Here is a 141,919-nt window from a genome sequence, read left to right as displayed (position 1 = left end):
CACAATAATCCATAAGAAATCCACATGACTCCAGTCCATCTTCTGAGGGTGCAAAAAAATCAGAATGTTGAGAAAATCGCCTTTAAAGTTGTTCAAATGAAGTTCTTAGCAATGCGTATTACTAATCAAAAATTAAGTTTTGATATATTTACAGTAGGAAATTTACAAAATATCTTCATTGAACATGAGCGTTACTTAATATCCTAATGATTTTTGGCATAAAAGAAAAATGTTGACCCATACAGTCTATTTTTGGCAATTGCTACAAATATACCCGTGCTACTTAAGACTGGTTTTGTGGTTCAGGGTCACATTTTAACTTTAAACTGGAATAATGTGGATTACTTATGGATTATAGTGATGGTTTTATCAGCTGTTTATACATTCATTCTGACGGCACCCATTAACTGCTTGCAGAAGATCCATTGGTAAGCAAGTGATGCAATGCTAAATTTCTCCATATCTGTGCTGAAGAATAAACAAACTCATCTACATCTTGAATGGCCTGAGGATGAGGATTTTTGGGTGAACTATTCCTTTAAGCTCAAAGCTGTCATTACGATACTGAGCATGCAGCGTCTTGTTTTCTTTTGTCTATGTATGAGAATCAGTATGTGATACAAACATTATTCGATTTTTTTACCCTTATTTCTGTGTGAAATGGCTATAGATGGTAGCCAAAAGAAAAATGAAACCATCACAATTCACAAATTTCAATACAGTTCTATGCCCCTGTTTGCAAGTGCATAATGTGGAATTTAAAATTGCAATTTAAATCACAGATTACTCCAGAGGATTGACACTAATGTGTCTTTTGTGTCTTTTTTAGATTGGAAGTGTCTGTGTGGACAACTGTCTGAAGTTTAAAGGCATTGATGTCACGTATCAATTAGAGATTGCAGACAGGAACATCTCTGCCGATGTTCAGTCATGTTATAGGGCAGTTGGCCTTGCACAGAACCCGAATGAGAAGACCGGTGTGCTCTATGTGAACGACACTGAGGTGTTACGCAGACCGCAGTGCCAAGAGCTGCAGTATGTAGTTATTGCCGAGGAGCAGCAGAGCAAGTTTCAGGCCAAGACACAGCTTGTCGTTATTTTTGAGGGTGAAGGTAAGGTCAATAGGCCACAGGACTTTATCCAGATCCTGTTGATTCAGGTTTTTCCTAACTGATTGTGCCATGTAGGAGATCCCACGAAGCTGGGTGAGCAGCGGGTTTTGGCTTGTGCAGAAAAGAGACAGCGAGGGGAGTGTGAGGCGTCTCGAGGCCTGGGAGCCCCAACAGGCAGATGCCAGTGGAGACAAAGCAGAGATAAAGGTTACCCACAATTCCCTTGAATCCAATACACTGCACTTACCATATTACTGCAGAGCTATTTCTGTCATTCGAAAGGACAAACTGTGTCATTGTATTACCTTTGCAGGAATATCTCCAAATTACTCCACCTGTTCCCCTGACCTCCGCACGTGTCCAGATGGTTTCTGTGATGCCATTGAGAGCAAAAACATATCCATATGTCCTCAGGATTGCTCCAGTGAGAGTCATTTTTAGTATTTTTTAGTTAGACCAGCATAATTCTGCAATTGTGCTTTTTGAAAGTGCAATAACTATAACCATGTGTCTTTTTGTCAGGTCAGCCCATAATCGGGGGTTACGAGAGGGACCTTTATGGAATCAAAGCTGGACACGGGACCTGCTACTGTTTTCCAGAAAAGTGCTTCTGTGAAAAGGATGAATTAGAAGGTGAGGCTGAACGATTTTTTTTTTCCCTTCAGAAGCTACATGGTATACTTACATGGTTCCCAGAACAGAAAATGAGTGCAATTTACCCCAACCATTCAATTCAAAAATGTTACACCCAGCAGCTCTTAAAGGATTAGTTTATTAATAATTTACTCACCCCTATGTCAAGCAAGATGTTCATGTCTTTCCTTCTTCAGTCGAAAAGAAATAAAGGCTATTGAGAATAACATTCCAGGATTTTAGTGGACTTCAGTGGGGGCCGACAGGTTTAAGGCCTAAATTGCAGTATCAGTGCAGCTTTAAAGGGCTCTGCACGATCCCAGCCAAGGAATAAGGGTCTTGTCTAGCGAAACGATCAGTCATTTTCCAAAACAAAATTTAAAATTTATATACTCTTTAACCACAAATGCTCGTCTTGCACTGGCTGTGCATCCACGACTTCACGCATTACGTAGTCAGGTTGGAAAGGTCATATGTGACGTAGGTGGAAGCACCAGCCCAGTGTTTATAAAGCAAACGTACAAAGAAACGCCCTTTACAAAAAAGTCCTAACAGCGATGTCGGGTGGAAATTGAAGTTGGAGGAGAAAATGAGGAGTTTTAATTTTCTGAACTGGAGTACTAACCACGTGACCTTTCCAACGTGAGTACGTAATGCGTGCATAGACATGCATTGCAGAGCTAGTGCAAGACAAGCATTTGTCGGTAAAAGTATATACATTTTTAATTTTTTAGAAAATGACTGATCGTTTCACTAGATACGACCATTATTCCTCAGCTGGGATTGTGTAGAGCCCTTTGAAGCTGCAGTGAAACATCAGTTTGGACCTTTATCCCACTAGAGAAATGAAGAAAAACACTGGAACGTTTTCATCAAAAACCTTAATTTATTTTCGACTGAAGAAAGAAAGACATGAACATTTTGGATGACACGGCGGTGAGTAAATTATCAGGAAGTTTTAATTTTGGAAGTGAACTAATCCTTTAATGGATTGTGTTTCCTTCTTGAGCATCAGTGAATATTTTTACCTTTTGTAATTGTTGTGTTTGAGTCCTTCAGTTGTTCTCAGTTTGAAAAGATGTACAAGTCATAGTCACTGTTGGAAAGGTTTGGGAAAATCAAATTTGCAGAAAATGCTAGAAAAACAAAGTGTGCTGAATATTGAGGATTTTTCTGTAGAACTGTGGGCAGTTTTAACTGCTCAGAACAAACAAGGGACTCATGAACAACTATCACAAAACATAAAAACAGTCAATAGAGTATTAAGAATCAAGGGTATGTACATTTCTGAACTGTTCATTTATGTCAATTTGGTATTTTTTTCTTGAGGACAATAAACATCTGTAGAATATAGTTAAAATGTAAACAAATTGCCAAAACATTTTTTAAATCCATTGCTTTGTTTGTGATTGTTTTTCAGAGGCTATTTGTGATGACATGTGCAAGACCGTCATTGCAACTGGTGTCCTCCTCTCCTTCATTGTCTCCATTGTCCTGTCCTCGTACTTTATCCACCGTTATCACAAGAGCACACCTAAGCCTCCCATTGCCTCAGCTGAAATGACTTTCCGCCGACCAGCCCAATCCTACCCAATCAGTTACTCAGCCAACAACGTTCGTCGAGCTTCTCTAGATTCCATGGAGAATCAGGTGGCCATCGAAACCTTCAAAATACCCGTAAGTCTTGCTCAGTGTCTTTACTTACTTTGTTCATTCATGCATGTTGACGCTTTTGGAATAAATTGGAACTGATTAATGACATTTTTATTAAAGGATTAGTTAACTCTTGAATTAAAATTTCAAAATTTTCCAAGATCATTCTTCAGTCGAAAAGAAATTAAGGCTTTTGAGGAAAAAATTCCAGAATTTTTCTCGGTATATTGGACTTTAGTGGAAACCAACGGGTTGAAGGTCCAAATTACAGTTTCAGTACAGCTTCAAAGGGCTCTACACGATCCCGGCCAATAAGGGTCTTATCTAGCGAAACGATTGGTCATTTCCTAAAACAAATACACATTTGTATACTTTTTAACCACAAATGCTTGTCTTGCACTAGCTGTGCATCCACGACTACGCATTACTGTGTACTTCAGTTCAAATGGTTATGGTAAGGTAAAAAACTCCATCTCATTTTCTCCTCAAAGTTCAAAATCATTTGACATTGTTTCATTTGAGATTTGTTTTGTTTTTTCTAAAGGCCATTTGACTTTCTTTGCATGTTCGCTTTGTTAACACTGAAGTCGAGCTAGTGCAAGACGAGCGTTGGTGGTTAAAAAGTATATAAATTTTTACTTTTTTTAGAAAATGAACGATCATTTCACTAGATAAGACCCTTATTCCTTGTCTGGGATCATGTAGAGTCATTTGAAGCTGCATTGAAACTGCAATTTGGACCTTTAACTCAATGATCCCCATTGAAGTCCACTATATGGGTAAAAAATCCTTGAATGGTTTCCTCAAAAGCCTTAATTTCTTATAGGGTTGAGTAAATTATCAGGAAATTTAAATTCTGGAGTGAACTAATCCTTTAATGATATTGCTTGATGTGTAAAGACTTTTATCATTTCTGTTAACAGGAAGATCCAAAGTGGGAGTTCCCACGAAAGAACCTAGTGCTGGGTAAGACTCTCGGAGAGGGAGAGTTTGGGAAGGTTGTGAAGGCCACAGCTTTCCGGCTTAAAGGAAAAGCTGGATACACTACAGTTGCTGTAAAGATGTTGAAAGGTATGCAACTCAAAATTTGGAGGCAATGACTTTTTAATAGCTGGATTAGTTTTAAAAATGGTTTAATGCATCCATTTTTCTACCACAGAAAATGCATCTCACAGTGAGCTTCGAGACCTCCTGTCAGAGTTCACATTGCTCAAGCAGGTTAATCACCCTCATGTCATAAAAATGTATGGAGCTTGCAGCCAGGATGGTAAGACATTTTAGTACAAAAAAAACTATATTTAATTTGCCATGCATTTGTGTTTGCCCTGTTTGCTTATACAAGCTCATCTGCTCAGGTCCATTATACTTAATCGTTGAATACGCCAAGTACGGCTCACTGCGGAACTTCCTGAGGGAGAGCCGGAAAGTTGGACCCAGCTACATGGGCAATGATGCCAACCGCAACTCCAGCTACTTGGAAAACCCAGATGAGAGAGCTTTGACCATGGGCGACCTCATCTCCTTCGCATGGCAGATCTCCAGAGGAATGCAATACCTGGCTGAAATGAAGGTGTGTCAGCAGTCTTGAGAATATCCATCACATTTGTTTTAAAGAATGATGTTATAATGAGAGAAAATGTGTTTAGCTTGTTCACAGAGACCTGGCTGCTAGAAATGTGTTGGTGGCAGAAGGAAGGAAGATGAAAATATCCGACTTTGGTTTATCTCGAGATGTTTATGAGGAAGATTCATATGTGAAGAGAAGCAAGGTGATATATTTTGTTTAATATGTTTAATTTTAACTGCAGCAAACTAGATACATCCTATGTTTTAGAGATGCAGTTTTACATTACTATATGTCATATCGTGTGATCTCAATTTCTAGGGTCGTATTCCTGTTAAATGGATGGCTATAGAGTCTTTGTTCGATCACATCTACACCACACAAAGTGATGTGTAAGTTACGCAAAACATGCTTCTATACAAACAACCACCAATTTATATTTAGCATGTCTGAATACACTGAAATTGGGTGCATGATTTACTCAGAGATGCAAAAGTGAAAGTTATTACAAAGGAATGTTAAGTAACAAATTGAGTTAAACATTAAGTTATGACTTATGAAAAATAATACTTATTCCATTACAATTTACACAGTACAACGTCTCTCTGTTTTCTTGCATTAGCTGGTCTTTTGGTGTCCTCTTATGGGAGATTGTAACTCTGGGTGGAAACCCCTACCCAGGCATTGCTCCAGAAAGGCTTTTCAACCTTCTGAAGACGGGCTACAGGATGGAGAAACCAGAGAACTGCACGGATGAAATGTGTGTTTAACACTTCACAACATCAGTTGAATCTATTATAGATTTAAGAGCCGAATGAACAAATTATTTTCCAAAACCACCATGACATCATAGGATTTTAACATTTAAGTTAGCATATTTTGCATTATTTGACTTTATCATGTCTCATACAACATTATGGACACAACATGTACTTAATTTAACTTAAAGGTATTGGTTATTAATGCTCTGTATCTGGTGATGCATGCTCTGTTGTGTAATGTAGGTACAATCTGATGCTTCGTTGTTGGAAACAAGAGCCAGATAAGCGTCCCACTTTCTCAGACATCAGCAAAGAACTTGAGAAGATGATGGTGAAAAGTCGAGTAAGAACACAACAGATAATCTCTCTCACAAACAATCACACACAGACAAATTCACATAGCATATAAAATCAATATCAATTTGTGAAAGTTCATGTAACAGTGAAGACTAAAGTAATGGCTGCTGAAATTCAACTTTTCCATCACAGGCATAAATCATCCTTTAATATACATTAAAAAAATAATAATAATAAAAAAAACATTTTTTTAATTCTAATATTATTTAATAACTGTATTTTTAATCAAATAAATGTAGCCTGGTTGAGCACAAGAGTTTGTTTTTCTTTTTTCAAAATTATTAAAAAATCTTACCGCCCCCGAAGTTTAAATGGTAGTCTGTACTCATACATTTATGTTGTCATGTTTTCCAAGGTAAGTGACAATGTGAAATTAAAACAATAGATGAACACAGATGAACTGTCGGCAACTTGACTCCAAAATAACATTATACAGTAGTGGCCAAAATTATTAGAACACTAGTATTTTCACCAGCTAAAAAATGGTTTTAAGTCAGTTGTTTCTATCTTTTGCTGTAGTGTGTCAGTAGAAAATATCAGTAGGAAATAGTTCACATTCCCAAACATTCATTTTGCCGTTAATTGTAATAATCCAGTGAGACTTTTGTTTGCACAAGGAGTCTGACAACAGCCAGTGCTTCAAACAGAGATCTGATCTCATCATCATCCAGTTGCTGGAATGACATAAAGAAACTGAACAAATTGAGACAGACTAAATCCACACAAAGTACAGCTGAGGTCAGAATTTGCATCCCCCTTTCAGAATCTGCAAAATAGTAATTATTTTACCAAAATAAGAGGGATCATACAAAATGCATGTTATGGTTTATTTAGTACTGACCTGAATAAGATATTTCACATAAAATACGTTTACATATAGTCCACAAGAGAAAGTAATAGTGAATTTATAAAGATGACCCCATTCAAAATTTACACTTAATACTGTGTTGTTACCTGAATGATCCACAGCTGTGTTTTTTTGTTTAGTGATATTTGTTCATGAGTCTCTTGTTTGTCCTGAACAGTTAAACTGCCCGCTAATTTTCACAAAAATCCTTCAGGTCCCACAGATTCTTTGCTTTTCCGTCATTTTTGTATTTAAACCCTTTCCATCAATGACTGTATGATTTTGAGGTCCATCTTTTCACACTAAGGACAACTGAGGGACTCAGTAACTATTACAGAAGGTTCAAAAAGAAGGAAACACAATGCATTAAGAGCCGAGGGGTGAAAACTTTTAAACAGAATGAAGATGAACATTTTTCTTATTTTGCCTAAGTATCATATTTTTTCATTTAGTACTGCCCTTCAGAGGCTACAGAAGATACTTACATGTTTCCCAGAAGACAAAATAAGTTACATTTACCCTGATCTCACTACTGCATGGCTTTTCCTTCTAGGGCATCAGTGAGTGTTTAAACCTTCTGTAATAGTTGCATATGAGTCCCTCAGTTGTCCTCAGTGTGAAAACAGATCTCAAAATCATACAGTCATTGCTGAAAAGCATTCAAATGCACGAAAAAGTTGGAAAACCAAAGAATTTGTGGGAGATTTTTCTGAAGCACAGCAGGCAGTTCAGGACAAACAAGGGACTCGTGAACAACTATCACTAAACAAAAAAACACAGCTGTGGATCATTCAGGTAAGAAAAAAAAAACTTTTTTTTTTTTAATTCAACTATTATTTTCTCTTGTGGACTATATGTAAACATGTCCAGGTCAGTACTAAATAAACAATACCATGCATTTTCTATGATCCCACTTATTTTGGTAAAATAAACAACATTTAGCAGATTCTGAAAGGGGGGGTGTAAACTTTTGACCTCAACTGTATGTGATGTTGGACTAAAGAGTTACAGTACCCCTAGTCTCATTTTCATAACTGTGTGTTTCCCTTCATCAGGACTATCTGGATCTCGCAGCCTCTACGCCGGCAGACGCCCTGCTGTATGACGACTCCCTCTCTGAAGAGGACACACCCTTAGTGGACTGTAGTAACGCCCCTCTCCCTCGAACCCTCCCCTCCACTTGGATTGAAAACAAGCTCTATGGTAGAATTTCCCATGCATTTACTCGATTCTAATACAGGGAACACAATCAGTTTATGTTTTTGCCTTCCATAGGAAGTGCTGTGATTGTGCTAACGGCATGGTTGCCGCTGACTTACGAATACTGCTCGTGTTTTATAGATTCAGTTAGTGCTGTAGTGTCTGGATCTAGGGATCAGATGTTTCATTTGGACCTGCTTCCGATGTACTCTACTATTTGAAATACTCATTTTAAAAAGCTTTATTGTATTATTACTACTGATAGAATACAAATAAATCATTTTTATACACAGTATATACACACAGCTTAACATGTATTATGTTCAGTTAGGAAAATATATTAAGATGTGTTTCGTCATATGTGAACTTTCTATTGGTTTGCAGCACTTTAAGTTAAAGTTTTACATTTGAAACAGGTCCCGTGTGCTCTGGATGTGCTCTCTCTGTAATATTCTGATCATATTACAGAAAATGAGTGTTTGTAGTAGATGGAGTCAGTTCTGAAGCAGTAAGGCTTTTGAATTAAACTCTTCTTTTAGATCACATATGCAAGACTCTGTTAGCTCTCCCCAAAACGATGGCATTAACAGTAAGCAATAAAAACGGCCAGCAGTAAGGCAGATTCTATGCATAGACTCCTTGATGTCAGTTATTTCAGGGAGTACACACAAAAAAACCTTTTAGTAGAGCATTGATTATTTATTTCATTTAAAAGCTTGTACATAAAATGGCAAAGACAACGCAGTCACAATACTGATGTCACAGAATAGACGATATCACCAAACTGACATGAATGACCAAAAAGCACTCAAAGGACCAAAGAGTCATTCATGCTATTTTATGCTGTTTAATGCTCAAAAGCTGAGCTGAGTTTCGTTTGAGAGCCTTACTGTCTGGACTTAATGCTTCCTCAGTGCAGAAAAAATGATATGTTCTCGTTTTTAGGCATGTCATACCCGAACTGGCCAGAGAAGAGCCCGGTACCGCTCAACAGACTCGATGCCACTAACCCTGTCTTTACAAGATATGCCAATGATAGTGTTTATGCAAACTGGATGGCTTTGCATTCTCCCGCAAAAATTGTGGACACGCTCGATAGTTAAAAACGCAAACCAAAATCAGTGGTTGGAAAAGACGTGGGGGGTGGGGAGATGTGTATATTTATATGATACTGTATATATGTTGTTTGATGATAAAGTCGGTTCCCTTTTATTTCTGCTGTTGTGTAGAAGATGGGAGGATGGAAACTGATTTGAAATTGGCTGGAATCGCATAAAACATGCTTCAAGCAGCTCATAGGTGATTGTTACCACAAGGGCCCCGTTGGCCGCGTTGTATCGCTGCATGACTCTGTACAGTTTAATGTCCATGTTTAAGTGCCTGTGCCGCTTCTGTTAGAAAACACCAGTTATAAATGCATGACCGAGACAATCTTGGTCCCACTCCAGGAATTAAAGGGAGCTTCTTTACCATCACCTACTGCAGATGTTCGCCGCAAAGATTGGACATGTTTATTTGAAAGTTTGTTTCTTCTTGATCATGTGTCATGATATGACCGAATCAATTACTTCATGTTTTTTTAAATATTGATATTTTGCTCTATGGTAAACTACGAGTTATGAATATTGCCATAACAGAGAAATGTTTAATTTAAAGTCACATGGTGATTTAATTTTCATTCCTTGTAAAGACATTATTTGTGCAACAATAACTACAGTACATAAAGCTGAGTGTGATTCCTCGTTATGTTGTCAAAACATTACATTTCAATCAATAAAACTGTTAGAAGATCTCAATGTTTCATTTCTATGTGTTTTATGCCATTTCATTCTCAGAATGAAAGAATGGGGTTTTTTTCATCCTGAGGTCTGAGGCATGGAAATCATGACACATTCTCATGCTGTGGCCACAAAAATGAATGAGTGATCTGAAAAGCAAGTCTAAAGTACCCTGTGTAAACATGTAAATGTCCATGAGATCAGTTACTCCTTAATTAAATTAATTTTTTTTAAATCAGACACATTAAAAGTTTTTCCTGGCGTAGAAACAGTATAGCAGCCCTGGTGAAAAAACCAGCATATGCTGGTTAGGTAGGTTTTGATGCTGGTCTTTCACCAGCAACATAACCAGCAAAGGACCATCTTAAACCAGCTAAGGACCAGCATAAACCAGCAAAGGACCAGCATAAACCAGCATCAAAACATACCTACCAGCATATGCTGGTTTTTTCACCAGGGAGCAGCACGAATACAAAAAACGGCAACCTTTAAACACATGACGTACTATTTTAAAGAAAGGAAGTGGGGTGATCTTCAAAGCAGGTTTTTAAAAAGGCCATAATTATAGTGAATTTTGTTAACCATAGGTTTTAACCATTTGTAAAACATGTAGACGGCAGACGGGCTTTTATTTTGAAATCTTGCGGCTTATGGCGGAAGTAACGTGCGTTTTTATTGTGCTTCCTTTTTTTTCATTGCCCCGTGGCGTTCTCTTCCCACATTTATTATGCTCGGTATTCTATTGAACAGCTGCATAAAGAAGCGATTACCGAAAGCCTCATACAGTCACAACTACCGAGGTAAGTGTCGCATATTTTCGTGTTTATTTTTTTTTACAACAACTTTAATTCTCGACGTTTTCTGCCACTACCGTTAGTTGTATTGGTAACGTTAGATTTTCCTTGTGCGAACAGCAACATTTTTCCATTATGTCTTTTCATCAGGCTTATGAATCAGTCAGACAGATGTTTTTCATCTGAGCATAGAACTGTATTTCTTTGCTTTAATTTGAACTTAATTAGTATAATTCAGAGGTTTAGGTGCTAGTTTATAATAAGGAGCGAATATGTATATAGCATCAGGAAGAATTGCGTTAACTTACACATGTACATATGTTTTCGATGAAAATGAAAAATTGCATACAGCGTATGGGGTAATGTAGAGTCAGTCGCAAAATAAACACCAACGGGTGATGTGACCAGGAGTCCGACCCGCTTATTACACAGCAACTTACTAATTTAATAAATACATGTATGTGAATTATCATTAACTTATTGTTAAAACAATATTTAATAAGGTATCATTCATGTCTTATTTTAAGATTATTTTAAAGTTTCTATCTGAAGAGTTGTAGTCTTTTATAACGTAGACAACAATCTGTGAACTGCGTAGCAACATTCTTACAATATTAATTATTTATATGTATATAATGCCAAAAGTTTACATACACCTTGCAGAATCTGCAAAATGTTAATTATTTTACCAAAATAAGAGGGATCATACAAAATGCATGTTATTTTTCATTTACTACTGACTTGAATAAGATATTTCACATAAAAGATGTTTACATATGGTTCACAAGAAAAAATAATAGTTGGAATTTATAAAAATGATCCCATTCAAAAGTTTGCATACACTTGATTTTTAATGCTGTGTTGTCACCTGAATGATCCACAGCTGTTTGGTTTTGTTTAGTGATAGTTATTCATGAGTCCCTTGTTTGTTCTAAACAGTTAAACTGCCCGCTGTTCTTCTAAAAAATCCTTCAGGTCCCACAAATTCTTTTCCAAAGAAAACCAAAGAATTGTCCTCAGTGTGAAAAGATAGATCTTATAATCATACAGTCATTGTTGGAAAGGGATCAAATACACAAAAATGCTAAAAAACCAAAGAATTTGTGGCACCTGAAGGATTTTTGTGAAGAACAGCAGGCAGTTTAACTGTTCAGAACAAAACAAGGCACTCGTGAACAACTGTAACTAAAAAAAAAATTCAGGTAATAACACAATATTAAGAGTATACTTTTGAACGTGGTTATTAAATTCAACTATTATTTTCTCTTGTGGACTATATGTACATGTCTTCTATGTTAAATATCTTATTCATGTCAGTACTAAATAAAAAATAACATGCATTTTGTATGATTCCTCTTAAATTGGAGAGTCTGCAAGGTGTATGCAACCTTTTGAACTCAACTGTTTATTCTGATTGTGCTGGTGAGAAAATATATTATTATTTTGATCTCTTTTTAGATGAGTTATTTCTTTCAAAAGAGGAATATTGTGCAAGCAGGATGAAGGTATATTCACACATCTCTGAGGAATCTGAGCCTATTCAGTGTGCTGTGGTGTGAGAGGAGCATGATTACAAGAGAAATGTGACACTACCGCATTCCCTCCGCTTCACTTGGGAATGGATTAGTGTAAAAGACTTCATCCTTCCTAAAGGTTACATCTTGTCAGGGTGGGAATGCAAAACGGTGGCTGGTGAAGAGCACCCTGCCTCTCAGAAATGCCCAGACGGGGGCTTCCTCTGCAGGGGCGGGCGCGCTGGCTTCTCCTAGGGATATTTTTGCTCTTGGTACTGCTGCTGTTTGCTTACTTGCTGGAGTGCACGCCGCCTGCGGATGTAAGCCAGGTGCTGCCTGGCCTGGGAGGTGATCCGTATGGAAAGGAGTATTACCAGGCCCTCCTGCAAGAGCAGGAAGAGCGGCATCTCAGCCGAGCAGCCAGCCTCAAAAGGCAGATCGCACAGCTCAAACAAGAACTCCAAGAGATGAGTGAAAAACTGAGGGTACTTCAGGAAAAAAAGGAGGGTCCTGGGCCGCAAAGCCTGATCGATGGCAGAGATCAAGAGCCTGGTGACCTCTTAGAGTACTTGCACTCACAAATCGACAAAGCGGAGGTGAATACAGGAGCGAGGCTGCCGAGTGAATATGCGCTGGTGCCCTTTGAGAGCTTCACCACCACAAAAGTGTACCAGCTGGAGATGGGCCTGACGCGCCATCCTGAGGAGAAGCCTGTGCGGAAGGACCGGAGAGATGAGCTGGTGGAGGTGATAGAAGCAGGTTTGGACATTATTAATAACCCAGAGGAAGATGACGGACAGGAAGACAACATGCCCATGCAGAGGCAGATGTTCACCGAAAGCCACTTTTTTTGAAGGTAAAAGCTGTGCAGAACAAGTATACACTACTTTATGTACTTAATGCACCACAGGGATTTGTGTGTACTTAACAGCGCCTCTTGTTTGAGAATAATAAAGGTGGCGTGAACTTTGCACAGCACCAAATGTTCAGTAACTCAAGCTGCTCTTGTGTACTTGCTATTCTTGGCAGGACTCTACAGGACCGAGAGGGACAAAGGCACACTGTATGAGCTCTACTTCGCTAAGGAGAATTCCCACGAGTACCGTCACGTCACCCTCTTTCGTCCGTTCGGGCCCCTCATGAAAGTGAGGAGCACGTCTGTAGACACCGCCAGCACCGTCATTAATATCATAGTGCCGCTGTCAGGCCGCACCGAAGCCTTTGTTCAGTTCTTGCACAACTTCAGGTGAGGAGGTCACTGTAGAATTTATGGTCATTTTTTTTTTTTGTTTTCGTGTCATCAACAAAAAAAAACAAATGTGTTTTTTCATTAGCTTTTGCATTATTGTTGAAAACATGCTATATTACAGGCAGACGATTATGATTCTTACACATTATTTTCATCATAGTAGTCCACAGCTTTATGAATTTTGAAGCTTAAAGGGATAGTTCACCCAATTACTCAATTACTCATCCTCAAGCCGACCTAGGTGTATATGACGAATACAATCAGAGTTATATTAAAGTTTTGGCTCTTTCGAGCTTTATAATGTCAGTGAATGGGTGTTGAAATTTTGAAGCAAAATAAAGTGCATCCGTCCATCATAAAAAGTGCTCCACATAGCTCCGGGTGGTTATTAAAGGGCTTCTGAAGCAAATCGATGTGTTTGTGTAAGAAAAAATCCACATTTAAAAGTTTATAAACCGTAATCTCTGGCGTCCGCTAACTGTTGAATCCGTGTTCACAAGAGAGAGCAAAACAAAACACCGGTCACGAATTACAAGTACAAAATGAGGATTTGTAAAGAAAAATGTTGGATTTTGGTATAAGCCCAGGGGAGACTGGTTGTCCTTTGCTGTAAACAAAGACTAGCAGAGCTTACACTATGCCTACATCTTCATACATCTCTCTCATGAACATGAGTACAATAGTAAGCGAAAGCTGGAGATTACAGTTTATAAAGTTGTAAATATGAATATTTTTCTTACAAAAAGCACTGATTCACTTCCCATTCACTGCTATTATAAAGCTTGCAAGAGTCAGGACATTTCTTATATAATATAATATAAGCCTGATTGTGTTCATCTGAAAGAAGAAAGTTATTTTCACCTACACTGTAAAAAACAATTTGTTGAGTCAACTTAAAATAATTTGTAACCTGGCTGCCTTAAAATTTTAAGTTCAGTAAACTCGGTTTGTTCAACTTGAAATGTTAAATTATACTAAGTGACAACTTAGATATTTGAGTTGAATCAACTTAAAATTTTAAGGCAGCTGGGTTACTTACCCATCTGTTAAGTTTAGCAAATACAAATATCTAAGTTGTTACTTAGTACAACTTAACATTTCAAGTTAGTTGACTGAACTTAAAATTTTAAGGCAGCAGGGTAACATTATTTTAAGCGGACTTAACAAATTGTGTTTTTTATTTTTTACAGTGTAGGATGGCTTGAGGGTGAGTAAGTCATGGGGTAATTTTTATTTTTGGGTGAACGATCCCATTAAATACAATCACCAGAAGTAGAAAGCTAAATGTAGGCTATAAACAAACTACACCACAGTCACATGACTGTGGCCTCTCCATCATTAAGATTCTGACAACTCTTTTAGTCTTTATTTAAAGAACATTTTCCCTGAAAGTCTAAGTTAGAATAGTTTGAAAGAATGTGATAATGAGGCTGTAAAAGCAACTAGTGAGTATACGAGTTTACCTGTTGAGCGTGGCAACATTTGCTGTCCCCAACAACCACCGTAGTCACATTTAGCCATTTGTTAGCAACCGCCTTTTTAAAGACAATTAAAAGCTTTTAAAAATCACAAGGGAGTCGTACTGACTGATGTATTTTTTGTCATAGACTAAAATGTAAAGATATGTTAAGCTTGTGTTAACCACAGAAAATATTTGAGGCGTTTAACCAAAAACCATTTCAGAAAAACCCACTGGCTTCAGGAAACTGTAACTAGATGTTCTAAACTTGTTTCTTTGTTTTGCCTAAAAAAATGTCTCTGCACCACTCTGTTAATGAAATTTGGATGAAGTTTCACAGCGAAAAGATCCATTGTCAAAAGTGATGTATGAAGCACAGATTACACAGAATTTCAATCCAAGAAGTGGCAAATTGCAACTTGAACCCGAAGCAAAATCTGTGTGGGGAATTTCTTACACATGCATAACTTGCATACATACAGATTCCTATTGACATTTCAAACAAAAAAAACTTTACAGAGTATGTGATCTGGGATAATATCTGGGAATGTGTGTCAGTGTGTTTTTGTCTTCTCCAAATAATATGGTTGAACTTCTAAAGATGTGTGGGTAGTGGCAACGCGAAGCCAGATGTTATACAGTTTTACAAGGGAATGTTTCCCAGTGTGGTTTTCCCTTTGGAAGTTTTGGAAATATTGTGGTCAGACAGTGTTTTCTGTGTGCAGGGAGGTTTGTATACAGCAGGACAAGCGGGTGCATCTCACGGTGGTGTATTTTGGACAGGCGGGCTTGCAGGAGGTGAAGGCGTCTCTGAGGAAAATGTCCAGGTTTGAGCTCTGCAAATACTCTGTGTATAGTGAAACATTCTGTGTTTGATAACATTCTGAATGGAGAACTCATCTTAGTGGGGCAGATTAAATGTTCTTTATTAAAATGTTAATTTTCTTGACTAGCAGGAAATATGCTTGCCTTTTTAAAGTTGAATAATCTGTTTAGGTACACTACCATTCAAAAGTTTGAACTGTAAGCCTCTAAGCTTTTGAATGGTATAGTGTATTATGTTACAAAAGCTTTTTATTTCAGATAAATGCTGATCTTTGGATCTTTCTAATCCTGAAAAAAAAATCTTTGTGACTGGTAGTGTAATTCAAATAAATGCTGTTCTTTTGAACTTTACAGTACATCTAAAATCCCAAATCAAGTATCAGGGTTTCCACCAAAAATATTAAGCAACACAACCATTTTTCCACATTGATGTTTCTTTTCTTGAAGAGCAAATCAGCATATTGAAGTTATTTCTGAAGAATATTGTGACACTGAAGGTCGGAGTAATTTATGTTTACCACACTGGAATAACTTGCATTTTAAAATCAGTTACTTTAAATTGTGACAGTATTTCACAATATTACTGTTGTGTTTTATCTTAAATCAAATAAATGCAGTCTTGTTGAGCATGAGAGACCTTTTCAAGTAATTAAAAGAAATATTACCAGCAATGTTAGTGTCGGTTGGTAAACATTATAAACACTATATTAACCACTTTGGTTGGCATAAATCTTCTAAAGCTCATTGTTTTCTACACTGTTTTTATTCATGATCTCCAGTGAGGAAAACTTCAGTAACTACACTTTGATTCCTGTGGATGAGGAGTTTTCACGTGGCCGTGGTCTGGACATTGGAGCTCACGCGTGGGAGAAAGGGGGTGATGTGTTGATGTTCTTCTGTGATGTTGATATCTACTTCACACTGGAATTTCTTAGCACCTGTCGTCTCAATACAGCTCCAGGTAAGTCATCTCAACAAATATTTTTATATCTGAAAATTCATGAACCAAATTACTACATAAAACATCCATATTTCTTTCATTTTGCATGGTTGTTGATTTGCATTATAGGGTGTAGTTTGTGTGTCTTTGTTTTCCATCTAAGCAGACTGCACTAATAATATTTGATAGGATATGATAATAATAGTATAATCAAAGCTTTGCTTTTTAATCCTAGAATGTTTATACTAAAACTATATTTTTCCATGAAATTTTATAATAAAAGTTACTGCTTTTCCTCCCTTGAAGGAAAACGAGTTTTCTATCCGGTGGTTTTCAGCTTGTACAATCCAGCTATAGTGTATGGAAATCTTGACTTTCCGCCCCCCATTGAGAATCAGCTGGTATGTGCATCAAGATTTTTCTATGAACCTACATAATTGTAGCATTTATGGCTTTCTAGTGATGCATAATTCTAGTGACGAATAATTCAATTTATGCTGTTTACAGATTCATAAAAAAGATGCCGGATTCTGGAGGGATTTTGGATTTGGCATGACTTGTCAGTATCGCTCTGACTTTCTCAGCATTGGTAAGAAGTAGTGTGTATTTTAATGTGGAAAAAGTTTTACATTTATGACAAAATAAATTGAGCAAAATTAGACAAAAGGGCTTTTTTAAATAGGTCATTAATATTTATTGTATGTTATTGTAGTTGTAAAGTAAAACAAATGCATTTATTTCTGTGTAATTTTAAGGGATAGTTTACCCAGAAATTAACATTTTGTCATTGATTTCTTACCCTCATGTCGTTCCAAACTCGTAAGACCTTCATTCATCTTCAGGGCACAAATTAAGACATTTTTTAAGAAACCCAAATAGGGATTTAACGATTACCGGTTTGACGATAAATCATAATAAAATTACGCATGTTTCATATTTTAATTATCATTATAACCGTATTTGATTACCGCGATTTGAACAACTGATGATAGATAAATAAATACTGTACAGCATAAAGTTTTAAGTAACAGCCTCATTTGCACACAGCACGCAAAGTAGTTTCGTTTTGTGTGAAAGACGGCGGAAAAGCTGGGATGTTTTGAAAGGGTGCTAATGGCATAGGCGCCGATCCCTACGGAAATGATCGAGCGCCCACAGAAAAACACGAGATAGTCTCCGTTCATTTTAACCAATAAGAAATGTATTGCAGCTTTTACAACTTAATTCTCATTTTCATCATTCATTTGAAGCAGTTTTACCGTTATTTTAGTAGCAAATGCAAAGAGTGCATTATTGTAATACAAGAGGGTGCCAAGCACGAATCCCTCGGCTTGCAGCGGGCTTGCTCTCCCATATAGTGATCATGGCTCTGCGCTCCCTCAGATATTATGTATGCACCCTCAAACTTTGTCCTGTGTACGTGCGAATAAGTGCTTATTGTAAACAGGTATTTATTAAATCATTCTATATAGTGAATCGCAACACTCATAGAAAGAATGCTTGTATTTGGCCACTAAATTGTATAATTCACTTCGGGAATTCTACAAATGAAATTAATATGTGAATTAATTAATTATATGAATGTACCTCTGAAGGCTCTGACTGTCTTCAGAAAAGATTCGATGGCATTTTGTTTTCATCTTCACTCCATGTAATATCTAAAGTAGTGTTCTTAATCGCAATGCTGCTTTATCCACGAAGTTCACGGAAACAGCTTTAATTCAGCTTTTCCATAAGCGCCATCTAGTGTCATACAGTGGATTTACAGAGACTTACATTTATATTCAGCTTGTGTGCAGTTTTTGTCTGGGCAAAAAAACAGACCAAATGTACATGCCCTGCTGTAGTCTATATTCTACACATTGGATTCTACACATTTAAACAATTCAGATAAGTTCCATAAGATTTCTGGAACAGATAAGGTACATATAACCATTTATTTATGAGTTATCATTTTGACTTAACTCTTTTCTTTATTTAAAGGCTGAAATGTGAAGTTTACCTTTTATGAAACGTTCTCAAAGCTTTATTTGATCATTTACATTAGATATTTGAACATGCCATTAGTAAAACTGTTGTCAGTCACACTGTTATTTAAAATCCGGCCATCATTGGTACTGTTGTTGTTTCACTGATTAGGCAAAAAAAGTGTCATTTTATTTGTTGTTTGATGATTTTAAATGTAAAACTTGGTGAAGTGATTTATGTCAGTACATTTCCAGCACATTTTAACAATACCGTGATAATTTTGGTCACTATAATCGTGACAGGAAATTTTCATACCCTTACATCCCTAAACCTGAAAGCTTGCTGACCCTGCAAAGACAGCAATGTAACTTGAAATTGCTGTCTATGCAGGGTCAGAACGCTCTTGAATTTAATCAAAAACATCTTAATTTGTGTTCTGAAGCTGAATGATTGTCTTATGGGTTTGGAATGACATTTTTGGGTTAACTATCTCTTTACAATCTATGCATCAAATTACAATAATAGATCTTTTACTTGCTGTTTCATATAAATAAACTTCCTTTTTTCTAGGAGGATTTGATCTGGAAGTGAAAGGCTGGGGTGTAGAAGATGTGCACTTGTACAGGAAATATCTACGAAGTGATCAGATAGTGATCCGTACCCCTGTATCAGGCCTCTTCCACCTATGGCATGAGAAGTTATGTGCAGACGAACTGACACCAGAACAGTACCGCATGTGCATCCAGTCCAAGGCCATGAATGAAGCATCACACTCGCACCTGGGCATGCTGGTGTTCAGGGAGGAGATTGAGACTCACCTTCGAAAGCAGGCCTATAAAACCCAGAGCAGACCAGCAGAATGAACTACAGAATCAACAATGAAGAGCACAACTTTGTTGATAACAACAATGAAGAAATGGGTCAAACAGATATTTTTGGTATTATTTGAACTTAAGTGAACTCTAAATAATATTCACGGATTACTGAAGACCTCATGACAGCAAAAAAAGACCAAGTGGGGTGGGAGAACGGTACTGATAGGTACTACGTGAAATGTTTACATCAAGACTTTAATTTACATTTTGGAATAGTTTGCTTTAATGCCAATTGAAATTTTAGGTGCACTAGAATGACGTATTAACGACATGTGAATAACGTCCAGAAATGAGTTACTGAAGATTATCCTCATTCATGAAAAAGTTGCAAGCTATTCATAAATTTTAATGCAACATTGCATAAAAAATGACTTTTACAAATGATTTACACGGAAGTTATTAATGATGGCCATTAAGAAGATGTGCTATGCGTAAAGCATGTCTTTTCAATTGAAAGAGCCATATGTTACATTTTTATATTATTTCTATTGAAAGTGTTTGTGCTGTGACAAAAGGGAGGTCCGTTGCTAAAAGGGACAATCATCCACAGATGGCTGTGGTTAAACTTGCCATGCTGGATTTGTACTGTAGGCAATGTCTCTGTTGGCGCAGTATTCAGACTTTGGGAGAAGTCTTCCACACGTCTCCTGTTTGAGATCGCATGGACCCGATATGCATTTTAAAGCATGTGTCAAACTTTTACTTTGCACCTTGTGTGAGGACACTGGTCAGTGCCATAGTGCTAACAGTCAGGGGTTTATGTTATAGGTTCGGAAATTTCAAGACATTGGCTTCAGCAACCACTTTGAAATGAATCTGTGGTAATGAAATACTACAACAAAAAAGAACTGAACACCCCACTGAGACTGAACATACGACTTCCGATGAGGATGTTATGTATTAATTCAACTTTAAGCAGCAGGTAGATTAAAAAAAAATAACCATTGCTATCTGTTGTAGAGCCTTAAAATGGTCAGGATGTTGAGTTCCATTGCTTATTTTCTAAAATAAAAAGGAAAAAAAACTAACCGTTGTTAATGATTTTTGTCTGCCAAACTGCTATTTGATCCCCAAAATTGAGCTTATGTTTGGGAAGCAAAATCTATATAGTAAATATATATATTTTTAAATAGCCCAATATACACAAATAACTGTAACGATCTAACAAGCCAGAACAACACAATAGCTACTAATAGTTCAGTTTATTATGACTTCTTGGTTGTTGTTTTTACACAGCATAGTTATTTCTTCACTAACTTGAGATAAAGTTTCTGTTAATACCATTTTTCTTCATTTGCAATTGCACTCAAACATTCACAGCTCTATAATTTAAGCTATAAAAATGGCATTTTAAACTGTTGTGGTGGTATTGAAATCCACTATTTGACTTTAATTTCTTAATTTAAGACACATGGAATAATACAAGTGTATTCATTTTAATAGACTACAGAAATAGAAAATAAAATAAGGACAGTCCTGGTTGAAGAGTTGAAAACGGCTTAAAATATTCTTTTATCTTCAAAGTAATGTGATTTCTGATGACTGAAGAGTTTTAGTGAGCTATTGCATCATTAATGCACCGAGTGATCTGGGTGTATGTTCATGGTCTTGTAAATTTCCTTGAGGAGAAGCAGAGCTGTATCTTCAGATTCCCTAAGGAAAGAGACAGAGTACGTTTGTAAAACACAAAATGACAATACTGCAGTTATATAATGACAGGTGACCCTGGACCACAAAAGCAGTCATAAGGGTCAATTAAAAAGCTGAAAGCTGAATAAATAAGCTTTCCATTGATGTATCAAAAGTAAAATTTTGATATATTAATGATAGGAAATTTACAAAATATCTCCATGGAACATGATCTTTACATAATATCCAAATGATTTTTGGCATAAAAGAAAAATCGCTCATTTTAACCCATACAATGTATTTTTGGCTATTGCTACAAATATACCCATGCTACCTAAAACAGTTTTTGTGGTCAAGGGTCACGTATTGTTATGAAAGATCACGTACCAGTAACACAGATGACTTTGGAGTGCAAACAGGTATTCGTTGAAGCTCTCGATGGGTTTCTCTTGCAGGACGTAGTCAATGCGATTCCCTCCATTCAGCATACCCACTTTTACTTGTGTCTCTTCTTCCTTCTGAGGCTCAGGACTTTCAACCATCTTCTCCTCTGCAAACAAGCAATGAGATACATTTTGATTGAGTTTGAGCTGAAGTTTGCACAGTGAAATGAAATTAAAGAGGTTTTTCACTGTGGTTAGTTTACCTTCCCCTTGCTGCTTTTCCTCTTCTGCTTTGATCTGACTGGCGACCATGGCGAGCTGTTCATGCAGTTGAGCGGACGAGGTGTGAGCACGGGCAAACTCATTCAGAGTCTGCCAAGCAGTCTTCAGAGAGCTGATGAAGCCTTGCTTTAGGTCAGAGCCCATCCTGGATAAACTCTCTTTTAATTCTGGACAAAAGACATAGAAAAATATATGTATTTTGTTATAATTAAATTATTGCTTCATATCTATTTTTAAAATGATTGTTAACTGTTTTTGCTTTATCAACACCAGAAGCCTTTTTTCCCAGGCAATTTGTGCCTGGATAATTCATTATTTATTAACACAGTTATTTATTATTTATTTAATTAGTAAAAACATAATTACTTTATTTTTATAGAATATTTAAATTATTTTTATTTAAAATTAAATTAAATTCCTATTATTAATCATTAAAATTATTTATTAAAAAAAAAAAAAATGCACAGAAATTGTCTAATACATACCAAGATGAAGCCTCTTTCTCCCTTTATGATGAGGGATCAAAACTGGCTCCAGTTCAATGTCTGGTAAGATCATTGGTTCAATTCTGTATGCAACTGGATCCAGCTGAGTGCACAATAACATTATTGCATTAGCTATATGGCTAACAGTGAGAGAGTTAAAGGATTAGTTCACTTCCATAATAAAAATTCCTGATAATTTACTCACCCTCATGTCATCCAAGATGTTTGTATCTTTCTTTCTTCAGTTGAAAGGAAATGAATGTTTTTGAGAAAAACTCAACTTTTTTCTCCGAATAGTAGACTTCAATGGGGATCAACGGGTTGAAGGTCCAAATTGCAGTTTCAATGCAGCTTCAAAGGGCTCAACACGATCCCAGCCGAGGAATAAGAGTCTTATCTAGCAAAATAATAGTCATTTTCTAAAAAAAAATAAATAAATAAATAAAAATGTATATACGTTTTAACCACAAATGCTCATCTTGCACTAGTCTGATGCATTATGTAATTACATTGGGTAAGTCACGTGTGATTATCTCTTCATCTGTGTACTTCGGTTTAAAAAGGTAGGGTAGGGTGAAAAACTCCATCTCATTTCCATCTCAACTTCAAAATCATCCAATATCGTTGTTTTACCTTTTTTGTAAAGGGTATTTGACTTTCTTTGCATGTTCACTTTGTAAACACTGGGTTGGTACTAACACCTACGTCCCGCGTGAACTTTCCAACGTGATTACATTATGCGTGAGGTTGGGCTGGTGCAAGATGAGCATTTGTGGTGAGAAAGTATACAAATTTACATTTTTTTAGAAAATGACCTATCGTTTCGCTAGATAAGACCTTTATTTTTCAGATGGGATCGTGTAGACCCCTTTGAAGCTGCATTGAAATTGCAATTTGGACAACCCAGTTGATCCCCATTGAAGTCCACTATATGAAGAAAAATCCTGGAATGTTTTCCTCAAAAATCTTAATTTCTTTTCGACTGAAGAAAGAAAGACATGAACATCTTGGATGACATGGGGGTGAGTAAATTTTCAGGAAACTTTTTTTCTAAAAGTGAAAAATCCTTTAAAGTTCTGAATTGCGGTGTTCGGTATTCTTCATTTACACTGACAATTTAGTCCTAAACCATTTTGGCTTCCAAAAGATTAGATGCTCTTGAAGCAGTAGACGAGCTAAGACTTCACTCACTGGATGGTAGATATTGAAGAACCCTTTGCAGGTGGGAAGCTGATAAGACTCTTCAATTTTCTCCACTCCACGTACTGTCAGAAACATCCCGATGGGAGAGCCGAGAGCAAAGAAACTCACCGGTTCAAAGTCCAGAGCATGATATAGCACTGACACCTGGAGAAGAACATACAAGATTTGCAGAGCATATTCACACATGTGACCCTGGACCACAAAACCACTCATAAGTAACATAGATATATTTGTAGCAATAGCCAACAATACATCGAGTCAAAACGATAGATTTTTCATTTATGCCAAAAATCATTATGATATTAAATAAACATCATGTTCCATGAAGATATTTTGTATTTCCTACCATAAATATATCAAAACTTAGTTTTTGATTGGTAATATGCATTGCTAAGAACTTAATTCGGACAACTTTAAAGGTGATTTTCTCAATATTTTGATTTTTTATTTTTGATTGAGATTTTCAAATAGTTGTATCTCATCCAAATATTGTCCTATCCTAACAAACCATACGTCGATGGAAACCTTTTCAGATTGCAGATATATTTTTTTTTAAAAATTGAGCCTTATTACTGGTTTTGTGGTCCAGGGTCACATATCAGGCCCAGAAACACCTTCTAACAAAATACCTTCATTCAATCATCTTGAACCATAGACCAGATCGGGAAGTCTTACCTGTCCTGTGCCTATTTCAAAATAGTTATAATCCACATGGATTGACGACATGGTCCTTCCCACTGGCAGTTTGCTGACGACAGTATCTGGTTTGGGCTCTGTCTGAACAGGAGGTTGGGTCTCTTTCGGTTCCTCTTTTTCTACAGTCTTCTCTTTCACAGCCTTTCGGGCCGCCTGCCAAGAAATAAATGTGTTTCAAAGAGTCAAATGAAACTGGACAAACAAAAAGTGCAAACACTGCCAATTGAAATACAAGACAATTGAAAACGTGCCTGTTTTGCAGACTTCTCTTTGACGAAATTGGCGAGTTTTTTACGTGGCCCCAGAGGAATACCCATTTCCTTCAGATCATCCACTGTGCACATCAGCTGCAACAGAAATGGAGAAATAACAGTGATGACTTGCCAATTCTGTTTTTAATCAAACAAAATGTAAAAAATAAATGTAAAAAGCTCTTACTAAAGACTCAACATCAATCTTCTCTTGTTCAAAGGTGCTCAGATATTCAGACAACCCCAGCATCTCTAGAACTGATGACAGATTGCCAATCTCTTCTTCTTCCTCTTTAGACTCTTCCTCAGCAGCCGCTACAGTAGGCTCTTCGCTGGCCTGGATGACGGGACTTATCTACAGCAATTAAACAACACAAATGAGGTTTATAAGTCATCTTAAAACACTCACAGATAAGGGTTGTGTGTGCCAGTTATGCCATAAAACAGAACTTGTTTAATTAATGTGCAGCATTTTATGGTCACTTTCTATCATAATGTACTGATACCTGTTTCACATTAGGTGGAGTATTTCCATTGGCCACTGGACCTGATGAAGGTGAGCCAGTCTTCTGATTGGACAGCAGATCAAAAAGTATCAAAGAGCCTACAGATAAGGGCAAATAATGAATTAAAAGAAAACTTTAATAAGAAATATAAATTCTAGTTCAGTTCAGTGTGCTCTTATAGATGCCTGCATAGTTTAAGTTTTTTCATTTAAGACCATGAATTAGAATTAAAGCATGTAAAAGCAAAGGATTCTCACCCAAGCTGTGTCCAGCCACAGACACTTTGCCTTTGAAGTCTGGGTTTCTTTGCATGAATAGCACATGTAAGCGGTTGATCTCAAAAGCCACGGTGTCCATAATGGTCTGGCAGTATGTTGGGCTGTTGTAGAAGAGAACATCTAAGAGGGTTTCATTAGTGAAGTGACGCAAGCGACCTGTGCTGGGAAGAGTAATCTTCTTTATCCTCCTAGATGAAACACATAAAAACATAAAAGACGGAAATATTTTTTGTAAAAAATATAAAACAAGATGTTCATGATAAAACAGACAACATGAATTTAGGCAGAACAGTGTGGAGATTTCAAGTTCATAGCAGCACCAAGTGGAAAGGAAAACTTCCTGACAACACATTTTTTCAGTAATCTCAAGAATACAAGATCCTTAAAGGGATAGTTCACCCAAAATCACTCACCCTTATGTTGTTCTAAACCCATAAGACCATTATTCATCTTTGGAACATAAATTAAGATATTTTTGATGAAATCCAAGCAACATGACTACCATGTTCAACATCCAGAAAGGTAGTAAGTAATTACTTATTACAAAGTAATGTATTTTATAATTATACGTTAATTCAAAAGTTTGGGTTTCTTTCATGTTTTTTCCAGTATCTTAAGCTCACCAATGCATTTATTTGATCAAAAATAAAATATGTAAAACATAAAATACGTAAAATATTTTTTCCTTCAGCATGCTTTGAAATTTAATATATCATCACTACGGCAAAGCTGAATTTTCATTTTAGTCCATTTATTCCAGTCAGTGTCACATGATGCTTCAGAACTCATTCTAATATGCTGATTTGCTGCTCAAGAAACAACTCAATTTATTTGAAAAAAAAAAAAAAAAAAATCCTCCATAAAATTATAAATATCTTACTATCATTTTTGATCAATTTATCAAAAGATCTTTGCTGAATAAAAGTATTAACTTCTTTAAAAAATGATCACAAACTTTTGAATGATAATGTATACTTTGTATATAATTGAATATAAATTTATATTTCAATTACATATTGATGGCTGTAGGGTCAATACAAAGAATCAGTAAAAGCAAAAATGGAAACACTAGTTTTAGGCCTCAGATACAGCACTAAAGTAAAAGCTCTCTTGAATGTGGCTGAACGTTGTCTCTACCTGTCAACTCCTGTAGCATCACCGTGCAGAGCCGTGTGCCAGTGCACAGGCAGAAACTCCACACGACTGATCAAATGATCATCACGGGACTTCCTGAAATGACTCTGCAGCAACTTCAAGGACACACTCCGAAAATCATCCACTGTGAAAACAAACACAGTCTGACTGAAGCGCAATATATTTTGTAAGGATTCACATAGAAACAGTACAACTACTACAACAATTGGCCTAAATTATGACTTTATAACTGACTTTGAACTGAATTTTTTAAAGATTTTGAGTCCAAACTTGTGTAACATACCACACTCCACCATGCTCCTAAATCTCAGGTCACAGACGGGGCCTATGCCATGCACCATAAACACCAGATGATCCACCTGAGGCATCTCACCTAGACAAGAAAAACACAAGTTTTTCAATGATTCAGGCATGTAATCCATTCTCCTTTAAGCAATACCTAATAATTTTGAGGTTGAGGGCTGTTTGACAGTTTGTGTTTTGAAACATTTAGAAATCTGGGGGACTTCAAAGTGAGAAACAGCAGAGCAAACACTTCGTTTGGCAGGATGAAGTCAGAAAACAAGAACTTTAAAAGATGCATTTACCATCAGGAACTTCGTCCTGATCATCGTCCACACCCCTCTTGACAACCCGAGGTCGGGTCTGACCATCCTGAGTCGTGCCCCACTCATCAGGCATGGCAGATGGCTGAAACTGCACAATCACCTGAGGACAAACCAAGCAGAATTATAATACAAAAAACAGTTTACCATCTAGTCTTATCTTACTAAAAACATTTAATAATGTTACCTTTGGATTGTGCATTACGATGGTCTCACCAGAAGGGAATTCCAGTCGGCGGTGCCACTGATTAGTAGTAACAGCTTTCTTATATTCTGCCTGTTTAACATACATAACATTTAGCAGTTAAAATTGCATCCTGATTAGTTTTATAAATACTGATGAGAGACACAAACCTCCAGTTTCTCACTGAAGTCTTCTGAATAGGGGATGAAGCGACTATCTGCGTCTCCTTTGTAGAACCAGGTACAGCGGCGGACCTCAGTGGGCTCTTCCTCCCAGTACACGGCGGTCCGTGAGCGGTCATACAGCTGCACGTCATAGCGCCCTCCGTCCGTACACACGATCACATTCTCTGGATCTGGCTGAACTGAAGCAACAGATTTCAGTTGTGAAATAGACTAAGAGTGGCCACATGCTCTTGGCATACATAGAAAAAACACAATCCGGTCAATCTCAAACAAATTAAGTTACAGTGACAGAGGCAGTTCCATTTAGCCTAGAATTGCTCAACATCAGTTGCAGGTTTCATATGTCAAAAGCCAAAAAACTAATGTAAAAATACTGGCAGCGCCTTGTACAATTATTCTGCCAATGTAAGTGGGTTTGATAAAAGCAGGTCCTGTCTTACCAGAGTTGAATGTTTCTTCCAAGCGAACGGAATCCAGAATACTAAAGGGAAGCCAGACCATCTTTGACTCCACTTGTTTGCAGTAGAACCAGTGAGGTTGAACAGGTTCATAAACATTGTATGCATATGGCACCATTGTGTTGGCAGGGACTAATGGTCCAGTCATGTTGGCCGTTGTAGGGGGTGGTGGAATCTGTGTTGGGGGAGGCTGAAAAATAGCAAGACTTTATAAGGACAAAGTACAAAGTGCTTTTTAAAACGGCTACAAAATATGCCAGTATGCCACTTAAACTGGCATTTTTAATTATATATATTTATATAGGGTTGCACCAATATTACAGTTCTAGTTTATATATTTTATTAAATAAAAAAGAAAAAATATTCCAAATTAAAACTAGTAAATAAATAAATAAACAAATAATGCTAAATAATAACTAAACAAAATTTAGATTAATTAATTAATTAATTTAGTTAGTCATCACATTGTATCACTGTTGTTAACTAAAATAAAAAATGTTTTCGGAATTGAAATAAAGCTAAAATAAAAAATATATTTAAAAACGTACACTTTAAAAAGAATAAATGAAAATGTTTAAGTGAAATAAGCTGAAGTACTAAAATTACTAACTTTAAATTAATTAAAGCTATATATAATTATTAAAAGAAATTTAAAAAAAAGAATACAAAAATGATATAGAATGATAGATATTACAAATGACAGAACGAACAATAGAAAGAACGATAGAAAGATAGACACAGATAGATATAATGATGATAGATAGAAAGAACGACTGAATGACAGAACAAGACAGATAGAACGCTAGATAGAACAATAGACAGAATGATGGATAGATAGATGACAGAATGACAGACAGACAGATAGATAGATAGATAGATAGATAGATAAAACGATAGATAAAACAATAGATAAAACGCTAGGACGAATGATAGAATGAATGATAGGACGAACGATAGATAGAACGACAGATAAAAAGATAAATAAAACGATAGAACAATAGGTAGAATGTTAGAATGAACCATAGAACAATACAACGACAGATAAAACGATAGACAGAACAATAAGTAGAATGACAGAACGATCGATAGAACGATCTACCTGTATCTATCGTTCTTACTTGCAACTATAAATTTAAGTGCATAGTGATACAGATATGACATTACATGACCAACCTTGGTGAATGCTGTGGGTGGAGTCTGGAATGAGGGAGCAGGTGTGGCCTGAGAATAGGGGTTGAGATGCTGAGGTGTTTGGCTGGGGGGCTGCTGCTGTAATTCAGGAGCCATGAGGTACGGGTTAGCTTTGCTACTGGCAGCTGTGTGACGGTATGGATTATAGGACTGCTGGGAGCTCTGGGTAGGAGGAGGAGGAGTCGGTGCATTAGGTGGATGAGTATATGTACCCATAGGGGTTTGATTAGTAACACTGCCATACTGCTGAATGGGGTTCATGTGAGAGATTGGTGGGTTCAGAGGCAGGCTAGCTGCAATGGCTGCAGGTGACGGGCCTGTTGTTGATGGAATGACGGTGGCGGCTGGAGGCGGGCATGGCTGCTGCCCTATGGATGCAAACGGGTCGCTGGTGGTAGTGGTGTTGGAGAAATAATTGAACGTGGAGGCTTGAGGAGCTGCTGATGACGTCTGACCAAGAAAACTGTCTTCTTCTCCAACTTCACTGGCATCATCTTTACAGAGGATGACATGAAGAAAATTAGTTTAGATTAAATATCAGTGTTTCTTCAGAATATACTAAATCAAAAACACGGCATAAAGCAAAGAGTTTTAAAGATTTGATTTTCATTATAAAAATGCAGAAAATAAATAAATGAATAAGAGTGCACTCAGGCCGTAATACGGCCCTAGATTTATAAATTATCCTACAATAACAGAAACCCTCAAATTAAAAAATAAGTTAAAATACACTACCAGTTAAAAGTTTTTTGAACAGTAAGATTTTTAATGTTTTTTTAAAGAATTCTTTTCTGCTCACCAAGACTGCATATATTTGTACCAAAATACAGCAAAAGCAGTAATATTGTGAAATATATTTACTACTTAAACTAACTGCTTTTTACTTGACAATATTTTAAAAAGCAATTTATTACTGTGATCAGCATCATTAATCCAGTCTTCAGTGTCACATGATCCTTCAGAAATCATTATAATATGCTGATTTTCTGTTCAAGAAAACATTTATTATTATTATTATTATTATTATTATTATTGGGGTGGGGGGGGTTATAGAAATTAATACTTTTATTTAGCAAGGATGCTTTAATTTGATCAAAAATGACAATAAAGACATTTATACAAACAATTTCTATTTCAGAAAAATGCTGTTCTTCTGAACTTTCTATTCATCAAAGAAACCTGAAAAAAATTCTACTCAGCTGTTTTCAACTTAAAAATAATAGTAATAAATGTTTTTTAAACAGCAAATCAGAATAATAGAATGATTTCTGAAGGACCATGTGACTGGAGTAATGATGCTAAAATTCAGCTTTGAAATCTAAGGAATAAATTACATTTTAAAATATATTCAAATAGAAAACAGTTACTTTAAATAGTAAAAACATTTCAAAATTTTTCTGTTTTTGCTGTACGTTGGATCAAACAAATGCAGGCTTGGTGAGCAGAAGAGACTTATTTAAAAAAAACATTAAAAATCTTACTGTTCAAAAACCTTTGACTGGTAGTGTATGAGTTTCAAAATAAAGACTGGTTTTGATAATACCTGAATGTATGATTGTCTTCATAAATATCTGACAGTTTTAATAAAGAGGATGCTGTTTTGCTATGGCTTATGGCATTTTTTTTTTTTGTCAGGAAATAGAACTAATTGTTCTTTAAAGATACATATGATATTTCTGTGTTTCTACAGTATGTACTGTAAGTTAAATTAAATTACAGACTGATGACAGGTGGTGACAGGTAGGGTGAGTGATAATGTAATCTCATCATTTTGATAAAGAGAAATGGCACGTTTGAGTAGTGAGCTCTTATTATTTTCACACCCTAAATGCTACCTGAGGAAATATTTTGCCACGTATATAAATAAATATGCAACGTCAACAGTTCTTCTTTGCTAATTAAGCAATTTAAATCAATACAAAACTCACAAAATATTTGACAACACAAATAAATGCGCGTTTATGTTTACTGTATATCAGAGTAAAATCATCTTACAGAAAGCATGAATTAATCATCATAAAGAGCAAAGACCTTTGAGCTGAAAATAGAGGAAAGCTAACATCACTAGCCACTAAAGCAGCTCATTTGAAGATTTTATAAGCTCACCTCCGGATAAAACCGCCGGGCCGGTGGCCTGGCTGACAGGGATGAACGGTAGGCTAAAGTTAAACTCCGGAGCCGCTGAAAACAGCAGATTTGCGCTGCTGCTGGGGATGTTATTGGCTTTCCTATCAGCCATTTTCAATCAAATATTACACGTAGCTTGTCCTCCAGTCGGAAACAGGCAGAGCTTTTTTACAACACTTCCTGGTTCGTCACGGTAGAGCTAAAGGGGATCTCTGGATTTTCACAGATTTACACTTCATTGATAGTCTGAAAGGTTCAAACGGTTATCGGCGGTGACGCCTAGAATATGATATACAGATTTACGTCACGTTGACGTACAAAGGCAAAAGTAATCAATGACACACAACATCGATTCTTAATGTAATTTCTTTCGTTTTTCTTTTTAAAACATTTGTGATGCTAGAAAATAAAAACAATTACAAACAACAATTCCTTCACTTTCAAGCGAAGGTTAATTGAATTAATTTCAACGTATATGTACAAACATGTACTTCTTGAATAGTTCAGTAAATGTCAAACTTTAGCCATTTTATGGAAACTCTTGAAATCAATCATTTTGATACTTGAACACAACTTATTAATATATTATTAACATATTATAATTTCATTTAGCGCATATATATATACTATTAATAATAATAAATATATATATATATTTACATATAAATGTATATATGTTTTTTTCAACGAATCACTACATTGTTTGCTAGCGCCATTGTACATATCGGTGAACTACCGTCTAGTCTTCTCAGGGCAGAACGAACAGGCGCCCTGGTCACGTGGTAGTTTTAATGACGCAATTTTCCCGCCACGGTGTATTGTGTGCTGTTGAGCTCTGCAACGTGCTTGTTACAGTACATGTCAAAAGAGTATTAGTTTTAAATTTTGTGTCTTTCAGAATCCTGCAGCGATGCCTACGGTTCATGACTGGATCAATAACCCACTGGGTGTTGTTGACGGGCTGTTTGGTAAGACTCAGCAGTTAAAATATGTTTTTATACTAATGTATATAGTTCACAGAGGAGCATGTGATCGTCATGACTTGCTACGCTTTGTAAATCAGCATTAGACTGTGAATAACCATGTATAAACTACTATTCTAAAATGTAGCTGTGTTTTGTGTTTCTATAGCCCAAAGTAACTCCTCTCCGGACTGGGAGAAGAAAGTTGTGGAGTATTTCAAAGAGAAACTGAAACTAAACGACGCTCATACTTGGGTAGCTGTTAAAGTCTTATCTCATGACATTTTTAGTATTTTGACACATATGAATGGCTTTATCCGGTATTGTTGCAGAAATAAATGAAACTGTGTGCTTGTATTTAGAATACTGGCTAGTCCACTGTGTGCAGATACAAGGAGTGTTTTGTTTTGACAGATGACATCAATATCATGTAATGAAGGGGTTCTTTTGCCATGAAAACTGACGTGGGCGTTATCTAGCATGTATTTTTACAGCTGTGCATAGTTAAACATAGGGTTGTGATTATTGTCTTAATTATTAACCAGAAATCATTGGTTTTAATATGAGTCCTCAAGCTCACCTGTTTGCCTTCGGTGTCATTTTTTCTGGTTTCTTCAGGTTCCATCTCTGAACGATGTTCCCCTGCACTACCTGAAGCCTAATAGCCTTGTCAAATTTCGTTGTATGGTCCAGGATATGTTTGATCCAGAATTTTTCATGGGTGTTTATGAGACCAATGATCCCACATCTAACTCTAAGGTATGTGCTTTTAATCCTGTCTAATGGAAACACATTTGCCCAGCTGTTGTTGGTTGATTGATTGATTTCGTTCTCTTCTTTTTTCTTTTTTAACACAATGACATACATAACAAAAGCATTTGATTTTCCACCTTTGTGGTTTCTGAGATAAGTCTGTTTGAATAATTTCTAAACTTGTTCTTACAGCAGGTGAAATGTGGAAAATACAAAGATATCACAGAGGGTGGGGTGAGTAAATATTTGCCTTGTTAACATGCAAACATGCAGCATTGACCAGTGTATTTATAAACTAGGTCTGGAGAAAATGTATCATGTTGATTTCATTTAAAACTTATAGGGGTGTGTGTTATGGTCTAGGTCATATTGACCCTTATTTAATTAAAAAAATGAACTAAAAATCACAATATGAAAATCTAGCCAAAAGAAATGGGTAAAACAGCAAACATTTGTTCATAAACTGTGAATACTATGAACATTTATTGCTTTAAAAAAGGGTTCCTCAAATAAAAGTGTCTGCCAAAAATATATATATATATATATATATATATATAGCTATATATATATATATATGTGTGTATATATATATATATATATATATATATATATATATATATATATATCAGCTATATGTGTGTATATATATATATATATATATATATATAATATTTATATATATAACATACATACATACATACATACATACATACATATACACACACACATATATGCTGTATGTATAACTATATGTATGTATGTGTGTGTGTATATATATATATATACACATACATATATACATATACACATACACACACGTATACATATACACATACACACTCATATATGCTATATGTATAGCTATATATATATATGTATGTATATGACACATACATACATACATACATACATATACATACATATACATACATATACATACATATATATACATATAGCTGAGAAATCAGCGAAACAAAATGCATCAAAAAAAGTTTTTGTGTTGGTTTGTGTCTATCTGGGTCTGTCTTTAACATTGACCCACAAATATCATAATTGTAATTTGAGGTGGGTGATATGACACATCTTATATCACGGTATGAGTAATTTTATTTCATGGTAACAATATGTATCACAATATATATCACAATACTAAATCAAATTATTTTTGCTCTAATTAAGGTCTTTATGATATCAATTTTTGATGCTATAGAATTACATAATTCTTGTCACCAGTGTCAGTATCACAAAAAAACAAATACTAGCTTTGAAGACAAGTAAACAGCCAGCAATTAAATAAGAATTACTAATTAGAAGCAATAGGATAAATAAACTACAGTAGAGCAAGTAAATAAGAAAGGCTACATACACTGTATAAAAAAATGTATAAAAACACTGTGTAAATGAAATGTATATTTCTTCTTCCTCTCTTTTCTTATTAAAGTTACAAAAATTATTTATTCGAGAGCAGTGAGAAATTTTCTTTTTTGTTGTTGTTGTTGTTTGATTAACATGAATGACAGCAGGAATATTAGATTGCTGTCACTTTACGAGCTGCCCGGATCCAGTATACTTTTACACGTGTGTTTTTGTTTGTTTTGTTTTTGTTTGTTTTTTTCCACTTAAATACTTGCAAAGACGGGCAGTGTGTGTATTCAACCATTCAAGGCTTATAAAGCAGCAAAAATAACTCGGTTCAGTGCCTCTGCTCCCTATAAACACTGTCTTCATGTGCAGGGGCCTGTCCGAAACTCTTTCTCAGAGTGCTCAGAAACTCTCTCAGACAGCATGTACATAGAGCGAAATTATTTTTCACTGCTGATTTAAAATCACTTGTTTTTAAACTGCAATGCAAATGATACGTTATGATCACGTACCACAGCAACGTCATGTGAGCGTGTAACCGCGATAGAGACGATAGTCCAGAATCTCTACTGGTTGACACATTTCTACCGGCTGACAAATGTCTACCGGTTAATCGTGTCGCCGGCCCCTAATTGTTATAGAAATTTTGTACCAACATTTGCAGGCTTTTTCATGACTGTAAATGAGAAAATCTCAATTTCAAGTTTGTTGACCTGTATTAAAAAATTGAAAAGAGTCGGATTGACCTATAATGTAATATAAGGATTAAATAGACATAAGCAACTAGACTTTATATCAGCAGGTGGACTTCAACTCAAGAAACATGGTGACTTCAGAGAGACAGACCTTTTATTGTGTCCCCATCCCAGGAGAATCGCAATGGGTCAAGGAAATATCCTTTATAAGGAGTCAGAAACTTTCCTTGTTTTACGGAAATGTTCCTTGTTTTATTTGACCAGTATGAAAGTTAAGCTTTCTTTAACAGCTCAGAACAGCTACGCAGGTTCTAGTCAAGCACGAGTGGTGCCCTCCACTTCCTATGTCCCAAACAGACATAAGCGCAGCTATGAAGAAGACGATGAGATGGACACACAGCCCCAACAGATGAAAGATGTTAGTCAAGGTAAGAAGGAAAAATTAAGTTCATCAGTCTGAAGACTGATTCTTAGAATTGTTCTTTCATCTATCATATATATATAAGATTTAAAATTATTTACATTTGTCTCAAACAGGAGCTCAGAGCTCTGCAGAGTCTCATGGCAACACTGAGCCGAAGCGTCAGGAGACTGAAGCTCCCAACCACAACTCGTCTCCATCACACTGCACATCCAGTCTGGACCTCAACTTTCCTTTGCCTGGAGAAAAGGGCCCAGCCTGTCTTGTTAAGGTTTAACTGTTCCTTCATCTTAAGCCATCATCTTGACACGCTCTCAATTAAATAGTTTTTTTTCATAGATTGTCATTTTTAATGCATACTTTTTAGTCTAACACTGTAATCAAGTTGTCTTGAGCAGGCGCATGTTAACATTGTAATTTGCTTGCAATAATATGATGGTTCACTCCATTGAATTGTTCCCCACCTACACAGACAGCCATGTAACTCAGTCATCCTCTGTAATTGGCAGGTATATGAGGACTGGGACAGTTTCAAACTGAATGACATGTTGGAAGTATTTGGCATCCTCTCTGTGGACCCTGCCTTGAGTGTGATTGCAGATGAGAGGTAATCTGAGCGTCATTTTGGGATGGTTATAACTGCAATAAAAGGTTCTGTAAAGTTGAACTGTAATATAATGTTTGTTTCATGTCTTCAGAGAGGCGTCTTCACTGCTGGACCCCACAGAAGGCATGGAGACTGTGGAGGAGCAAAGAGTTCACAGCCCGCCAGCATCCCTCGTACCCCGACTGCATATGCTGTATGCCCAGCCTCTAGTGCACAACAATCCACTACTACCCTCTAGTGCATCGGAGAATAATGGCGACCGTAAGAAATCACTCCTCTGGATCTGACACTTAGGTCTTGCTGTGTAAAGCACTGTTATTTTTAGGGGTGCACCAAAATTTCAGCTGCCGAAAATGGCATTTTTGGTTTTTGGCTGAAAGTCAGTGTGCGGTACGACGCTCCGCTCAGTATTCTGCTCTATGACTATGCATTTTGTTGAGTTGTTCTCAGCCCATGTGAACGCTCCACTTGTGTACCGCTCATGCTCACTGGCAAAGCAAAGTCCGCTCAAATAACGCTCCGACAGAATATTTCTATGTAGTTTACTTGTTCCTGTTTTCAGTAGCGCTGCTGTGCTGTAACATGGTGTAACTGGGTAGTAATAGCTTTGTAGGACTCCACATTATTTGGATTATTAAACAAAAAAAAATCTGTTAAATCTGATTTATAAAATAAAAAATTATAAATTTGAATTTATAAAAATAAAAAAACTATAAAAAAAATATATTGATAATTAATATTAAAATATTTTAAAATATATATTTATATTTGTTTTACTTTCAATAAGTGTGTTTATTTTATTGACTTGTATTTTTTAAATTCAGTCTCATTAAAATGATTGGGGTAAATACAAATATATATTATTTAATAAAATAAAAAATAATTATTGCAGAGCATTTTTGATTTCGGTTTTCGCCAAAGTGCATCAAGAATTTTCTGTTTCCATTTCGGCCCAGAATTTTCATTTTGGTGCATCCCTATTTTTTATTAATATATATATATATATATATATATATTATTTTTTATTTCCATTTAGCTTTAGTTTGTACTTGGTTCAATTTTAGTAATTGTATTGTCTTTAGTCGCAGTTAGTTGCCAACATTTCAAATAAGTTTAAGTTTACATTTTTATTACTTTATTTTATTTACATTTTTTTTGTTTCAGCTTTGTTTCAGTAAATGTGACTTTTAATAGATTTAGTTTTTAACATTAACGTCACTGGTATAAATGCAGTTAAATGAAGCTGCCGCTGTTTGGCATTAATATTAAACAAAAATATTAAGAAGATTAAAATAATTAAATCAATGTTCTTAATTTTTGATTATTTACTTGAACAAATACCAAGTACTAATACATTTCTTGTTAAATATATTAAAAATAAATTAAGTAATTGCATTATTGTTATTTTTTAAATAAATAAAGGTATGTTCAGGTATGTTCAATTACTGTTTTTTTGTTTGTTTTTCCCTGTAGACAAGATTGGTATTTAAACCCTGTCAACCCTGCTGTTCAAACAGTTGTTAATGTTGTATGTCTGTGTATGCTGTCTTCAGATTTAAACAGTGCTCTTGGGGAACTGCCTTCAGTCCGAGCAGAGCTGCTCACTTACTTCACACATGTCCTGATGGGGGATTCACTCGCTGCAGAGTACCTCATTCTCCATCTCATCTCCAATGTGTACGTCTCTCATTTTCTCATTGAGCAGCTTTGTTGAATGAAAGCTGAACTCTAAGCATTAATATTGCTTTTGTAGCATTTTGTAGCAAAATTGTATGCCACCTATTTGCCACGGTTTCCATTTTAAAGAGAGTGACGCGTTTCATTCGCAAACATAATTGTCCATAGTCTTTAGGCTACACATCATAAAGTTTGCACTGTTTTTATTCCAGATACACCAGACGGGATGTTCTTCCTTTAGGCAAATTCACCTTGAATCTCAGTGGCTGTCCTCACAGCTCTCCATACACCGAGCATCTCTACAAAGTCATCCAACAGCTTGTGCCATCTGTAAGTCACCCAGATTTTGCTTTTCCTAAGTTATTTTACTTTAATAGTAGTAGCTGCCATTACTATTTCATTGAAACTTGATTCCCCTTTCTTGCTAGTCATACCGGCTATCCATGAGCCTGCATAACATGAACAACCAAAAGATGGTGCCCCGGAAAGATTACACAGCCAACCGCCTGGTGAGTGGGACGCTACAGCTGGCCAATAACACGTCGTTGTTTCTGGACGAGACACAGCTGGAGCAGGGCCAACTGGACGCCACAGGTGAGAGCACTGATTATAGCAGGGAAAAGTACTGTGCTGACTAGACTTACAGTAGGAGTCTGACACCACTTACATTTACATGCAACCTGATCATCATTTTTTTAAGCATAATCATGGCTCAGTCAGTCTGAAAAGAATTAAAGGGATAGTTCACCCAAAAATGAAAATTTTCATTACTCACCCTCATGTCGTATAAGACCTTTGTTCATCTTCAAAACACAAATTAAGGTATTTTTGATGAAATCCAAGCTTTCTGACCCTGCAGCCGAAACAGAAATGCAACCGACACATTCAAGGCCCAGAAACATAGTGAGGACTTTAATAAAATAGTCTGTGACATCAGTGGTTCAACCCTATTTTTATGAAGCTACAAGAATACTTTGCTGTGCAAAGAAAACAAAATTAATGACTTTATTTAACAATTTCTGCTCTTCTTTGGCAGTTTTTGACTCAAAGTTTGTTCACAGACTGTTTAATGCTGTTCAGAGGTGGCGTGAATGCATTTACAACTGTATATATTGATATTTTAATATTTTGATGTGGGTCAGAGCAGGTATAATTTATGCTTTTATGCAGCGTTGTGAATTTTGAGCAGGCATAGAGCGGTCCTATCTTGTCTCGCCTTCAGAATTGAGAGTCGGCCATAAATAACCTTGATATTCTGTGTTAATATCAGTACACTTATCTAATCTCTGGCAGAGACCGTTGTGTGCCGAAAGGAAGAGTAAACATCCTTTTCTGCAGCAGCAGGCATTTCCTTTCAGACTGTATTGCTCTGTTTATTTATCTTTCATATTGTTCATAGAGAGACAAAGCTTTGTGTACTGTCTGTTCTGGGTGTAGGTGTGCGAAACATCACCGCGCTGGGGAACCTGATCTCCTGGCAGAAGGTTGATTACGACTTCAACTACCACCAGATGGAATTCCCCTGCAATATTAACGTGCTTATCGCATCTGAGGGCCGATCGCTCCTCCCGGTAAGAACATCAGCCCTGAGACTCTTCAGTGTTATATTATTAAATATTACCCACATGTATTTGGTGGAATTAGGGAGACTGGCATCTTAATTTCCAACAGGTGAAAATGACTTGGGTTGAACGCCTCTCCCATGGGAGTTGTTTCCATCGGGCGGTTGTAAAGACGGCCTAATATTTCCATTACAGTCCACAGGGTTGTCGTCAGCTCCCCGGCTGGGCTCTAATCGTGGCTTTGCTGTGATGCTAACAGCCTGTGGAATGCGCTGTGCTATTCCTGTACGTCAGCTCTCTCTAGTTGCCATGGCGGCAACTCTACCACAAGGACATTAGAGGGAGAGGCCAGGACAGGCCACTTATTTAATGGCATGAGGCTCAGATAAACAGTTTTTTAGAAAGTTTTAAAAGGCACTAAACGTTTATTAGAAGTAGTTTTATGACTCCCTAATGGCTTCTGACATTTCTACAAATGAGAATGCGAAATACCAGAGCTCAGTCATTTTAAAAACACATTAGGCGCATTAGAAAATGCAGCTTTTAAATGACTCCTTACAGAGATTTTCTTCTTTGCTTTCTAGTCTGATTGTCAGGTTCACCTCCGGCCCACCCTGAACCCACCTAACCTGGAGGAGTACCTGAGCGCCGTGCAGGTGGCGCAGGTTCCATCTCAACTCAGCAAGTACCGTGTCTATCTGAGCGTGGCACGTGCTCTGAACTACACTATTTCGGATGAGATCACAAAGGTCAGGATTTTGTCAGATCACTTTTTTTTTAATCGTTTTTATCATTTCAAATCAGCTTTGCAGTAATAAGAAAATTTTTAATGTTGCAAAGTCCTTCAGCTGTGAAATACAGTTTCAGCTATAAAGCTGACGTCAGTTCAGTGTAGCGTTAATTTTGTTAAAAAATCGAACAAAAAATGTTTGTTCAAGTTTTTTTTTCCAGTGGCTCAAACGAGACAATGAGTAGACAATAATAAGGTCAATAGGTCAATGATAACTCTATATCAACATGCAATTATCGTTGATGAAAAAAGGCGAGACTAAAGTTAATTTAAAAAAAATAAAAACTATACTAAAATCTTTTTGTTTTCGTCAAAAAAAGGAGACAAAAATATTTTTGTTGACTGCTGTACACGCCTCTATCACGTGAGCTTTTATGTGTGCAGCTGCCAGATATCAAGAGTTATATAAATCCCTAAATCAGAGCGTCTCTGTTAAAATGATACATTTCATGCCTGGTGTTTTGCTTAATTTGTGCAATTTGGCAACCATGTTCAACCCTTCATTACAGAAGCGTCGTCGATGATCGAAAAACACTGATAAACAAGAAAGCTGAAGTTTAGCAATCTCCATTTGAGATGTTTGGCTTAAATTAAAGTGTCTTTCAGCCTCTCTGTGTTCAGTCATGAGATCTTAAATATATTGTTTGCGATTTGTGGTTGCTGAATAAATGCACTTCTATATAATAATCTATTTTGTTTTAGTTTTTACCAGTTTTTATAATGTAGACAGAGTGCGCATATCTAAGTATTTGATGTTAATTTGTATATTAAACAGCCTGTATTAAACCATTTAGTTGACTAAACCAAAACAGGAAAAGGTTAACTAAATATGACAGCTAAAAAGTATATTTGACACAGGACTAAGACTAAAAAAAAGTAAGACTAGATTAAAAAAAAAATAAAAACTATACTAAAATCTTTTTATTTTCGTCAAAAAAAGGAGACAACATTTTTTTTGTTGACTGCTGTACACGCCTCTACTACATGAGCTTTCATGTGTGCAGTTGCCAGTTTTAAGAGTGCAAAAGGATACATTTCCTTCTCAGTTTTTTGCTTAATTTTTTGCAATCTGGCAACCATGCACACAAGCTAATTTATATATTAAATAGACTATAATAAATAATCATTAAGGTGTATTCACACCTGTCTTGTTTGGTTAGATTGAATCGAACTCAAGTTCGCCCAACCCCCCCGGTGCGGATCTTTTGGGCAGGTGTGAATAGTGCGGACCAAGCAACCGTACCAAGACCCAGCTGAAGAGGTGGTCTCGGTCTGGTTCCAAGACTAAATTTAAAAAATGCTGACAAAATTAACACTAGTTCCAAAAAGTAAAAATTTGGATATGATTTTTCATGATGAAACGTCTTCCTCACGGTTGTTCTTGATCTGTAGGCAGTAGAAGAGGACTTTGTAGAGATGCGAAAAGATGACCCTCAGAGTATATCTGCCGAAGACCTCCATAGGCTGCTGGTTGTTGCGAGGTGAGTTTTGAATTGCACTTTCGCAACTAATCTAGTTATGTTAACCATAATAAGCTGATTAAATTCTAATTTGGATTCCATTTCAGGTTGCTCTCATTAAGTCATGGGCAGAACACACTCTCCAGAGATGGCTGGATGAAAGCCAAGCAGCTAGAGGCCTTGAGAATAAGTCGGACACAGCAGCAGAAATGTTTGAATGGAAACGAGCCTTAAAATAGATTACTATTAACATATACTTCAACAGTTACCATACTTGTTTATATTTTGGATTAAAATGTAATGTTTTCATATGGCATATGACTTGTTGTACAGTTCAGTTTTTTACTTCATTTTAAACATGGGAAACCTTTCAGACACTGGTGAAGAAGATTTTCAATGTTTGCATTGTTAAATTTGGTTTTTGATACTTGCATTGTGTATTACATTTATATACAGATGCAAACATGTGAGAAAGTATAAATACCTTACAGCAAATTCATACACTTATGGCACAAGGGTATTAGTAAAAATAAAGTTTTGAGAACTTTGTATGTATGTAGTCTTACTTAAAATGTTGGATAGCATTTCATTTAGGGCTCACAATTCCTCAATCAAATCGAGTAACTTACTCGACTTAAAATCGTCGACTGCAATTTGCCCACGTCCAATAACCATTTTTCAAGGCTGCGTGATATAATAAACCCATTAAAAAATCACAATAAATCATATGCTATTGTGAATTCACAAATGCTATGATTCAATTAAATAAATATACATATGAATATGCCAGAAGGTTATGTACTTGCGTCTCAATGCTGCTCCGTTCGCAGCTAAATGCTGTTCCACAGAAGCCCTTATCATTTTCATGTGTGGAGCATCTCAAAATATTGCTGTTAGTTTGGGTTTATTATAAAGTTCTTCTGGGAACGCAACGTGCTCCATTTAATCATATTTACAAGGTAAATCATTTATAAACCTATAAAAACAAGAATAGGTCAATATGCTATATACTAACTGTTCATCGGGATTTCAAAATAAAAAAGTTCAAATCCTCTAAGTTTATACGTTTTGTTGTCCACAGGACAAGTAGCTGTAGTTTTTCTATCATAAAGAAAAGGCCAAATATTAAAGATTAAGATGACATTTGCATCAAATGTTTATTCAATATTAAACAAGAATTAGATTTCACAATAAAATGTAAAAACAATCTTCAGGCTGTTGGAGCCCTGTGCAGTCATTTGTTACAATGCATAATGTACGCTAGTTCAGTTGCAGGGTTGCCAGGTTTTCACAACTACATCGCGTTTCGAGGGACGAGGGACCCCGTTAAAAATACACGTATTTTCGCGGGGTTCCCCTGGTAAAATCTGCATTCCAAGGAGATGAATATCCTCTTACTGGGATCTTAATATGTATTTTACGTAATACGTAAAATACGTAATACGTATTTTAAGTAATTTTAAAGCCTGTTCGCTTAGGCCTATTATTACCACAAAAAAAGCTGATTAATCGGCAGAATAATTGACTTGATTACCAAAATAATATTTAGTGACAGTCCTTTAAAGGGGGCCTATTATGCTCTTTTTCAAAATTTTGATTTTGTTTTGGGGGTGTACTAGAACATGCTCTCATATAGTGGTTCGATAAACACATTACCTTCCTCCCCAGCCTAGCACAAATAGCTCGATTAGTTCCGCGTTTAATGAAGGCCCGCAGTTAGCACAAGCTAGATTAATAGTGAATCCTACATTTTAAATATGGATATTTTTCTTACAAAAACGCATCGATTCGCTACATGAGACCCCAGGGAGCCATGTGAGGCACTTGTTATTATGGATGGATGCACTTTATTAGACTTTATTAGCCTCCGATTGAATTTGTCTGAAAGAGAGAGTCATATACAGTGTTGAGTCCTATCCTTTGCCTGCGAGATCGCAGATACATTATATTATCGTGCTAATTTATTTAATTATTTTACATACTTAGTTTCATTGCCCGAAACCAACTCCAGCATAAGGCTAAAAGCAGCCTAACATTATCAAAGAACGCCTTACTGCTCCGACGTGGCAATCGGAGTAGATCGCGGCTTCAGCATGTTTCGACCTCCGCACTGCACAGGTCTGCAGCGCGTTACTGCTCTGAAGCGGCCACTCTAGTCCATGCTTCTGTTTATACCCGCCACGTTGCGGCTCGTTGAAACGGCTCTCCATGCTGCATGGCTAAAGTTTGGATAATCCCCCACCCCGTCCCTACCCACCCCCCAACAATTCGAATTTTCGTAAGGCGTTTTTTTAATGATATTCTAATGGACCGCATTGTGACATGATTGCATGCGGAAAACAAAGGCTGTAGCCAAAGGACCGTTTTGATGTAGTTCTTGGAAAGATATTTTTTAAAAACGAAATATCTGAGTTATACTTTGTAGATCTTTTTATGCCCAAAGATACACACCACACACTGACTGAAGTTGCACCCCTTTATGGATCTAAGCTAACATGAACTAACAATACACTTGTGTTTTTATTAACCAACGTTTACAAACATTAATTAAAACTGTTAAAAGTCTTAATTTTAGTTTATTAATGGTACCTTGTTATGGGTAATAGCAAAAAAACACCTAGGGACCTTGTTATTTTGATGTATTACTATGAATTAAAATCATACAGTTAAAAACAGCTTTACAAGAAGGTTCGTCAGCATGTTTAGAGTTAAAAATAGCAAAGGCCTGAAAGTGCCAGTGCTGACATGTTCATGTTGAATGTCTCGGGCAATACAACACCAGACTATTCTACTGGGCTGTAACCTGACTGGAGGAGTCACAAACCTCTCAGACTGCATCTGAATGCAAAGAATGTAATACAGTGTAGCTCTGAGCAATTAGGAAGTCTTCACTGGGAGGAGCCACATACTGACACTGTAAGAAGAGGTTACAGCGAGATCTGTGAGTGGAGTGCTAGGAAAAAGTGATAGCTGCAGGGTTTGGTGAGAAAAGAGACTCCAACTGTTAAAAAATTAGCATATTCTAGTAAGCTGTAAATGAATCAAAATGACATTTTAGTTTTTAAATATTTACTTAAAAATCCTCCCAGGCACATCCCATAACATTTTAAAATACAGCAGTTTACATAATTATTATTAACATAGGAAAATACTGGGGAATAAGCTTGAGAACATGAATTTTGAATAAATACTCTGCAATAAAATGTTAGGTACAATGGATGAAAACAATTCACAAACATTGATGGACAACGTTCTCTCAAAGCGGAAGAAGCTGAACATGATTTGCAAACAAAAGACTGTTAGACAAAATGTAATACGATACATGTCAGTTCAATTACAAGCATTGAAAATAAAAAGTGGATTCAAAAGCACTTCGTGACAACATGGGGGAACAACCACAAGGACAGTGTAAGTCTTTATGCATAGAAAATTAAAAACTCATACATAACCAAAAACAGTCTACCCCACCTCCAAAACAAGAGGAATGTTTAAAGATCCTCAGCGTAAACCTCTGCCAAAGAAGAACATTTCCAGTTCAAAGCAAAGAACAGAGTGCAGTCCAGTGCATGCCATCTTAAATAGTTAAAAAAAAAAAAAAAAAAAAAAAGTAACAGAAGTCAGCTTACCACCAAAACTACTGCGCATGTATTTACCACTATTGCATAACAGACACTATATATTAAAGCTCAGACAGTTCCAATCTCAGAAGGTTATCAAAACCACGTACCAGCTCCAGGAATGTCTGAACGTGTGCACTGCAAGAACATTGTGTAACCCACTGCCTTGCACAGCACTCTATGCTACAGTACATGTGAGAGAAGGACGAGTAAGAAATGACGTGTGTGAGAAACAAAGCCTAAAGTGTGGCCTAAAGAGCTGATTAACTAGCTCTTAAAGTCAACATAACGTTCTTGTGAGATCACAGTGTCTTATTCAGACTTTTTGATATCTAGCCCATGAGATATTGAACTATTTTGAGTCTCTTGATACATAGATCAATCCCACAGGATCTGCACAACAGTAATTAATGCATAATTATACTAGGATCCACTGGATATCATCGACACCTAGTAAGGCTCGATATTGTTTTCCAAATCTAGAAAATATGGGGTAAGGCAACTTCAAAAGATGATCTAACCTCTTCTCAATTTTGAACCAAATGACCCTTAAGCCAAAGCGAAACTGAAGACGTGGCATAGATGCTACAGACAAAACATAAATGTAACCTGAATGACTTGAAGGATAAATTTAAAGGTAGATTTGTCAAAAACCTGCATTTAGCAACTTGGCAAGGCTTGCTCTTGCCATTTTAGAGTGCAAAAAGTTGTTTATCGTGGGTACCTTGCATCAGACCTGTGTCAAATACCAGTCAAAAGTCGTTATATATATGCATACGGAGGTCCAGCAACGGAAAATAATTAATTTTAGGTTTTACAGGTAGTTAAAACAAGTCATATCTGCGTATGAATGTATACAAGCAGAGCATTTTAAGATATCAGCAGACCACCATTACATTACCTCACTGAAAAATAAGACATAAATGTAAAATTGTAAGAAAGAAGCTTTTCTCAAAATAAACTTGAGACAATAAATAGTTTTATGCTATGAAACTAAGTGATTTAGTTGCATGATTGCATCAACAGAGCCCAAACGAACCAGAGGCGTCTTGTTTCCGTCAGCTATGATTATAAACTTAACAGCATGTAAATATAATTCTCTGTCTATAAACATCTTAATTAGAGAGTTCTAAAGGAAACTGCTACAGTACTTACATACAATACTTACAGTTGAATAATATTATTTGACCATAGATCCTACACAACTACTCTGGTGCTATTTTGGTATATTTTTATGACAAACACCACATCAAAATATCTATATAACTGTACGGTCTGGTTGTCTAAATATCGTGAAATATTAAGCGGCCACTGATACATATTCCAATTGGGAAAGGTTTTAGTTACAGCTACGACAGCCAGTGAAATTTACTGCACAAATGGGGTCACATGACATATCTAGGTCTTAGGTCTTGACATGCAATAAAACTTGCCTGTCCTAATCTACCTCAGAGTTACTTCTTAACATGCAAACCAGCAATATATAGATGTTTAGGATTCGACTCGGTTGGGTTAACTGTACTACGTGCTACTCAAAACTGGCTGTAAACTTTGGTTTGGTTAACTGGAGGAAAAATTAGGAGAGTGTGGTTTGACTTTTGTGAGCGTATGCTACCGTTACTGTATTGGAAGTCACAATATAAAGCTCAAAATACATCTAAGCATATTATATCTGAATGATCCTGGTCTGGCACTGTGTAAACATCGCTCGCAATTCATTCTCTTGGGTTTCGTTGACAGCGTCTGGTTCTGGGCTTTTCTGAACTTTTGCTACAGCAAAGTTAATGCCTTGAGTAAATCCGGCCTGGGTTAAACTAGCCACCTGCACCATTGAGCTCCTGATCTTCGCGAAGGGCGACACGACGCGGCTTCCGTTGCTGTCTCCAGATGAGAGCCCTGTGATGCCTTCCAGGCTCCTTTGTGACCCGCATGATGTGGCAGAGCCTGCAGGCTGAACAGTCAGAAGATTTGCCCCGTGGACGGAGGACTCTACCTCAAGCTGAGATGGGCGAGGAAGCTGCGGTTGGGAATTTGAAGACCGCAGTTTTGCATCTGGAGCTGAGGGGGCTTGAGGCGCTTGCGGTTTAGGTGCTGCAGGCACTTCCTCAAACACCTCTATTGGTTTGGTCTTGGCATCCTGGACGAATTGGTGGCAGTACGCGTCAATAGGTGTCCCGAAGTCAATCAAAATGGCTTCCTCAGCCACCGAGGCGGACCCTGGAGACTGGCCATCGGGGCCAACTGACAAGCTATCTCCTGTCTTGTCATCGCAGCCTGTGACTCGGATGACAGAGGGCACTGCAAGCTCGACACTGCCAATCGACTGCGAGCGACTGGCAAGTCGCGGCGCAGATGCTACAATCCCACAGCTAGGAAGCACGTAGTCTACGTTTTCCCGAGAGCCTGAGCAAGGCTGCTCGTCAGAGTTGTACGAATCAGAATCGGAAGAAATCTCCTCCGAATGTTCATCGTTAAGGTCTTTTAGGGCTGCCGAACCCGTATTGCCATCATGGGTCTCTAAACTGCTGTCTGATTTCCAGAGGTTCATATGCAAATTTGGCTTGAGGAAGTTTACTTTGACCTCAGGTTTTGAGAAGGTCCCTAGTTTCCCCAAGGGCTTGAAGTTTCCAATGTTGACGTTAGTTTTTGTCTGCTTCACTTTCTGGTTTAGTGTTGAGAACTTGTTCATAAGGAAACTTTTGCCTTGAGCCAAACCAGACCCAAGGACTTGGTCCACGGCTTTCCCTTGTATTCCCATTATATCCTCATGTGGTTTGCTGTGTCTCCTGAAACAAAGCAATTGAAGCAAGATTAGTTAACCAACAACCCAGCACAATTTGGCTTTGTTCAAAACTGCAGAAAAAACAGATTTGACTGAAATTGGTTTAGTTTTTGTAGTTGTACTATGAAAAAAACATTCAGTTAGATGCACAAACTCCAATGGGGATCAACAGGTTGAAGGTCTGAAATGCACGGAAATGCATGAAAGGTCACCTGTAGTTAGTTCTTCATACTTCGGTTCAAAAAGGTAGGGTAGGGTAAAACCTACCCTGTTCCCCTCCAACATCAAAATCATCCACCATCTTTCTTTTACCTGGTTTTGTAAAGGCTGTTTGACTTTCTGTACACATTTGCTTTGTCAACACTGGGTCAGTACTTCTGCTTACATCATGTGTGACCTTTGCTAAGTGACTATGTAATGTGTAAAGTCAAGCTAGCACAATTTGTGGTTAAAAAGTACATAAATGTTTTTTGTTTTGTTTTTTTAAGAAAATGACCAATCGTTTCACTAAACCAGACCCTTATTCTTCTGCTGGGATCATGTAAAGCCCTTTGAAGATGCACTGAAACTGCAATTTGGACCTTTAACCCAAATCCACTATATGGAGAAAAATCTTGGAATATTTTCCTCAAAAACCTTGACTAAATAAAGAAACACATGAACATCTTGGATGACATGGGGTAAGCAAATTATAAGGAACTTTTTATTCTGAAAGTGAACTAATTAGGGCTGCCCTGTAATAGTCGACTAACCGTTAGTCAACAAGAAGACCAACATTTTATTAGTCACTTAGTTGCAGAAAAAACAATTCCACAGGAAGTGGTGAAGTCACGCAGTCCGTGTTGGACAGGTCATTAACTATGTCTATGTGGTAATATAGTACAATCGGGCAAGACATCCAAACTCTCACCTATCATTCAGACCTCAAATATGGCTTTTCATCTGAAAGATGCAAGTAGTAGCAACTCTACATGGCCGCTCAATGTAATGTTAACCTAGAAAAATGTGCGTGATTAAAGTGTCTGTGCAGAATGTGAAGCTAAACAGTAGCGTGCTTACTGCATGACAGATGGAGGCGCTGGTGCAGTCTCATGCTCTTAAAATTTTTTGCTCATACAGACAAAAGTAATACATCTTTTAAATCTCTAAAGATTCTACATTTATTTGTGTGCACTCAAAATTGCAACGAAACATTGCGCTTTTGTAAAATAATGAAAGGAGGATGCGCTTTTTGCCATCTCGATCTCTTGAGCTCAAAACTTCGAAACTCCATGTATTTGCGGTTGCCTTACAGACGGGAAAAATATATCTATAGAGAGTGAAATGTCTACTTTTAAACGAATTAATTCAAATAGAAAACAAATATTCTCAGATTATGTAATGCATATGAAACATGCAAGCAGGTGCATCACTACTGCGGAGATGACGAGTCAGTGTCACCGACTTCATCTCTTAAGCTAAAAACAAAGTAAGCACTAGTTTATCAATAAATTATTAAAATGTTAATGCAGTCTGACACATTCTTAATGTTAATGTTTTTCCCTGACACATTCATAATTATTATATCTGCCGGTGTGCTGTGGCACTTATTAGGCTATGCAGGCAATTAAAGGCTCATTTATGATTTATATGGTTTAATAAGCATGTGACGATTAATGCTTAAAATGAACAACTACTAGTCGACCAGAAAAATCTTTAGTTGAGGGCAGCCCTGAAACTAAACCTTTAAGTCTTCTGAAGCAACTCACAAAAAGTTTTTTTTTTTTTTTTTTTTTACCTCTCTAGTTTCTTCTCAACAACCTGGACGTCAAGCCCCATAGCTTGCTTTGTAATACGAAGCATTTCCGCAATGCACTGGAGTGTGTCTGAAATGCAAACAATCCAAGTGCAGAGAAACAAATAAATTATTTAACACAAACACAAAACCCTTCAAGCAAGATCAGCATACAGACAGCCAAGTTATATCTTTTACCAGCTTAACCAATAATGTCAATCACAGAATTACGCAATACAGAACTAGCGCCAAGCACAAACCTTTTCCATCATCTTCTGGATTTCGTGTGACAGCCCTCAGCGTATGGAAATAACCGCTCGTCTCCCCGTTCTTATAATGCAGCCGCATGCAGCAGTATTTAGGCTTTCCGAAAAGAGTCGGTTCTGGACCTGAAGAAAAAAAAACATCATGAAATCACAGAACATTTTATTTAATAGGATAAAAATTACACCCACAAGGTAATCTATAAGCTCTTACCAATTTCAATCTTTTCAAGTCCTTCTAAACTTAGTCTCTGATACTGGTTGACTTTGTCCGCCTCCTCATCATAACTAAATAGCAACAGCCAAGTAAAGCGGCATTACTAAACCAATGCCAAGAAAATTATTTCTTATTTTAAAAACACAAACATTGAGAGTAATTGCACTTACTAGGCTACATAATATGCAGAGTTGGACAACAGCAGAAGAACGTCAACATCTTTGTGGGTGGCATCTATAAGACTGACAGAGGAAAAACAATATAATAAAAGGTCAGAACCTTGAAAGAGAGGCCCATAAATAGTACCATTAAACCCTGGGCGTACAGAAGAAAGAGAAACAATAGACAACGCCTTGCAAAATGCATGAAATTTTACAGGAATTTCACACTGACCATAACACATCATGCTCATTTGAGTGCATCTTGTGTGAAAGTTACCTCAAATAAGCATTACATATGGACAGAGCTGAACTTGAGTAATTTACAAAGATTTCACATGATTCCAACCCAATCAGTAACAGTTTTCAGGCATCTTTCACCATGACCTCCCACCAAAAAAAATGCTCAAAAGAATGGAGGAAATATGGCTCCCTCACCCAAACAATTATATTACAACCAATCAGAAAAAAAAACAATATGTGCAAGTACCTCTGAGCCAATGACAATACACTGTAGAAGGAAAAGTAAACTAACAATATAAATGTTAAAATCAAGCTTCATTATAGTTCTTTAATAATAGATCTCTAGCATTATTACTGTTTTATTGTAGTATATTTAATATTACTGTAATTAATTATTTTTAAATTGTAATAAGTATTTCCAAATAAAGAAAAAAAAAAGTTATGGGGCTGAAAAGACAGAATGCATTTTTGCATTTTGATGTGCTGCTTTTCTGTAAACATGTGTTAGATGGATGCTTGTGTATGAAATGGCATTCTAAAAGTGTGCCATTATTAAAGGAACCTTAAAAAAGCAGTTCAACTCCTTGTTCTTTTCATTCCACTGCTTTGAGTCTTGCATTTTTGAGCACAAAAATGCATTCTGTCTGAACAGCCAATTAATTTTCTGAAACAGCATCATATATTTTGCTCGAAATGAGAGCTCAAGCAATGCCTGACGACACATGAGGGCTCTTACCTTGGGTCACAGTCGATAAGTGCCCATCCACCGTGAAACTTCTCATCATCAGGGAGCAGCAGCTGCATGTACGTCTGCAGCAGGAGGCTGACCTGCTCCTGAGCTCCCCTTTGGCTCTCCTTCTCTTTCTCCTCATGCTCTTTTTCTTTGCTGAAGATGGAGTACAGGTCTTCTGTTACTGGAAGGCCCATCATGAGGTCTGGGAGAAGCAGAAATACAGTACATGGCAGATGAGGCACCAGGCTGGGCTATTTGCATTGTGTACCTAAAATGGAGAATTTTTTATACTGACCAATGACGGCCTGTCGGTAGGCGTCTCTGAAGCGGTTCAGATAGTAACGATTAGCTGAGTTCACACCATCCTTCATCACCCCCGCTAACTTTCGCTCTCCTGTTCGTGTGAAATCTCCCTACACAACAGATCGGACACGTAAGAATAAGATGACAAACTCATTGGGTGGTAATCAGTGTCTTACTTCAGTTATGTTATGAAATCAAAAGCTTTAATCTTCGTTTTTACTCTTTAAAAAGACGCAGAGGGAATACCTTTAGGTCCACAAATTAAACAACAAAACACTATGGCTATACATGTCAAGCAAATAAAAAAAGATAGATAAATTATTTAATAAATATTTTATTAAAATAGTAAATATATTATTTATTGATTGTGTTAAATTAATTACTTATGTAATTTTTTCCACACACACACACGCACGCACACACACACATATAAATAATTTATAGAATTGAAAGCAAAATGTATTTAAATTAATGTTTTTTTAAATGTAATTCTAAATACACGCACATATATTATATGATTATACATCATTATTATTATACATACATATTATACGTTTATTTTAACATAAATATAAATATCGTAACAAATTAAATAAATAAATAGTATTTTATTAAATAGTAAATGTATTATTTAATATATTTAATTATTTATGTATTTTTTTGTCCTGGCACATGCACAAACACACAAATATATATAATAAATATTCATATTTATATATGATTTATATTATGCATAAATATAAATATAGTAATATATAAATTAATTAAATAAATATTCATATTGCATAAATACATATATAACTTATATTACACTATTATAAATATAGTAATATATAAATTAAATATTAATATTTACATATGATTTATATGATGCATAAATATAAATATAGTTTTATATATTATTATGTGTTTAATTTATATATAACTATTTGATTTATATTATACATAAATATAAATATAGTAATACATAAATTAATCAAATAAATATTTATAATATTAACAAATATTCACAATAAGGTATTCATGTTTACATATGATTTATATTATGGATAAATATATAGTTTATAAATATAATTTATTTACGATTTATATTATACATAAATATTAATATAGTAATATATAAATTAAATAAATACATAAATAGATCAATATTCATATAGATTATTTCTATTATGCATGCATATGTATATACACGCACATACACTACCGTTCAAAAGTTTGGGGTCAGTAAGACTTCTAATAGTCTTTAAAGAAGTCTCTTATGCTCATCAAGGCTCCATTTATTTGATTAAAAATATAGAAAAAAACAGTAATATTGCAAAATGTTTTTAAAATATAAAATAATGTTTTTTATCTTAACATACTTTAAAATAGAATTTATTCCTGTGATGAAAAGCTGAATTTTTATCAGCTGTTACTCCAGTCATAAGTGTCACATGATCCTTCAGAAATCATTCTAATATGCGGATTTATTATTAGAATGATCAATGTTGGATAATATCAACAGTAGTGTTGCCAAATATTTTTTGGAACCTGTGATTTTTTTTTTTTCAGGATTCTTTCATGAATAACAAGTTTAAAAAGTACAGTGTTTATTCAAAATATAAATATTTTATAACAATGTAAATTATTTATTATTAACTTTTAATTATTAACATAATACATCCTTGGTAAATAAAAGTATTAATTTCTTTAAAAAAAAAAAAAAAAAAAAAAAAAAAAAAAAAAAGAAACAATAAAAATGTACTGACCCCAAACTTTTGAACGGTAGTGTACATATACACACACACACACACACACACACACACACACACACATACATGCATACATGCATACATACATATATATATATATGTTTTCCCTCCAATTAACTTTTATAAATTGAATCAATTAATCTTTTAATTATATAATATTTAGATGATTTATACAGTACAGTCACTTACAATAAAAAAAAAAACAGTTAAAAGATGACTTGTAAATCTGCAAATTAGAACTATGTGCTGACAGATGGTGGTGTAAATGGGCAGTGGGGACAGCATAAAATCAATGGCAGGCATTTAGTCTATTTACCTTTAGGGCAGCTGTGCCAGCATACTGACGGCTAATGGTGTCTCCATTGTTGGCCCACATCACCTGATAGATCCTGTAACACTTGAGGGGCAGTGGCTGCTCGGGTGGCATTACACCAAGTTTTTTCAGCTGGAACCAAACAGATCAAAAGACTCTTTGAATGTACGGGCATACTGAGAGCAGCTGAGTGAGCCAAAGACACTGCACTGTTCTGTGCGTGCAATATGGCAGCCTTCCTACAAGCCACAGTTTTATTTACACCTTAAGGCATTTAGCACACGATCTTATCCAAAAACGACTTTCATTTTTATGTGTGAATTTATCCATGCGTGTGTTCCAATATCAAAGGTGAATTTGAATACCTGCTGTTCCATGACCACACGGGCAATAGCTGCTTGTACCACATTAGTCCTGTCCAAGCAATCCATGCAGTTAACCCGGAAGATGCCTTCCTGTTGACAGATGACTCCTGCTTGGTCCACCCTATTTGCAAATCAAAGCAGATCGATATTACATTAGATATGATAATAACAAACTTGGAAGAAAATGTGGCTCTTATGAGAGAATTAGGAGTTAAAGGGATATTTCACCAAAAAATTAAAATTCTGTTATCATTAATTAAGATAATTTCAGTTAAGATACTTTTAATGAAATCTAAAAGCTTTCTGACCCTGGATATGTAGGTGAGTAATCAATGACACAATTTTCATTTTTGGGTGAACTGTCACTTTAATAGCAAATGAAAGACTCACCAGGCCCATCTCATGTCTGTGATGATGTCAGAGATGGCATCAGTGAGAGTCTGCACATTCTCAAACTTCATCCCTCGACTGGAAAGAGACAAAGGAGAATATCTGTTGTTGAGATTTGACCATAACAGGCTCTGTTGTAAAAACATCAGGATGGGCCGATTGATAGATCATCACACTTTGGGTTTCTTACCAGTGCTCATGGAAGTCGAATGAAACATATGTTAGGTTGGAATTATTGTACAGCAGCACTTGTTTAAGGTAAGCATCACCAATCATCTTCTCGCGTCCATTTTGGTCAACTAAATTAATAATCACCTGATGGGAAAAAATAAATAAATAAATAAATAAATCAGTGCCAAATATAATTATTGGTAACACTTTACAATAAGGTTCAATAGTTAACTTCTTCAGTTAACATTAACTACGAATGAACAATACTTCTACAGCATTTATTAATCTTAGTAACTGTTAATTTGAACATTTACTAGTGCATTATTGAAATTAAAAGTTGTGATTGTTAACATTAGTTAATGCACTGTGAATTAACACGAACAAACAATGAACTGCTGCATTTTCCTTAATTAACATGAACAAAAATTAATAAATACTGTAATTAATGTGTTGCTCATTGTTGGTTGTTACTGAATTACTGCATATACCACCATTTAAATGTTTATAGTCAGAAATAGTTTTTTTTTTTTTTTTTTTTTTTAATATACTTTTATTCAGCAATGATGGACTGAATTGATCAATAATGACAGTAATAACATTTATGTTACAAAAGCTTCCCATTTCAAAAACATTCAACCAAAATATTAAGCAGAACAACTGTTTTCAACACTGAACATAAGAAATGTTTCCTAAACACCAAATCTCCACATTAGAATGATTTCTGAATAATGTAACACTGAAGGACTGCAGTAATGGCTGAAGAAATCTCAGCATTGTCATCATAAGAATGAGCTATTTTAAATTATATTAAAATAGAAAACAGTTATTTTACATTTTAATAATACAATCATTTACAATATTGCTGCTTTTACTGTATTTTTGATCAAATAAATGCAGCCATGGTGAGCATAAATACCTCTATCTAGTGTTATATATATTTTACTAAAAATTTCATTCTCACAATCCAGTAACTACACATATTTATAGTCTTATAGAAGGAACAGAGTGCATTACAGGGATAGTTCACACAAAAATAAAAATTCTGTCATTAATTACTCACCAATTACAAAGACCTTGGTTCATCTTCGAAACATAAATTAAGATATTTTTGATGAAATCTGAGAGATTTCTGAACCTGGATAGACTGCAATGCAACTACCACGTTCAAGACCAATGTAGTAAAGACATCGATAAAATAGTCAGTGGTTCAACCTTAACTTTAGGATGCTACGAGAAAGCAGAGAAATGTACACAAATGCACACAAATGCATTGTGGTACTCGAAAGAGGAGAAAAAAAAAGTTGAATAAAGTTTTTTCATTTGAGCACAAAAAGTATTCCCGTAGCTTCATAAAATTACAGTTGAACCACTGATGTCACATGGACTATTTTAACAATGTCCTTACCACCTTTCTGGGCCTTAAAAGTATGAGTTGTGTTTCTGTCGATGCAGGTTCAGAAAACTCACAGATTTCATCAAAAATATCTTAATTTGTGTTCTGAAGATGAACAAAGGCCTTACAGTGTGGAACAACATGATGGTGAGTAATTTTCATTTATTGGTGAACTATCCCTTTAACTGTAAAAACATTATGACATTAATCAGGTTTAAATATTTGAATCGATTAATAGTGCTACTTTCTATACTGCTTTAAAAAAAAAAAAAAAAAAAAGTATTTCACTCTAAAATTGTTATTTTAAACACACCTTACCAGTTTTTTATAAATCTGAACTTGCTCTTCAAAGTGGGAAGCAAAATAAGGCATAGTTTCCCTCTCGCCTGCAACAAAGCACATTTGTGAGATAGCATCATGTAGGACACAGCGCCGCAGGAGGATCACAGTAAAGCTCTGAAATATCACCACAACATTTCCTCTAAGCACTATGTTCAACCAAGAAAGCACGCCAGTTTCACACCTGACGCCATTCACAGGACAAAACATTTCCAAACAATGACTACACAGATGCATCTCGGTGATAGCATGTCTATAAACAGAAGTGCTAGACTGTGCTGTGAGTTAGATCTCATTTATAATTTGAAGAGAGAATCGATTACACAGATACACCCCACCTTTCTCTATCCGAGGTCTGGGGTTGTAGCGATACCCAGCTTGGCTCCAAAACACAGGGACAGAGCCTCTCGTTTGTACAAAGGACAGCGTGTGACTGTGTACGTGGATTAGCTGCTCCGTCTCCACATAGTTGGCCACATGTCCATCAGTATCCACCCCTCTCCGCTTGTAGCGCATTCCTTCAGTGGAACGCACAATTATATTATTATACTGATGGCACGATGAGTACATTTCAATTGCTTGATTTTATTAACTAGCGTACCTGCACGGTGTCGGCTTCGCCTGGAGATGAGGGCCACAGTGAAGCGTGGGTGAATATCATCCACACAGGTGGGCTCCTGCAGAGGCGTTTCCGGGCTGCTCCTCTCTTCATCAGAGCTCTCGTTATAGTTAACCACCAGCTCCTCCACTTGCACAAAGCCTTGGATGATAGGAATAACCCAAAAGTCCACTTGAGGCACCTGCAAAACAGGATGTACAATTACCATTCAGGGCTGGTATGGAAGCGCGTTTATGCCAGAAAAAAACAAAAACAAGTGTAATTACAATTCTGAGGAGAAAAGTTAGAATTGTGAGATAAAAAGCTGCAATTACTTTTTCTTTTTTATTTTTCGTTGCAGAAAAAAAAATACAGTTGCTAAATGTAAACTCAGAACCTGCAATTACAAGTTTATATTTGCAATTTCAAGAAATAAGCTCAGAAAAAAAAAAACAGAATTGTGAGATATACACTCCTAATTGCATGAAAAAATGTAATTGTGAGATAAAAAGACACAATTAAATTTTTTTATTTTGTGGAAGAAACAAGGTTTCATAAGTTTGCATTAGAGCTGTCAAAATTAGCATTAACGCATTTTTCCAGTTTATAGGCATTAAAAATATTTAGCGCAGTTAACGCAGGGGCGGGGCTAGGTTTGGCCACCCCACTCACAACTACTGCTTCTGTCTCTTTTTTTCTTGACAAGAGTGTTTATTTAGTCACAGAACATCTTTACGAGCACATAAAACGGAAGACTTTTCAGACACGCATTCCAACTTCACTTCAGCGCCTGGTGCTAGTCAAACGAGCACGGGAAAGGTACAGGTGACGTGGAGCTTCAGTAGAACAACAGTGAACTGCGGTTATATGAGATGTTGACCAGGCCATAAGTCAGTAAAAACTAATTTACCTGTCCCGTCAGCCATTATAAATGTTCTTGTAGCATGTGTGCTTCAGTTGCATGCGCAAATGCAGCGGCATGTAGAAAGTAATAGCTTAAAGCAAATGGCGTAAAAGTAAAGTAATAGCAGCCAAATAACCTAATAACCCAGCGACTGTAAGGTCTGTTAATTAACAAACAAAAAAAAAAAAAAAAAAGGAAATCATTAACTTCTGTTGCTTTAAGGATTCATCTATAGTTAATTTAAAATCTAGTGTCTGATAACTTTATTCAATTTTTATATATTTCCTACTAGCTGAAGGGCACAGGTAAATAAAGGTAAAAAAAAAACAACAATTTCCTAGAGACATCAGTAATTTCGGAATCAGTGATGCTCACCTTCAGTCAAAAAAATCTTTAACAAATATTAAAAATATACTGTCATTTTATTGTTTCAACATTAATTTGAAGACTGAATATGAAATTATTGCAATATAAAAGTATATTTAAAAACTTTAATATTCGGTGGGATTAATCGTGATTGATCGCAATTAATTTCCGAAAAAAATGTGATTAATTTGTTGAATTTTTTAACCGATTGACAGCACTAGTTTGCATATTTGAATATTAACAATTAAAAATTCAGGAATATTTGCAAAAAAAAAAAAAAAAAAACAATTTGCACCTGCAAGTCAATGAGGTCTTTGATCATGTGCTTGTTCCAGAAGAATCTGTCATCCACCTAAAAGAAAAAAAAAACATGGTGATCGGTATTCTGTGTGTTTGTCAGATGGTATGTGTAAATGTTTGTTTTATGGTCTTTTTATTAGAAGAAAATAACATTTTTAGTACTGGTGAACCAGTGTTATTTTAGTTTTATTTACAGATTTTTATAGTATTTTTAAAAATATGCTTTAGTTTTATATTTTCAGTGTTTATTTCAATTTTAGGTTAAAATTTATTAATTCTGTTGCATGCTTTTGTCATTTTTATTAGGTTATTTTAAAATATTTTGGTTTATTTCAGTTTTTAATTTTAGTCATTTTAGTATATCAGTGTAATTTTTAAATCTGATATACATCATTATATCATTAAAACATACGTACATAAGTTTCAGAGTTATGAAAAAAAAATCTAATTTTATCTTTGTAATCGCATCAGCTGACAATGTAGGCGCCTCTTGTTGTTGTGATTATAGACTGTATGGTTGTGATTGCACACAATACAAGGAGCAGATTGTCCCTTGCCACTTTGGCAGTCTTGTCACCTGACCTGAATACAGCGCCCTTATTCGCCAAAATGGACTTATCGGCTTCTGTCCACAAACAGCATGGGCACTTGTCAGCTTCTGCAGTAAAACGTGAACTCGCGATGTCTTGAAAGTGGACAATACCGTCTTTTCAGGGTTACAGGGTTGACGTTTTATTTTTATATATATATATATATATATATATATATATATATACACACACATACACATACATACTGTATATACACACACACACACACACATATATATATATATATATATATATATATATACACATATATATACACACACATATATATGCGTGCACACACACACACATATACTTTATTTAAGCTTGATTTCAATTAACAAAAACAATATGAATAGTTTTAGTTTTAATTAACTCCCTATCACTTCTTTCTTTCAGTCTTTGTTCATTGTTTTAATGTAGCTACATCTTAAGATACTAATTTGTTATCGCTCTACTATGTATCCAGGAAGTGTCTAAAGATAATGATCTATTCTTAATCTTATTCTTAATAAGAAATGAGAAATGAAGCCTTGCTATAAATGTATTTTTGCATCCTGTATGTGTGGGACGGGTGTAAAAGAGTGAGCCACATCACTCAAATAAACGTTTTTTTTTTGCTCTTTAAAGTATTTACTTAACTGTCACCAATTTCAATAAAAACAGATATTTTACATCTATTATTATTGCAAGTCATTTTTTTGTCATTCTTTTCATCTGTTGCTCACTGAAAAATGGAAACTAATAAACAACAAATTTAAATTTAAAACTTAAATCACAACCTTCAAAACAAGGTTAATAAATGTCTCAATACGTAGACATTTAACTTTTGAAATATGCAACACAATAACTCAGCTTCTCACCTTTTTCCACAAGGGCTGATCTGACTTGCCTAATGCTCCCTGTCGCTGGACTGTGTTGGTGAGGTCATAGGTTAGACTATAGTAAAAGGAATCAGAGTCCATGAATATCTTATAGAGCTCTTCAAGCAGCCGCCTCTCCAGACGCTCTTTCTCTTTATTCTCTTTGACCTGAAAGGCAGGGGAATACTGGATGGGAGTGAACAAACAAAACAAGGTTAAAGTTACAATACTAAGTTAAAGAGATGTCAATTTAAGGGGGAATCAGGAAGTTTTGTTTTTACGGTTTTATATTAACCATACTAAAGAACTAAAACAGGAATAGTTAGTCTCAAAGTGATTGGTATTGATATCAGTGACCAAAAATTCAAAACAACCCATCAACCTTTTTCTTGATGGGAACGCCAACATTAGATTTGATCTGACTCAGGGTCTTCAACAGGAACTTGGACTCGTCCGGTGACTGGGTGATTTTCTCCGGTTTGTTGATTCCAAAATGATGCTTTTTACAGAGCTGAAAGTGAATGAGAGGAAAAGAATAGTTGACTTTTATTAGCGCTAACTATCTGCTATCATTACTAACCAAGCTAAATAATTCAATTTGTACCTACAGTTGAAGTCAAAAGTTTACATACACTTTGCAGAATCGGCAAAATTTTAATTATTTTACCAAAATAAGAGGGATCATACAAAATGCGTGTTATTTTTAAATTTAGTACTGACCTGAATAAGACATTTCACATAAAAGATGTTAACATATAGTTCAGAAGAGAAAATAACAAAAGTGTACATACGCTTGATTCGTAATACTGTTTGGTTACCTGAATGATCCACAGCTGTGGGGGGGGTTTTGTTTAGTAATAGTTATTCATGAGTCCCTTGTTTGTCTTTAACAGTTAAACTGCCTGCTGTTCTTCAGAAAAATCCTTCAGGTCCCATAAATTCTTTGGTTTTTCAGCATTTTTGTGGAACACTTTCAAACAATGACTGGATGATTTTGAGATCCATCTTTTTACACTGAGGTCAACTGAGGGACTCATATGCAACTGTTACAGAAGGTTCAAATGCTCACTGATGCTTCAGAAGAAAAAAAAAAACATGCACTAAGAGCCAGGGGTGTAAACTTTTGAACAGAATGACTTTTGAACACATACTTCCTAAATATCATATTTTTTTCATTTAGTACTGCCCTTCAGAAGCTACAGAAGATACTTAAGTGAAATTTACCCTGATCATCCAATTCAAAAGGTTTTTCTCCCCCAATTTTATCTCCCCCACTTTCCTTCTGAAGCATCAGTGAGTTCCTTTTGTAATAGTTGCATATGAGTCCCTCAGTTGTCCTCACTGTGAAAAGATGGATCTTAAAATCACAATCATTTTGGGTTCAAATACACAAAAATGCTGAAAACCCAAAGAATTTGAGAGAACTGAAGGATTTTTCTGAACAACAGCGATATTAAGAATCAAGTGTATGTAAACTTTTGAACGGGGTCATTTTTATAAATGCAACTATTATTTTCTCTTGTGGACTATATGTAAAGTTCTTTTATGTGAAATATCTTATTCAGGTCTGTACTAAATAAAAAATAACATGCATTTTGTATGATCCTTCTAATTTTGGTAAAATAATTAACATTTCGCAGATTCTGCAAGGTGTATGTAAACCTTTGACCTCAACTGTAGGTGACGAATCTACATGCACATACAGTGCATGAAGATCTTTGTTTCCCTGCTCAAAGTCCATGTGGAAAATGCTGCTACATTAATTGCTTTAAAACAGAAAGGGCGCCAAGACGTGTACTAAAACTAGCCTGATACTGATGCCAGAGCAGATTCATGTGCCCATAAAACGAACGACCAGCTAAAGTCAAACTACACAGGCAAGCTGCTATCTCAAAGTAATAGAGGGCAATTATTCTGTGATAAACTACTCAAGCAGAGATGGCAAGCCAGGAGAATGGATTACAGTGACCTCTGACTGTTTCACTTACATGGTTAAACATCTCCTTTCAATCCCAGAGGCTCTGCAGAGAGACTGACTTCTTAAAAACATCCTGCTTCCTCTGGAACCCCTTAGAAACACACCACTACTCTTGCACTAATTGTACGTCAACCATTTACTACACAAGAGGGCTGAAATACCTAAAATCTTGGCCTAAGAGTTAACTAACAAGTTGGGTATTTGGGAAGAAGGATCAGGATCCAGTAAAGTAATGTCTACCAACAAGGATAATGACAAGAAATAACCGATGAAATGTTAGAGCAACACACCTATATGATGAAATATAACGGTTAATGCAGTTACATTATGACTTTTGTCTTTTATACCAAGTTTAATCAAATCCAGCATGGAAAACGTTCAAACAAAAACAGTCAGCATTAGTCACCTCTAATTCCAGATCCTGTGGTTCATCCTCTGAGAGTGGAATGACTACAATCTTAGTGATCTTGTAGACTTTGTGGTCTCCTGGCAACTGGCCCACCAGTGCTTTCTGGCGAATCAGAATCAGGCCCAGAGGAAGATCTGCCCAAAAGGAGGAGGGGGGAGGAAGGGAGTGTATCATGAGTACGGAGTTCCACACCTCATTTTCCTGCTCTATCCGGCATGATTCATTCCCATGGCAAACATTCTCATAACAATGACTTCAAAGACATTTGCATTTGCGCGATGCAGTCATACTTTCACTGACAAGTTAATGTAAATCAATAGATAAAAGCGTACCGTGCAGCAGGCAACTCTAAGATGTTTGGGTGGAAAATTTAATGAGAGCTGCCTGGCCTCTTTGTAGGAACAGTGTAAGGAAATATCAGGTTTGCCCACCGGATTAGGTTACAATGTAAGAATATGTAGCTACAGACTCATATGGCTCATTTATCTGTGTAGTTTGTGCTGAAAAACTGCAACCATGCATGAAAGATCAACCAATTATTTTATCCATCAACAGTAGTACAAAATGCACCATGCATATACAGACATCAGCAAGAGTTTCTCTAAAAAAGGAAGAGAGATCAACATTATAATAACGGTATACATATAAAGCCAACCTGTTAACAATAGACAGAGGCTGACTTCTCAAATCAGCCAGTGAATGATGAAATGAAAGTATGATGCATGGCATCATTTCACTTCTGTGAAAAAAGTCCCTCAAGACCTTACTTTTCAACCTAGTGAAAGGCTTTTAGTTAACTGGTCTGTATGGAAATGGATGTCTATATGATCATTTGAATGAGGTATTCAAATGTATATACCATCCAGTGTTGAGAAGTAACTAGTTACATGTAACAGAATTACATAATTACAAAATAAACGTAACCTGTTACAGTCACTAAGAAAAAATGTGTGATTAAATTAGTTACTTCTGAAAGAGTTAGCGATCACAGGTTACATCTAAATATTTTCACACACATACAGATTTGACTGATTTCTTTCTAAATTGCACTGACTGCTCTAAAATATGAGACACCAATGTTTCAGGAGTTTACGAAACAGAATAGGACATGTTTATTTAATAACGGTTTTATTTCCTGTTAGGGTTTTTGCTTTATTTTATTTTTTCAAGGCATTGTTAGATGCATGTGTTTCCTAACATAGCTATGCAAAGATTTGATTTCAAAACAGCATTATAGCTATTAAACCATATCTTTTTTATGTGGTGGCTGTGCTTTAAAATGAAATTGTTATCATCTTAATTCAAGTGATGAAGGATTTTGAAAGTCTGACAGTAATCAGTGTTTAGTACTACTGTTCGTAAGGTTAACCCTGCCTGCTTTAAATGATTAACAGTTTGGTCAAATTTAGAACAAATATAAATTGAAATTTATAAAAGTAATCAAAGTTATCAAACATATTACATTCCTTTAGTAACTGAAATAGTTAAACTACTTACATTACATTTTAAAAAGGGTAACTTGTGATCTGTAACCTATTACATTTCCAAAGTAACCTTCCCATGGTATGTGAATATGGCAATCATTCAACACCACCGTATTTATTCTGCTAAAGCTACAATAAAACAGATGAGCAACAAAGCACTGAAAAACATTTAGCCATTACAAAACCAAATTAAGCTGACATTTCTGGTGCTGGAGCTGCCTTTGATTATGTTAATCATTATGAGTCTCTGGTACCCAGTTTCTTCCTGCTACAAAGTGAATTACAGTAAAAACAAATGGATGCAATCATATCTTCTATTAAATTAATGAAATATAAATGGTATTTTAGCAGTAACAACATTAGACTATGTTTTAGAAGTCTGTTTCAGTCCAAGCTCACCAAATTTATTGCAAACATTACAATGTTAAAATGGTATTCTCCTCCTTTATACAGCAAATACACTAGTCCGAGGATCAGACTTACCGGCATGAAGCTGTATTTTTCCAATAATACCTTCGACAAGGCCCAGACAGACAGGGTTCCATGCTAGCAGCAGGTCGGTTGCTGAAAACAGGATGAAAATGAAAGTCATAAGTGTTCAAAATATTTTTTTCTTTCAGTACTGCATCTGGGACAGAAGAACCATCAGGGATTCATTTAACTTTCCAAGGTTATGTTGGCTGTTAACAACAAGGTTCCTGACAATGACGACTGCTGACTTAAGTCACCCACTTGCTGAGTAGCTCCTCTTAAAAGCTCACTGATTAGCATCACCTGCATTGTCAGGAGTGATGTGCAGGGTCTGTCAAATATCATGTGCAATGACAGCATTTGTTGAAGCATCTGAGAGTATGGTAGCTTTATGGCTCCTATGATCATCTGACAGAAATCTAGTTTGGAAGTGGATGCTCTCTGTACTTTTGCTGCTGTCCTGCACTCAACCATCAGATGTTCAAAGTCTAATGATGGATGGGTGAGAGCTGGATGAGCTGCATCATGAAGTTGCCAAAAACCCTCCATAATGACCATGAGCTTGGCACTGGAGATCATTCCAATCTGAACTACTAGGCCATGAAAAGCTGGTACATTCACAGAGTTGAATGATGTCTTGGTACAAATGACTCAAATTGCACTCAAATTGTTATGACTATAACAGAATTTGTGATTAAAATACATTGTGATACTCTTGATTTGACATTAGGAAGTGTGATTTTGATTTTGGCCTTTAGACAGATTTGTGTCTCACAAACACAAACAGCTTTTTACTTTACAAGCCATTGATGGATGTGTGATTTTATTATTGTGATGTTTTACCAGCTGTTCGGATTCTTATTCTGACGGCACCCATTGGCGATCAAGTAATGCAATGCTAATACTTTTTCCTTTTTGGTTAACTATTCTTTAATCTGCCACACTAATCCAACTGAGTCTGAATAACAAACACCCTAGTAAGTACTACAGTGTGGTATAACCTCACCCAGCCACGCTGGCAACTGTGGAATGATGCATATTGTTAGGAATTCATTCAAAAGAACTGAGACTGTATGCATCATGCATACAGTGGAAACCCTTATCCAGTTAAATAATGGAACAGCCCTGCAACCTAAACCCGATCAGCCTGGCTGCATGCACGTGGTTAAAAACAGCTAGAACTCATCCAAATCTTCACAGGCCGCAGTTTCCCTGATACTCTGAGAGATGGACTATCTGGACATCTAGTTCTAGACTTGACAAGAGATAAATAGGTTTGGATAGGTAAATGTTTTAAAGGTTAGATTAACAAAAGTGTAACAAAGGATGCTGTGTGAGCGTAAAACACCGCGGTTGAGCATGCAAACCTTTTGGTTTATAAAAAAAAAATTCTAGATCTAAAAAAGTCTAAATAAATATATACAAGACATATATAATTTCTGGTAAAAGAGCACAATGCATACAAAATTGCCTGAAGTTAAATAAGTGTGATGGTACCTTGTAACTTATTGGTTTAAAGCCTTGGCAAAAAATTCTCATTTGACTATCAACTGTGCCTGTGTCAGACAGTCACATGTCTGACCCATATTTAAACCTTAGCCATTTAACAGCGTAACTATATAATTTCCCTGTGCGACATTTAACAGCATTAGCACTGCCTAGCATGTTTATAAATACATCAACGATGGACACTTAAATATTTATTTGCTACAAACATCTAATTTCTGTTTAATTAAAGCCATTTTGTTGTCATTTATATGCCTTGAAAACTGGTTAAATATTATTAGCATTATTATTATTACACCCAGATGCAGCCAGCACCACAGTGTAAGCGTAACGCCAACTGGGCCCAAAGATGATCTCAATATCAAAAAGATCAATTCTGATGCTTTTTCTGAAAATAAACAAAATATATATTATAAAAATATATTACATAAAATGTACATTGTTTATTGTACTACATAGTAGGGATTTCATTCAAAAATGAAAATTCTGTCATTGTTTACTCCTCCTCATATTGTATGACTTTCTTCCTTGAAACAAAAAAAGGAGATGTAAGGCAGAATTTTAGAGAATAAACTGCTTTCACTATACACTTTCATTATATGGGAAAAGATGAAATGGAAGTAATCACATCTGACTCTGACAATGCCTAGCATTTAGTCTAACATCTTCTGAAGGAAGTTACACAGGTTTAGAATAACATGGTGAGTAAATAATGACAGAATTCTTAATTTTATGTTAACTATGCCTTTAAGGTTCTTAAGCTGACATCTAAACGCCCTTGACCAAAACATGATGTTGTAAGTAAAAGGGTTTTTAGGCTACCAAAACATCACCAGAGGGTTGCACTGACACGCATGTCACGCCGCTGCTTTGAAAGTAGGGCAATGAAAACACCACAGTAGGGCATCTTTCAGACAGCAGCCTCGCTCGACAAACATGAAACTGACATTTCAATCTTTTTAACGTGTATACAACCTAACAATGATTTTAAAAAAAACAACTACTCCTGATAGGAGCACAAATCGGTCATCTCTGTTTTGGAGCAGCCTGTCCGTCCGTCAGCTATTATGCACGAGAAATGGCCAACAATGTAAACAGTGAAAACAGAAACACTGAAACACATGTACACTGAGTAATAAAGTGATGGAGTTACAATGTAAGCATTACCCGGTCTCACGGCCATAGATCCATCCTTCCTGCTGCACCACAGCGCGTTATCTCCGCTCTGGAGAATATAATGATCCTTAGCCTGAAACAGCTCCATGTTGACCAAAACACCAAAACATACGAGCTTCCCGACACCAAACCGCTGGATTTGTTCCCGATCCGAGAAACGAGGAAATGAAGCAGCTCGCTTTTCGTCCACTGGCAGTCCCAATAGACGCCAGCTAACCTGCTAGCTGTGTACTTGTGTAAACGTTTATAATAATCTGATAAAGCATCGTGTCTCTATGTCAGCTACCAGCCGGTCATCGAAAATGAATCGTCGATACATTCACTGTCAGTTTTATAAGGGCGATACTGTGGCTCGGAAATGTGCCGGTCGGTCTAATATTTTCCACTGAGGGGAGCAGCAGCGACTGAAACAATTTCCTCCAGTTATACACACACGTGACCTCCTCCGTCACCGCGAACATCATAGTTCATCTGTGACTGAGATGCCCCACCTGCAGTACTTGTTTTGATGTATTATGTTAGATCGTTACTTTGCAATTCTATTTTGGAGACAATGTCTCCCAGATACTTATATAACTAATGAGCTGTTTTAGATATATGATAACTAATGCTATGTTTTAATGGTTGTAAAAATTGGCATTCTCTATATAATGGCTCTGTGGGTCTAAATAAGTTAAAATAATAAATCAGTATGTCGAGCATACTGATTCTTGATCAGATCTTGAGAGGTTTGGTGCACAGAGTTAAATTGTTCTCTTTTGTTGCTCTCAAGGCTTAAGGCTAGTCGTGGATTAAAATGCATGTTTGAGCTGTCAACTGAAAATGTCTTGCTCTGACATATCTTAAAATATGCAAAGATGCACATCTATAATATTTTCTTCTAAGGCATTTTTATAAAATATCTTAGCTTAACTAAGGCCTGGTCCTGGCTTAAACTGAGCCCTGTATGTGAAACCGGGCCTTTTATGATTTCTTAAGTGAAAAAAAAAAGTGTAATCAAAGCAAGTTATTTTAAGTTTAGTATATTGTAAGGGAAAATGGACAAAAATACTATTTTCAAATTTTATATTAAATATTATATAAAAGAAAATCAAAGCCATACATCTAAAAAAAGGGTGTGTTTCAAATTTGAGGTTAATATCACAAAAAAATAGCATCCAGTAAGATTTTGTTTGGGCACAATTCTTTTTTTTCTCCATTCGTTTTGTTTTGAACTTTTTGAATGATGCTCATGATATTTTTTGTGTTCACATAGCAAGTGACAAATAGTTCTAAGAACACTTATAAAACGAATAGTTCCAGTCCTTGATTCTGATTGGTTGAGCTGAGTTTGAAGCGGTCTTTTATTATTTCTTAAGTGAAAAAAAGTTAAATCAAAGCAAGTTATTTTAAGTTTAGTATATTGTAAGGGAAAATGGACAAAAATACTATTTTCAAATTTTATATTAAATATTATATAAAAGAAAATCAAAGCCATACATCTAAAAAAAAGGGTGTGTTTCAAATTTGAGGTTGATATCACAAAAAGTAGCATCCAGTAAGATTTTGTTTGGGCACAATTCTTTTTTTTTCTCCATTCGTTTTGTTTTGAACTTTTTGAATGATGCTCATGATATTTTTTGTGTTCACATAGCAAGTGACAAATGGTTCTAAGAATACTTATAAAACGAATAGTTCCAGTCCTTGATTCTGATTGGTTGAGCTGAGTTTGAAGCGGTTGTAAATTACTCTACAAACACACACCTTTGTTTACATCTGTGTTTTGCTTGGCAACCACTTTGTTGCAACCACAACCACTTCTAAGTAACTACATTGTTTAGTGGAAGTATGATGTTTTTATTAATATCATTACATGTTATTTGCTCTGTTTTATTTTGTGAAACCTTACTGTGTAAATGAAATAACCATTTTATAAAAGCAATAAACCCAGTGAAGCCGTGATTTACAGTGAATTTATAACAGCTAAGGGGGTTTTAGGCACTCCGCTCTGTGTCGTGCTTAACAATGGCCTTTAGCTGTTTTGGCAAGTTGGTGGCTAATTTGTATGAAATTGTACAATCTCATCCATACGTTTTTTCCTACTTTCGTCCCACTCACTGGTGCTGTACATGTCCACCCCTAAAAAAACTTTACATAATTTAACTTGAAATAAATAAATAATGTGAAAACATAATACAAATCTAATGCTTATAGGCAGGGTAAATGTTTTTACACAGAAATTACAATCACAAGTCAAATATTCCAGTGAATCTGATTACATAAACCTGACCAATGACATCAGCAGAAGTCATGTTTATAGATTAGATCATGTGCAAATAGGTGCTTGAAATGTTTTTTTTCAGTGTATATTTTAATGTGCCAACCTAAGATTTTTAGTGTGTCCCTCCTGGATGTGCCACTTGCCCCATTGACGTTTAGGTTTGGGGTGGGATAAACCTTAATTTTTTTCTTAAAAATGAAATGTTTCCATAGGATTCATATCATACAAATTCAAATGAAATAGCCACATGAAATCTGCTTGAAACTTACCGCAGCTTACCTTACAAACATTTTTATACAACCACCAACCTTTTTGCCTTTTTGTTTTGACTTTTTTCTATAGTATTAGCCATAAAATAAAGACTTCATTCATTTACAGTCTTTGAATCAATCCTAAAGCGACTGGAGAGACGCAGCAGTCAGTGGTCAGTAAAGCATTGAATGCTGTATGGCTGGTAAAGCTGGCAGTGGGCGTCTCTCCGCAACGCCTTTGTACATTACAGCCTTTGAAGCCTATGCTAAAAGGAATTAAATGCGATCTAGATGTAATATTATCCCCAATTGATTACATAATGCAGTGGTCTCATTTCAATTTTCAAGAAACTTTCTTCTGCAAATATGCCTAAAAGGACTCCATTTTTAAAGGCTGACTCATATCTTGACTTTTCTAGGATGAATAGCTTACCTTTTTAATCACTGTGATTCATGCTGACCTACATGTATAGTTATACCTCTTTCTGGAAATTCATAATTGATGTATATTATATAATTCTTAAAAAAACAGATTATATTACATTGTTCTTAATTTTTAAGCATTTTATGCTGACAAGTGAGCATGATACTAATCTTGCCTTATAATACTGTAACTGCTGTAGGGATCTAATAAGCCATCTGATGGCAGTCATTATCCTGTTTGTTTCTTTATGAAGATACTAGATTTTAAAAAGAAGTGGTTGTATATTAAACACCATGCAACTTCATGTAAGCAAAGTGCTTTATTATATTGTATTTGCAGTCATGCTTATGTCACCAAATCATGTCGACATTTTAACAAACTGCAAATAACCAAGCGGTGAACACTGAACATTGCATACTATTTCACAAAACAGACTTTGAAACCAATTTCGTTTGCAGTATTAGTACTATACCAGAGTCAGTAACAGGTCACTGAGATAAAAAAGGTCTCACAACAGTCATGTGAGACATACAGCACTTTGTTTTAACTGAATTGAGCTGATACATTATACAAAGTAATTTTTGGTACACTAATTTTTAGTCCCTTAAAGCAAGTGTTCAAGTTGCCTTCCTCAAGGGCACAAGATTGATAAAATGGGATCGTTTCAGTACCTTTCGAGTTAACAGATCAGCATAACTTTGGACTAACCCTGGCTGCTTTAACAAGCCCGGCCCTCAATCATAAGGCGACCATATATGAGAATTTTATATTTTTAGATTCAACATTTGAACATTCCTAATACTGGAAATGTTCATTTTGGCACAGAAAAATAGAATAAAAATATATCATCATTTGTATCACTGTCATTCAACAAATAATAATACTGACAAGCATTCAAACCATCATAGGGAATTCTGTCAGCAAAGCTCGCTTTCAACCTGATGTTTAAACGGTTATATTTAAAGGCATGAATTTATAAATGAAAACCTTCCCATAAGTTAAAATCAGAATGCCTTTATATTTTTTTCATAGCCCACACATGAAAATCTTTAAAAACCAAATAAACGTTTTCACTATGACAGCCCACTACTTCATTAACAACTTCTTAAGGAATATTCAAAAACATTTTATCATTCATTCACTCAACATGGTACAAAAGATACTTTTTGAACGTTAAAATACTTTCTTCTGGTTCAAGGCCTCGTTTTCATGTGTTTTTGAATATAACTTGTCACCACTATGTCTTTTGCTACAAGACACTGGCATGGTGAGATTCGACAACAGCAGCATCACGTAACAGCACACATGATTGCACTCAGTAAACAAATCACGTTAGATCATTTCCAACAAAAAACTTCAATTATTCGTGCATGCAACTAATAATAATTGCGCAAGTAAAAACAAGAATGGAGATTTGATTAGTGTCCTTCTCAAATTTGTGCCTTTTATGAAATCTCCTTGACCTTCTCTGTGTTTGCGTAGTCAAGCATACTCGGCTCTCCTTTCGCCTCAGGGTACGTGTCGCCGGCCAGGCCTTCCGTCGGCTCTCCAAACATCTCCAGTTCATCTAGAATGGTTTGAACTCTGCGGACGCCATCCCTCCGAGCCTGACGCACATCCGGGCGACCTTCAGGGTCTACCGAGTCTAGAGCCAGAAGTTCTTTGGTCAACATCTCCTCCAGCATCAAGTATCTTTTGTCATTCTTCTTCCCATCGAAATGTTTCACATCTTGTGCCAGTTTCTCCACACGTTCCAATATCTGCTGCACTTTGATCAGTCCTGGGTGGCTCAGATCTGGTTCTGGGGTCTCCTCAGGCTGGACTTGTGGGGGCAGGATCTCTTGAGGTGTTGGAGGGGCAGCGGTTTCCTCGGGTTCTGGTGCTGGAGGAAACTGTATGGTAATATTGGATGTCTCTGATACCTGCGGTGATTGCGGTACGGGTTGTTGTGCTTTAGGTGGTGGAGGTGCTTGTGTAGGTTGTTGTTGTTGTTGTTGTTGTGGTTGTGGTTGTACTGGCTGATGATGTATTTGCTGCGGAATATCACACACTCTTTGAATGGGAATCTCAAATGTAGGCGATCTGACAATTTCTTCAACTGGTTGTTCAGCTTTAGGTGATATTGCTGCATGTCCAATGTGTTGCTGGACCTGGCAATGGTAATATATTCATTTTAGTTCATTTCACACATTAACATTTAAGTAATACTAACATGTTACATAAATGAACATTAATGTACAAGATGGCTTGAACTTAAGTAAAGTAGTACCTATTAGGGCTGCCCTTGACTAAAGATTTTTCTGGTCAACTAGTAGTCGTTCATTTTAAGCATTAGTAGACTATTAGTTGCACGTTTATTAATAAGGCATATAAATCATAATAATAAGCCTTTAATTGCCTACATAGCCTAATTAATGCTATAATGATATAAGCAGCGCACCGGCAGATATAATAATTATGAATGTGTCAGGAAAAATCAGCAAGGATACTGCATTAACGTTTTAATAATTTATTGGTAAATAAAGTGCTTTCTTTGTTTTCGGCGACACTGACTCGTCATCTACGCAGCAGTGATGCACATGTATGCATGTTTCATACAGATTACATAATCTGAGAATATCTGTTTTATATTTGAATTGGTTCATTTAAAAAAATAGACACTCTCTACGGATATAGTTTTCATGTCTGCAAGTCAAGTATACACAGAGTTTCAAAGTTTTGCGTTCAAATTCACAGCCAAGAGGCAGAAAGCGTATCCTGTTTGCTTTAATCATTTTACAAAAGCGCAACGTTTTGTTGTTATTGTGAGTGCACACAAGTCTTTGCAGAGTCGAAAGATGCATTACTTTTAACTGTATTACCAAAAACGGCAGAGTATTTTAAGAGCCCCCATTTGCCATGCAGTGAGTACACTACTGTTCAGCTTCCACACTCTGCACAGACACCTGAATAGCACATATTTTTCTTGGTTCACATTAGATTGAGCTGCCATGTAAGGTTGCTACTACAAACATCTTTCAGATGAAAAACCATATTTAAGGACAATAAATAATAGGTTGAGCATTTGGATGTCCTGCCTGATGTACTATATTACCACATAGATCAGCAGTTAACAATCGGTCCATCACAGACTGCATTCAAGTTCAAGTTGATGTACATATAGCAGAAATGTAAAGTAAAAATCAATTAATTAATGACATTTAATCGAACAGACAGTAAACACTATTACAGCAATGATTAAATGTTGCAGTCAATCTTATAGCAAAATTTAGTAGTTCTGCGTGATATCGCCATTTACGTTTTATTTTCTGTGACTAAGCGACTAATAAAATTTTGGTCGACTAAGCTTCTTCTCATCAACTAACGGTTAGTCGACTATTAGGGGGCAGCCCTAGCACCTATTAATAAATACTATTAAATAACACACATACCTGAGGTCTCTCTCCCATGATCTGAGACATGACTGGTGACTGGGCCCTTAAGGGAACCAGGATGGGACTGGCAGCTCGATTTTGTTGAATCTGAATGGGCACTTGTTCACGGTAGATTGGGATTTTTTCTCGTGTGGGATGAGAACTTTGGCTCGGCTGGGATTGTGAGACCCCCCCCCTACACCCTCGTGGATCACCGGAATGGGGATGTAGCCCGCCCGGAGACCTGTATTGCTGGGTCGGGGCTGTTGATGAAGGCCACTCATTTGTTGGTGTGTGCCCTGTGGTTGGTGAACCTGATGCAAAGAAAAATACAGTTTAAATTTTAGAAATAGCCAGAAATGTACACACTAGTAGGGGTTGACCGATTACCAGGGCCAAAATTAAAGGGATAGTGCACCCAAAAATGAAAATTCTGTTATTAATTACACACCCTGCAATCTGTAATAATTGTATCAACAGTTATTTTAGTTTTTTTTTGCGCTCAAATAGTATTCTCGTAGCTTTGTAAAATTACGATTGAACCACTGATGTCACATGGACTATTTTGATGATGTTCTTGGTACCTTTCTGGACCTTGAATGTGGTAGGAACTGTCTATGAAGGGTCAGGGAGCTCTCGGATTTCATAAAAAATAGCTAAAATTGTGATCCGAAGATAAACAAAGGTCTTACGGGTTTGGAACAACATAAGGGTAAGTAATTAATGACAGTACTTTCATTTTTGAGAGAACTACCCTTTAAGCATTTTAATGGTTATCGGTATCGGTCATTTTCGATACCGATTTGCCAATAAAATAGTTTAAAGGATTTAAAGAAAGTTTTTGTCAGAGCCCTTGTTATTCTTAATTTTGACATTCATTTTTATTTTTACACCAGACATATATATATATCAGTTCATATATCATAATTGGTATCGGCACTGGCCCTGAAAAACACACACCCCTACACAATAGCATTCAAAGTTTGGGATAAGTATGATTTTTTGAAGAAAACAAATGTTTTATTCAGAAAGCAAGCAAAAAATTGATCAAAAGTGACAGAAAAGACATGAAAATTCTGTTTCAATTAAATGTTATTTTGAACCTGCCATTGTGTATTACTACTATTGTTGGTTCTTTGACGAGTTGCTTCGTTCCTCTTTTGTAGGTCACTTTAGATGAAAATATTGCACAATAATTATGTTTTTACTGCATTTTTGATCAAATTGAAATAAAGATAAAAATATATATATATATAAAAAAGTATAAATATATAAAAATAAAATAAAATAAACTACAAGATAGTATAAAACACAAATAGACTTATTTTGAAAATTCAAAATGTGGCCAAGGGTCGATACCAATGTGAAGTGCCACAGTAAATACAGAGAAAACATATGATTCAGCAATAATATGTATACATCACAACTTTTAGCAGCTGTCATTTTTCAGCAACCTATAAAACACAATTTTTCAAATTTTGCAAAAAAAAATCTTACCTCAGACCCGTGTGAAGCAGGTGAGCAAGACAAACATGCCTCTGATGGGGCCTGCACTGGAGATCTAGGCCGACAGTGTGCTGTTGGGGTTGGGGAAGGCGTACGTCCATCTGATCTCAAATTTTGCTGCACTACTGGATGGATGTAGGAGAAACTCGGATACTGCTGCAGCCTGGGTTCAGTGTTTTCATGGGAGACCGGGATGGGGATGTAGCCCTGGCGTAGCATTGGTTGCCTCATCTCTTGAATAAAGGATTTGTGCATGTCCTGAGGAGACTCAGGGGACATAGATGGGCCATTTGAAAATATCTGGAAAAAAGAGGGGGGGAAAAGGATGGTTGAAAGGTTAGAATGATCTCATTATTTGTATTCATAATAGTTCTATCCTCATGCAATGATAAGACAAAATATTTAGCATCATTATGCCAGTGATGCTAATTTGCCTGGGCCACTTATGTCAACAACATCACTTCTAATGATGCTCTTCAGTCCAGCTCTGCTGAAGTATGTAGTAGCTATATGCCAAATTGTTTTGCAGAGAAGGCAAATAACTAAAGCATGTGGTTGACTGGGTTATTGAAAAAGCTCCAATTATCAACAATGGCATTACAGACAGCATGACAAAATATTTTGACTTGCACCAATGACTTGGCTAGAGCCAAAAATATTAAAAACAAGCCAAAGATAATGGCATGCATGTTTTTTGGGAAATAACCTTGCAAAATCAGTTCCTAGATCATCTTCATTCTCAAATTAGGGCTGTGTATTGCCAAGAATCTGGCGATACGATACGTATCACGATACAGGGGTTCCGATACAATATGTTGCGATACACTGCGATACTGTAAACAAGACGATATATTGGGATATTTCTTATTTTATGAATAGGACATAATTTTAGGAAAGCTGTAATTAAGAACACCACCATATGCAAACCATTCAATGTTATCACTTTCTGTGCAGTTTCTGTGCAGAGTAAAGGGGGAAAATAAATAGTTATTAAATGTATAAAATGTAAGCTTTTATAAACCATATATTTGCTTTACAATTTAAGTTTACAAATGCAACCATGTCAGATCATTTTGATCTAAACTTAAGAATTACATCTGCTTAATATCTATAAAAAAATAAAGTGCTTGCAGGACTCCTAAAGAAAACAAAATAATTGTAAAACAATAAAATAAATACAGATATTAGACATTCTGAGAACCTTTTTGTTCTGAGAATTTCGCAGAAGAGTTTTTTCAGTTTGTAATTATGCTCCGCGTCGAATCGCCAGTAACGCTGAACATTACCTCAAAAGCCGAAATGACGCCACACTTTACATCGAGGCGGGAGCAGGAACTATTCTTTCATCCTCCATTAACGCTAACGTTAGTGGCGTGCCCATATATTTCCTGTCACCGTTTTAGTTCAGAGATAAGAAGACTGCAATTTAGCTCAAATGCAATTTAAATATACGCTCAAAACGAAGCAACTGTCATGAATCTTGTATGATTTTTTTTTTTTTTTTTAAATATCGATATTCAATTTTTTGAGAATCGATACAGTATCGGCAAACAAAATATCGCGATACACATGTGTATCAATATTTTCTTACACCCCTATCTCAAAAAGAGTCAAATAGAGCCTTACACTAACAAGCACAATGTCTAATATTCAAACTCCTGTATTATCATAGTACTATCAGTTATGATGATACACATTTTTTGACCCAAGTCACTCTTGTATTAGACATAGATACTCCATATGACACATTATGTGATGATTAACTGTATTTTACACCTGCTACATTTTTCCTATTAGCGTCACATCACTGTTAAGTTGTAGGCTTTTACGACTAGTCATGCAGTCATATGTGAATTCCACCCGTTGTAAATCTGTCTAATGTAAAATGATATTTTTCGTTACTGCAGGCAACCGACTAAGATGCTAGTGGGTTCAGTCACTGCTTCAATCCACTGCATAAATGTGTAACTCTTAAATGTGTCTTGCGTCTTCTCTCCTCATCTGTTTGACACGCAAAGGTCAGTCCGCCCTCTCTCAATGACGAGGCAGTCCAAGAACAAACATGAAACATGAGTGGGTAAAAACTCACAGTGCACAGCAACTGTTAAGCGACAGCATTGGCTTACAGGATATACCCTGTATGCTGTCGATTCTAATGCCATGACTCACTCTATGTAGCATTTTTCAATGGGTTCCTGTGCTGTTGACACCGTGTCTTAAAATACTCTTTGTGAGGGGGAGGGCCTTCCTTACTCATCAATGTAAATCAGAGTTGCACAGACACAACAAACATCAAATGCGATAAATTCCTTAACAAATCATCACAAAACACCTATTCTGGTGTTTAAACAGCAGAGATGCTACATAATTTAAGATGGGGTTTTCAACAGGGAGGCAATTATTCCTGAATGAAGGTACAGTCAGATCTAATGTTGGCTCAGTGAAAAATTTGCACATGAAAATCCAGTCATTTTAATTGGAAGTTCTCCATACAGATTTCAGTCATGTTTAATTTGGTCACACGATTCATTGCGCTGACCAACAGGTAGGTGCTTGGTATGAAAACGACTGCTTTATTCGCCGCTACTAAAGAGTGTTTTCACAACGCATCATCAATCGGCCATATTGGCGGTACTGAACGTAAATAATGCCACTGAACCAATAGAAACTCCCATATTTCACTGATTATTGCTGTTGAAAAGGATCAGTTATTGTCATGTTTTGGGCTGTACTAATTGGTCTGACCAGGAAAAACATTTGTAGTATAGACTGCCAAAAGTTATAAGAAAGATGAAATATTAGGCTAATATCTTAATTAATACTACTCCTACATATCTTTACCAGAAAGTTTGTCAAAATACTGCGCCCTTTCCTGCTTACTAAGTCCTTCTATATGATGTAGCAGCTTCTGCATGTTTTTTTCCATGGTTTAAACAGCATAAACTAGCAGAACAACATATTCGGTAGTGCATTAACCATGCAATCAATGCTGTTGTTTACATCTGAGCATCACCAGTACGGCCGCGCATCCGGTAACCAAATCGTAAGTGCAAACCCTCTATACTGACAGTTGACAATGTAATATGACAAAGACAATGCAACCTAAACTTCTACTACATACTAAAGTTAAGAAGCTGAAGTTCAGCTACACGTTTCATTGCCCGTCCCAAATTAAAATAGAATGTCTTGTACAAGTTTAAATATGCAAGCACATTAACACACCAATATATGCACAGTATTATAAGCTAAGCTTAAAATGAGGAGTCCAGTGCCTGAAAATGTTAAAGATGGATGATTTAAGGTTTATAATGTCATGAAACGATGACAGTTACTTAGTTTTACAAAACTGACTCAAATCCAAGATGCTAAACAGAGAGAATAATGTCTGATCGGCGTATATGACCTCACGCCCTCTGCTTTGACACAGACGCCAAGAGTAGCGCTCAGTTTATCTCCTGGCAGCTGTGTCTTTCCAGCAGATTCTTGGTGACACTAACTTCGGACAAGTGTTGATCTATCTAATGAAAGATGCCAACTGGCAAGCCCAGTGTTCCCCCCCCACATTTTTTTGACTCCCAGAACCTGATGTGCGGAGAACAGTTTGACACTTCCAGTTTGTAGCTAACTTTCAAGCCCATTCATTGGGAATGACAGAATCGGTGAGTGGGTGGATCTTTCTGAAATCCCATGTAAGGAAAACTTTGAGGGACGCGTTAGTGCTGTGCAGTTCCAGGGATGTGGAGAACAAGCGCAGTGTGCGTAGTTCTCGATGCTTTAAATAAACATTGTGGAGTCGTTCTAACACTCTCACATATGACTGCAGTGCGTCACACACTAATCACTTCAGCTGAGATCATCACACTAATATATTTCGCCCGTGAATATGCCGTCAGGCCGTTCAAATGCACGAGAAGCGCTATTTCCACAGAGGTGACTGCGATTCACGGGCGAGCTAAAGCGAATATCAAGTGCGTGGCTCTTCTACCCTAGACAGTCAGTGTCTGATCAAGTATGATTTGGATGTACTGAGTGGGATCGTAGCCTACGCACTCCACAAAACTGTCTTTTTCGATGAAACAGCCTCTGAAATGCCATAATGCCCAAAGTAATCTATAAAACACATCATGTGTTGATCGGCTGAAAAACGCTCGCGTTTGACAGCGCAACTTCCAAAAGCAAAATCAAGATCTGTCTTACCTTTTTCGTGTCATGCCTCGGATCGTTCCACGTCGTTGTGCGATTGTTGTGATCCACAAAAAACGGCCAACCTGTCTGCGGGTCAATTTTGATCTCCCACCCAGGTGGTAGAGGATCGTTAGTTGCCATCGTTTCGACTGGAGACAGTGTTTTCATACTCTGATATTGCTTCGCTCCTGAATATTGTGCCATTACAGCCGCTACAGACGCTTTAAAGGGTCCGTTTGATGACGTACTGTAAACGGGGATGGGTTTCTCGAAGCACCAAGGTCTCTCTGAAGACTACCGAGAAAGTTCTAGCTGAGGGCTCACTGTGACGCCCACGTGTGTGACCAAAAATTACCCCCTTGACCGTTCAGACACAGACCCCCTCTGACACTTTAATCGCCTCCCCTCCTGTTTATTAGACCGAGCGCACTTGTTGCTCTTTTAACGTCAAGACATACAGTTTTGATACACACCGCAAGGAAAACCTGTCTGATCTCCGTCATTCTACTCTTCTTTCCATTTTGCTTCTATAGTCTGCAATGCTTTGGTTGTTGTGTTAAGAGGAGACGGTTTAATCTCTGATTTGTTTCTAAATATACAATAATCTGTCATTTTTTAAAAACTATTACATAATGTAAAATATTAGGCTAATACAACAAACATTTTCTGGGACTGAAACAGGTTTGTGATATTCTTTAAAAAAGCTAATCGTGGGAAGTCAAATTTTTGGATATTTCTGTATGTAAAATATAATCATTTATAAGATGTGATATTAAAAATAAAACAATTTACATACATACCCTTAAAGGATAAATTCCATGATGTTCATGACTTTCTGTGTTCAGTCGAAAAGAATTTAAGGTTTTCGAGGAAAACATTCTAGGATTTTTGCCTATATGTGAGCCTGGACCACAAAACCAGTCGCACAGGTATATTTGTAGCAATAGCCAACAATACATTGTATGGGTCAAAATGATCGATTTTTCAAATATGCCAAAAATCATTAGGAAATTAAGTAAAGATCATGTTCCATTAAGATATTTTGTAAATTTCCTACTGTAAATACATCAAAACATAATTTTTGATTAGTAAAATGCATTGCTAAGAACTTGGACAACTTTAAAATTCAATATTTTGATTTCTTCTTTTTTTTAAGAATTTAAAAAAAAAAAATTGTGGACTTCTTTGGGGATCAGCATGTCAAAGGTCCAAACTGCAGTTTCAGTGCAGCTTAAGGGCTCTACATTATCCCAGACAAGGAATAAGGGTGTTTTCTAGCGAAACAAAGTCTTTTTATTTCAATAAAAATGTATTTACCTTTTAAACACAAATGCTCGTCTTGCACCAGCCCAGCCTGCAATGTTTTCTTCAAAAACCTTAATTTCTTTGCGACTGAAGACAGAAATAATTGAACATCTTAGATAACATTGGGGTGACTAAATTATCAGGAAATTATCATTCTGGAAGTGAACTTCTCCTTTAAATATGAACAAAACATTGAAACATTTTTATTTTTCTATCACAATACACATGGGAAAAAAAACATTAATTCCTAAACAACATTTCTGCAAATTTACCTGGGTTCAGTGCGTCTCTGTATCTGCGTAACCTGACACATTATGTTACTTTTTGCCAAAAATCTCAGGCATTGCTGCTCTAACAAGCGGTCACTAAAAACAAATAAAACCTAAAAGATTAGACTGAATGAAAGCATACAAGTAAATAACCTGCAAGGTCAAATTATCAAGTAAAATACCTGTGATAAATGACATATTCACACCTGCATTCACACAAACAAGGTGATTTAGTCACACTCCCCTTTCCTGTCAGATCCGTCGTCCTCCAAAACCCGGCTGTTTCTGCGCATGCGCAGTGATTGTCTTCCTGACTAGCCGGGTTCCGCCATTTTCTACTCAAGATTGAAAGTAACACCAGTCCAGTATTGTTCATCCTAAAAATAAACCACATCTGAGATACTGAAAACAATTTTTGTTAGCACTCCTTCCGGCATCCAAGAATGGAAGACGAGAGCCACCCAAAAACCCTGTAAGTAGCTGAAAACACAAACCCCGTCAGTGCTCAGTGAATAACCGATCAATCTACAGCACTACTGACACACTTCTATCTAACAGCTAGCGCCAAAAACGACGTCCTACCAACGTTTTTGACATCATATGTTGTTAGTAATCACCGTTTATAATAGGTAGAGTTTCGGTCAGTCATTATCGCTCGCATTACCTACAGAAGAGCGATTGAAATGCTTTAAACTTTTTCCGGCGGTTGTGGGAAACATATGTAGCCGTAGCATGCTTAAGCTAAGCTAGCGGCTAATTAGACGAACCGGTTGTTTATCAAAACAATTAAATACAAAGCACATATAAAGAGCATAGCTAAATTTGAGTTGTATTTCATAAGTTATGGTATATTGATTTAGTATGTACATCATTAAACGACCATATTAGGTGTCCATGTGTTTGAACGAGTATGTCATTGTCTGCTGTTTTAGTGAAGGCCTGTTATCTAATTTCAGGCCTGCTGGCTTTTCTAGAAGTATGAATTTTCTGTTTGGTATTACACTGTAGGATAAAAAATGTTTTTTGAGTTTAGTCGATGTTTAACAGTCGCACAATTTCATTAGTTTAGTTTTGAGGGTAATGTGTGTTCCGGTTGTTCTGAGGTCATTTGGGCATGAAGGAGCTGTCAGATCTATGCCTGGCTCATAGACATACTTTTTTTTTTTTTTTTTTTTTTTTTTTTTTTTTTTTTTGGAAAAACACCTAGAATAGATGATCTGATTAAAATGCAAAATCATCTAATGTGATATTATGTGCTTAAATGGTGTGGGGTAATCTTTTCTTGTTTATATCTTTTTAACATGTATTATCTGCATTTCCAGCTATGTGGGGAATCTTTCAAGAGATGTAACGGAGAACTTGATTCTTCAGTTATTCACTCAGATTGGGCCATGTAAAAGTTGTAAAATGATAACAGAGGTAAACATCCATCACAAATTACACTTTTTCAAATGTTCCCTGAAATGTTCTTTAGTTTGTCAGTGTAAATGGGTTTGTGTGGAAATTCCTGTCAAACTCTATGTTAGCATCAATATTTGGAATTTGCTTTGAAAATTATCCTAGGATATTAAATCATCATTTCTTGCATTTTCTTAAAATCACACCAAAATGGCGACAGCAAATATTAAACAGTCTTCCACACAATACCCATGACTTTGCAATAATATATTTTCCTGGCTTTTCTTCTCAGCAATCCGATAGCAGCAGGAAGGTGAACTCTATTGGATTTTCTGTTTTGCAGCATACTAGCAATGATCCGTATTGCTTTGTGGAGTTCTTTGAACACAGAGACGCCGCAGCTGCTTTGGCCGCTATGAACGGAAGGAAGATTTTGGGAAAGGTACATCTTGTGGCATTGTTTCATTAGATGAGTATAAGAAGATTAGTGTGGTTTAAGTAAGGGATAGATGACCCAAAAATGCAAATTCTGTCATTAATTACTCACCCTCATGTCGTTCCAAACCCGTAAGACTCATTTTAGGAACACCAATTAAGATATTTTAGATGAAATCCGAGAGCTTTCTGATCCTACATAGACAGCAAGGTTCCTACCACGGTTGTGGCACGTGTTCAGCACATGGATGATTTTAACAATGTCCTTACTACCTTTCTGGGCCTTAAATGTGGTAGGACCCTTGCTGTCTAAGGAGGGTCAGAAAGCTCTCGGTTTTCATCAGAAATATCCTAATTTGTGTTTCAAAGATGAACGAAGGTCTTACAGGTTTGGTTTGAAGGTGAGTAATTAATAACAGAATTGTAACTTTTGGGTGAACTATCCTTTTAATGATTTACTGAGAAGCATGGCACCCTTCCAAAGACAATGCTTTAAAGAAGTGTATTTTATTAACAGGAAGTCAAGGTAAATTGGGCAACCACTCCTAGCAGTCAGAAGAAAGACACATCCAGTAAGTTCTTTCATAATGTGTCAAAAGTAGTTTTTTTTTTATTTTTTTTCCCCCAAGTTCGATCTTCTTAAATGTAATTACATGTGTTGAATGCTATTCTTCTGCAGATCACTTTCATGTTTTTGTGGGAGATTTGAGCCCTGAGATCACAACCGATGACATCAGAGCTGCATTCGCACCCTTTGGGAAAATCTCGTAAGTTCCCAGAAGTCACACCCTTTTGTGGAATATATTTTCTTTTGTCTCAATAATATCAAGTGGTGGTGTGTGCTTACTTTGAACCAGATGATCTCTAGATATTATTTTTAATCCCTGTTTTCCTAAAACCATGGAAACAGTTTGAAATATTTTTTTGTTTATTTATTTTTTTAAGTACTTTTTTTAAGTCATTGTTGGTAGTTCTTAACACATTTATTTGATTTGGTAATATGTTGATGCAAAGATTTGCATTTGTCATTTGTGCTGGGATTAGCTGTCAGTAACGAAACCTATAAGACGCTTTCATGTCTACAGATTTTAAACCTGCACAGTTGTTTGTCATAGTGTTTTAGAGACCATATTTTGGGTTAAATTTAAGATACCCATACTGGGTATTATCAGCAAGCTCAGAGCAGTATAGTCAATATTGTGTCCCCGAATCGTTTTGTAAAGTGCACCTTAAAATTTTTCATCACTAATCTTCACAACTTTTCCGAAATTGGTAAGTAGTTTTGATTTATCTAAAAAGTAAAAATTTTAGTTGTCAACACAGAACATGATACACTGCTACTCTGCAAAATCTCCTTTTAGCTCTGAGTGTCAGTTAATAGAGCTCTGGTTATTTTACAGAAATGCTCATAGGATTGGACAGGAGCTTGAAGGCTAACAGCAAGGAACTGTGCACTCTGGGAACTCAGATGTAGATTTTTTTTCTATTTACTCTTTGCTTTTCATATTTGTATACTGCAGAATTTTCCTATTAACGCTGACGTAGTGTAGACTTTTAACAAACCTCAGATTACATTCTTGAATATTTGCTTGCAAACATTGTTTTATGATGGTTTTCCTAGTTGTGTTGATAGTTTGATTCTCCTAAAATTCTGAAAATGTTAATTTCTCGAAATTTGCAGCTTCCCAAACTCCATATTGGTGGTAAAGAATTGACCAGGAAAAATAACGAAATCTGTTAACAGGCCATGTATGCCGTTTAATTCCTTTTTCTCTTTTGATATTTCTATGTACTCTTGAGTAGAATTAGAGACAGCTGTTCAAATTAGGAATGCATGGTAATGACATTGATATGAGTGATTTAAGTACTAGTGATTAAGATGAAGATTGGATCATTATGTTGTGTCACAGGAAAAGTTGAAATCTTTGAAGGAGATTTTAAATATACATGCAGTAGTGTAGGTTGCATGACTTGTACTTGTTTTTTTGTTTTATATTTGTTTTTTTACCAGTAATGAAGAGAATATGCAGAAGTTGTTAGACTTGTAAAGATTTCTTAGCGTAATTTAGGATATTACAACAGTGTTTCTCAGTACAGTGTGTGTGTGGTTCCTTTCTTTTTTAAGAGTCTCTAGCAAGCCGTCAATGGACTGACTTTTCCGTTGTTACGTTTTTCTTGCAGGGATGCACGAGTGGTGAAGGATATGACAACAGGGAAATCAAAGGGGTATGGATTTGTGTCCTTCTATAACAAACTGGTAAGGCTCCAGTACAGGAACACAGAGTGAAGGTTATTCTATTTCTGTTTACTACAATTCATACTATAGCTGTAGTATTACAGATATTCAATCTACTGGAATGAAACAGACTGTTAGAGTTGTTTTCTGTTTGAGTGTAAGATTTTAGTCAGTTTAGTAATAGCAGTTAAGAACATTTATGTGGGTAGTTCGTAATTATACAGATGAACTAATGAAAGACTAGAAATGTTGCTGAGAGATTATATTTTAGTTTTGCTTTAAGTTTGTTTGTTTGTTAAGTCTGTTGTTTCTTCTTTTCTAGGATGCTGAGAATGCCATAGTACACATGGGGGGTCAGTGGCTCGGTGGACGGCAAATCCGGACTAACTGGGCAACTCGGAAACCACCAGCCCCCAAGAGCGTGCAAGACAGTAAGCTGCGTTTTGATCCACTCTTATCTGTCATTTGTTTGCTGTCTTTAGAGTTGAGCTGAATTAACATAACTAAACTTTCAGATAGCTCCAAGCAGCTGAGATTTGATGAGGTGGTGAACCAGTCAAGCCCTCAGAACTGCACAGTGTACTGCGGTGGCATTCAGTCAGGTCTCACAGGTACGTGTGCACTTGCCCTTTTACTCTCCCGTTCTGAGTATTAGCATGCATGCTCGTTCTTAGTGCTTTGTTCTTAACACTGTTCTCTTCAAACAGAACACCTTATGCGACAGACGTTTTCTCCTTTCGGACAGATAATGGAGATCAGAGTTTTTCCAGAGAAGGGTTATTCTTTTATCAGGTATCAATCTGTTATTCCTCTGTTTTAGTTTTGTTATATCTAGACAGTTTGTCTACAATCTGTGTAATGTTAAATATTGTACAAGCACCTGTAATTATGTTGCAAGACATTAATTAATGGTTGCTTATCATGGTTGACTATTAAGGGCTGACGCATAGAGAGCAGAGTGGCTGATGACTCATTATACCAGTTGTACATAATAGTAATAATTTAGTGATGGAAAAAGCAAAATGCTGATATTAAAAAGGCCAAATGTCAGCCTAATATTTCACAATTTTCCCAACAGGGGGCAGCATAAAATGATGCAAAAAAAGAATGTCACCCTCTTAGTTTTGTGATACATCTAAGGCTTTAAAAAAAAAGCTTCTTTTTTTTTTTCGGTACTTCACTCTCTGTATAATAACAAAAACATTTATTTCAGTGGGGGAAAAAAGTCCAAAACTCTCAATTTCAAAATTTTAAACAACACGGCCAATCCTTTTCTTTCTTTCTTTTTCTTTTTTTTTTCCTTCAGAAATTTTTGTTGTAATTTTTTTTTGATAATCAAATGAAGGCATTAAACATTTATTTTGAATCAAATGAAGACTAAAGTTTTAATAATAGTTTTTTTTCTACAATTAAGTGGTTAATCTGGTTGTAATATTTATTTTTATCATTTAATTGTTTTATTTAAATTGACCAGAAATACAAATATGTAAAGACATACATTTATACTATACAAAAGTAATAAAAGAGTAATATATTTCTGTTACACATTAAACCATACTTATTTACACTATACACTACTTATTTTGACAGGGTGCTGTGAAGTTTCTGTGTGTATACAGCATGATATGATGCTAGTTTTCGCAAATGAAATGGTAAAATTCACATGACTCTCACAGCAGCTCTGGAGACAAAGTTCATGTCGTCATATAATGAGACGCAGAGGCTGAAAATCACGGCAAGCCTCACGTGTGCTTCAGTATTTTTGTAGTAAACAAAACTGTGTTTCCGCCATTCATACATTCATACAGAGCCAAATGGAACGTGCAGAATTCATGGAACATGCAGAAGTCTTTTTGTATTTTAATATTCACGACATTAGTCCATATCACGATTCGAATTAAGTGACAGACCCAATTTTGATTTATTCATCCAAAAATTTACAAATTTCGCAGCATTCTGCGCAATAGAGTAAATTCCGTTTTTATGAGTGGACTCTGCGATCCCGTCCGCGTTTTTGTGGAGGAGAAATTGTAAATGCGCGTCCATGTACAGACAAAAATGACATGCCGTCACGTAAATAACATAAGACCATTTAGTTTGTTTAATAAAAGAACAAGGTGTAGACCTGTTCTATAGGAAAGGTAACCTTAAATGACTTTGGTTGTGATCTGGTGCTATATAGAAAATAAAACAAAAAAAAATTAACTTGACTTTCAAGGGGGGCGGGCCACTCCCCCTAATATAATGGCAGGGGAAACACTGTGTAGTTACAATAAATACATTAATAAATATTATTAATAATAATCATTAATAAAAAGAAATGTTTCTAGTTGAAGGAGAAGTTTACTTCCAGAAAGATTTTCTGATAATTTACCCCCATGTCATCCAAGATGTTCATGTCTTTCTTTCTTCACTCACAAAGAAATTAAGGTTTTTGAGGAAAACATTCCAGGATTTTTCTCCATGTAGTGGACTTAAGTGAAAGCCAACAGGTTGAAGGTCCAAATTGCAGTTTCAATGCAGCTTCAAACTCAAACACTTCAAACTTCAAACACAATCCCAGCCGAGGAATAAGGGTCTTATCTAGCAAAACGATTGCTCCTTTTCTAAAAAAAAAAATTGTATACTTATTAACCACGAATGCTCGTCTTGCACTAGCTCTGCGATGCACATTATCACTTTGGGGGAAAAGAGGTAGTCAAGACCGAAAAAGTCTTATTTTTATTTTTGTAAAGAGCATTTGACTTTCTTTGCTTGCGTGATTGTGTAATACGTGAGGTCGAGCTAGTGCAAGATGAGCATTTGTGGTTAAACTTTGTTTTTTGTTTTCCCCTTTAAATGACTGATTGTTTCACTAGATAAGACCCTTATTCCTCGCCTGGGATCGTGTAGAGCCCTTTGAAGCTGCAGTGAAACTGCAATTTGGACCCTCAAAATTTTTCCGCAGAAAACTTAATTTTCTTTTCACAGAAGAAAGAAAACCATGAATCTTGGATGATGGGGGAGAGTAGGAAAATCAGGAATATTCATTCTGGAATTGAATGTCTCCTTTAAAGGGAGCATCAAGATAATTTAGCCCCATGGTGACAAAGACAGTCCAAGATTTTTTTTGTTGTTGTTGTAAACAATAGGATTGCTGTGTTCTTCACATTTCTTCATACACCAGCATCATTTTCTCTCAGGTTCTCCTCTCATGAAAGTGCTGCTCATGCAATCGTCTCAGTGAATGGTACCACCATCGAAGGTCATGTTGTGAAGTGCTACTGGGGCAAAGAGTCACCTGATATGGCCAAAAATGTCCAGCCGGTAATTCTCATGAATTTGCTTTATTATTATCATTATAATGTGGTATTAAGTCCTTCCCATTCTGACATAGTTTGAATTAGGCCAGCATTTGTTTTCACAGTTAAGCCTAAATTCTTGATTCTGCATTCACAGATGGAGTACGGTCAGTGGGGACACTGGAATCAAATGTACGGCAATCCACAACAATACGGTCAGTACATGACGAACGGCTGGCAAGTGCCATCATATGGAATGTACGGGCAAACATGGAATCAGCAAGGATTTGGTGTAGAGTAAGTTTCCATATTTATGAGTTATATATGATGATTTATCTATGCAGAACTTGAAAGAGTTTACATCCACTTTTTTATTTTTCATTCTAGACAATCACAGTCCCCAGCCTGGGTGGGAGGTTTTGGGACGCAACCCTCTCAGGCTCAGCCTGGCCCAGTGATGAACCAGGCTAACTTTGGAATGGCCGGATACCAGACACAGTGATGTGACCTTGGTTCTTCATAACACACGCCTCTCACACTTCTTTAGATCCTGCTCTCAAAGAGAGGGTTGCTAAAGACTAATAGATGCACATCATCTTTTTCTCTACAAGCTTTGGATCTGAAGCAGGAATCGCTTTGTTGTAAAGATTCAAATTTAGATTAAAGAGGCAATTGAGTTAAGCGCCTTCAATGGAAATCTAAATTCACTCGCAAGATGTATTCCTGTTTTAGTGGAATTGAAGATGTATTGTATCACTTGCCCACCACCCTTTTTTACTGCATATCTTGAGGAAAACTGCTGATTTTTCCCTTAAATCCCAGCTTCAGGAAGTTCACAGGTACATTGCAGAAAGCCCATGGTGTAAATGGTTTTTTGAACTAAGTATTTTCTTTTCTTCTTTTTTTTTCTCTTCCTAAATAGCTGATCATGCATTTGCTTGTTCATTACAGTATGGACTTTGAATTTTGTACAAAAACACAACAAATAGCAACAAAAAAAAACCTTTCATTCTGCATTCTGACTTGGCAAACAAATGTAAGTAAAGGCACTTTTTGGGGGTTCATTGGACCTGTGTCTTGTAAATGTTGACGTGTAAATGAATTTCTATGTGCAGTGGTGTATATTTAATCCACATTAGCTCCCCGTTCTCCTCCGATTCTAGAGCTCTTTGATACTGTGTGTATAATGTATCTTTTTACTCCAATTTACGGACAGTGAAATCTCTCCCATTCACTATGGAGAAAGGGTCATAATGGCCATACCTGTAAATATCTTTTGATATCTTGGCCTGGAATAAGGGTTTCAAAGCATGCGCTCTATTCGACGGACTTTTGCGGAACTAAGCAGCGTATGTCAGACAAACGTTACACGTGTACAAGCAAGCCTTAATTTTTGCTCAGTCATACACATATTTCAGTTGAACACTTTGAGACCCTCATAGAGAGCTGTATGATTTCTTTTAGAGCCTACTGTAAATTTGTCCCTTTGCTGTTTTAACAAATATGTGTGCCATTTTTGAGTAGCCAGAGAAAAGGTTTGGATTTTTTTTTTTTTTTTTTTTTGGTCCCCCCCCCCCGGGGATGTTAAGGAATTGCATGTTTCAAACCATAATATTGAGGTTGCTCAAAGCATTGAATGTAAAAGGCAGAAATGTTTGAATACAACTTAGCATTTCGAGTTTTCTTTTTAGTCTAAATGAGTCTCAATAAATGAACCATTGGACAAAAAATGGTTTTCTTCTTTCTTTTTATCTAAACAGAATTATGGTCTGGTTTCAACGTAGTAAGAACCATTTGTTTTGCAGTTGAAATTATTTATTTGCTTATAATTAGGAAAGAAGAAAGAGGTAAATAATACATAAATATAAATATCTTTTTAAATATACAAGCAATATTGTTTCAAGATTAATGTATAAACTACAATAGTTTAAATTACATGTACAAGAGGTTCATATCAAAGTAAAGAAAGAGCTTAAGGAAAAAAGTGTATATTAACTTTCCAAAGACTGTAATACACATTTCACTGATGACTTTTCATAATATGTCTAATGTAACACAGTGACTCTATTCTCACTAAATTTAGCTCTCAGTGAAGTTTCCATACTATATGATTGGAAAGAGTCTGTTAGCAATGAGATTACAAAAGAATTTGTTTCATAGTAGTCATGAAAATTAATTCTTCAGTTGGAAGGAACAGCAGACGAATAGTTAACACAGGCCTGATATAGTTGAAACTCCCAGAAGGAAATGTATTTTACACACCACAATACATCAGTTACACTGTGCTTAACATTAATCAAGTTTCGAAGTGGAAGATAATCAGACTGTCAATCATATCGCCACTTATTTCCCACAGTAACTGCATGTTAAACAGATATATTTCTGTGTCGCTGGTAACAGAGTACTATGCCTATTCTACAGTAATACCTTCCTCTCTACTGTCACATTCCGGGTGTGTTTATCCACAGAACCAGGCTTAGATGAAGCCTATTATTAGTCAGCTTTAAACTTGGGTTTTCATGAATCAGTGACGTGCAGAACTACTGTTCTCAGTGACGACTGGCCATCCCACTTCCGGGTACAAACGATTCCTCAAATTCCCCATCGGAGCAGCTAATGACCAGGATGGTGGTCCCTGAGCCAAGGCTCTTTCCAGGTTTACCTGAATATTCCCTCCTGAAGCCGGTCTTGATTCCTGTCACAATACAGCATGGCTTATTTATTTTCTATAATATACGCATGATTCATGTATGTAATACTATTTAGTTGTTTATTTGTAAATTAAAAATTTTACAGTAAAAAGTTTTTGTACAGTAAGAGTTTTGTTTTGTAAAGAATTCTGTTCTAGATCCAAAATACAGCAAAAGCAGAAATATTTTGAAATGTTTTTACTATTTAAAATAACTGCTTTCTGTTTGAATATATTTTAAATGAAATTTATTCCTGTGAACAAAGCTTAATTTTCAGCATCATTACTCCAGTCTAGTGTCACATGATCTTTCATATCATTCTTATATGCTGATTAGCTGTTCAAGAAACATTTTTTATTATTATTATCCATATTTAATATTTAACAACTGAGTATTTTTTTTTTCAGGATTCTTTGATGAATAGAAAGATCCAATGATCAACATTGGAAATAAAAAGCTTTTGTTACATTATACACGATACCAAAAGAAATGATAGAAATTAATATTTTGGTTTTCTATTTCAGATAAATGCTTCTGAACTTTCTATTTATCAAAGAAACATGAAACAATTCTACTCAGCTGTTTTAACATAATAATAAATGTTTTTGAGCAGCAAATCAGAATATTAGAATGATTTCTGAAGGATTGTGTGACTGGAGTAATGTTGAAAATTCAGCTTTGAAATCACATGAGTAAATTACATTTAAAAATATATTAAAATAGAAAACAGTTATTTTAAACAGTAAAAACATATCAAAATATTTCTGCTGTACTTTGGATCAAATAAATGCAGGCTTGGTGATCAGAATAGACTACTTTAAAAACATTAAAAATCTTACTGTTCAAAAACTTTTGACTGGTAGTGTATATCTGAATTTATTAAAAAAAGTCTGATGTCTAAAAACTCACATCATCTCTAGTCGTCTGTCTATCCATGTCTTTGTTGTCTGTGCTGAATGTCTGAAATCTAATTTTCTCCATGATAACATCCAGTTTGGATGATATGGTGATCACAGCATTTTCAAGCTGAGCAACTTTGTGAACCAGCCTGGAATGAAAAATCAAAATAACAATATATATAACATAAATAAACATATCAAGTCAGAAATCCACTACAGCATCAGCCTGAAATGTATCTACATCTAAAGCCATGCATACATGAGCAGTGGTAACTGTTAACTTAAACTACACTGAAATCAATTATACATTAATTAAAAACTTGGAAACTGAAAATGTTGCTAAATGTAAAAAAAAAAAAAGATGCTAAATAGAAACATTAAAACATCATAAACAAATACTTTGTTGCCACCACAACCGTTTCTGAGGAACTACATTGTTTGGTGGAAGAATACTGTTTTTATTAATATTACAATTTATTTGCTCTGCTTTATTTTATACCATTTTATAAAAGCAATACGCCCTGTAAAGCCGTGCTTTACAGTGAATTTATAACAGCTAAGAGGGTTTTAGCTGTTATAGCTGTTCACTTTGTGCCTAACAACACCCCTTAGCTGTTATAAATTCACTGTAAATCACGGCTTCTTGGGGCTTATTGCTTTAATAATAAATACTATAATAGAATGTAAGTAAGAGTAAAACAACACTGAGAAACAATGTTTGTAAGCACAAACCTCTGAAAGACCTCTGGATGAACTGTCTTTTCTCTGTGGTCCTCTGCTGATTCAACACTGTTTTCGAGATTACGAAGCTCTTCATTCAGTGCGTCCTAAGAGAAGATTAGAAAATGAATATTAAAAATCTTAATTCCATATTAGATTAATGTCACCATGATAAATGAACTTGCCAAACCAGCCCATGCAGGAAATAAATCAAACAGACCCTTTTTTCCTCCAGCTCTTGTTTCATTCTCTCCTGCTCCTGCTTGTCCAAAGTCTGGTTCCCATCTTGGTCAAATCTGGAGAAAGTGGCTGAGATCTCATGGTCAGCATGACCCATCCTGAAATTCGAGACACACAACCAGAATACATAAATTCTTCCACATCGCTGTTTTACATGAATATGTTAGTGTTTCACCTGAGACTTACTCTTTCAGAGCATCCCTGAAATCTTTAAACTGCAGCTCACTTGAACCCGAATCCAGGGCTTTCTGAACATCAGAGATCTTTTCCTTTTTAAGTTTCAGCTTCATGAAGGTTTTCTCATAACTCTGAAATTAAAGCATAATTTTCCACACGCAAATCACAATAGTGTTGGTTTTTGTGGTGGTTACACAGCTTTTTGAAACATAAGTGTAATAGTGTATGTGTACCTGTTTGATGAGATCTGAAATATGGAACTCATCTTTCTGAGAAGCAAGTTCTGACTTCACCTCAGAGTATGTGTCATTGATGATGGCCAAAAACATGTTCTGTTAAATTCAGTTCATCAGGTTAATTGATAAACAGGCACTTATGATTTAGACCAAACAATTATTTAATCTCATGCATCTGAAGAACTTACCAGTAACACAAAGAAGACAAAGAACACGTAGGAGAAAAAGTATATTGGTCCAAGGACTCTGTTCGCTCTGTCAATGGCATCATAATCGAAATCTCCAAGGATGATTCGAAATTGTGTGAAACTGCAGAGAGGAGAAATAATGGAATTAACATACATTTTCCTAATGCTTCTGACTGACCCAGTAAACACACGCAAATAATAAAAACACCCTTACATGCACTTATTAAATGTGCTGAATGTTTCAACTTCCATTCCAAAGAGCAGGTAACCCAGCTGAGCATATGCAAAGAACACAATGAAGAACATAATGGCGAATCCGAAGATGTCTAATGCACAGCGAGCCAGTGTGGACGTAAGCTGGGTCATCGTCTTATTGAAACTGATGTACTTGAAGATCTGCAAAAATTGAAGCCATTATAATATTAAAATGGGTCACTCTATACATTTGAAACTTAACCTTACAGTTTATACAGTTTGTAAAATATTACCTTAATCCAAGCAAAAAATAAATTGACTGCATTCATGTTGTTGTATTGGGTTTGCCAAAATGCTAGAAACTCAAAATCCGCATAAATGTCAGGTTTTTCTAGAAGGTTTCCGAGTAACTCATCCACTTTGATGGTCCGAAATGCACTGAAGACTATTGCCACCACAGCAAGCTGTTAAAAAAAAGCACGGAGTTACTAGAGTCTGCTCTTGTTTACCAAATTATATGATGATTTGTTGATTATTATGACCAGAATGTTTGATATGATCTGTTTCTCTCCTACCAGTATCACCACTATATCTAGAATGTTCCAGATGCTGTTGAAATGGGAGAGTTTGTGGATTCGGAATTCTAGAATCTCCTCCACAATGTAGTAGAGTATGAAGACACAGAAGACGATCTCACAGCCGACGATGAAGTAATCCCACGTGGTGACGTAACGAATTAGCTTTACTGTACGGATCTGGTAGGATGGAATTGCTCCACCAGTAGCTGGAAATTCAACCACTAATCTAAAGGAAGAAGAAAAGATTTTTTTATTGTTTTATTTAAAAAGAAAATGCAATAAAATAATAAATGACATCAGATTACTATTTTATATTTAATTTTTGTAATTTTTATTTTATTATAATTTTTACATTTTATATTTATTGATTTATTTAAAATATATAAATATAATAATTAAATAATCCTAGGCATTTAGAAATGAAATATTTTTGGTCTGCCTTGTACACTGAAAAGGACAGTTTATGTTAAATAACAGATGTAGACATTTTATTATTATTGGACATGCAGAACAGGAGCAAAACATGTAATGCTTCTGTGATGTTGATTTGGGTCAAGAACCTTATAACGCAGAAGAGATTGATGTTGGCATTGTACGCAGTGAAGTCAATGAAAAGAGCCCGAGTTCCACGATCGAGCCACAGGTTGTCATTGAGGTCCGCCAGGATGGCAGCGCTCTCCTCTTTGGTCTTTGCCAGGTCTTGATAATATCCTGCTCCGCTGTATGTGGCCAGTAACCCCCAGTGATTCGAACCTTTGATCTCTTTTTCTGAGTGGTACTGCCAGCTGAGGAACAATGAGATTATATTTAATGAATAAATACATTTCAACCCCTGACGAGAGAAATATGACTGCTGCTAATCATAAATGTCACTCACGCTGTTCCGTTGATCAGTCCAAACACGCTGTCATCCTCCTTCTTGTCGCTGTACACATCGAAACAGTCCGTGATCTCCTGCTGGAAGTCTTTGTGCACCTTGCAGGAGTTGTTCTTTACCTTGAGCTGTCGAACACGAGGGACTCCTAACAACATGTTCTCATAGTAAATGAAGGATTGATTTCCATTTGGAAGGGGCTCATCATTGTACCACTTTGTCCAGTACAGGCTGTCAAGTAACGGGCCCTCCATGTACTGCAAAGATTAGAGATAAAAATGATAGTCAGAGGGACTGTGATGCTGTTTTGGATCTGTCCTGTGCATAGAAAAACATTTATATATACAAATATTACATGAATTACACAAAATACTAATATTATACATACTATATTATTATATAAACACCTATGTTAAAATAAGACTACTAAATTACAGAATTAGAAATCAGAAATGCAACTATCTGAATTATTTTTTGTTATATTTTATCTCACATAACACATAAGGGATTTTTTATGGTTTTAATTTCTGTTTAGTTAACTATAATAACCACAAATATTAGCCAATATGTCTAGGCAAAGAGAAACATTTATTGTTACATTTATTTGATACTTAAAGTAAGTACATGATTATGTTTTTATGTTTTTTTTTAAATAACCATACTTAAAACTACATAAATATTATGTAAACAATAAAAAACAACAAATTTAAAACATTAAAACACTAATACAAATAATACATTAATTACTTACAATTACTAATATTATACATATTACTATATATTATTATATATTATACATGCACATATATTAAAATTTGACTACTAAATTACAGTCAGAAATGCAACTAGCTGATTTAAAAAATTTTATATTTTTGTATTTTATTTCACATAATGTTTTTTAATGGTTTTAATTTCTGTTTAATTTTTTGTTAACCATAATAATCACAATATTAGCTAATATGTCCAGGCAAAGACTTTTTCATATTTGATAAGATATGATTTGATAGACTATATTTAATATTTGAAAAGGTGTGATTTCATATGATTGTTTTATGTTTTTAATACTAAATAAACACTTAAAACCACATAAATATTATGTAAACAATATAAAACAATAAATTAAATACATTTCCATTTTTTTGTGCATTTTTTGTCATTTTAATTAGTTTTTATGGTATATATATATATATATATATATATTATATACATATAAATTAGAATCAGTGATGCTGCTAGCAGCAGTTTTTAAATTTTATTTTACATAAAAAATAAGGGATTTAATTATGGTTTTAATTTCTGTTTTAGTTTTAGTTACAATAATTAAAATAACCACAAATATTAGCCAATATGTTTAGGCAAAGACCGATGTATTATTAAATTTATTTCATACTTAAAGTATGTATATGATTATGTTTTCTTAATACTAAATAAACATACTTAAAACTACATAAATATTATGTAAACAATATAAAACAACTAATTTAAGACATTAAAACACTAATATAAATATAACCTGAATTACATAAAATTTGTTTAATACTAAAATAAGTATATTTAAAACATGAAATATGAATTATTAATGAATTACATAAAAAATGCATCAACAATATTATCAACATCCGAAATGTGGAATTCGTGTTGGAAGAAATTGTGCTTTAAAAAATTGTCAGGAAAAGACAAACATTTATTATTAAAATGATGTAATACTTCTATAGATAAATATACTTTAAATTCACATCTGAAAAGCAGTTAAACTTACTGTCCAGACATCATTCATGGTGCCAATGGAGGAAAAGCTGATTCCACTTGCACCCGGTAAATTCACGAAGAGATCTGTCATAGCTTTGGTGTAATAGTAGGTGGCGCTGCTGGTCATGCCATAGGTCACTGCATGAGAACAGGATTATAATCAGTCAACAATCACATCACTTATTGAACTTTGCACAGACGTGCTACACCATTCACTGTCGCACAGATAAAGGACATCAATTCATTCAAGTTTCATCCATTAGCAGTGCTCACGTCATGAAAGCTGCAGAGGGTTATTTGTTTGAGCACACAAATAGCCCCCTTGAACAATGTGACTCCAGCACAGACAAAGCCGCAATTGCCTGACCTGAGCTCTTATCAGCAGGGCCCCGCTTGTGTTCCTTTCAGGCCTAATTTTCCCCTGAACAATGCAGTGTTTTAACGCAGGGGGAGCAGAGGACATTTTATAACAACCACTTAGACTGATATACATCTCACATCATAATAGAGCACGGTATAATGAAAAGCCATGGGATTACATGCAGTACAATCAAAAAGACAAAAGAGCAAGATAATAACACTTTAACAGTTTTACATTTATAAATGCTAATGTTTTTAATGGAAATAAGAGATCTATCTGACCTTAATATTCACAGTTTTATATTTATCCATTGTCAGTTAATCCATAAAGTGGTTTCAAACTCCGAACAGCTGTTTGTGCAAAAGGTAACCATTTATTTACATCATTCAGACAGGGAGAATAGGTCTATAAATACATAATACAATCAACATAATACTTACACAAGCACAAATCCACTAGGAAAACAATATAGATGAGAAGTTCTTTGAGATTTGCTTTGACATTGAGCTCGGGATTTTCCTTTGTGTCCTTTCTTAGCGCAGTTCCCCACAGTCCTACCAAACCAAAACACAAAACAAAAGCACTTTTATAATATATTTATTTACTTATTTATTGGTCATTAACCTTAAAAAATAATGTATAAGTGTATTTAAATTTTAAAATATTACAGCTTAACATACAAAATATTTCACTTTATTTATTTTAAATTATTAATACAATATTAGGAACACTTAGACACTTGTAATTTGTGTTGGGAAAAAAAATAACATTGAAATAATTAAATATAGTAATGTAATATTGTAATATGAAATAACAACAATAATAAAATATTACAGCTTACAAATTTCAAGCTTAAGCAAATCCAGAAACATATAATGGAAAACAGCCAAATGCATGGTTCGCCCTTACCTTTGACAGCTCTTAAAAGAAAGGAGCAGCATCCAGACGACTTCTGTTCTGTAGGGTTGGTTCGCACTTTATCCTCAGCCAAATAAGGGTTAGGCATAGTCATTTGGTTCATGTTCTCCAAAGAGGTGTGGAACATGGGCTGAGGGTTGTAGACAGTGCTGATGGGGCGTCTGATGGGTGCAGGAGAGCCACTGTAGGCCTGATTCACCCAGCCTCCTTTCCCAAAGTTTTCCATCTCGCACGCCACTGTGCTGCCGAGCTGATTCTCTGCGCGGTTATTGAGGTGATGCATTGTGGTCAGTGGAGAGGTGGACTTAACAGCAATTGCTCTAGTGCGGCTTTTGGCTTGAGGAGAATCTCCACCTGTATTTATATCTTTCCCGTTGAATCCTCTAGAATAGAGCTGAGCGGTGCTTCTGTGAAAGGAGGGGCTTGTCTTTTGTTCACGGATCCATTAAAAACACAATCCTGCCATTAAGGAAACTGAGACACAAGCTAGAGATTCTAGAATATTGTTATAGACAATACAGAGCTAATCTGAATTTGCGTCACGTTGTTATAGACGTGCTGAAACAGAGTTGAATACTTTCGTAATAAGAATGCACAGAAATGGTAATTATTACCAGAATTAAATTATTAGCTGTTATTTGTCATTGTGCTAGATGGAAAACAAATGCTTGAAATATTACCTGAAAATATTTACTTTGCATTTAGACAGCAGTAGCTGTTTACTATGGAAGACAGGTTATGGCACTGAAAATAAGGTTATTGTGACTTTTTTATCTCACAATTCTGAATAGTTTTTTCCTCAAAATTGCATGATACAAACTTGCATTTCTGATTTTATTCTTCTCAAAATTGTGACATAAACACAATTGCGAGAAATAAAGTCAGAATTGTGAGATAAAAACATGAAATACCTTTTTTCTCACAAATGCGAGTTTGTATCTCGCAATTCTGCCTTTTTCACGCAATTCTTGTTTATTTTTCTCTGAAATGTGAGATATAAATTCGCAATTGTGAGTTATGAAGTCAAATATTGAGCGGACAATGTTCCGACTGTTCTCAGAATTGTGAGTTTGTATCTCATAAATCTGACTTAGGCCTAATAACTAGCAGTTGCATGTTAAAAAGTCAGAATTGTGAAATACATACTTGCAGTTTATTTGTCATAGAGTGTTTTCGTGACGTGTCATCAGTCGGCCATATTGGCGCCGCTGAACCGAACAAAACTTGCATATTTTGCTGATTTTTGCCGCTGAAAATGGTCATTTATTGTCATGTTTTGGGCTGTAATAATCAATCGGACCGGAAAAAACATTTGGAGTACTATAGACTGACAAAAGTTATAACAAATCAAGGAGAAGTGTGCAAAAAACTGTCTGAGGAACAAAAGGTTGTTTGTAGTTGGACAAACTGAACCAGGATTTCCAGAGCAAGAATCTTGACAACATTCATGTTTGTTCTTATCATTTCAAGTTGAAAATAACCCCCTTCAAAATTTTGGGAACCCTTGGTTCTTAATACTGTGTGTGGTTACCTGGATGATGAAACTTGAATGATGATATACTATAAACTGAGCACTGTTCTTCAGAAAAATCCTCCAGGTCCGGCAGATTCTTCAGTTTTTCAGCATCTTTTGCATGTTTGAACCCTTTTCAGCAGTGACTGTATGGTTTTTCACACTAAGGACAACTGAGGAACTCAAACACAACTATTAAAAAAGATTCAAGCATTCACTGATGCTCCAAAAGGAAACACAATGCATTAAGAGCCGGGGGGGGTGAAAACTTTTGAACAGGATGTCCAAATTTTTCTTATTTTGTTGAAATATCTTCTTTTTTTTTTTTTTTTCATTTAGCACTGTCCTTCAGAAGCAACAAAACATACTTGCTTGTTTCTTGGAAGACATGTACAATTTACCTTGATCTTCAAATTCAAAAAGTTTTCAAATAAGCAAAAAAACCTCAAAAGAAAACTGAAGAATCTGCAGGACCTGCAGGATTTTTCTGAAGAACAGTGCTCAGTTTAAAACAAGGGACTCATGAACAACCATCACAAAACAAAAAAACAGTCGTAGATCATCGAGGAAACCACACACAGTATTAAGAACCAAGGGTTCCCAAACTTTTGAAAGGGGTTATTTACTAACTAACTAAATAAAATATATACTAAATAAAAACCACAGGCATTTTGATCTCTTTTATTTTGTTAAAATTATTCACGTTTTCACAGATTCTGCAAGGGGTACCCAAACTTTTGCATAAAACTGTATTTTACTTAGCATTGGAATATAAGAAATATATAAGAATTTAAATAAAATGTCATTTTTTATTTAAAATATCTGCATAGAGACAAGGACAAGAACTATTATTTAAACATGCGTTCATTGCAAATACGGGAGATCATATTTTATCCCAACAAAGCTGCAGTTTATATATAAAAAAATGCATATTTGTAAAAAAAACATCCCCTAGCACCCCCCTGTGGCACCTCAGGAGTTTATAAATGGCATGCAACCAGGGGACCTGTAGCCTATTCGAGCACCATGGACTTGTTTCATCATTCAAACGTTAATATTTGTGACATTTAATATGATTGCACGATGAAGGATTTTTGTAGAAAATAAAATGAACAATGTCTTGACCTCAAGCGGCCTATATTAGAAACAAAGTGCAAGGAAGTGCCTTTGACTGAGATTAGTTGATAGTGATCATGACATGATGATTGGTCATAATGACAGCTGAAGCTAAACGGATTAAGATGGGTGTATCTAGCTTCATGTACACGCTTTCGCCCGAGCTCTGGTCGTTCACGCCTCATTAGCTCTGAAAAGACACGTTATACACAGTCATTAGACAGCGAAGAGTTTAATCTCCTCTGTAAATTAGGAGTGGCTATGAGGACGGCCCTAGTCAAGTTTGAGCCACTCTGTCGGAAAATATACGTTTTTATTGTCTTCTCTACCCCTGGTAATCTTAAACTCTTGACTATGAGACCTTCTGTTGGTTTATAATATGAGCCCAAATAAAATGATTGAAATATTTAAAACTGGCTTTGTAAACAACGCATGGGACACACAATTCAACCGTGACGTCATTCAGTCCTTTAAACATTATTTATGGCTACCTTCACTGAACTGACAGCAGAGTCATTTGTTTGGTGCTGTCTTATCTTGGGACACAGAGGTCTTCACCGAAATGTGTTTATCTGTCCAGTGTACGAACCTGAGAGATTTGGGCCTTTAAACATTTTTTAATAGCAAATCTGCTTTAAAATGAACGAAAATGTGTGCATGTTATTAAAAGTAGCATAAATAGCAAATAAAATGTCTACAGATAAACATATATAGAGGATAGAGGATTTATAGAGTGTTTATATCTCATATACAAATAACAGTACAGTAATACTTAAGTAACACACTTCTCTCTATATTTATACCCTTCAAAGGTTTTTATTTTTATATTTTACAGTAGAATTTCATATTAAAATTACATTTTAGTTTTTTTTTAAAGAATGAATGAAATGATTATTGTATCTTTAAAAAAAAAAGAAATTAAATGTTTTTAAAATGAAGTAAAAAAAAACTGATACAAAAGTCTTTGATTTGAGTGTTTATTTTTGTACTGATTAACAGAACTAGAAACATTTTTTTTAACATCAGAGGATGAACTACAGCTCAAAACTACTTTTAAAACATTGTATATTTATAAGACAGAAATTCTTCTTATTATAAGCCTTCCATATTGTTTCTTATTCATTGAGTTTAGCACCAAAAAATAATAAATAAATAAATAAAGGTCAACAATTCAGGATTTCATTTTGGCAAAATAAGATCTGTGTATTTCTTTTTTTGTGCGTGTGTTTTTCAGCTTTCGCTTAGCTGAGCACACACTTTACACAAAGTTTTGATACAAAGGAACGAAAAATTCAAACATCTCACTTAAAGACTCATTGACAAATGTGATTTTATCGAGTCATCATTTACAATTGCTCAGAAAAACAACAATTATACTTTTTTTGCAACAATTAAAGCTACTCCTAGAATGAGTCAGACTCTATTAAAGCTAATCATTTGATTTCCAGAACCAAAAACATAAAATATTACACAGTAATACAAACATATTTACTGACTCCTGTATCCGTGTTAAGAAAGATACAAGTGAACGCACCATTGCTTATCAGTCAGTGAGAGCTTAGAGGCTTTCGTAGTGGTAGGAGAAGGAAGAGTGCATACAGTCATTTTCCACAGGCGAGTTATAGCGCATAAAGCAAGAATAGGTCTCCGTCTGTAGGCCGTCAAACTGTAGATCCAGCCAGTCTTTCTGAGGAGCTACGTGTCTGCTGGCATCAGTCAGAATTCGGTTGAGGGCCATAATGTAGCTCAGGGCCATCTGCAGTGTTTCATATTTGGAGAGCTTCTTGTCCTGACCCCATTGTGGAACCACTTTGCGGAGGCGGTCGAATGCGGTGTTCAGACCCTGCATCCTCTTCCTTTCTCGAGCGTTGGCCGCCATCCTCCGCCGCATGGCGCTCTCAAACTTCTCTGGGTCTCTGGAGTCCGACTCCGACCCTGAATCCGCACAGCTCGGTCTGCGGGGCTTCATGACTCCTGGGCCAAAGGTCTTCACAAGTCTTGAATTCACAAGTCTACGAATTTCCTCAGAAGAAATGTTCTTCTTGTTGTCCGTCTAGTGAAGTAAATCCAGATAGCGGTGCGGTCCTTGAGGCTTCTGCTCTGCCATAAGAGTGGCTGATGCTTATATAGAGTATTAACAGGTGGCAGCAGGTGGAGCCCCACCCTTACTGCTCCATCCAAACATCCATTATTATTAATGAAACACACATATCCAACAGCAGGACTAGTGCACTCGAACTAGCTCCCCAGCCCAACCCCCATTAACTCAAACTTTAATGACATTCCAATTAACTTTGGCTGGTCTATCACTGAAACCATGCGTTACAAACATAGATAACTTACCATCTGGCCAGGGCCACTGCATCCACCAGGGGTGGATGACAAGGACCATTACCTAATTAAAAGTGCATGCATCTTTAAGCAAACATGACATCTTTGCATCTCTTCGACAAGAACATTGTTTGTAAGTAATTGCCTGTATAGAATCCATTTGATTTTGCCTTGAACATTTATTTTTATATGTTATGAAGCCTTTAACCTTTTAATAAAATCATAAATATGAATTAATATTGTAATATTTTCCCTATGTATACAATGTTCTGTATGTTAGTTGGATTTAATAGTAATATTATGATAGATAGATAGATAGATAGATAGATAGATAGATAGATAGATAGATAGATAGTAATTTAATTTGTATTACATTTCATTATATTTAATTAATATATGTATATTTCTATACTATAAATAAATAATTTGTGTTAGATGTATTAAATACTAACATTAATGGTCATATTAAATTAACATTTATTTTTATGCATTTAGCAAAAGCATAATATTATATTGTGTAAATGGAATATTTAATTTAATATTAAATTATAATACAAATAAATTAAAACAAACTAAAGGTTTAAATGAATATAATAAAAAGGTATTATAATATATATAATAGTGCTGTCAAATCAAGATTAATCACATCCAAAATAAAATTGTTTATGTTTACATAATATATTTATATGTATATATAAATATATACACATACATGTATATATTGAAGAAATATGTACACACACACACACACACACACATATATATATGTAGATAAATGTGTGTGTGTGTGTGTGTGTGTGTGTATTTATATGTACATTGTACATTTATATGTATTAATACAAATATATTTTGTAAAAACAAACTTTATTTTGGATGTGATTAATCGTGATTAATCGATATGACATCACTTATAAACGTTTGGTAACACTTTACGATAAGGTGTCATTTGTTAACACAAGTTAATGTATTAACTAACATGAATGAAGAATAAGCAAAGCATTTATTACAGTATTTATTAATCTTTTTTAATGTTAGTTGATGAAAATACAGTCATTCATTGTTCTAGTTAGTTCACAGTGCATTAACTAATGTTAACAAACACAACTTGTGATTTTTGTAATGCATTAGTAAATGCTGAAACTAACATTAACCAAGATTATTAAATGCTGTAGAAATATTGTTCATTCTTAGTTCAAGGTAGTTAACTAATAAACCTTATTATGAAATGTTACCAAAATATATATAATAGTGCTGTCAAGTCGACTAATCATGATTAATGGCAACCAAATATACATAGTACACACATGTAAACACAAACTTTTATTCTGGACGTGATTAACCGCGATTAATCGACTTGACAGCACTAATATATTAACATTTATATATAAACCTGTAAAAATGAGGTTTCTAGTAGACCTGATTATAAACTACTGAAGTAAACCGATGAAAACACCATATGAAAAACATTTCTAGGACAATAAATAATTGATTTAAGTGTCTCAGTGGGACTGAGACAGACAGAAGACTTCGACAAGCTGTCCATCTCAATCTGTTCAATGCAAATCAAATAAAACGGGTAGATTTAGACACAGTTTCACCCAGAAGCCTGTTGAACAATAAATTCATCTTCATTGCTACTTTCAGTGGTTCAGTGGGAAGATTTTCTCTCTAATTAATATTATATATATATATATATATATATATATATATATATATATATACATATAATAAATGTACTATATATATAGTAAAATAATTATATAAATATTTTCATACAAGCAAAAAATTGTACTCTAAATACATATATCAGTACATCAGTTTTGTGTACAAAAGATCTTGTACATAATTCATGTCCCAGCTGACTGTTGCTCAAGCCATATAAGCTCATGCTGTCAGGTCATTTTGCATTGGACAAGTAATTTTGCTGTTCAATTGGGCATATAAGCCCAATCCACTGGTTTGATTTCATTGATTGCAGATTGGCATGGCTGGCCAGCTGCTGCTTGTCTTGTTTAAAGGGCTTGGTCCAGACATGTAGAACAGCCTTGTTTTTCACTCATTCACATGATGGGCTTGTCTGGAGTCGGAGGCTGCCCTATGCAAAAAGGCCATATGTTACAAGCTAGTCCTGTAACTTTGAGCAGATTAAAGATTTACTCAGTCTTGAAGAGGGGAAAGTGAGATGTCTGTTATCAGTTTAACAGCTTAAGCTAGGATTTAGTAAATCTGATTTTCATTTAAAGCGTGAAGCAGTTGCCATTGATTCCAGAGGAGAAAATGTTCTTAAAATTTCAATGTGTAATCCTCCAAACACAAGGAAAAGTGACAATCTATTAAATTCCTACTTAACATGTCACACTGACAGCCAAACAGAGAATGAGTGTGAATCAATACTGCTGATGAAAACTACTATTATTAATTTCATCAGTATGTTCTTTCAAAATGTATCTGTTTGACATTATGACCTCTGAGCTATGAGTATAATCTGTGTTCATTTAAATATACATAACATATCAAACCATTGAAAAGAAGGCTTCTATTTGGAGAACGGTCTGAGGTTTGCCGACTTCAATTGCAAACATTTAAAGATATTTTTATCAAATTTCTAGAAAAATCACATTGACCAATGAGGTCATTTAGAAAAGTGAGGCATATTGTGTAAACACTGACCCCCATAGAAGATGTGAATTTAACCCCCCACCCCACCAACACCATCAAAACAGGGCATCTGGTGAGATGAGGCTAGTCACTGTAATTAGGTCAAGCAAGGTGCTTGGAATTTCATGCCTATTTGAACCCTTTTTCCCTTCTGGTTATGTTTAATCTTAACTGGTCAATGAAGCAACGTCTTATTGTAGTTAGTCAATTAAACAAAAGAATCAATTTATATGAAATTATTATTATTTATGGAATCATATGTACATGTTTTCTTTTTTTCTATTAGTATTGTATATCTATTTTGATACAATGCACATATTAACAGATTTAAATAAGCTTAGTACAAAGAAATTACACATTCTTGGCAAATCAGTATGCCAATATGCTGTTGGAGCTTAAGATGGGAAACAACACATTTTCAGATTTCATAAAATGCAAAAAAGGCCAAAAACTGTTGCTTTAGCAGCAATGTTTAATCATAACAGTTTTATAGACTTCTAGTTGTTGTTGCTTTTACTTTGTTTAACATTTCAGATATCAAATCGCTTTTTTTTTTTAGTCTGAGACAGTTATGCACAGCATAATAATAACAGCAAAGAACCTGTAGGAAAAAAAAGATTTGCATCACTTTTGTTATTAAACAAAATGGACACAGTTAATAATTTATCATTATTGTCATAAATAATCAAAGAAGCAACTGTAGCTGTGCTTGGTTAAAAAATGTGTATGGGCAATTTCACAGAATTGGTTCAAAGCATCTTGAAAGGGAAAAAAGTGTCATTTTTCACAAATTTTATTTGCTGCAGACTGTATAATATCCAAGGTACATATTTCTAGTAACTGTGCAGTTAATTCTCATATTGTATTTTCAGAAAGTTTTGGAATATTCCTCCTCTCCCCAAATGCGTCACTACCGAAACACAATAATATATAATTTAATAAGAAGGGTATATTGACCTATTAAGATTTTGCTTACATCGTCCATGTAAATATATATATATTTTTTTCTATTTTATTAAAAAGATTTTTAAGAGGTAAATTTTAACAATATTTCAAGTATGATTTATGAAATTTGTTGTATTTTGAATCCAGTTTTCTTTGAAAAAGGCAAAAGGTTGATCATACTGTTAAGTTAAGGATTCATCAGTTTGAATATACATTGAACCAAAAATTCATACATTCATACATTGGATCCTAACATCTTAGTTGATAATTCAGTACACTTTATTTCTGACAAAACATCCCATGTTTTGGTCGTGACTGGACATTTTCAGTAGTGTCAGTAATGCTTCGGTAGAGACCACATGGCATTACAAAATTTTAACTCACATACTAAAATACTAAATTTGCATAACTATACAAAAATGTTGTTTATTTCCCCCAAATAAAGGATTATGGGACAATTTTATGGGATAACACCCCAAAAAAACAAAGCTGTCACTACCGAAACTTTACCAAATGTTTAGCTCGTGATTAAATTGTGGTAGTGACAATTTTAGATACTTTTGACCCTAGCTCAAAGATGCTAATCAGCACATGGTTAGCTAGCACAGTTCTGAACAGTGATACACATATAAACAATAAATTATATGGAATAACTCTCAAAAAAGTGTGTTTGATTATAAAAAAAATGGTGTTTGGCAGTGACATTCTTTAAAGTTACACACAGAATTATTTCCTGCTCATAAATGTAGGGGTGTAGTTAAAATCAGTCTCGGACTAAAACATGCACTGTTTCGGTAGTGACATGAAAATGTGGGACACTTCAAAAAATGCAAAAATTATTTCAATATCATTTTCATTAGTTAAATGAAAAATTTAAGGATTAGGGTTCGGGACAGCCACCTCCCAAATGCAAGTACCCACTAGATGATGATTTTATATATATTAAGCTTACTGAAATTTTAAATATTATCGATACTCCATAGATAATAAAAGGATCTTAGTAAACATCTAAGATTTGAATACTTAAATGCTTTTAAATGTGTTTTTGGTTGTGGGACGGCAGTTTGCACCAATTCTGTAGAATGGCCAATATATCATTTATAATTTTTATGTGTGTGTGTGTGTGTGTGTGTGTGGCTACTTACAAATTATTTTCATCCTTATTTTGCAGCTACTGCCTTCTTTTTCTTCGGTTTCAGTTTGAAGTACAGAAAAATGACAGCAATGCCAGCATAGGTGGCCAGAACACACTGGAAACAAAACATATTTGAAGTATGTTATGTATGCTAGCAGTGATATACAAAATAACTGGACTTTGTTTTCAGACCACCACTACATGCAGTAGTTTACAGATTTTAAACTTGTTAGTTTAAAAAAAAAGCAATTTCCAGAAAAGAGTTTTACTATATGGGGGATAATGTTATAGAACATACAGCTGTATTGATAAACGGCAATGCAGTAATTAATAAATACTCACATTCCTTCTTCCTGTAATGGTGTATGAATTAAAATATTTGGCAATCCCTGTAAACTGGTGTTGGCTCCCAGCATCATGGCCCCCCATGGTCCTGCTCTCAGATAAAAACGCAAGTTCCTTCCTCTACATTTTCATCTGATTTGATCCTTCTCATTATTTATGCATCCCAATCTTTTTATAATAAAGATTGGGATGCAGCAGTAGCGCCGATAGAGAGGTTTGAGATTACTGCATCTCATTGGCTCAAGACACTCATCTTAATTCAATCCATGTTAAGACACATCTAAAATATCTACACTTTATTTAGATTTAATACATATTCACTTCAGTAGAAATACTGGATTAGCGATTAGGTCTTACCTAAAATATGAACGTGTTATGCTGCAGTCTTTGTTTATATTGCTTTATGATAAATATCGCCATCTGTTGTTCATATAAAAAAAACATGCAAACTAAATAAAAGTCACTATATTAAACATTAGGATCTTCCTCAAACAATAGCTGCTTTGTTTTACGTTTGTTTTGGATGATATTGATAAGTAATACAAATTTACCAGTTTTTACCAGAAACAGTAACTTTTCTTTTTTGAGTACAGTAACTGTTTTCATGTTAAATGTTTGTGACAAGAGTAAAAAGTAGATCGTTTTGTGGTTTTGTAGATCGCATAATCGTTTGTGGTTATTTTAAAGGTTAAAACAATTTTTTTTTAAATTTCTCATCACTTTTGTTCATTGGTTTCTTATGAAAATAAACACAAACAAAGATTTAAACTTCCGTCTGCCTTTTCTCCCCTAAATATTTCCATTTTTCCTTTTTTATTTATTTATTTTTGCTTTAGAAACTTGATAAAGGTTCCTTGACTGAATATTAGGCTACATACATGATTCTTTCCTCCAGGTGGCGCTAAGTTTACTCTTTTCAGCGTTTGTGAAGGCATTTTCGCTGCTTTTAAATGTAAAACGTCCTAAGCAAATGAAAACGAGTAATGTAAGAGTCAAGAGTAATGTACGCCTAAGAATACACCCAAGTACACCGTCTACTACTCAAGGTAATTTGTTTTCATTTGCTTTAATTCATTTTACTACACAAACAAGATCTAATTTGATTATTCAGTGAAGTACACTCCTTCATTTCCTCCTTGATGAGATAAAAATTCCCTCATAAGTATTTATGCAGAGATGAGACGTCTCTATTTTAAATATGCACAGGCAATCAGAGGGACTTGAAGTTTGAGTTTGAGCACTAGAAAGTGAAGCCTCTGTGTTTCACAGCCGTGTGAGTCACTGCGGTTAGCTAGTGTAAATCATAGCATTGTAAATACATGCCAACGTGTGTTGACAGTTCATAAAGTAAAGCCAGCAATTATGCATATAAAATGCTAATATCTTGACAAGCCAGTCTTGTGTACATCACTTATCACGTTTAGCCTGGAAAGCGTCAGACGTCCTTAAAGGGTTACTCCACCCCAAAATGAACATTTTGTTTAATCACTTACCCCCATGTCGTTCCAAACCCGTAAAAGCTTCGTTCATCTTCGGAAAACAATTTAAGATATTTTGAATGAAAACCGGGAGGCTTGTGACTGTTTCATTGGCTGCCAGGTAACGTTAAATACCACTGTCAAGACCCAGAAAAGTATGAAAGACATCGTCAAAATAGTCCATCTGCCTTCAATCTGAATTTTATGAAGCGACGAGAATACTTTTTGTACGCAAAGAAAAAACAAGAACGATTTTATTCAAGAATTCGTCTCCTCCGCGTCAGCGTAGCGGCATTTTTGAGAGTATCCGCTGGACGCAAGCTGCGTACGCCGGAAACGCAGCCTGCATCCCAATGTGAATACTATCCACCCTAAATTCTATGCGATACTAGTAAGTTTCAATACTATTTAGGGCAGATAGGATAGGGTGGATAGTATGCACACTGGAACGCAGGGACTGTTTTCATTCAAATCAAAGCGTAAATATACGTAGAAAACGTATCTGTGTGGTGCAGCTAACACAGAACGGCGTGCGCAGTTTGCGTCCAGCGGATTCTGACGCGGAGGATACGAATCATTAAAAAAAGTCGTTCATTTTTTTCTTTGCGTACAAAAATATTCTCGTCGCTTCATAAAATTCAGACTGAACCACTGGTGGCAGATGGACTATTTTGACGGTGTCTTTCATACTTTTCTGGGACTTAACAGTGGTATTTACGTGACCAAAATATCTTAAATTGTGTTCCGAAGACGAACGAAGCTTTTACGGGTTTGGAACGAAATGGGGGTAAGTGATTAATGACAAAATTGTCATTTTGGGGTGGAGTAACACTTTAACATCCTCAAGCAGCAGATGTTAGAAAATATGTACAGCTCAGAAATATTTTTCTCCTCTTTTAAAAAGAACAATAACATGGTTGTCCAATACTCAGAGAAAGTGTCCCTGTGTTCCTCAGCTGCTTCTAGCAAGTTCATACTGGGTCACAGCGATTATGGATCACTTTTAGAATAACAAGACTTTCATCACTTTTTTTGTTGACTCTTAGACTAGGATTAATATAAATATTAATGAATTTCAGAGCAAGTCAAACAAGATAATTAAGTTATCACACCGGTCACGAGTGCCCATTTGTTGCTTTGCATTGAGTCATGGAATGATGGGATTTAAAGGGAAACACACAGCAAAATGCAGAATCAGCTTTTACTACATTAGGTTACACCAACAGGCCATTTCTAGAAAGGTCTGAATACGGCTGATTGTCATAAACAGACTTTTTAATGCTTTTGAAACAAGTCTCTTAGGCTCACCAAAGTTCTTTGATTAAAAATGCAGTAAGTGGTGCTGTATCCTTGCTATATAACAGAAACCTGCTGATCATATATTCAAATGAGTCATTTGCAATTTATTGCTAACAATAAACTGCTAATATTGCTAATCCTTGGTGTTTTGACATTGTGTTAACACTTTACAATAAGGTGTAATTTGTTAACATCAGTTAATCTATTAACTAACATGAACAAACAATGATCAATACATTACACTATTTATTAATCTTTGTTAATGTTAGTCAATAAAAATACAGTCGTTCATTGTTTGTTCATGTTGGCTCAAAGTGCATTAACTAATGTTAACAAACACAACTTGTGAATTTAATAATGCATTCGTAAATGCTGTAATTAACATTAACTGAGATTCATAAGTGCTGTCGAAGTGTTGTTCATTCTTAGTTCGTGTTGACTAATGTTAACTAATGAACCTTATTGTAAAGTGTTACCGAAGTTTTCTATCTATGGAAGTTTGACATTATTTTACTTAGTGAATGAGCACAAAAACTGGTTCCATCACAGAAACTTTACATTTTATTGAGAGCAATGAATAGTACAAAACATCCACCTTAAATAACTTAAATTAGGCCAGATTTCATCCAGTCTGTCTCTGAGGGATCTGAATTACAGTGTGGGTTCTCATCGAGACCATGAGCTCCCTTTAGCACTCAGAACACCTCTGTAACTCTAAACAAGCACATTTATGAGCGTCAAACATCAAAATATTGGCAAGAGTAAAATCAAATGAGCTCACAGATCCCTAAGGTCAGGACTCTTGAGCTGCTCCTCACTTTTGATTCTGTATCTGAGCCTTCCCAAGCACGACTCTTTATGGTAATCATAGTGACCACAGTCTCTCTTCTGTAAATTCACACATATTGCACAGTGTCAATTCAGACCTCATGTTTTGTGCAACCATCCCGGTCTGAATATTTGTCTGTTTTGGAATCCACAAGGCAAGAGTTTATCTTGCCGCAAGCTACATTATGACCAATAATACGGCACATCAGTTCAGTTCCACTGGGAAAATCCCGCTTCCCCTCCCTCCCCCCATCAACGCAGGAGAAATCTTGTGATTGGTGGACGGGGCGGTTGTTGTGTATTTGGGATTAGTCCACCCACCCGCCCCAGTAATGTGGTGTTTTTAACGTTGTTCTTAGGTGTGTGAGAGCCTGCCTATTTCTGAGCAGTGACGTCCCTCTTCTGTCACACCTCCAGGGGGTTCTGGGGCCCCTCGGCCCCCTGCGGAGAGTCTGGTTGGAGCCTGCAGATGGGCTTGTTGCACATAGGGCAGACGCTGCGAATTTCCAACCACTTCACCAGACACCTGAACAGGAGACAAGGTGAAAAGAGGAGAGACGGTTTGTTACGCATCAGCTATCTATAGAGTCAAGCACTTTTATGCATTATGGCCACGTCACGAGATGACAGGCTGAAACTGCAGGATGTTTTTGAGTAGCAAAAAGTCTGACAGGTGTTACTAAAAGCTAATACTCATATTTAAGTTGTGATGCCTTGACAGCTTAATTTGTAGTTCTTGTTTTAGAGCTTCTAACAGCATTCTGCGTGTCAGGATTCTACATGCTTGAAGGGATTTTAAAGGGTTGTTTTTGAAGGGTTCACACTGTAAAGCACTGATCAGTGTTTACAGCATCCTAATGTATTATTTTCAGAATAAAAAAAACATAATGAGAAAGGTTGGGTAGTGTGAAAAGATAGTAAAAGATCTTACTTTTTGTGAAACGCATGAGAACAGGGACAAACTCCTAGTTCATCCCGGCTCCGAAACTCTTCCAGGCAAACTGCACAGGTCTGCTGCAGAGTGAAAGAGGATGGATGAAAAAACGGAGACAGCCAGAGGCTTTTGATTCATTTATATTTTCTAATTAATTTATATCTGATTTAATTCATTAATCAATAACAAAGATAGTTGGATAAAATTAAAATTCTTACTCTCTCTGTAATCCCAAACCACCCCAAACAAAATAAATAAATAAACAAATAAATAAATTGCGTAGAAAAATATTCAAGGAATATGAGAGTTGATGGATAGTCCTGCTTTACTTTTATTAAATAAGGGTAAAAAAATCAGCTTGGACATTCAGCCTGAAATATTGTTTTGTGTTCTGTGTAAGAAAGTAAGTCATACGGGTTTGAAATAACATGAGGGTGAGTAAATTACAGAAATGTCAGAATGTTATGTTTGGGTAAACTAAAGGTATTGTTTTGGCAGTTCCTTACTCCAAGAAGACTCATTTTTTTCCCTGGACCTTTCAGAATGACCTACAAGAAAAAAGGTGTTTATTTATTAATAATGGTAATAATTAGTATATGCGTGTGTGTATCAGTAAAAAGTTTTTGAACAGTAAGATTTTTAATGTTTTTTTTTAAAGAAGTCTCTTCTGCTCACCAAGCCTGCATTTATTTGATTTAAAGTAAAGCAAAAGCAGTAAAATTGTAAAATATTTTTACTATTTAAAATAACCATTTTCTATTTAAAAATATTTTAAAAGTGTAATTTATTTCTGTGATCTAAACTAAATTTCAGCATCAATACTCCAGTCCTCAGTGTCACATAATCCTTCAGAAATCATTCTAATATGCTGATTTGCTGTTCAAGAAACATATTATTATTATTATTATTTTGTTATTATTATTATTGTTATATTTATTATTATCAATATCAATATTTGAAACAGTTGAGTAAATTTTTTTTAGGATTCTTTGATGAACAGAAAGATCCAACAATCAGCATTTATCTTTTAATTATGGAAATTAATACTTTTATTTAGCAAGGATGCTTTAAATTGATGATAAAGGCATTTATAAAAATGAGACAAACAAAAGATTTCTATGTCAGATCAATGCTGTTGTTCTGAACTTTCTATTCAAAGAAACCTGAAAAAAAATTCTGCTCAGCTGTTTTCGACATAGAAACAGCTATTTTAAATAGTAGAAATATTTCACATTTTTACTGTTGTTGCTGTACTTTGGATCAAATAAATGCAGGCTCGGTGAGCAGAAGAGATTTCTTTAAAAAATAAAATATATAAATATATATATACACACACACACACACACACACACACACAGTGTATCTTTATACAATTACCTCATTATATCCATATTGTTCTTGTGTGCCCTGTCGCCTCAATCTGTGAAATATAAAAATATAGCATTACATACATTAAAAAATAATCTGTTTGCCTACACATTCTTTTATTACAGCAGTTGGATTTACTGTTGATCTAATCGCACTAAATTAATGCATTCAGCTTACTATGTTTTTTCCTCGTTCATTTTAAATTTAATTTTTAATTTGTTTTTTATATGTTAGTTTTTTCCTTTTTTATAATATTTTTACTTTATTATGCCTATGGAAAGGACTATTTTTATTATTTTATTTTATTTTATTTTCTATTTTTAAATAATATGCAGGATGCAACGATTAATCGATTCATTTATCGATTCTGCGATTTATGCAAATGCATCGCGATTCTCTTGAATTTTTAGTTTTAGTTTTTAACAGCAGATTTTTAGAAACAGCCGTACTCTGCTTACATCCAGTTCCTTGCACACACGTACCACTTAAACCTAATCTTTCAAAAAGTCTGAAAAGATTGAAGTGAGTTTCAAGAGTGTTCACAGTAGGCTGTATTTACATTAATATCGAGTTATAAAAGCCGAGGAGCAAGTACATTTAACCACTTACACTTTGCTCTGCCGAACCGCACAAGCGTTCTTCTTCGTGAGCATTTAAGTGTGCGTTTAAAAACTAGCCCAGAGCGCCATCTGCCATTAAAAAACTAAAAAACTATTCCAGATGCATTCGGAAAATCGAATCGATTAATCGTACACAGCACTTTCACTGTAGTAAATACTAACTGCTATATAGTTTAAGATACCTGAACAGGTAGCAACAGAAGATCATGCTCAACATGAAGATAAAGAGGCCTATCCCGAGAATGATGACATAGACATTGAGTGGAAGACGACCGGTGATGTCTGTGGTCATTTTGCAGAACTTGTCTGTAATCTGTTAGTCTGCGTCACACAGGCATGCTGCAAGAGAACAAACGCAACCATGATCATGGGTGCTCAAGACTGCTTAGGCATTTATTATTACATCAATAAAATTCAAATGTAATAAAAGCATAGACATTGATTATCACTCATACATCAAGAGTCTGTCATATGAGTGGGTTGCATACTTCAGACCCTTGAAAGACAACACACATCACTGTGATTCTCATGTGTACGCTTCTCAGTGGCCCTTGCATGCATATTGCATACTGTGAGCCTGCGGACTGTCCTCGTGTTTCTCAACTCCACGTAACACTGCTCTCATTGTTGGACCTCGCTGAGCAGCATGAACTTTTCACTGTAACACATCTTTTAAAACCGAAAAACAAGAGATGTCACAGTGGTGTCGGGTGATGTGTTCAACACATAAATTCAATAGCTTTTGCTTTAAAGTTCTTTACCGTATAGTTTATTAGAGATTGTATCTGGGTCCTATGCCTCATAAAACTTTCAAAGGGTAAAAATCAACTTAAAATGTCTTTAAAAAACAGTGATGTCAATACTTTTTATTATTATGTAAAAATCTTTTTTTTTTTAAATCACAGCAAATTACTGTTGTTAATATGCACATACAAAATTTAACATGTTTAATGCAGAGTATTACAGGCCGTTTGATGCAGCCATACTATATCTTTGTTGGAAAAAAACTTGATCGTCTTGTGTTTTTATTTATTTAGCTAGCTGTTGATTTACTTAATCAAGTCTTGTAGAAGTCCTCCAAAGTCCTTGTTAAGTGTATCATGTTGACTTTCAGGTTCAAGCTATTTCATCACACATATAGGACAATTTCAAAACAAAATTATTTAGACAACAATGGTTTAACCTATTTCCTAAGGCAATACATGTAAATAGCAACACAAACCCAGTCAGCAGGATGCTACAAAGCTTTATTTATATCTGTATATTGTGCTTTCAGTAAGATACATCATTTGTAAGCCTGGATCACAAAACCAGTCTTAAGTAGCACGTGTATATTTGTAGCAATAGCCAGCAATACATTGTATGGGTCAGAATTATAGATTTTTCTTTTATGCCAAAAATCATTAGGATATGAAGTAAAGATCATGTTCCGTGAAGATGTTCTGTACATTTCCTACTGTAAATATATCAAAACTTAATTTTTAATTAGTAATATGCATTGCTAAGAACTTCATTTGGACAACTTTGAAGGCGATTTTCTCAATATTTAGTTTTTTTGCACCCTCAGATTCCAGATTTTCAAATAGTTTCTCAGCCATACATAAAATCCTATTTAAAATCCATATAAATCCTATCCTAACAAACCATACATCAATAGAAAGCTTATTTATTCAGCTTTCAGATGATGTATAAATCTCAGTTTTAAAAAATTGACCCTTATGACCAGTTTTATGGTCCAGGGTCACATTTGGTTGACTGAATATAGCTCTGGGCTCTCTGACAAAATATGAAAGTTTTCTGTTGCATAACGGTCAGTATTTTCAAACTGCCATAAACCCAAACACTGCATAAAGAATAGACATCCACACTTCATTGCACTGTGCTTGTGGATGAAACAAAGCAGACAAGAAACACTCCATTGTACTGAAGCGCGACAATAGTGGAAAAAAAGAGTGCTGTTGTTGTGCTTGGGCTACAAGAAGAAATAAATGTATAAAAATGTATTCAATAGTTTCTAACAAAGTCATCGGTGCTCCTTTTTGAAAGTAGAGTTAAAAAAAAAGGTAAAAAGACCCAACTACAACTTTCAAATCTTTCAGAAAAAAGAAATAACTGCTGCTTGAGGGCCTATAGGGGTGACAGTGTACTATATAAACAGGTTAACATTGATTTAAACAGTATTTAGTGTTATAAAGATGCAAGCAATGGGTTTAATATCTTATTATTCTATCATTCATTTCATTTTTTCATCTTACTGTATGCAGATTTGCCTTTTTTCAAAAGAGAGCGTTTGGCAACGAGAGTGAAGCCTGGCCAATTGTCTGTGCAGAAAGACAAACACCAGTGGTGCACCCTTTCTGCCATAAAGCCACCATCTGGTCTATCTGTAAGGGGTTGAGGGGGAGGCAAAAGATGTGAAGGCCTCACCAACCCAGGCAGGAAGCACCATTTGGGGGGAAAACAATAATAACTGACCTTAGAGTCGAATGCTGCCAAACAAGCACACAATAGACACAGACACAAAGTGCGTCTCTCCAGGCTCCAAGTTCAAGTCTCGGAAGAGAGCGTGCCAATTGGGAGAAAGGTAAAAAGGCTTGGGTTTTCAGGTGAAGTAGGGGGTGGTAGTAATATAAGGAGGATTTTAGTTAAACATTGATAGAAAGCCAGTGGGAGGGTGGGCTCTGTGAATAACACATGGTTAGGGAGCTGTCCAGATTAGAAATGAAGGGAAGAGGTGGAGGAGATGGAGGAGGGGGTTATGATTCATACTCACCGTTACACCACTGGATAGGTGCTAGATTGCTCCGCTATACCAAACGATCCGGTAACTTGTGTCTAAGGAGACGGTGTTGAAACCGGGCCAAAGGAGTGGGCCGATCCCCTCACTCAAAACCAGATGAATAATACAAGTTTCGCACTCCCAAAACTCCCAAAACAAACACAGCTTTGAATCTTCAGCGCCTCTGGTTAACACATTACGATCACCTGCTGGCATATGGAGGAAGGCAGGGCGATTTTGTTTTCTTTGTGTTGAAACATTTACAAAGACAGGTCACTCATTGTTGAAATCTGTGCCAACACTGGAACAAATATCAACAGCTGCTTCTTGGTATCTAAAATGTTTTGTTCAAGTTAAAAGAACACCAAGTGCTCTTTTTTCACAGCAACCGAGCGGCAGCACAGATTGTAAAAGATTTGCCGTGCACCTTTGACTTCAACAATGGATCTCCCTCTGCTTGACCTGAAGTTGTTGTCACTGGCTGTTTTCATTTTTTTACCCCTCTATAGAGTCACGATAACAAAACAGATGTACAGCGAGTCACAGATTTCTTTCAAAACATTGTCACAAGGCTCACCCCTTCTTGCCGTCAGCCACTTTCGTCTAGTCTTCTCTCTCTAGACTGTAACCCTCACGTTACAGTCAAGCGTTTTCCCCAGTAACAAAGGAAGAGGAAGAGCGGTGGCATACAGCCGTCAGAGCGAGAGCTGGTGAATGCAGCCCATTCAAAGCTGTGTCTTCCTCACACCATCTGGTCTGCCTTCTCTGCAAAGACACAAAGGATAAAACGCATTTTCCACACAAAGTGATGAGATTCCTGTGCTTTTCCTGTCGCCTTTTCCAGCAGCCCCTGCCTCCACGTAATGGTGCCGATGACTTCTCTCCTGCTCAGTTTGTAAACAGATCTCTGCTCATGTGATTCGCTGTCTGGATCACAGCTCTCCTTTCACCCGCCCCCTCCTCGCTCTCCCCCTCTCCCTTTCTATCCTGTGCTCTCTCTCTCTTCCTCCTACTTCTCTCCAGCTGAAGCCTATTAGGAGGTGACAGTGGCCAGGCGAGCAGACAGGCAGGCCGAGTCAGACTCTCCCTGATGAGTCTGTGTAAGACAAGGCTGGGAGGGGAATGAGGGTTGATTCACTTTGCTTGACTGGCAGTCACGAAAACAGCAAGAGACTACTGAGGGGAAATGGTGGTGAGAGTGTCAAGCAAGAGGAAAAACAGAATCGAACAGAATCTGAAAGCAACACTAGCGTAAGGCAAAAAATGCAAAAAGAGCATGTGACATAAGCAGTGACGCCAGTAATTTCGTCACTGCAAAATTAAATAAATAAACAAACAAAACAGCTAATTATACCATTTTAGTTAATAGATTTAGTGAGTGTTTTTAACTCGTGTACAGACAGGAAATTTGCAACTGGTGATTCATGTTGCACAATATCAATGTGTTATGTAAAAGGTGCTTTTGCTAAATCTCCCTGCGTAATGTTGAGTGACAAAAAATGTTGCCATTGTTGTCATTAAAAAAAAAATGTTTAAAAGAAATGTGAAGCTTAAAATTTTATGAAACTACTATTGTTCCATTTAAAGAATTAAGTCAATTCTTTATTTTGATAGTCCACTTTAGACATTCTACTATAAGTAACTTTGCAACTACATGTCAACTAACTCTCAGAGCAGACTTAAGTTAGGTTTAGGGTTAGTAGAATAAGTTGACATATAATTGCAAAATTTAGAAGAGTGTTAGAAGATATTAAGCAATACTCTAATGACTAGCTGACATGTAGTTGTAAAGTTACTTACTGTTAGTAAAATGTCTAAAGTGGACTATCAAAATAAAGTGTTACCAATTCTTTTTAGAAATTATTTGGTTTTGAATAGTATTTGTGCTTAAAGGTGCTTAAATTATTGTTTAGGGCCTCAGTGTTTAAAAAAAAGACGTTGAGGCACTTTTAACAGTTTTTTCACAATTTAAAGTGAAATGGGGCCAATTTTTGGATGTTTTACAAGAAAAGTGAAGCTTATAATTGTATGGAACTACTTAAATTATTCTTAATTTAAAGAATTAACTAAATATGTCTTAGAAATTCTTTCATTTTGAGTATTATTTGTGCTTAATGGTGCTTAAATTGTTTTGGGCCTCAGTGTTTATGGCATTGCATTGTCATGCCAACAAAGTCGCAAAATTTGATAAAACTTTACACAAGAAAGCATTTTCAAAAAATCTTGTTAACATAACTAAACTAAGCCTGGAATATTGTATGGCTAAATATAATTTAAATGTGACCCTGGACCACAAAACCAGTCTTAAGGGTAATTTTTTTTTTTAAAATTGAGATTTATACATTATCTGAAAGCTGAATAAATAAGCTTGTTATGATAGGACAATATTTGGCCAAGATACAACCATTTAAAAAACTGGAATCTGAGGGTGCAAAAAAAATTTAAATATTGATAAAATCTCCTTTAAAGTTGTCCACAACTAAGTTCTTAGCAATGCATATTACTAATCAAAAATCAAGTTTTGATATACTCACAGTAGGAAATTTACAAAATATCTTCATGGAACATGATCTTCACTTCATATCCTAATGATTTTTGGCATAAAAGAAAAATCAATCATTTTGACTCATACAATGTATTTTATGCTATTGCTACAAATATACACATCCTGGTTTTGTTATCCAGGGTCACAAATGATGTCTTTTACTGAAATATGTAGTAGAAAACCCATGAAAGATTTACACTATTTAAAAAATCCATTATGGTGTGAAATTGGTGCACTCAGTGAGCTGGTGGCGGTACCTGTTGCTATTTTTACTGCAACACAACTCGGATAATAAAAACTAAAAGAGTGGCAGTGGATATGATTGCAGGCTTAAACCAAATGCCATTGATTTTCCACACAAGGAGTCTAAACACCCCGGATATCAAGGGAAATCCGCACTGAGAAACCCCTTCAGTGGCTGCAGCATTGTGACAAGCGTCGGCATGTTTACATCCTGCCAGGATGGCATCTAGCATTTCTTGTCTCTGCTGTTTGTAAGCTCCTTGAGTAGCTGTGGTCAACTAAAAGCCTCAAAACCATCAGGCCTAAAGTGGGGAGAACAAAGAAGTTTTAGGAAGTTTTATTCGTCCACAAGCATCTTCAATTTCTTTTCTCCTCTTCTTATCACTAAGAAAGCAGTGAAGACTTACATTGCTTCTCTTGTTGCCTTTCAACTGAAAATCACAACCAAAAGCTGCACAATGTGGCATCGTATCAGTATTTTATTTTCCGTGTTGATTTGCAGTAAAAATAGCAACAGGTAGTGCTAGAACCTCAACCATTTGACGTCATCAAAATAATGGGATCCCCCATTGTACAAAACATATATAAAATGGTGTGGATTTTTTAAGATAACATAACATTATTTATGTTATGTCAAGCTATACAAGCCTTAATTCCCAGGGTTCCCTTTAAATATAAGAAAAAAAAAACATTTAATAAACTAATTGGCAAATTTGCTTCAATTTTACTGGATGTAAACCCATCAACTGTTATCCACGTAATCTTACTCTCAGCTTCAGTTAAGTGGGCCTATGATCAGATATCATGAAAGAATTTACTTTACCTCATCCACAACCCCACTGAGCAAGGATCGGTATTTTCCCTGTACACAAAATCAATTACCATGTGATTACCTCTCATGGCTTCTGTTAAGCTGACAATTTTATTTAAACAATACTCTATTGATCTTCTCTTTTCACCCTTTGACAACGAGGTACCCTCACAAATCACTGCATTCTTGGCAATCATCTCTGCCTGGATGAGCGCCCATCATCTAAAGCTGAAATGATCAAAAACCAAGCTGTTGTTCCTTCAAGCCAAGAAACACCCTTGTCATTTCAATAGACATCTCCACCATCTCACCCACACAAAAAGCCAAGAACCTTGGTGTCACACTGGACAATGAGCTGTCAACTGCAACCTACATACTAACATCCGTCATATCATGCAGATTCCTCCTGCAAAACATTTGCCAGACTGTGGTATAGGCCCCAATCTGCTATCGGTTCAGCTACTGCAACTGACTCCTGGCCAACCTCCCAGTGTGTGCAATCAAACCTCTGCAGCTCATGCAGAATGCTGCAGGGCGGCTGATATTCAACCTTCCCAAGTACTCCCATGTCACATCTCTGCTGCGCCCCTTCCATGGCTTCCTATCCCTGCTTAAATTCAAAACACTGTCCTAGCATGCAAGGCAGTTTTATTCGTCCACAGGCATCTTCCCATTCTTTTCTCCTCATCGCTAGGAAAAGCAGTGAAGACTTACATCGCTTCTGTCATTGCCCTTCGACTGAAAATTACAACCAAAAGCCGCACAATGTGGCATCGTATCAGTATTTTACTTTCCAAGTTGTGTTGCGGTAAAAAAAAAGAAAATAGCAACAGATGACGGCAGTTTACCGCGTGTAGCCATTTCACGTCATCTAAATAATAGCGCCACCCATAGTCCAAACAATGTGAATTTTTGAAATAACGTGTCATTCATTGGTTTACGTTATATTAATCCATAAAATTAAGCTTTCATTTTTTTCTTGGTGTGATTAACATTTTAATCTAAATAACTTTTTTCCACTACAGAATCAAAACCAGAATGAGTTTTATTTCCCAAGTATGCACAACACACAATCTGATGAGGATTTCAGGAGCTTTACATGTACATATATGCATACATACATAACCATATAGCATGAGAGAAAGAAGAACATTAAGAAAAATAAAGTAAAAATTGAGAAAAATAAAAGCAATACATTACAGAGAACCTAATGTGCAATTAAACGTTAACAGTTCTTAATGGAACCATAGATGGCAATAGAGAACCTTTATTTTTAAAGGTAAAGTTCACCCCAAAACGAAAATTCTGTCATTAATTACTCACCTTCATGTCGTTTCAAACCAGTAAGACCTTCATTCATCTTCAGAGCACAAATTAAGATATTTTTGATGAAATCCAAGAGCAGCAAGGGAACTGCCACATTCAAGGGCCAAAAAGGTAGTAAGGACATTGTTAAAATAGTCCATGTGACATCAGTGGTTTAACCATAATTTTATGAAGTTAAGAGAATACTTTTTGTGTGCAAAGAAAACCAAAATAACGACTTTATTCAACAATTTCTTCTCTTCCACATCAGTGTCGGGTTGGAAAGTTCTTGGGTTTTATCAAAAATAATATAATAATTTGTGCTCCAAAGATAAACAAATGTCTTACAGGTTTGGAACAACATGAGGGTGAGTAATTAATGGCAAAATTTTGATTTTTGGGTGAATTATCCCTTTAAGAGTGTAGGCTGTATCTGCTTTGAGTTGAACAGTCTACTATTAGTACAATATTTCTTACATTGTAGATAGCATTACAAATTGCATGCTTGCCATCTGTTGATCACAGTGGTTTCCTGTGTATTCCTAATGCACTTTTGTAGGTCATTTTGCATAATAAGAACATCTGCTAACGCTCTTAAATGACATAAATTACACGTCAGTGGTAGTTAATAACGTCATTTGAACAATTCTTTCCATCTTTATGGAAAAGTATACTTTTCATCATTTCATTGTTTTGTTATGAACAAAAACGTGCATCTGACAAATTTGTTTCTAAAGTCATCTCAACCTGAGAGTACATCTTGTCTTATAAAACAGATGCTAAATAGTTTTTTTGTGCGTTTTTCAAAATATGACAATTTAAGCTGCCAGTCACCTCTCTACAAAGCTCAATCAGATCATATTACCCTTTTTAAATAAAAAACCCTGAACGATCTGAATTATAGCCTTCAGTGACATAATACTCAAGCATGTTTACCATGAAGGAACAAAATAAACAATTTAAAAACAATAAATGGGTATTGAAAAGAGAACCCACAAAATATTTTTCATTCGCCTAACAGTTGTTCTCCTTTGAGTACATGTCCCATTTGTTTAAGCGGCTATACACCGGAGTGTCATCGATCTCTCTATACATGTAAACCCCAGTGATGCGGTTCCATTCCAGTCTGGGAATGACGCTCTTGATATCCTTGCAGTCTTCTAGATCCTGTTTCTCCTGATTTTCCAATGCCACAAATCCAAAGAAGTTCTTGACGCATTCAGCAGCATGGTATTTAGCATGCAGTTCAGCTGTACGCTGGAATAGAGCTTGCTCGTTGGAACGATACTGGGACCAGTACGCCTCCTGCTGATAGCCAAGGGTAGAGCAGCAGTGTTTCATACAGAGGAGCAGAAAGACAGCAAGGGAAATTATTCCCACCACCAACCAGCCCAACAGCTAGATGAAGAAAAGAAAAAAAGAGGTTATACATTTCATAAACGTGAGTGAATGCCCAACTAGGAATGTATAATTAAATAAAGACTATAACAAGACTGTATTAAAGCGATAAATACCTGTGATTCATACTTTAACTGGCGTTCGATCACTTTCGAGTAGTTCACAAATGGTGCAGGTACATCCAAACACGGAAACCGGGCCATGATCTCCGGAATATTTGGAGTAGGAGGGAAATTATCCAAAGAAGAGGGGTCTACAAACTCACTTAAGGCACAGACATACGCCTCCCCTCTCAGGAGGGAAATAACTGACCAAGTAATGGGGGCAACAATTGCTCTCCCCATAATGGAGCCCAACAGAGCAAAAGCAGCAGACAGTGATAACTTCCGACATTTTCTGGTCCGACACTCTGACACAACATCCCAGGTATTTCGATTGAGCATCAACCCAATGACAAAGAAAGCCAAGGCTGGTACACCAATGGCTGCCAGGCCATACATGTAATTCTTCTTTGGTGCACACGGACAGTTAAATGCAAAAACATTGTATGCTGTCTGGCTGGCTACTGTCCCTAAACCTATAAGGCCATTGAAGATCATGACATCTTTACTCTTGAAGAAGAGCGAAACAAATTTAAAGTTTTCTGAGATGAGTGCAGCCATCTTGTCCTGATTTTCTCAACGTGAATTAATGCAGATTAAACAAAGTCTTTCAGATAGTCTCTGTAATCTTAAATCGCTGACAAAAACTGAAGAGTGAAAAGTCTGTTTTTGTTATCAAACACCATCATACAGAAAAGCAGAAACAGACTCTAAAAACTAGAGAAAGGTACACACGAAAAATGATGCATGTGTACGAATTAGAGATATTAGGAGATACACATTCAATTCAAAGACTGTTTTCATGCAGAAAAGCTATTTGAACAAAGATCCTTTGGGCAAGTCTCAGCACAGCACTAACCCGAATTGGAAACTAAAACCTTTAGAAACGGAAAGACTTACATTCCTTTGCAATGAGGTACAAATGGTCTCGTTGAACAGTCATAAAGTTTTAAAATATGTACAGCCAAGTGCAGACAGCAAAAGAAGTTCTTAGAACGAATGAGTTTTTTGTAGGTAGCTCATGTTGTGTTGAAGTTGTGAGATCTTTCCTTAGCTCTGTGCGTTGCGTGCATGCCGCTCTGAATGCTCTGAATCATCAGCAGGAACAATATCTGGTTACAGCCCCAGTGGAAAGTATGAGCATTTAACTAAAAACAGGCAGGACAACATTAAAACGCCTCCCCACGTTATGCAAAACAAATCTAGTAAATCAGATTTAATGATTTTAACGGAACATTGTGAGTGACAGATTTTTGGCGATTATATGGAAGCTGTTTGCTCGTTACAAACGCCGTCATTAGTCATGTAATTATATGTTATCATAAAATTTTAATGTAATTAATCACGTATGTGATCGAATTGATATTCTTTTTTAATGTCCAGGGCAAAACAGGACTGCACAATAACAGCTGTTCAACCTATAACATTAATATTAAAAATGACCAAAAATCATTTGATTTTAATACACACTGTGTCTGTTCTGTCATAAAATAACTCGTTACACACATTTTGCTGGCCCATTTAAATGCGTGAACTTGAAAGGTGCGCGTAGAATTACAAACTAAACGTAACAAGATGGTATGTTTACCTGTCTGGAGTAAATTGAGTAGGCCTGTCAAGAGTTTTGATGCTTTTCAGATAGCCCCTGAAGGGGCAGTTCACATATCGCGTCTTTTGCGCGCTCAAGTTCGTTATTTCAAATGTAGACGCGCGGTAGCCGCGCTCGTAACGGAAGCGACGCGGTCGCGGTGCGGCGCGCTCGGTCTTTTCAAACGCGTCCGCGCCGCATCGAGTTGAAAACATCTCAACTTTTCAGAATCCCGCAAGCGCACCGCGGGTCATGTGACAAGATTCAACCAGTGGCGGCTACTGGTCTGTCCAATAGGGGAAGCTCATTTTCGGCCTACATCATAAAATTGTCTATTTATTTATTCACAAGAATGTGCCTTATTGTCATAAGTAAGTCACAATGCAAACAATCGTAAAAAAAAAAAAGCTTTAGTTTTATTATGCAAAATATGATGTATTTTTTCTTTTAGTCAGATGCTACTATATAGTATAAATATTTTGCAATTTAAATAAGGTTATTATGGAGATTTATTTATTTATTTATTTATAAAGTATTTTAATAGAAATATAAGGTTTCATTATGTTATGTTAAAATTTTTCAAGATTACTATATATATATATATATATATATATATATATATATTAATTTATAGTCATCCTCCATGTTAATATTTAATGTAGTAATCTATATATATATATATTGATTACTACATTAAATATTAACATGAATGAATGAATGAACGATCTAAAAAAAATATTAAACTCTGTAAAAGTGAAACAAGGAATGTGGTGTATAATTGTGTGAAATGTATGATGAAAATCAAGCAATTTCGCCAAGCAAATATAAAGAAATAGGTTGCAGCAGTTTTTATTTCGACTGAACTTGAGAAATCCGCGATGGGACTGAGCGCGAATAGCTTCAGCGATTCCTTATAGTACAAAATCGCTGTCAGTCAAAAGGAGATGCAATCTTTCGACAGACCCTCCAATCATCACGCAGAAGCTCGGAGTCCAGGCCAGCCCACTCCTCATTTGCTCCTCATTCACCCCCAGAGACGCTGAGCGTCCGTGGGCGGGACATAATCGCAGCGTTTATCCAATGACCGTCTAGTTTCAAAGCACTGAAAAAAAACGTTCAAAGCAGCCGCATTGAAGTCAATGGACGCTGGGCTTCAACGGGGAATTGCACTGTGACGCTACGGGAATGTATGAGAAGAAAATCAAGTCAGCCGACCTGCTATATCTAACTGATTCTGAACGAACTCGTCTTTGAGATGAACGTTTTCTAACGCATTTTTAGTCAATAAAATGTTAATACAATAGTACATAATTTGACCATTAATTTTGTGACATTATAGGGGAAGCTGAGCTTCCCTTGCAGTCTTAAAGAAATCGCCACTGGATTCAACCAATTAGCTTCATCCTTTCCCGTACCAACATTGAAAGCTCAGCCAAGATGGAGAAACAGCTGATCATAGCTGTACATTCATAAATAAATTTAGTAGCAGAGTTACAGCAAGTGATTTTTAGTGCTGGAAATCCGTTTGTCCTTTGATGAAACTTCCGCGTCTTCACCGAGAGTGCGGGTCATGGTTGCTTAGCAACGGCAGACGCCACGGGAGCGCAAGCTACAGAGCGCTTTGGAAAGGAGGAGAAATCGGCGCTCCTAGCGTTTTCCACGCGTTTTTAGGCGCGATATGTGAACGGCCCCTAATCCTGCCTTCCACAGAAAGTCGCGCACTCGCGTAATTTAAAAATTAACGGTCATTTCCTTTTACTGACTTACTAACATTCGTTGATTGATCTCTTTAATGAATAATTACTTATAATTGATATATATACGAGAGTAAATATTGTGATTTCATGGAAATTTGACACGTCTAATATGGAGGGCCAAATTACTCAAAATGAAATAATTAAATAAATGTTGAAATATATAAATAAATTGTTAAATGCATAATTTAATTATTGAAAGCATAAATAAATGTATAAATATTTATTTATTTAAATATATTTTTATTTAATTGTTTATTGAATATTTTATTTATTTAAATATTTATTTATGCATTTATTTATTTAAATATTTATTTATTTATTTATTCATTTATTTCTGCATTTGACATTCCGCGACACTGACACAATCCATTGGCACGTGTCACACAAGCAAATACATACAAATAAATTCCGCGATGTAACTAATCCTACATTTGATAGAAACGCGTCATCAAAGAAAGAACGTTCTACAGTTAAGTGCGTGTGTTTCACAGACAACGTTATAGTCCAGCTGTCAACGATACGGTGACATGTTCCACAAGAGTGTCAGTGGCACATGCCACTCTCTGCTGATACAAGTCAGTGAAAACCGGAAGTGTCAGCGGTTGTGCCACACTGAGCATAGTGGCATGTGCTAATTGCTTCTGTGTGTCAGACTCAGATGCCATGTCACTTTATCCGCAAGAGTCAACGACAGATTTTTTTACTGTACCATCCTCGATCAGCCATAGCTCGTGATGCGAAAAACATGAAAAAGGCGCCTGGACTAGAAAGACCAAAGAAATCGAGAAAGGTGACGCCCACTATTGTTGAATGACGTGCCGACAACCGCAAACCTCAAAATGAAATGTGGAGGCAATAAATAAATGCATAAATAAATGCGTAAATAAATAAATATTTAAATAAATAAATCCATAAATAAATAAATATTTACATATTTAAATAAATAAATGCATAAAATAAATATTTAAATAAATAAATATATAAATAAATAATACATGGTTTGTAGTAGTGGTTATTGAGGTCCACATCCGTCCGTCTTCCATGCTGCTTACTACGGGACGCGGGAGTGCTGACAAACGGCAGTGGTATTGGAGTGAAGAGGTTAGGAGAACGTTCTGGGAACCTTCAGAGAACTTTCAGGGAATCTTCTAGGAACATAAATAGAACGTTCCCTAATGGTTAGCCAGGAAAGTTTTCTTAACGTAAATAGAACGTTCCCTGTAGGTTAGGGGAACGTTCTGGGAACCTATCGGGAACGTTTTTTTTTTTAACTATTTACGTTAAGAAAACTTTCCTGGCTAACCAACAGGGAACGTTCTTGGGAACATTTGGGCTCATTCTGGGAACCAAAAATTGTTAGCTGGGAATCTCTTTTGGGACATTTGGCTTTGTGTGCTTGTAACGTCAAAATTATCAGAACGCTCCAAATTAATTCTCTATCACGCTCTTATTTTCCTGCTATAAGCGCGCGAAAAGACTGATACAAGTACTGACAGACAAAAAAGCCCCTCAAAAGCATTAGGATTGGTTAATGTGAATCAGCGTGATAGCCTATATTCCCTGTTGAAAAAAAACTGCTAAAACCAGCCTAAGCTTGGCTGGTTTAAGCTGGTCATCCAGGCCAGTTTTAGCTTGTCATAGCTGGTCAGCAGGCTGGTCTTAGTCGGGTTTTGGCCACTTCCAGGCTGGTCTTAGCTGGTCAGGCTGGAAGAACAGCTGGAACGACCAGCTAAAACCAGCCTGACCACCAGCCTGGGAGACCAGCTAAAACCAGCTACTTCCACTTAAACCAGCCAACCAGCCTAGGCTGGATTTAGCTGTTTTTTTTCAGCAGGGTTTGTACAATTATTCTGTGATATCTTTCAGAAAAAACATAGCATTCGACAACACTTAATTTGAAGTTAGCGGTTAGTAAATAAAACTGCATGCGCCTTAAAGAAGAACATGCTTTGTCACGATGTCGTTACAAAACCATACCTGTCCACACTCCCATTTTCCTAGGAGTCTCCTGTATTTCACAACCGTCCCTCTCCTGTTTTGTCATTTCTCCCAGGAAACTATTTGTATTGACCAGACGTCGTTATATGCGTAATCACATCAGTATATTATTCCAAGGTTGTCCAGTTGCCAGATCTTTTATGAAACGCATCCTAATTCACACAATCAACACACTATAGAAACAGACACAGGAAGTTGAATCAAGCACCAGTGGTAGAAATGGGAGGAGACTCAGTGCTCTGGTAAAATAAATAAAGTGGCTGCAAATAATTAAATAAATAAATATGTATGTATGTAAATTTAACAACAGCTGGATGGAAGAATTTAATTCCACATCTCGGAAGCTATATCCACAATGGCCAGCCTTTTGCAAAGTGTGTTGCACTCATTTAAAGGAGAAGTCCACTTCCAAAACAATGATTCATATATAATGTACCTTGTCATCCAAGATGTTCATGTCTTCTCTCTTCAGTTTTAAAAAAAAATTGTTTTTTTGAGAAAAAAACATTTCAGCATTTTATAATAGTCTGATATGGTGCCCTGATTTTGAACTTCCAAAATGCAGTTTAAATGCGACTTCAAATGATCCCAAATGTGGTTGTAAAGAATCCCAGCCAAGAAAGAAGGGTCTTATCTAGCGTAACGATCGGTTATTTTAATAAAAATAATACAATTTATATACTTTTTAATGCCAAACGCTCGTCTTGTCTTACTCTGCCTGGACTGTTTTTGTTCCGGTTCATGACAGTTAGGGTATGTTGAAAAACTCCCATCTCATGTTCTCCCTCAACTTCGAAAACATCCTATATCGCTGTTTTACCTTTTTTGTTAAGGGTGTTTGATCTTCTTTGCATGTTCTCTTTGCCAATATCTGACATTGTGGGACAAAAATGACATTACTCAGCACATTAAACGGCATTAAATCACAGTCATCACCGGAAGCCAGACCCATAAAATTTATGAATGGCCGCATCAACTCCTACGGGAAGAAAACAGTGGATATCCACAGTTCTTGATCTTCCGGGTTGAATGCCAAATAAAAAGTGCAAAATGCCAAATTCTGATTTTCCATTTTGCATGGTTCAAACCATGATGCTCTCATGCCACATGCAGTGAAAAATACTTGGCAAAGCGAAGCGGAAACTGACATCTTGCCAACAGATAAGACAAGCTTTCAAAATTCATACAATAAGTACTACTTTGTGGTTCTTTAATGTCTTGCGCAACAGATCACTTTTGCACCTCGGTTTAAGCAGCATGTCAAACAATCATTTCTTCCTCTTTACTATAGCTATAGCATGAAATATACATGAATGAACATCAGAAGGTGTCTTGTTTCAACTGCAGAAAGATGTCAGTACACCATTTTTCAATTCCTCCTTAGTCAGTGTGTGGTGTGTATGTTTGGGCATAAAAAAGATCTACAAAGTTACAAATCTTAAAGTCCACTCCAAAGGGAGATATTTAGTTTTTAAAAAATCTCTTTCCAAGAACTACAACAAACGGCTCCTTTGGACTACAACGTTTGTTTTCCGCATGCAATGATGTCACAATGCGGTCCATTAGAATATCATTAAATTAAATCCCGCCTACGTAAATTCTAATTGTTGGGAGGGTGGGTAGGGACGAGGTGGGGATTAGCCTAACTTTAGTGATGTAGCGCAGAGAGCCGCTTAAATGAGCCGCAGTGCGGCAGGTATAAACACAAGCATTGACTAGAGTGGTCGCTTCAGAGCAGTAACGCGCCGCAGACCTGTGCAGTGTGTGGAGAGATTTATTCATCATACAGTGTAGATAGCTTCACTTATAACGCAAGTGTTTTTTAAAATGCATACACTTGCACTACAATAAGATAGGCTAATCAGTGATGATGTTCTTTAATAATGTTAGGCTACTTTTAGCCTTATGCTGGAGCTGGTTTCGGGCAATGAAACTAAGTATGTAAAATAATTAAATACATTAGCACGATAATATCATGTATTGGCGATCTCGCAGGCTGACGATGGGACCCAACACTACTGTAGCGTATTATTTACTCACCCTCCATGCATCCTTGGTGTGTATAACTTCCTTCTTTCAGACGAATGCAATCGGAGTCTAATAAAGACTAATAAAGTCTAATAAAGTGCATCCATCCATAATAAAAAGTGCCTCACACAGCACAGTGTGTTTTTGTAAGAAAAATATCCATATTTAAAACATAAGATTCACTATTAATCTAGCTTGTGCTAACTGCTTTGACAAGGGGCGTGGCAGTACTGAAACACCGTCTAAGCTGTACGCCAATCACAACGCACTGGGACAGTTAACCAATCATAACGCATTTCCTTATGATAACGCATTTCCTTTTTTGGAAGGCAGGCCTTCATTAAACCCGGAACTAATCGAGCTATTTGTGCCAGGCTGGGGAGAAAGGTATTGTAATAATGTAAATAATGTGAAAAATAATGCGTTTTCGAACCACCAAGCATGAAAGCATGTTCTAGTACACCCCCAAAACAAAATCAAGACTTTGAAAAAGTGCATAATAGGCCCCTTTAACAAGAGACTCAGTGTATAGCATTGCCCATAACACAGACATTCAAATTAGACAACATTTAGTATATGAAAAAAAATTCTCAGAAGAAATCGGATTTCATAGAAAAAATTGCATTAGATATAAAAATAATTACAAGCTTTTTGTATTTAATTTACACAACAATTATTTGTTATGCAACTTTTTATTATTATTTTCTTTATGGTCAGTATGGCACACATTTCTTGGGTGTTTCTTGATACCAAAGGTGTTAGTTTTTGGGTGTGTAGTATTATTCATTAATTAGACACTAATTTGTCACACTCAAAGGATAAAAAGTCCATTTCTTTGTCAATTACTTAACAGTCATGTTCACTTGTGTACATGGCCCATTTGTGTAAGCGGCTGTAGATGGGAGTTTCATCAGTCTCTCTGTACATGTAAACCCCAGTGACGCGGTTCCACTCCAGCCTGGGAATCTCACTCCTGATTCCCTTGCAGTTTGCTAGAAGCTGCTTCTCCTGACTTTCCAAAGCCACAAAGCCAAAGAAACTCTTGACATTTTCAGCTGCATGGTATTTAGCATGCACTTCAGCTGTACGCTGGAAAAGAGCTTGCTCGCTGGAGCAGTACTTGGACCAGTACGCCTCCTGCTGATAGCCGAGAGGAGAGAAGCAATTTTTCAGACAGAGGAGCACAAAGACAGTGAGGGAGATGATTCCCACCAGCAACCAGCCCAACAGCTAGATGATGAAAAAAAAAGAGGTTGTACATCAGAAGTGTTCATGCAATTAGGGAGTTTAAAGGGATAGTTCACCCAATAATGAAAATTACCTCATGATTTACTCACCCTAAAGCCATCCTGGGTGTATATGACTTTCTTGTTTCCGACAAATATGAAGGTATATTAAAATAATTTCCTGGCTTTTCCAAGCTTTATAATTGCAATAAATTACGATTTTGAAGTCCAATAAAGTGCATCCATCGATCATAAAAGTGAAAAAAAAGCTCCGGGGCATTAATAAAGGCCTTTTGAAGTAAATCAATGTGCTTTTAAAGAAAATTAACTAGTTATAATCCGTACTCTCTAGCTTTCGCTAACTGTTACGCGCATGTTCACAAGAGTGGCGTTCCTCTGATTGTGTTCGTCTGAAAGAAGAAAGTCATATACACCTAGGATGGCTTGAGGGTGAGTAAATCATGGGGTAATTTTCATTTTTGGGTGAACTATTCCATATAACAACGCTAGAAAAAAAGTGAAAAGTACCTGGGATTCGTATTTTAACTGGCGTTCAACCTCTACTGTGTGGTTCGTAAATGGAGCAGGTATATCTTTACATGGAAACCGGGCCATGATTTCTGGACTAGGAGTAGTTAAAAAGAAGTTGTCCAAAGATGAGGGGTTCATGAACTCACTGAAAGCACAGACATACGCCTCCCCTCTCAGGAGGGAAATTACAGTCCAGGTGACAGGGGCAACAATCGCTCTGCCCACAATGGAGCCCAGCAAAGCAAAAGCAGCAGTCAGCGATAATTTCCTGCATCGTCTGCTCCGACATTCTGACACAATGTCCCAGGTATTTTGATTCAGCATCACTCCGATGACAAATAAAGCCAGGGCTGGTACACCAATGGCAGTCAGGCCATACAGGTAGTTCTTCTTTGGTAAACACGGACACTGAAAAGCTAAGATGTTGTATGCTGTCTGACCAACCATTGTTCCTAAACCAACGAGGCCGTTGAAGACCACGACATCCTTACTTTTGAAGTAAAGTGCAATAAATTTGATGTATTCTGAGAGGAAAGCAGACATCTTATTTTGATACAGGTGTGTTTCTGTCTCTCAGTTTCTTTTCACTGATGATGGTTATTGTCTCTGTAATTTAAAGTTTAAACCTGACAAAGACAGATGTGCAAGAAAGTCCTTTAAATGAAAAGAGGGGCAAAACAGAAACAGCTTCATTATACCATTTCTAAATCAATAAATGTAGTCATACATTCAATTCATAAAAAAGCAATTCATTGGGCAAAAGCCTCAGTGTGCCGAAAACAAAAATCAACTGAAAAATCAAATTGTTTCTGAAATGAAGACTTACATTTCTTTGCCAGAGAGTACAAGTGGTCTTGCTGAACATCCACAAAGTTTTCAAATTATGTTCAACCAGAAGCAGATTGTACAAACAAAACAAAAACTGTCTGTATGTGGCTGTATTTGTTGTGGTCAAGAAATGAGATGATTTCCTCGCTGTGTCTGATGTGTACATACAGCAGTGAATCACCAACAGCAATTACAATCTGGTTTTAGCCTAATAAGCATTTAACTAAAACAGGTTCGGCTAAAGTAATTAAGAAAGATCAGGCACATGACCAAAAAAAAAAAAGACCTTTCGCTATATCTCTCTCTTTTTTTCTCTCTCTCATTTATATATATAAATATATATATGACATATATTTGTCATCCAACAAATATTCAAAATGAACTGCCTCCTGAGACCCAGTAAAAAGGATATTACAGCAAGTAATAAGTTCTTTTTTTTTTTTTTTTTTTTTTTTTTAAATTACATGACACTAGGTGTGTTTAATTAGGGACACATACAAAATGGGAACACTGAATTGCACAGGACATCTTGTAATCATCTCGAGATTATCTCTGAAACGGTGATGTCATGAAACGGATCCCCCATGGCAGGCTGAAAGCAATATTCAAAGCCCTCGCTGCTTTTTTCCAATTTACAGAAATTAGGATAGTGTACATACATTAAAATAATAAGTTAAACTGTAGATAAAAATAAAATAATCACATTTTAGAAAAAAAACTTAGGTGTGAATTTTTTTTCTAAAGTTATTTTTGGCTTAAATCCTTATAACTCATCTTGAGTCACTCTTGTAAGTTTGCTGAGGCTCCCTATACACTTTTAAAAATAAAGGTGCTTAAAAGGTTCTTCACAGCGATGCCATAGAAGAACCATTTTTGGATCCACAAAGAACCATTCAGTCAAAGGTTGTTTAAAGAACCATCGGTTTCTTACCTTTTTATAATCTGAAGAACCTTTTTTCACCAAAGGTGAAACAGAAAGGTTCTTCAGATGTTAGAGGTGGAACCATTTAAACAAAAAATGTTCTTCTATGGCATTGTGAAGCACCTTCATTTTTAAGAGTGTACGGGGCCCTACTTTAAGATATCCTAAAATCATATCCACCTTCTTCCAGTTCATTAGCCACTATCCATCTTATTTTTCCCGTAAGAGGTCATTTGTAAAATTAATATGTCTGACTTCCGGTCTTATCCACTTCCAGCTGTTTTTAGCTGTACAAAACAGCTTGCTTTGCTTCTTGATATTGTAAACTGGTGTGTCTTTCCATATTATTTTAATGTTTTATGGTTTAAAACATGGTTACTATACTTTAACCATGGTAACCACAAATTTACCACGGTCTTGCTACACTAACCATAGTTTAACCATGGTATTTGTAGGAAAACTATGGTTATACAAATGGTAATCAATTCACCAAAACAACATGGTTAGTACATAAAACCATGGTTAATTTTCGTAAGGGCAGTGTATTTATAATTAAGATACTACACTGAAGAATATGTAAGACACCAGTATGAAATATACGAGCAAAACAAGCTGTTTTGTACAGCTAAAAATAGCTGTACCCTATTGAGATGAGACTGGAAGCCAGAGCCAAAAAAAACTTACTAATGGCCTCGCTCACTCTTGAGGGAAAAATAAGGTGGGCACATTAAGATTTTTGTAACTGACTTGGTAATAAATTCTGCCGCTTTAAACTGAAGAGCATAACTAAGCATGTTTGCGAGTGAAACGTGAGCTCAAGACCACCAGGTGGTGTAAACTCAACAGTTACTAAGCAAATTCTACAATTGCAAACTCCTGCAGCAGGTTCTGTTGGACAATAACATTGTCTGTGACTTAGGATGTAGTAGTAAACTAGCAACTTGCCATTAATAGGCGAGGCTAAATTATCTCCGGAGTGACGCTACCATCTGCTGATATGTCATTGAATTCAACTTTAGCTATAATTTAATTTTAGTGAAACTTAATTTGTTGCATAAGAAGTAAAGAAAAAGAGACATTCATTCTTAACATCGTCATCATCATTATATTATCTTTGTCACGTCACACGTGTTTGTTGCTTTTTCATTCTCACAGAAAAGCCCATATTCATGTTCTCATTTAACAAACAACATATGTTTACAATACCCTGGTGAAAAAAACAGCATATGCTGGTAGGTATGTTTTGATGCTGGAATGCTGGTTAGGTAGGTTTTGATGCTGGTTTAAGCTGGTCCTTTGCTGGTTTATGCTGGTCTTTAGCTGGTTTATGCTGGTCCTTTGCTGGTTCATGCTGGTCCTTGACCAGCAACATGACCAGCATAAACCAGCTAAGGACCAGCATAAACCAGCAAAGGACCAGCTTAAACCAACATCAATACCTACCAGCATATGCTGGTTTTTTCACCAGGGTAGTGGATCATGAATGACTGAGTCTCAGGAGGATAAGAAATGGCAAGCAATAAATAGAAATGAGATCTTGACAATGCTATACCACTTCATATTAATTTTAAAATGTAAAATCAGACTTTGGAGTAATATGCTACAGCTGTTGTTTTCATAGGTGTGTGATTTTGGCGCTCATCTGTGAGGCTGAGTGTATCCAAGTGCGCATGTCCGTTCATTTCTTCAGCGCGTTTGTTCAGCAGTAGCGCGGGTTTACATGTATGCCAGTTCCACAGCACTCTATTCATGTCCTCTTCTTTACGGACCCCAAGAAGCTTCTCCTCGTCACTCTTCTGTTTTTCCCCATCCTCATCTTTATTACCTTTCCCTTTCTTTGTGGGTAGCTGGAACTGTGGAACAATTTCACCACTGATGCTCTCGAAGTATTGCTGTATGCAGACCTTAGCGAAGCTCTTGGCGTGCTCTTTGCACGTTTCGTCGAATAGTTTGCGCTCTGTATCGATGTAGTGCGACCAATATTTGGTTTTAAGAAAAGCAGCTTGGGTAAAACAAGGCCTTATCGCCCTTATCAAGAAGGCTGCTACAGTTATTACCATTAAAAAGGTCCATCCACAGGCCTAAAGAAACAAAAACAAAACATTACAACAGATTAATTTTAAAATAAAACAATATATATATATTGTTATATAGTCTTATATAGACAATAGGCAACTTTGACAACTACTGACAACTTTGATTAACTTTTCTGATCCACTTCAAATGCTGACTACTATAGTTCCCATATAATCATAGCCTACATCATTTTTCCACAAGGACCACAAAACCAGTCAAAAGGGTCCATTTATGCATCATCTGAAAGCTGAATAAATAAGCTTTCCATTAATGTATTGTTGGAATAAGACAATATTTCGCTGAGATACAACTATTTGAAAATCTGATATCTGAGGGTGCAAAAACTGCCTTAAAACTTGTCCAAATTAAGCAATGCATATTATTAATCAGAAATTAAGTTTTGATATATTACAAAATATCTTCATAGGGATATATCCTTACTTAATATCCTAATGAATTATGACATAAAAGAAAAAATCGATCATTTTGGCCCATTCAACGCATTGTTGGCTATTGCTACAAACATACCCGTACTACTTACACTATAAAAAACAATTTGTTGAGTCAACTTAAAATAATTTGTAACCTGGCTGCCTTAAAATTTTAAGTTCAGTCAACTCAAAAAAAGTTTATTTAACTTGAAATGTTAAATTATACTAAGTGACAACTTAGATATTTGAGTTGAATCAACTTAAAATTTTAAGGCAGCTGGGTTGCTTACCCATCTGTTAAGTTTAGCAAACACAAATATCTAAGCTGTTACTTAGTACAACTTAACATTTCAAGTTGAATAAACTTATTTTAGTTGACTGAACTTAAAATTTTAAGGCAGCAGGGTAACAAATTATTTTAAGCTGACTCAGCAAATTGTGTTTTTTATTTTTTACAGTGTATGACTGGTTTTGGGGTCCAGGGTCACATTTCACTTAAAATCCTTGGCTTATATAATTTCTCAGTGCTCGTAATTATTCCTAGACCTGCCCTGTTTTAGTAACCTCTTGTGTATCTGTGAAAATTTGTTTTTACATTGTATGAAACCTTCTCAGATAAGTCATTAGTCTGTAAGTGATGCGTTTGACGTTTTCATTTTCTCTCAGCGTGTTAAAGTTTCTATAAGCGTATGAATATTTAATGAGGTCAGCACTGAAGCATTTTATGATTGGTTGTTTGTTGATAAACAACTCTAGCACTATACTTTGCCACTATAATTATTATAATTAACCAGGTGCTTGTTGCTGTCTTTCAGAATTACGTTTGCAAAATTGTACACAATTACAAATATTGCTTTACCCACCCTGGTGAAAAAAACAGCATATGCTGGTAGGTGTGTTTTGATGCTGGGATGCTGGTTCGGTAGGTTTTGATGCTGGTTTAAGCTGGTCCTTTGCTGGTTTATGCTGGTCCTTAGCTGGTTTATGCTGGTCCTTGACCAGCAACATGACCAGCAAAAACCAGCAAAGGACCAGCTTAAACCAGCATCAAAACCTACCTAACCAGCATTCCAGCATCAAAAAATACCTACCAGCATATGCTGCTTTTTTCACCAGGGCAGCGTTAATAGTTATAGATAAGTTCATTTAGAAAACCCGATTTCATTATTAAGGTTTGAAATAATGCCATTACCTGTGACAAACAGCGAATATACCTAGTGGCCGCTTCTCTGGAAATAATCTCATTCCCATCAAATACGTCCTTGCATGGAATCCTTGCTTGTAATTTTCGAAGCTCTTTTTTGGACATGCTTTGATAGGTCTCGTTGATGAACTCGGATAAATCCGTTGTGGCGCTGAAAGCACACAAAAAGCTCTTGCCATCCATTAAAGTCACGGCTACCCATACAGCCGGGGCGATGAGAGCGCGCTGCGTCATGGAGCTGAACATATAGCGCAAAACCGCCGGATCTTTCCTACGTTTTCCAACCGGTCTCTTCCATTCTTCAGTTAACACTGATATGTTGTTGTTAAGTACATATCCAAGTAAAAAGAACCATATTGGCGGAACGATTAGAATGCCGATCCCATACGCGTAATTGTAGTCTGGAAGACAAGGACAGGTGAACTCAAAAGAGGAATACATCTGGGCACTTGCCAGAGCCATGATCCCACAGATGCCATTCATGAAGGACTCTTGGTTGGCTTGCAAAAACTGGACCATAATCCGAAATTTATCCATATTTACAAGTCAGTTCACCTTTTAGAGCAAAACAGTAGATCAAATTAGTACAGTTAAGCAAAAATTAATGATTAATCTTATTAGAATAATCAAAGACTTACTCTGTCCTGTCAGAGAGAAAAGAGAGCAAGAATGCCGGAGTTCAAAGTGAGGAAAGGTTCACCAGGTCGCCTTAATGCATTGATGCACATGATTGACAGGCCCCTCCTTTGGAGGCTCTAACACATGCTCAACTAAATAGTTGGGTGTGATTTTTGACCTCGCATTGTCCAGTGCTTAAATTGTTTACTGTCAAACATAATACATATCTACAAGACAAAATGTCTCTTACTAAAAGGTGTAAAACATGGACAATATACAAACACAGAAAGCAGTGGCTGAACCACTATGCAGCTAAAATAATAAACTTTTTTATTAGTTAATATTGTTAATAAATACACAATTTACAGACAAATACATATACAATACATACATATTTTTTCAGGTGTTGCCAGGGTTCTTGTAGTGATTTGCATCAAAGCCATATCCATGAGGTCGTTGCGTAATGTGTGTGGAAAGAGACATGCAAAAATACACAAACTACATCCCAGCCTATTCAAATGCACCATGCAAGCGCTTGAGGAAGGTTAAAACAATGCTTTCTGAATTGACATTAATCTGACGGTTTTGATTCATACTAAATATACAGAAGAAACATTCTTTGAATCTTTGCATTAGAATCCTATTGGGGCCTGAAGGGCCCACTGCAACTTAAAAACAGAAATTACATAGAGTATATCCAATATATATATATATATCCAATGCACCTGCATGAAAGCCTTTTAAGCTTTGCTTCTAAATTAACATTAGTCAATTAGTTCTCAAATTATTACAATTCTAGCATCAACATTTTTCATTCTCTTTATTAATATTTCATTAACATGTCAGTTTCTGACATTAATTCTTAGTTAAGAAGTAAAATCTGTTTTTCTTCTTCTCAGTTTTACACTTCAGAGAATAATGCCTTTCCATTGTGATCTTCCCAAGTGATGCATACTTTGGGCTTATAGGCCATCTTTGTCACGTCCAGCTCTGGTTTGCACTCATACCAGGTTTGCAGCAAATGATCCACCTGATCTTGTCTGGTTATGCCATGCAGACGCTCCTCTTCTTCCTCTCCATATTCATTATGGATTGTGCTGAGTCTGAGTGCATTTGAGAGGGGCATTCTCACAGTCACGTCTTCTCGCATACTCTCAAAGAACTGCACCACGCATTTTCTGGCAAAATCTCTGGCATGAAGGACACAGGTCTCATCGAAGAGCTTCTGCTCGATGTCCAGGTAATTGCTCCAGTAGCGTGTCTGGAGAAACGTTGCGTGATTGAAGCAAGGCTTCAGGACACGACCCACAGCGCCCAGAAAAATGAAGAAGAGGAGGATTGACCAGCCTATTGCCTTAGAAAAGATAAATTGTACAAGAAGAAAAGATGAATCATCTGGTTATGCAAAGCATGAAAGGATTTTAACCACCTACAGATTTGCTAAAGGTCTGTTCCTGTCAACTTTGTACAGCTCAATCTTACTTAGCAGCTATCAAGTCAAAAAATGACTTTGACATCATGGTTCTTTGACTGCACACAATGTAAGCATTGAAAAAATGTGCCAAAAAATGTGAGAAAACCCATTCACCTGAGAGTAACAACGCACATAGCGTGAGACGGCTTTCCGAAAACTGGTGTTTTTGAAGATGACATCTTCTTTGCAAGGCACCTTAGCCATGATCTTGATTAGTTCTAGCCCAGTGCTGTTTGGTATTCCTGTAAAATATTTAGGGTCTACATTCATACTAAAAGCACAGATGAAACATTTTCCATCCAAGAGCGTCATCAGAATCCAGACCATGGGGGCTAGAAGTGCCCGTTGCAACATCGATGACAGTAAAAATCTGGTAGAAGGATAATATAAGAATTTGTATATGATTAATATTAATAATGAGTAATTTTATCAATATTATTTAGCTTCAAACTTACTTTACCACTGCTGGATTTTTTGTCCTCTTGCCCATGGGTCTGACCCACTCTTCCATCAGCACTCCTGTATGACGATTGACTAACACTCCCAAACAGAATAATATAATCGGAGGTACGAACATGACCCCCAGTGCGTACATCTTGTTGTATTGCGGTAAACAGGGGCAATTGAAATCAAAACTTGTATACAACTTGACGCTTATCAGTGACAATATTATACAGATACCGTTGGAGATAGACTCAGAATTCGACTGGAAATATTGCAGAACCAACTTTAAACGATCCATTAATTAGTTCAGGTTAGCTATAAGAAGCTGCAGATGAGTCAAACGTAGGCTACTTATCTGATAATGACCGCCAAATACGTCGTTACGCAATCTGCGCTGTTCAACTCTGCAAAAAAGACAAACGGAAAATAAAAACCCTCACTTGAGAAATGGTTACTTTAATTTAAAAGTAGTTAAATGGATCACGTGGAAACGAATGTTTCACAGATATTAACGCATCTTGAGCTCTGCGTGCTGAAGTGTGATGGGTTCACTTGTAGGACGCGCGCACCTGCTTCCTTTGGCCACACCCTAATGTGCGCACCAATATCTGACTTTAAAACTGCTTAAAACGAGTTTGCTTAAGGTCCAGCTATAATATTTCTATTTAAATGCAGTCCATATAACGTGTTATTTGCAAGATATATACGAATGAACATGTTGAGGTAATGTACTCCAGACAAATTCTTGTCAGGTAAAGTAGGCCAGCTGGTCTGATAAAGTGGACCATCCCTTATTTATCAAAAAATATTTTGCATCTTAATTATACTTAATTATATATATATACATATATATATATATATATATATATATATATATATATATGAAGAGTTCAGATGCAAAACCAGCTAAAAGCCATCTCGGTCAAAAATGAGATAATGATACTGAGTGAATGCTCCTGACACATATTATACATCCATCAAATACTTTTACTCCAAACTCACTAAATTCCAGCCTCAGCCCAATCAGAAGTACCAGTACTTACACAGAAACCTATACAAAGTAGCCAGAAAGAAATGCTCATTTTAAAGAATTACGTCAGATGGATTTAGCTGGTTTTGCATCTGAACACTTCATATATATATATATATATATATATATAATTAAGATGCAGAATAATTTTGATAAATAAATTTCAATTCATGTGTGAAATTCCTGAAAGAATGTTGACATTAAATTTAATGAAATCTGAATATCTGAATGTTCTGAAATCTTAACTACATGTAAAATGCTTTTCTCTCTATGCCCTCTAAAAACTTTCAACAATTTTTAATTGTGTCCGTATTTTAAAGCTTTATATTCT

The 141,919-nt window shown here is 36.0% G+C and overlaps 15 protein-coding genes across 26 annotated transcripts in view; 4 read left to right on the top strand and 11 right to left on the bottom strand.

The window, feature by feature from the left end:
* ret (ret proto-oncogene receptor tyrosine kinase) overlaps positions 1–9,919 on the top strand; it is a 30,753-nt gene extending 20,834 nt beyond the window's left edge. The window contains exons 7-20 of the mRNA XM_051126605.1: positions 830–1,112; positions 1,188–1,319; positions 1,426–1,536; positions 1,635–1,745; positions 3,166–3,422; positions 4,322–4,469; positions 4,558–4,665; positions 4,754–4,968; positions 5,045–5,167; positions 5,284–5,354; positions 5,585–5,722; positions 5,967–6,066; positions 7,983–8,130; positions 9,073–9,919. Coding sequence (XP_050982562.1) covers positions 830–1,112; positions 1,188–1,319; positions 1,426–1,536; positions 1,635–1,745; positions 3,166–3,422; positions 4,322–4,469; positions 4,558–4,665; positions 4,754–4,968; positions 5,045–5,167; positions 5,284–5,354; positions 5,585–5,722; positions 5,967–6,066; positions 7,983–8,130; positions 9,073–9,230 — 2,103 coding nt within the window. The 3' untranslated portion in view covers positions 9,231–9,919. The remainder of the gene's footprint in view (positions 1–829; positions 1,113–1,187; positions 1,320–1,425; positions 1,537–1,634; positions 1,746–3,165; positions 3,423–4,321; positions 4,470–4,557; positions 4,666–4,753; positions 4,969–5,044; positions 5,168–5,283; positions 5,355–5,584; positions 5,723–5,966; positions 6,067–7,982; positions 8,131–9,072) is intronic.
* A 653-nt stretch (positions 9,920–10,572) lies between these two features.
* csgalnact2 (chondroitin sulfate N-acetylgalactosaminyltransferase 2) lies at positions 10,573–20,557 on the top strand. The gene is made up of 8 exons (XM_051126602.1): positions 10,573–10,705; positions 12,158–13,058; positions 13,233–13,459; positions 15,647–15,748; positions 16,526–16,707; positions 16,993–17,087; positions 17,194–17,275; positions 19,225–20,557. The coding sequence occupies exons 2-8, from the start codon at positions 12,417–12,419 to the stop codon at positions 19,515–19,517; spliced, it is 1,623 nt and encodes a 540-aa protein (XP_050982559.1). The 5' UTR covers positions 10,573–10,705; positions 12,158–12,416; the 3' UTR covers positions 19,518–20,557.
* A 159-nt stretch (positions 20,558–20,716) lies between these two features.
* On the bottom strand, positions 20,717–31,320 carry sec23ip (SEC23 interacting protein). The gene is made up of 18 exons (XM_051126610.1): positions 31,127–31,320; positions 29,003–29,514; positions 27,812–28,019; positions 27,357–27,550; positions 27,190–27,279; positions 26,985–27,105; positions 26,681–26,770; positions 26,380–26,521; positions 25,222–25,430; positions 24,965–25,062; positions 24,646–24,813; positions 24,459–24,554; positions 24,187–24,360; positions 23,500–23,655; positions 22,309–22,411; positions 21,805–21,990; positions 21,546–21,708; positions 20,717–21,182 (listed from the first exon to the last, which is right to left on the bottom strand). Exons 1-18 carry the CDS (start codon positions 31,257–31,259, stop codon positions 21,101–21,103), a joined length of 2,925 nt encoding a protein of 974 aa, XP_050982567.1. The 5' UTR covers positions 31,260–31,320; the 3' UTR covers positions 20,717–21,100.
* Positions 31,321–31,909: 589 nt separating this feature from the next.
* On the top strand, positions 31,910–41,985 carry mcmbp (minichromosome maintenance complex binding protein). Of its 3 annotated transcripts, none has more exons than XM_051126806.1 (16): positions 31,910–32,115; positions 32,279–32,364; positions 32,728–32,868; positions 33,055–33,096; positions 35,027–35,117; positions 35,219–35,347; positions 35,457–35,611; positions 35,850–35,947; positions 36,039–36,208; positions 37,501–37,624; positions 37,837–37,954; positions 38,053–38,218; positions 39,062–39,195; positions 39,771–39,935; positions 41,369–41,457; positions 41,544–41,985. In XM_051126806.1, exons 1-16 carry the CDS (start codon positions 32,058–32,060, stop codon positions 41,668–41,670), a joined length of 1,893 nt encoding a protein of 630 aa, XP_050982763.1. In that variant the 5' UTR covers positions 31,910–32,057; the 3' UTR covers positions 41,671–41,985. The 3 variants fall into 3 exon arrangements, with proteins under 3 accessions (XP_050982763.1, XP_050982762.1, XP_050982764.1); XM_051126805.1 differs by having other exon boundaries at positions 35,024–35,117; XM_051126807.1 differs by lacking the exons at positions 41,369–41,457; positions 41,544–41,985 and adding an exon at positions 41,137–41,328 and having other exon boundaries at positions 35,024–35,117.
* Positions 41,986–44,690: 2,705 nt separating this feature from the next.
* On the bottom strand, positions 44,691–67,305 carry inpp5f (inositol polyphosphate-5-phosphatase F). 2 transcript variants are annotated; one of them, XM_051126292.1, is made up of 20 exons: positions 66,885–67,305; positions 64,224–64,304; positions 62,254–62,390; positions 60,252–60,380; positions 59,870–60,055; positions 58,415–58,471; positions 56,853–57,051; positions 56,590–56,769; positions 56,231–56,298; positions 54,539–54,663; positions 54,349–54,426; positions 53,959–54,079; positions 53,597–53,725; positions 51,519–51,636; positions 51,227–51,425; positions 50,260–50,331; positions 50,087–50,160; positions 49,870–49,998; positions 49,613–49,700; positions 44,691–47,839 (listed from the first exon to the last, which is right to left on the bottom strand). In XM_051126292.1, exons 1-20 carry the CDS (start codon positions 66,979–66,981, stop codon positions 46,720–46,722), a joined length of 3,387 nt encoding a protein of 1,128 aa, XP_050982249.1. In that variant the 5' UTR covers positions 66,982–67,305; the 3' UTR covers positions 44,691–46,719. The 2 variants fall into 2 exon arrangements, with proteins under 2 accessions (XP_050982249.1, XP_050982250.1); XM_051126293.1 differs by having other exon boundaries at positions 59,870–60,037.
* A 2,823-nt stretch (positions 67,306–70,128) lies between these two features.
* Positions 70,129–79,259, bottom strand: bag3 (BCL2 associated athanogene 3). Its single transcript, XM_051126444.1, is given in 5 exon segments — positions 70,129–71,978; positions 73,260–73,436; positions 73,439–73,555; positions 74,739–75,047; positions 78,945–79,259. Coding segments are annotated over 5 exon segments (1,500 nt in total). The 5' UTR covers positions 79,137–79,259; the 3' UTR covers positions 70,129–71,273.
* Positions 79,260–80,806: 1,547 nt separating this feature from the next.
* tial1 (TIA1 cytotoxic granule-associated RNA binding protein-like 1) lies at positions 80,807–89,412 on the top strand. 7 transcript variants are annotated; one of them, XM_051126030.1, is made up of 12 exons: positions 80,807–80,978; positions 81,829–81,925; positions 82,248–82,346; positions 82,857–82,911; positions 83,019–83,106; positions 84,521–84,596; positions 84,898–85,006; positions 85,091–85,186; positions 85,283–85,367; positions 87,758–87,881; positions 88,014–88,153; positions 88,244–89,412. In XM_051126030.1, the coding sequence occupies exons 1-12, from the start codon at positions 80,950–80,952 to the stop codon at positions 88,356–88,358; spliced, it is 1,113 nt and encodes a 370-aa protein (XP_050981987.1). In that variant the 5' UTR covers positions 80,807–80,949; the 3' UTR covers positions 88,359–89,412. The 7 variants fall into 7 exon arrangements, with proteins under 7 accessions (XP_050981987.1, XP_050981986.1, XP_050981989.1 ...); XM_051126029.1 differs by having other exon boundaries at positions 82,197–82,346; XM_051126034.1 differs by lacking the exons at positions 80,807–80,978; positions 81,829–81,925; positions 82,248–82,346 and adding exons at positions 83,740–83,809; positions 84,021–84,088 and having other exon boundaries at positions 82,879–82,911.
* A 615-nt stretch (positions 89,413–90,027) lies between these two features.
* pkd2l1 (polycystic kidney disease 2-like 1) lies at positions 90,028–97,998 on the bottom strand. Its single transcript, XM_051126408.1, has 15 exons — positions 97,673–97,998; positions 97,204–97,317; positions 96,413–96,540; positions 94,657–94,910; positions 94,340–94,564; positions 93,777–94,005; positions 93,495–93,665; positions 93,221–93,402; positions 93,007–93,127; positions 92,816–92,914; positions 92,592–92,713; positions 92,386–92,503; positions 92,178–92,272; positions 91,456–91,594; positions 90,028–90,551 (listed from the first exon to the last, which is right to left on the bottom strand). Exons 1-15 carry the CDS (start codon positions 97,962–97,964, stop codon positions 90,381–90,383), a joined length of 2,460 nt encoding a protein of 819 aa, XP_050982365.1. The 5' UTR covers positions 97,965–97,998; the 3' UTR covers positions 90,028–90,380.
* A 3,418-nt stretch (positions 97,999–101,416) lies between these two features.
* Positions 101,417–102,430, bottom strand: atoh7 (atonal bHLH transcription factor 7). The gene has a single exon (XM_051126645.1). It carries the CDS (start codon positions 102,277–102,279, stop codon positions 101,869–101,871), a length of 411 nt encoding a protein of 136 aa, XP_050982602.1. The 5' UTR covers positions 102,280–102,430; the 3' UTR covers positions 101,417–101,868.
* Positions 102,431–105,805: 3,375 nt separating this feature from the next.
* Positions 105,806–108,255, bottom strand: LOC127175599 (ATP synthase membrane subunit K, mitochondrial). The gene is made up of 4 exons (XM_051126753.1): positions 108,082–108,255; positions 107,722–107,812; positions 107,390–107,494; positions 105,806–105,900 (listed from the first exon to the last, which is right to left on the bottom strand). The coding sequence occupies exons 2-3, from the start codon at positions 107,806–107,808 to the stop codon at positions 107,405–107,407; spliced, it is 177 nt and encodes a 58-aa protein (XP_050982710.1). The 5' UTR covers positions 107,809–107,812; positions 108,082–108,255; the 3' UTR covers positions 105,806–105,900; positions 107,390–107,404.
* Positions 108,256–111,044: 2,789 nt separating this feature from the next.
* Positions 111,045–118,215, bottom strand: si:dkey-51a16.9 (RING finger protein 122). Of its 2 annotated transcripts, none has more exons than XM_051126570.1 (6): positions 117,025–118,215; positions 114,434–114,590; positions 113,641–113,683; positions 112,770–112,811; positions 112,261–112,343; positions 111,045–111,855 (listed from the first exon to the last, which is right to left on the bottom strand). In XM_051126570.1, exons 2-6 carry the CDS (start codon positions 114,541–114,543, stop codon positions 111,735–111,737), a joined length of 399 nt encoding a protein of 132 aa, XP_050982527.1. In that variant the 5' UTR covers positions 114,544–114,590; positions 117,025–118,215; the 3' UTR covers positions 111,045–111,734. The 2 variants fall into 2 exon arrangements, with proteins under 2 accessions (XP_050982527.1, XP_050982528.1); XM_051126571.1 differs by having other exon boundaries at positions 117,608–118,209.
* A 3,453-nt stretch (positions 118,216–121,668) lies between these two features.
* Positions 121,669–125,220, bottom strand: LOC127174735 (calcium homeostasis modulator protein 2-like). The gene is made up of 2 exons (XM_051125301.1): positions 123,449–125,220; positions 121,669–123,332 (listed from the first exon to the last, which is right to left on the bottom strand). Exons 1-2 carry the CDS (start codon positions 123,992–123,994, stop codon positions 122,949–122,951), a joined length of 930 nt encoding a protein of 309 aa, XP_050981258.1. The 5' UTR covers positions 123,995–125,220; the 3' UTR covers positions 121,669–122,948.
* Positions 125,221–131,519: 6,299 nt separating this feature from the next.
* On the bottom strand, positions 131,520–133,645 carry LOC127175492 (calcium homeostasis modulator protein 2). Its single transcript, XM_051126595.1, has 2 exons — positions 132,559–133,645; positions 131,520–132,034 (listed from the first exon to the last, which is right to left on the bottom strand). The coding sequence occupies exons 1-2, from the start codon at positions 133,102–133,104 to the stop codon at positions 131,651–131,653; spliced, it is 930 nt and encodes a 309-aa protein (XP_050982552.1). The 5' UTR covers positions 133,105–133,645; the 3' UTR covers positions 131,520–131,650.
* Positions 133,646–135,810: 2,165 nt separating this feature from the next.
* Positions 135,811–138,568, bottom strand: calhm1a (calcium homeostasis modulator 1a). Its single transcript, XM_051126590.1, has 2 exons — positions 138,011–138,568; positions 135,811–136,392 (listed from the first exon to the last, which is right to left on the bottom strand). Exons 1-2 carry the CDS (start codon positions 138,557–138,559, stop codon positions 135,892–135,894), a joined length of 1,050 nt encoding a protein of 349 aa, XP_050982547.1. The 5' UTR covers positions 138,560–138,568; the 3' UTR covers positions 135,811–135,891.
* Positions 138,569–139,155: 587 nt separating this feature from the next.
* Positions 139,156–141,919, bottom strand: part of calhm3 (calcium homeostasis modulator 3) — a 4,421-nt gene continuing 1,657 nt past the window's right edge. Inside the window, exons 2-4 of one of the 2 annotated variants that reach the window (XM_051126573.1) lie at positions 140,570–140,962; positions 140,229–140,484; positions 139,156–139,994 (exon numbers count right to left, since the gene is read on the bottom strand). In XM_051126573.1, coding sequence (XP_050982530.1) covers positions 139,542–139,994; positions 140,229–140,484; positions 140,570–140,856 — 996 coding nt within the window. In that variant the 5' untranslated portion in view covers positions 140,857–140,962 and the 3' untranslated portion in view covers positions 139,156–139,541. Of the gene's footprint in view, positions 139,995–140,228; positions 140,485–140,569; positions 141,083–141,919 lie in introns of those variants that run through there. The other variant, XM_051126572.1, reaches the window with a different exon arrangement.

Source organism: Labeo rohita, chromosome 13 (genome assembly GCF_022985175.1).
Source record: "Labeo rohita strain BAU-BD-2019 chromosome 13, IGBB_LRoh.1.0, whole genome shotgun sequence".
NCBI lineage: Eukaryota > Metazoa > Chordata > Actinopteri > Cypriniformes > Cyprinidae > Labeo > Labeo rohita.
The sequence above is the reverse complement of the archived record's forward strand: the minus strand, read 5'-3'. Positions and strand labels throughout refer to the sequence as shown.

Bases quoted from the DNA above. Each gene is read 5' to 3' on its own strand.
- inpp5f (XM_051126292.1), bottom strand. From the start codon at position 66,981: ATGGAGCTGTTTCAGGCTAAGGATCATTATATTCTCCAGAGCGGAGAT. The intron at 50,332-51,226 runs GTAAGAGCCCTC...TTCCTCTGTCAG, and splicing joins CTTATCGACTGTGACCCAAG to TCTTATAGATGCCACCCACA. The intron at 49,701-49,869 runs GTTTGTGCTTGG...TTTGCATTTCAG, and splicing joins TCCAGAAGATGATGGAAAAG to ACACACTCCAGTGCATTGCG.
- tial1 (XM_051126029.1), top strand. From the start codon at position 80,950: ATGGAAGACGAGAGCCACCCAAAAACCCT. The intron at 80,979-81,828 runs GTAAGTAGCTGA...CTGCATTTCCAG, and splicing joins GAGAGCCACCCAAAAACCCT to CTATGTGGGGAATCTTTCAA. The intron at 82,347-82,856 runs GTACATCTTGTG...TTTTATTAACAG, and splicing joins GAAGGAAGATTTTGGGAAAG to GAAGTCAAGGTAAATTGGGC.
- sec23ip (XM_051126610.1), bottom strand. From the start codon at position 31,259: ATGGCTGATAGGAAAGCCAATAACATCCCCAGCAGCAGCGCAAATCTG. The intron at 27,280-27,356 runs GTTTGTGTCTCT...TATGTTAAACAG, and splicing joins ACTTCAGTGAGAAACTGGAG to GCAGAATATAAGAAAGCTGT. The intron at 24,555-24,645 runs GTAAGAGCTTTT...TTTCTGTTGCAG, and splicing joins AGATTGATGTTGAGTCTTTA to CTGATGTGCACAGTGGATGA.
- calhm1a (XM_051126590.1), bottom strand. From the start codon at position 138,559: ATGGATAAATTTCGGATTATGGTCCAGTTTTTGCAAGCCAACCAAGAG. The intron at 136,393-138,010 runs GTAATGGCATTA...TTGTTTCTTTAG, and splicing joins ATATTCGCTGTTTGTCACAG to GCCTGTGGATGGACCTTTTT.
- atoh7 (XM_051126645.1), bottom strand. From the start codon at position 102,279: ATGAAGCCCCGCAGACCGAGCTGTGCGGATTCAGGGTCGGAGTCGGAC.
- LOC127175492 (XM_051126595.1), bottom strand. From the start codon at position 133,104: ATGTCTGCTTTCCTCTCAGAATACATCAAATTTATTGCACTTTACTTC. The intron at 132,035-132,558 runs GTACTTTTCACT...TTCATCATCTAG, and splicing joins AGTTAAAATACGAATCCCAG to CTGTTGGGCTGGTTGCTGGT.
- LOC127174735 (XM_051125301.1), bottom strand. From the start codon at position 123,994: ATGGCTGCACTCATCTCAGAAAACTTTAAATTTGTTTCGCTCTTCTTC. The intron at 123,333-123,448 runs GTATTTATCGCT...TTCTTCATCTAG, and splicing joins AGTTAAAGTATGAATCACAG to CTGTTGGGCTGGTTGGTGGT.
- csgalnact2 (XM_051126602.1), top strand. From the start codon at position 12,417: ATGCCCAGACGGGGGCTTCCTCTGCAGGGGCGGGCGCGCTGGCTTCTC. The intron at 13,059-13,232 runs TTTTTTTGAAGG...GTGTACTTGCTA, and splicing joins AGATGTTCACCGAAAGCCAC to TTCTTGGCAGGACTCTACAG. The intron at 16,708-16,992 runs GTAAGTCATCTC...CCTCCCTTGAAG, and splicing joins TCGTCTCAATACAGCTCCAG to GAAAACGAGTTTTCTATCCG.
- pkd2l1 (XM_051126408.1), bottom strand. From the start codon at position 97,964: ATGCATCACCTCAATAACCGCGCAGAGAATCAGCTCGGCAGCACAGTG. The intron at 94,911-96,412 runs GTAAGTTTAACT...TAATCTTTGCAG, and splicing joins CCATGAATGATGTCTGGACA to TACATGGAGGGCCCGTTACT. The intron at 92,504-92,591 runs GTAAGTCTCAGG...CTCGAATTTCAG, and splicing joins TTCAGGGATGCTCTGAAAGA to GATGGGTCATGCTGACCATG.
- LOC127175599 (XM_051126753.1), bottom strand. From the start codon at position 107,808: ATGGGGGGCCATGATGCTGGGAGCCAACACCAGTTTACAGGGATTGCC. The intron at 107,495-107,721 runs GTGAGTATTTAT...TTTTGTTTCCAG, and splicing joins CCATTACAGGAAGAAGGAAT to TGTGTTCTGGCCACCTATGC.
- si:dkey-51a16.9 (XM_051126570.1), bottom strand. From the start codon at position 114,543: ATGACCACAGACATCACCGGTCGTCTTCCACTCAATGTCTATGTCATC. The intron at 112,344-112,769 runs GTAAGGAACTGC...TTCACTCTGCAG, and splicing joins AAAAAATGAGTCTTCTTGGA to CAGACCTGTGCAGTTTGCCT. The intron at 111,856-112,260 runs GTAAGATCTTTT...TCTCCTGTTCAG, and splicing joins TCTCATGCGTTTCACAAAAA to GTGTCTGGTGAAGTGGTTGG.
- mcmbp (XM_051126805.1), top strand. From the start codon at position 32,058: ATGCCTACGGTTCATGACTGGATCAATAACCCACTGGGTGTTGTTGAC. The intron at 32,365-32,727 runs GTAGCTGTTAAA...TGGTTTCTTCAG, and splicing joins TAAACGACGCTCATACTTGG to GTTCCATCTCTGAACGATGT. The intron at 35,612-35,849 runs GTTTAACTGTTC...TGTAATTGGCAG, and splicing joins GCCCAGCCTGTCTTGTTAAG to GTATATGAGGACTGGGACAG.